Source organism: Macaca mulatta, chromosome 11 (assembly GCF_049350105.2).
Source record: "Macaca mulatta isolate MMU2019108-1 chromosome 11, T2T-MMU8v2.0, whole genome shotgun sequence".
NCBI lineage: Eukaryota > Metazoa > Chordata > Mammalia > Primates > Cercopithecidae > Macaca > Macaca mulatta.
In genome coordinates, this window is record NC_133416.1 from 56241107 (window position 1) to 56382277 (window position 141171).

At 46.4% G+C, this 141171-nt stretch overlaps 4 protein-coding genes and 7 long non-coding RNA genes across 24 annotated transcripts; 7 read left to right on the forward strand and 4 right to left on the reverse strand.

Annotated features, from left to right (window-relative positions):
• The first annotated feature begins 11916 nt into the window (after window positions 1-11916).
• Window positions 11917-13947, forward strand: LOC144332836 (uncharacterized). Its single transcript, XR_013401021.1, has 2 exons — window positions 11917-13272; window positions 13696-13947. It is a non-coding gene; the product is annotated as an uncharacterized LOC144332836 (long non-coding RNA).
• Window positions 13948-14750: 803 nt separating this feature from the next.
• Window positions 14751-19997, reverse strand: DHH (desert hedgehog signaling molecule). 2 transcript variants are annotated; one of them, XM_015151650.3, is made up of 3 exons: window positions 19344-19997; window positions 16255-16516; window positions 14751-15610 (listed from the first exon to the last, which is right to left on the reverse strand). In XM_015151650.3, exons 1-3 carry the CDS (start codon window positions 19647-19649, stop codon window positions 14985-14987), a joined length of 1194 nt encoding a protein of 397 aa, XP_015007136.2. In that variant the 5' UTR covers window positions 19650-19997; the 3' UTR covers window positions 14751-14984. The 2 variants fall into 2 exon arrangements, with proteins under 2 accessions (XP_015007136.2, XP_077810165.1); XM_077954039.1 differs by having other exon boundaries at window positions 19272-19960.
• Window positions 19998-22217: 2220 nt separating this feature from the next.
• Window positions 22218-35921, reverse strand: LMBR1L (limb development membrane protein 1 like). Of its 11 annotated transcripts, XM_077952812.1 has the most exons (18): window positions 35555-35918; window positions 32042-32126; window positions 31625-31826; window positions 31008-31041; window positions 29844-29983; window positions 29546-29649; window positions 28778-28904; window positions 28185-28253; window positions 27980-28044; window positions 27559-27631; window positions 27384-27467; window positions 27211-27287; window positions 26572-26649; window positions 26350-26423; window positions 25646-25736; window positions 25477-25543; window positions 23027-23188; window positions 22234-22811 (listed from the first exon to the last, which is right to left on the reverse strand). In XM_077952812.1, the coding sequence occupies exons 3-18, from the start codon at window positions 31764-31766 to the stop codon at window positions 22744-22746; spliced, it is 1455 nt and encodes a 484-aa protein (XP_077808938.1). In that variant the 5' UTR covers window positions 31767-31826; window positions 32042-32126; window positions 35555-35918; the 3' UTR covers window positions 22234-22743.
• Window positions 23497-35761, forward strand: LOC144332839 (uncharacterized). The gene is made up of 2 exons (XR_013401024.1): window positions 23497-24261; window positions 33851-35761. It is a non-coding gene; the product is annotated as an uncharacterized LOC144332839 (long non-coding RNA).
• LOC144332838 (uncharacterized) lies at window positions 26264-29495 on the forward strand. The gene is made up of 2 exons (XR_013401023.1): window positions 26264-26446; window positions 27929-29495. It is a non-coding gene; the product is annotated as an uncharacterized LOC144332838 (long non-coding RNA).
• Window positions 32112-33729, forward strand: LOC144332837 (uncharacterized). Its single transcript, XR_013401022.1, has 2 exons — window positions 32112-33091; window positions 33404-33729. It is a non-coding gene; the product is annotated as an uncharacterized LOC144332837 (long non-coding RNA).
• A 15543-nt stretch (window positions 35922-51464) lies between the features above and the next one.
• On the reverse strand, window positions 51465-55076 carry TUBA1B (tubulin alpha 1b). Its single transcript, NM_001195392.1, is given in 4 exon segments — window positions 51465-52621; window positions 52923-53071; window positions 53189-53411; window positions 54981-55076. Coding segments are annotated over 4 exon segments (1356 nt in total). The 5' UTR covers window positions 54984-55076; the 3' UTR covers window positions 51465-51640.
• A 174-nt stretch (window positions 55077-55250) lies between these two features.
• On the forward strand, window positions 55251-91590 carry LOC144332834 (uncharacterized). Its single transcript, XR_013401020.1, has 4 exons — window positions 55251-55507; window positions 61648-61745; window positions 82783-82939; window positions 90705-91590. It is a non-coding gene; the product is annotated as an uncharacterized LOC144332834 (long non-coding RNA).
• A 17339-nt stretch (window positions 91591-108929) lies between these two features.
• TUBA1A (tubulin alpha 1a) lies at window positions 108930-113243 on the reverse strand. Of its 3 annotated transcripts, none has more exons than NM_001195391.1 (4): window positions 113139-113231; window positions 110712-110934; window positions 110441-110589; window positions 108930-110125 (listed from the first exon to the last, which is right to left on the reverse strand). In NM_001195391.1, exons 1-4 carry the CDS (start codon window positions 113139-113141, stop codon window positions 109145-109147), a joined length of 1356 nt encoding a protein of 451 aa, NP_001182320.1. In that variant the 5' UTR covers window positions 113142-113231; the 3' UTR covers window positions 108930-109144. The 3 variants fall into 3 exon arrangements, with proteins under 3 accessions (NP_001182320.1, XP_077808406.1, XP_028684610.1); XM_077952280.1 differs by having other exon boundaries at window positions 108934-110125; window positions 113051-113243; XM_028828777.2 differs by having other exon boundaries at window positions 108934-110125; window positions 112580-113243.
• LOC144332844 (uncharacterized) lies at window positions 112968-134972 on the forward strand. The gene is made up of 4 exons (XR_013401030.1): window positions 112968-113388; window positions 114519-114604; window positions 122147-122258; window positions 134430-134972. It is a non-coding gene; the product is annotated as an uncharacterized LOC144332844 (long non-coding RNA).
• Window positions 115926-120217, forward strand: LOC144332845 (uncharacterized). Its single transcript, XR_013401031.1, has 2 exons — window positions 115926-117260; window positions 119740-120217. It is a non-coding gene; the product is annotated as an uncharacterized LOC144332845 (long non-coding RNA).
• Window positions 134973-141171: the final 6199 nt, after the last annotated feature.

The window sequence follows — 141171 nt, forward strand, 5'->3', positions numbered from 1 at the left end:
CTTTGGGAGGCTGAGGTGGATGGATCACCTGAGGTCAGGAGTTCGAGACCAGCCTGGCCAACGTGGTGAAACCCCGTCTCTACTAAAAATAGAAAAATTAGCCAGGTGTGGTGGTGTGTGCCTGTAGTCCCAGGTACTTGGGAGGTGGAGGCAGGAGAATCATCTGGACCTGGGAGGCAGAGGTTGCGGTGAGCCGAAATCATGCCACTGCACTCCAGCCTGGGCAACAGAGCGAGACTCTGTCTCCAAAAAAACAAAAAGAGAAATGTTTCATGAGCCAATCTATAAAACCTGCACATTTTAGGACCAAGGTATTGGTTGATTAAATATTCATTAAAAATCACTTTAAAAAGGAATGCATAGGCCAGGCACGGTGGCTCACACCCATAATCCCAACACTTTGGGAGGCTGAGGCAGGTGAATCATGAGGTCGGGAGTTTGAGACCAGCCTGACTAACATGGTGAAACCCCATCTCTACTAAAACTACAAAATTTAGCCGGGCATGGTGGGAGGCACCTGTAATCCCAGCTACTCGGGAGGCTGAGGCAGGAGAATCACTTGAACCCGGGAGACAGAGGTTGTAGTGAGTCAAGATTGCGCCACTGCATTCCAGCCTGGGTGACAGAGCGAGACTCCGTCTCAAAAAAAAAAAAGTAATGCATAAATGGTTTATTTAGTAAAGATCACAAAAATAGGATCGAATAAAGGAAGAATAGAACTTGAGTATAAGTCAAAAAATAATATATATTAAAATATATAATATATAAATATTATTTTATATATAATAAACATATTTATTATATATTATTTATATAATAATAGAAATAAAGGAAGCAATTCATCCTAATGTTAGAAAAATGGGATTGGAATAACATTTCTTTTGTTTTTTATTATTTTTATTTATTTATTTATTTTTGAGACAGGGTCTCACTCCGATTGCCTAGGGTGGAGTGCAGTGGCATGATTTTGGCTCACTGCAGCCTCTACCTCCTCAGCTCGGGTGATTCTCCTACCTCAGCTTCCTGAGTAGCTGAAACTACAGGCATGCACCACCATGCCCAGCTACTTTTTGTATTTTCAGTAGAGATGGAGTTTCACCATGTTGTTCAGGCTGGTCTCAAACTCCTGGACTCAAGCAATCCACCCACGTCAGCCTCCTAAAGTGCTGGGTTTACAGATGTGAGCCACCGCACCCAGCCTGTTTTTGTTTTTTAGAGACAGGGTGCCACTCTGTCACCCAAGCTGGAGTGCAGTGGTGCCGTCATAGCTCACTGTGGCCCATAACTCCTGGGCTCAAGTGATCCTTTTGCCTTAGCCTCCTGAGTAGCTGAGACTATACAGGCATGCACCACCATGCCCAGCTAATTTTTTTTTTTTTTTGTAGAGACGGGGTCGCTCCCAGGCTAGTTTTGAACTCCTGGCCTCAAGCAATCCTTCCTCCTCAGTCTCCCAAAACACTGAGATTACAGATGTGAGCCACCGAGCCTGGCCTGAAATAACATTTTCTTTTTTTTTTTTTTTTTGGAGACGGAGTCTCGCTGTGTCGCCCAGACTGGAGTGCAGTGGCGCGATCTCGGCTGACTGCAAGCTCCACCTTCCGGGTTCACGCCATTCTCCCGCCTCAGCCTCCGAGTAGCTGGGACTACAGGCGCCCGCCACCACGCCCGGCTAGTTTTTTGTATTTTTAGTAGAGACGGGGTTTCACCATGTTAGCCAGGATGGTCTCGATCTCCTGACCTCGTGATCCACCCGCCTCGGCCTCCCAAAGTGCTGGGATTACAGGCTTGAGCCACCGCGCCTGGCCTCAAATAACATTTCTAAGACAGCATAATATATTGCTATGTCTCAAACAACTGAGACAAAATAAAGATAAGATGTTCCCAGAAAACTGTTTTAAATATCTCTGGGAAAAGTGAAAAATGTCTCTACTCTGTTTGCATCCAAATTATATGGCATGTCTTTTCTAATGGACTCCATTGCACAGGTATTCAAGGCTTCTTTGTTTTCCACAGTCATGGGTTTACCTCCCTGCTGATGTATCAATTACCTATTGTTGCATAACAAACCACAACAAACTTTGGTGCCTTAAAACAACAATGTATTTTTCTCAGGATTCTGTGGGTTGAATTGATGGTTCTTATGTTGCCTCCTCTGGACTCACTCTTGTGACTAGTCAGTGGAAGCTCCACTGGGAATGGAAGGTCTAAAATGACCTCACTCATGTCCGGAGCCTTGGTGCTGGCTCTTGGCTAGGCCTCTGTCTCTCCACATGTCTCTCATCATTTATTGGGGCAGCCCGAGCTGCTTCTTCTTGGGTAGCAGAAGCACCCAAGAGGGCAAAGTTAGGACAATGCATGGTCTCTTGAGGCCTTAGGCTTTGAAACTCATTTAACACAAGTTCTGCCACATGTTAGTAGCCTAAGCAAATCACAATGCCATCCCAGATTCAAGGCATGGGGAAATAGACTCCATTTCTCCATGAGAGAAACTGCAAAATATTGTAGCTCTGTTTTTCAATCTGCTACAGAGTAGATTGATTATGGCAAGAAGTCCAAGCTGGAGTTCTTCATTTACCAAGCCCCCAGGTTTCCACAGCTGTAGTTGAGACTTACAACTCCATCCTCACTACAAACATCACCCTGGAGCACTCAGATTGCACCTGCATGGGAGACAATGAGGCCATCTGTGACATCTGTCGTAGAAACCTTGATTTTGGGTACCTGACCTACAGTAACCTGAACTATCTGATATTGAATCTGTTGTTGTAGTCAGTTGAATATTAAGAACACATTTGGCTTTAGTAACAGAAAAACCAAGTTGCAATAGCTTAAACAAATAAGGATTTATTTTTCTGAAGTAACAAAGCTGGAGGTAAGCAGCATCAGTCCAGTTGCTCCATAATGCCAGGACTGGTACCTGCAGTCCTCTTAACTCTTCCCTTATGCTTGTCACCTCATGACCACAAGATGAGTTCACCTTTAGGTATCATATCTAAGTTCCAAAAGAGGATCTAGTAATCATAAAGGCACTTATATTGAAAATGAGTATTTTAGCCAGGTGCGGAGGCTCACGTCTCTAATCCGAGCACTTTGGGAGGCCAAGGCGGGCGGATCATCTGAGGTCAGGAGTTCGAGACCAATCTGACCAACATGGTAAAACCCTGTCTCTACTAAAAAATTAGCCGGGCATGGTGGCGCACATCTGTAATCCCAGCTACTCGGGAGGCTGAGGCAGGAAAATCGCTTGAACCTAGGAGGCAGAGGTTGCAGTGAGCTGAGATCACGCCACTGGACTCCAGCCTGGGCAACAAGAGCAAAACTCCATCTCAAAAAAAAAAAAAAAGAGAAGAGAAAAGAAAAGAAAATGGATATTTTCATATCAATATACAAGTTTGGGGCCAGAAGCAGTGGCTCACACCTGTAATCCCAGCACTTTGAGAGGCCAAAGTGAGCAGATCACTTCAGATCAGGAGTTCTAGACCAGCCTAGGCAAAACCCCGTCTCTACAAAAAATACAAAAATTAGCTGGGCGCGGTGGCTCACAACTGTAATCCCAGCACTTTGGGAGGCCGAGGCAGGCGGTTCACAAGGTCAGGAGATCGAGACCATCCTGGTTAACATGGTGAAACCCTGCCACTACTAAAAATACAAAAAAAAAAAAAAAATAGCCGGGTGTGGTGACGGGCGCCTATAGTCCCAGCTACTTGGGAGGCTGAGGCAGGAGAATGGTGTGAACCCAGGAGGCGGAGCTTGCAGTGAGCCGAGATTTTGCCACTGCACTCCAGCCTGGGCAACAGAGCAAGACTCCATCTCAAAAAAAAAAAAAAAAACACAAATTTGGCCGGTGCGGTGGCTCACGCCTGTAATCCCAGCACTTTGGGAGGCCAAGGCGGGTGGATCCCAAGGTCAGGAGATCGAGACCATCCTGGCCAACATGGTGAAACCCCGTCTCTACTAAAAATACAAAAAACTAGCTGGGTGTGGTGGCGCATGCCTGAGAATCGCTTGAACCCAGGAGGTGGAGCTTGCAGTAAGCAGAGATTGCTCCACTGCACTCCAGCCTGGTGACAGAGTGAGACTCCATCTATAAATAAAATAAAATCCAAATTTGATTAGACGACTCCTCCAAGCTAAAACCTAATTAAATTAATTTATTCGACTAAAATGACTGCCTATGTCTCTAGAAAAATATCAAAATCCTTAACATAGTACAATGCCTAATAGTATTTGCAGAGGCTTAATAAATATTTGTGGAAGGGAGAGAGTCAGGTTTGGATCTGGGAGGAGCTGCCTTGTGCCTTCCTGTGTTGATTTGCCTTGTTTAAATCTCAGAGCATCTCTTCATTTCCAACTTCATGGAAGTACCTAATGGTAGCCTTTGTTAACTCAAGACCACACAGCTGGTGAATAGGAACCAAGTAGAATATATAGCCCTATTGTTTTTAACTGTAGAATCACAGTTAAGTGAGAAACAATCAGTTTAAAAGTGATAACCACTGGCATGATGTTTGATCCTCCCCAGACACCCCGCCAGTAGTTTCTAGGCCTTGGTACAGTCTTTCAGAGATAAAGGAAATTCTCCTTCCATCTCAACAAAGAAGTCCCTTCATCTTTGGACAATTCTGAGTTATTGAAAATCAGGCAATTTAAAGACTACTCTATCCTAGTCAATTTATTGAAATATATAGAGAGTCAAAGAGGGCTGAGAGAGAGCGAGAAACCTATATTCTCCTTTCTGTAGTGGTCCCAAGGTGCTTTGGGCCAGCTGCTTCCAAGAGGAGAAGGTGGGTGACCTTGTCTTCAGCCTATTTAAGGAAGAGATCTGCAATATCTGTTCTCAAAGATTCTGCAAGATACTATAGACTAGCCAGGGACTAGAACAAGGATGGGATGTGTGTGGAGGAAATGGGATTAATCCCAGATCAAATGTTGGGTGGAATCCCAGCTGCTGCAGCTGCTGGGGGCTTAACCAGCTGTTCCCTGGGCAGCTGTAATGTTCACCCCAGGCCTGGTTCTTAGGATGACAGCTCTATCTCAGCTTGTGGCGGTCAGCTCCAAGCTAAGCCAAGGCTCTGCTAGATGGATGGCTGGAAAGCAAAAGAGAATAACAGAGAAGAAGTACCCAGTTCAAAGGACTTCTGTTTGGACATCATATGGTTTGAAATCAGACAACTGTGTTCTTAGGTTTTGCAGTCCCAAAGAGAGAAGTTAAGACACAGTTCAAGTTTCTGAGAGAAGCAAAGCCAGGGCTGGTGGTATCACCTTCAATTCTGTCCCATTGCTATCCTATCCTATCCTATCCTATCCTATCCTATCCTATCCTATCCTATCCTATCCTGCTCCAATTTCTCTACATGGCTCCCACCATCTGCTCCCACAACACACTCCGTGTGGGAGTGGGAGCATTTCCTTCTTGTAATTGAAACTAGAGCAAGGACATTCAAATGCTCAACCGAGGACCAATCTACATAGGGATAAGGGCTATCTAAAAAGTCCTATCCGACCAGGTGTGGTGGCTCACGCCTGTAATCCCAACACTTTGGGAGGCTGAGGCGGGTGGATCACCTGAGGTCAGGAGTTCGAGACCAGTCTGACTAACATGGTGAAACTCTGTCTCTACTAAAAATACATAATTAGCCGGGCGTGATGATGCGTGCCTGTAATCCCAGCTACTTGGGAAGCTGAGGCAGGAGAATCGCTTGAACCCAGGAGGTAGAGGTTGCAGTGAGCCGAGATCACGCCATTGCACTCCAGCCTGGGCAACAAGGGCAAAAAAACTCCATTGAAAATAATAATAAATAAATAAATAAATAAGTCCTATCCAATTGCTAGTCTCCCCTAATAGCCTAATAGCTGGGATTATAGGCACACGCCACCACGCTCAGCTAATTTTTGTATTTTTTCAGTAGAGACAGGGTTTCACTATGTTGGCCAGGCTGGTCTCAAACTCCTGACCTCGTGACTCGTCTGCCTCAGCTTCCCAAAGTGTTGGGATTACAGGAATGAGCCATGGCACCCAGTCGTGTTTTTTTGTCTTTGTTTTTGTTGTTGTTGTTGTTGTTTTGTTTGTTTGTTTTGATACAGAGTTTCGCTCTTATTGCTCAGGTTGGAGTGCAATGGCATGATCTCGGCTCACTGCAAACTTTACCTCTGAGTTCAAGCAATTCTCCGCCTCAGCCTCCCGAATAGCTGGGATTACAGGCATGTGCCACCACGCCTGGCGAATTTTATACTTTTAGTACAGTCGGGGTTTCTCCATGTTGGTCAGGCTGGTCTTGTACTCCCTACCTCAGGTGATCCGCCCACCTCGGCCTCACAAAGTGCTGGGATTACAGGCGTGAGCCACCATGCCCAGCCTCAGTTTCCATTTTAAAATGCAAGTTTGATTATTCCTCTCAGCAGGATTTTTCCCTTGCTTCAAATATTACCATTACTTTTCATCTTTAGGACAATATTCAAAATCCTTAAAGAAAGCTGGGTGCACTAGATCACACCTGTAATCCCAGTGCTTTGGGAGGCCAAGGTGGGAGGATTGCTTGAGACCAATAATTCAAGACCAGCCTAGGCAACATAGTGAGACCCCATCTCTACAAAAAGAAAACAAAGTTAGTTCATGCCTGTAGTCCTAGCTACAAGTTACTCAGCAGGCTGAAGCAGGAGGGTGGCTTGAGCTCAGGCATTCCAGGCTTCAGTGACCCATGGTGGCACCACTGCACTCCAGCCTGGGAAATACAAGACCCAGATCACATCACCCTCTAGCTATACTGAACTTGCTGATGCTCCTTTGATCTCCTCAGATTCATCTTACTCTTGCTCCCCAAATCCAACCTTTTGCACATGCCGTTCCCTCTTGGACAACTCACACTCATCTTTCAGGTCTCAGTCTAAGTGTCACTTGTTACCACATTCAACAACCTCTAACCATTTATGCCTGTCTTGCCAGATGAACTATAAGAGCCATGGGGAGAAGGGATTGTGTCCCTGTCTGCCTCTATTGTCCTATCTCCATCACACAGCACAATACTTGACACATAGTAAGTACTCATGAAATTTTAATGAACTGAAAATAACCTCCTCTCAGGGAGATGCTTATTTGTATACATCCACCAAGTCATATACAGAGACAACAACAATGACAATATGCTGATTGGCCACAAAATTCCTTGCAGGGAAATAGACCCTGACCACCTTCTTTCCCATGATAGCTGCCTCAGTCTTCCAACCAAAGAGGAAAGCTCCCTCCAATATTACAGAGACCACAAAAGCACAGTCAAAAATAAACATGTAGGCAAAGCCTGGTGGCTCACGCCTATAACCCCAACACTTTGGGAGGCCAAGGTGGGAGGATCACTTGAGCTCAGGAGTTTGAGACCAGCCTGGGCAACATAACAAGACCCCATCCCTTTTTTTTTTTTTTTTTTGAAATGGAGTTTCGCTCTTGTTGTCCAGGTTGGAGTGCATGACGCCATCTTGGCTCACCGCAACCTCCACCTCCCTGGTTCAAGCGATTCTCCTGCCTCAGCCTCCCGAGTAGCTGGGATTACAGGCATGCATCACCATGCCTGCTAATTTTGTATCTTTTTTTTTTTTTGAGACGGAGTCTCGCTCTGTCACCCAGGCTGGAGTGCAGTGGTGTGATCTCAGCTCACTGCAAGCTCCGCCTCCCGGGTTCTCCATGTTGGTAAGTCTGGTCTCAAACTCCCAGCTTCAGGTGATCTGCCCGCCTCGGCCTCCCAAAGTGTGGGGATTACAGGTGTGAGCCACCATGCCCAGGCCTTTTAAAAAAATTAGAATAAAATAAAATAAACATGTAGGCTAGGTGCAGTGGCTCATGCCTGTAACCCCAGCACTTTGGGGGGCCAAGGTGGGAGAATTGCTTGAGGCCAGGAGTTTGAGACCAACCATAAACAACATAGTGAGACCCTGTCTCTACAACAAATACAAAAATTAGCCAGGTGCGGTGGCATGCACCTTTAGTCTTAGCTACTCAGACGGCTCAGGTGGAAGGATCATCTGAGCCTGGGAGGTCGAGGCTGCAGTGATCCATGATTGCGCCCCTGAACATAGTGAGACTCTTTCTCAACAAATAAATAGCTGGGTGCAGTGGCTCACAACTGTAATCCCAGCACTTTGGGAGTCTTAGGCAGGGTGACTGCTTGAGTCCAGGAATTCCAGACCAGCCTGGGTAACATAGTGAGACCTCATCTTTATCAAAAAATAAGGCGGGAGGATCTCTTGAGCCTGAGAGGTTGAGGCTGCAATGAGCCGTGATCATGCCACTGCATTCCCACCTGGGTGAGAACCTGTCTCAAAATAAATACATAAATAAATAAATAATTTTTTTCTTTCTTTCTTTCTTTTTTTTTTAAAAAGGCTCGGCGAGGTGGCTCACACCTGTAATTCCAGCACGTTGGGAGGCTGAGGCAGGCGGATTATTTGAAGTCAGGAGTTCAAGACCAGCCTGGCCAACATGGTGAAATGCAGTCTCTACTAAAAATACAAAAAAAATTAGCCGGGTGTGATGGCAGGAGCCTGTAATCCCATCTACTTAAGAGGTTGAGGTAGGAGAATCACTTGAACCCAGAAGGCTGAGGTTGCAGTGAGCCTAGACCTTGCCACTGCACTCCAGCCTGGGTGACAGAGTGAGACTCCATCTCAAAAATAAATTAATAAATAATTAATTAAATTAAATAACCATGTGGAGTTTCTAGGTCAGAAATGCTCACTTTTCAGCCGGGTGCACGCCTGTAATCCCAGCACTTTGGGAGGCTGAGGCGGGCAGATGACGTGAGGTCAAGAGTTAGAGACCAGCCTGGCCAACATGGTAAAACCCCATCTCTACTAAAAGTACACAAATTAGCTGGACATGGTGGCAGATGCCTGTAGTCCCAGCTACTTGGGAGGCTGAGGTAGGAGAATCACTTGAACCTGGGAGGCGGAGGTTGCAGTGAGCTGAGATCATGCCATTGCACTCCAGCCTGGGTAACAAGAACGAAACTCCGTCCCAAAGGAAAAAAAAAGAAAGAAAGAAAGTAATGCTCATTTTCAAGGACAGCTGATTACTTCCACTAAGTAGAGACCCTGTCTCAGCACTAGCCTCTTTCTACCTCAAATATTTCTGGAAGCTTGAACTAGTTTGCTAGAGCTACCATAACAAAATACCACAGACTGGGTGGCTTAAATAACAGAAATTTATTTTCTCACAGTTCCAGAGGCTGGAAGTCCAAGATCAAGGTTCTAGCTGATGTGCCTTCTGGAGAGGGCTCTCTTCCTGTCTTGTAGACAGCCACCTTCTGTCTATGTCCTCACATAGTCTTTCCTCAGTGCATGTGGTAGAGCTAGTACCTGAGCACTCTGGTGTCTCTTCTTATAAGGGCACTGATCCTGTAGGATCAAGACCCTACCCTTATGACCTCATTTAACCTTAATTACTTCCTTAGAGTCCCCTTCTCCAAATACAGACACAGTAGGGGTTAAGGCTTCAATATATGAATTTGAGCTGGGGGGAGGATACACAAACATTCAGTCATAACAAAGTTCAATCTTCCCTCTCCTTCTCTAGTCCAAAAAGAGCTAAGGGTCTTCTTATGCTTTCTGTGTTGGCGTACCAGCCTGCCATAGATTCCTGCCAGAAACCTGTATCAGTATATGTATTTCCTTAACTGGATGGCTAGATAGCTTTAGGGAGCTATCTAGCTATTTAGTTAGGGAGCCAATGAAAATGAGAGAGAAATAACTGTCAGAAAGCTGGGAGGACTTTATAGTGACTCAGTGAAGGGAAGGAGAAAAGGTGAAAAACAGCTAAGGTCCAACAAGATGCGGCCCCATTCATCAAGGTGGTCTTATTTCTTTTTTTAAAAAAAAATTATTTATTTGTTTATTTATTTTGAGCTCTTGCTCTGACACCCAGGCTGTAGTGCAGTGGTGTGATCATAGCTCACTGCAACCTTGAACTCCTGGGCTCATGCGATCCTCCCATCTCAGCCCCCCAAATAGCTGGGACTACAGGCATGCACCACCACACCTGGCTAATTTTAAAAATTATTTTTTGTAGAGACAGGGTCTCACTATGTTGTCCAGCCTGATTTTTTAATTTATTATTTTTTGTTTAGATGGAATCTCACTCTGTCACCCAGGCTGGAGTATAGTGGTGCAATCTCAGCTCACTGCAACCTCTGCCTCCCAGGTTCAAGCAATTCTCCTGCCTCAGCCTCCCGTGTAGCTGGGATTACAGGCTCCCGCCACCATGCCTAGCTAATTTTGTACTTTTAGTAGAGACAGGTTTTGCCATGTTGGCCAGGCTTGTCTCAAACTTCTGACCTCAAGTGATCCGCCCACTTTGGCCTCCCAAAGTGCTGGGATTACAGGCATGAGCCACCTGCACCTGGCCCAAGTCTTATTTCTTGTTACTCCCGCTTCATTTTGCCACTTACTGGCTGTGGTAACTTAGCCACATGACTTAAGCCTCTCTTTGTCTCAGTTTCCTCTTCTGCAACACCATCTCAGATTGTGATTGTGAGGATTAAATGAAAATGCAGGTAAAGTCCGGGTGTGGTGGCTCACGCCTTAATCCCAGTACTTTGGGAGGCCAGGCGGGTGGATCACCTGAGATCAGGAGTTTGAGACCAGCCTGGCCAACACAGCGAAATCCCGTCTCTACTAAAAATACAAAAAATTAGCCGGACATGGTGGCGGGCACCCGTAATCCCAGCTACTCAGGAGGCTGAGGCAGGAAAATCACTTGAACCCTGGAGGCAGAGGCTGCAGTGAGCCGAGATCATGCCACTGCACTCCAGCCTGGGCAATAAGAATGAAACTAGAAAGAAGGGAAGGGGAGGGGAGGGGAGGGGGAAAAGAAAATGCAGGTAAAATATCAGGGCAGGGCCTGGCATATCTGAAATTCTCAGTAACCATTAGCTACATATTGTTACACTTCCAGTCTTCTGCTCTAAATAAGTTGCACAGCTTCATCTCAGATTCTGAGTCCTTGCTCATGATGTTCCTTCTGCCTGGAATGCCCTTTCCAGTCTCCTCCGCCTACACATGCTTCAACATCTTAGTCAGGCCCTCCTTTCTCCTCAAGGCCTTCTCTGTACTAATATGGCATTTACCACCGGTTCAACTCATCCAAATTAAGTAACAATGTTAAATATTTTCTGTGTTTATGTCTACTTCCCCAGGGAAGAAGCTGTTTGTTAACCTTTTGTGTTTTTCAGTGGGGAATACAGGGCTACACTGCAGATGTTCAGTAAATCCTGCTTGAAGGAAGGAAAGAAGGAATAAAAGACTGGATTCTGGGCAGATAAACAAGTCACCTGAAACCTTTAGGCAGTGGTTCTCAACTCTGATTTCTCAATACGCAGACAGGTATTGCCAGGGTGATAACAAAATGCTTCATAAATTCTTAAAACAATATTACTTTTAATTATACTTCTTCAGAAAAGTAGTCTCAGGCACTACCTGGGACCCCATTATGTTTTCACCTCCTTGACTACTGAGCTCAAGGGTCACAAAGGTGAGGGACATGAAGAGTCAACTTCAATATGTAAAGAAATCTGGACTACTACAGAAATGCTGCTAGTATACCTCCAGCTTCTGAAAGTGCTGTGACACAACCCCAGAAAGTTTGCACGACTGATGCTTTTAGTGGAATGGTGAGGAAAGAAGCAATCGGAAGGCAGCAAAGTCAGTGAGAAGTGGCCAAAGAATAGAAAATATTTACTGAGTGCCTATTCCACATCCAGCACAATCCTTGTCAACCATCCTGTCACAGAGGTATCATTATCCCCAGATCTGGCTGACTTATAAGCTGAATCATCATTGACTATTTTGTTGATGGTAAAATGTGCTGCAATTGGGAGGTATTGCATGGCCAAGTGAATATGCCCACCTGCTACACCGAGATGCTGCTTGAAGGCAAGTCATGCTTTTTTTTTTTTTTTTTTTTTTTTTGAGAGCTAGGAGGGGACTCAAAGGAATAAAGATAATGAAGGGAGGAAGTGCGGGTTGAGAGGTAAACCTCAAGCCTAGAAAATTACTTACAGAATGTAGTTTAAGGGAAACCAATGAGTTCTCCTTGTCCTGAAACATCTCCCTAGCTAACTTATTACAGTGCTAGGAATCATCACCATTATGATTTTATGGTTAAAGGTTAAAACTGTAAGATATATGTATTACTGCTGGGCACAGGGGCTCACACCAGTAATTCCAGCACTTTGTGGGGCGAAGGCAGGAGCCTAGGACTTCAAGACCAGCCTGGTCAACGTAACAAGACTCTGTCTCTACAAAAAATACAAACGTTAGCCAAGCATAGTAGCATGCACCTGTAGTCCCAGCTATTTGAGAGGCTGAGATGGGAGGATTGCTTGAGCCCAGGAGGTTGAAGCTGCAGGGAGCCAAGGTCGCACCACTGCACTCCAGCATGGGCGACAGAGCGAGATCCTGTCTGTTTAAAAATACATGTATATATATGCATTACCTGATTACCTGGGAAGGGCAGTAAAACCAAGGAGCCCATCAACATAGGAAAACTAATTCGTTTATCAGATTTGTCATCACCTGTGGTGACATGACAGGAAGGCACCAGATCTGATAAAAAGAGACAAGGGTAGGTTTAGAAAGTAGGAAAGGTCCACAGCTTGGGATGTGTTTCTGAGACATGGAAAAACAAAGGTGCAACAGACCCCCAGTGTGGGTTGAGGGCAGCAGTAGGTGGAAGGACACCAAAGGTAAACTTGGCCGGCTTCCAAATATTGCCTTTATCAAGCACTACCTGGAACACTATTATGCTTTCACTTCCTTGACAACTGAACTCAAGGGTCATGAGGGTGAGGGACATGAGGCAGCAACTTTGATATGTAAGGAAGTCTGGGCTACTACAGGTATACTAGTAGGGCATCTGCAGCTTCCACGAACCACAGAGCTAAACTAGGCAGGAGGGATATAAAAGTGCCATGGTTTGGAAGGACTTTCCCAAGGAGAAGCAGGTGGACTCCTTGATAGCTCCTGATATGCGTGGCTCAGCACTGGCAGCTTAACAAGGCCCACCCATCATCCCTCCCCTCCTGGGAGCAGGCTCCTTTGCGCAGGTCCAGTACACCCTTCCATGTCTGAGGCCTCTTTCCTTCCGTTTCAGAGAACCACATGCGTAGGCCTAGAATTATCTTGAAGGCCACCAGAGGGCGGTGTATAGCAGGGACCCTGTGCGGTGGGCGCGCACTTCTGCTGCTGACAAGGGCGAGCTCCAGGTGGTACCAACAATCCCCTATTGAGGTGAGGCAGGGAGGGGGACTATTTCCTCCTCCCTGCCTCACCTCCACCCAAGACACTTCCCTTCTGGAGCAGCCCAGCTTCCTCCTGACCTTCCATTCCTAACTCAGGGACACCCGCCTGCCTGGATTCCAGGTGTCTACTGCGTTGGAACCTAAAGGTTCCAAAAACACCCAGGCTAGGGAAGCACAGCTGGTGATAATGGGAGAGGGAAGAGGAGGCGCAGAAGACCAAGCCAGTAGAAACAACAATCAGGGCCAGCGATCAGGAGGGGAGGTCGGGTTGTAATGCTGATATGCCTTTGTTTAGGGAATCTACTTCCCCCACATACACCCAGGCCTAACCCATTCTCTCTCTCTGAGCAGCCCTTCCTAAGGAAATATTCCATCCCCTTACCGTGCTCCCCTTCCTTTTACAGGCCACGAGTATGTGAGGATTGCCAAGTTATTAGCCAGGTTTCCCATGGATCATCAGTTGGCCCAGTGGCATATCAGAAAAAACATCCACCCCATCCAGGCCCTGCCACCAGGGTAGGATGGGGACCAGGACTACTGGCTAATAATAGGGGACTAGATGTTTTGAGTATCAGTACTCATAAGGGCCTGAGCCCCTGCTGGAGCCCCTATAAACAGAGAAGGGGTATGCACAGTCTTTCCCACCCCAGACAACCCTGGCCCCTTCAGCCGCAGAAGCAAAATGCTGATCCTCTCTGGGTGGGAGATGGAAACAGCAGCCTGGAAAAGGGTACGACTCTTGTGGGCTCTGTTGCTTATGGGTTGGGATGCCCCTTCTGAAGGGAGGAAAGGGGTCCCAAAGACCCTGCTGAGGAAGGAGGGGAAGCCGGAAGTAAGGTGTTAACTCAGGTTGGCCACCTTTCTCCCCCTCTCTGGAGGTGAATCACCCTCTGAATGGAGGTGTTTTCCAGTAAGCTCCTGGAAGCCCGCCTTGTAGGAAAATGTCAGATGTCAGACTGGCTGGCGGTGTCAGACAGTGTTAATGCCATGCCCCAGCCCCTCACCTTGGCAAGCTGGGCAAGGGAATCATTATATTACAATTTATAAATAAGAAATAAAATAAAATTATTGGGTGGGGCTGAGGCACTGGGGGAGAGGCTAAATAGTCCTTTTTTTTTTTTTTTTTTTTTTTTTTTTTGGAGACAGAGTCTTGCTCTGTCACCCAGGCTGTAGTGCAGTGGCGGGATCTCGACTCACTGCAAGCTCCGCCTCCCGGGTTCACGCCATTCTCCTGCCTCAGTCTCCTGAGTAGCTGGGACTACAGGCGCCCGCCACCACGCCTGGCTAATATTTTTTTCTTTTTTCTTTTCTTTTCTTTTCTTTTCTTTTTTTTTTTTTTTTTTTTTTTGTATTTTTAGTAGAGACGGGGTTTCATCATGTTAGCCAGGATGGTCTGGATCTCCTGACCTCGTGATCTACCCGCCTCGGCCTCCCAAAGTGCTAGAATTACAGGCGTGAGCCACTGCACCCAGCCTAAATAGTCCTCTTTAAGGAGTGCGCACCATCAGCCCCACCTACCTAGGACCCGGGATCACCTCCTCTAAGTTCAAGGTTGCCCCTAAGCCAGGCATAGCCCCATTTTCTCCCTCCCCCTCCCTCTCCCTCCCTTCCAGTCGGCATCGTCTGCTGCCCACACCCCCACATCTCAGCCAGCAGGTCCTCGTTTGCTCGGGCGCTTCGAGGTTTCTATGCCTGGGACGCTCAGCCCAGCAGCTCCTCTGCCAACCGGTAGAGGAGCCGAGAGTACCAATGCATGCCAGTCGGCTGGACGGCCCCGCCAGGGAGCAGCGCCCCTAGGGCGTGCAGCAGTCGCAAGGGGGCAAAAGCGCGGTGCGCCCACTGGTGACTCTCCAGAACCGCGTAGCACGAGGCCAGGACATCGTTCACCAGCAGCGTCCCGTGGGCTGTGAGCGGCGCGAACACCCCCACGGCTTCCTCCCGCGCCACACGGGCCACGCGCGTTGGCCGAAGCGCGTCCCCGCCGGGCGCCAGCACCGAATCCCCAGCGCGTAGCCGGCGCGCGAACACCGGTGCAAAGTCGCCTGGCGAGGGCGCCGGCCCTCGAGCCGCAAACACCAGGTGCCAGGGTGTGAGCAACAGTTTGCGTGGGGGCCGCTCGGTCTCCACAGCCACAAATGAAGCCCGGCGCTGCAAGTCCCGGTCCAGGAAGAGCAGCACCGGCGTGGGCACCACCCGGCCTGACGCATCGGCAGCCAAAACCCAGTCTCCGCGGTGCAGTTCCCGTAGCCCCTTCCGCTCGCCGCTCCACAGGCGCACAGTTGCATTTCCCGGAAAGCAGCCGCCCGCCCGGACCGCCAGTGAGTTATCTGCAGGGAACAACCACAGGGAGGATTGAATCAAGACCAGTGGTTCCAGAATGATAGCACCGAGTCTCAAGGCCAGCGCAGACATCGCCAGTCCTGGACAACACAATTTCCCATTAACCTGACTGGCCCCAACCTGGGCAGAAAAGGAAGGGTGGTTTTCTTTCTTTTCTTTTCCTTTTTCTTCTCTTTTTATTTATTTATTTATTTATTTATTTATTTATTTATTTATTTTGAGATAGGGTCTCCCTCTGTCGCCCAGTAGATGGAGTGCAGTGGCAGCATCTCAGCTCACCGCAACTTCTACCTCCTGGGTTCAAGCGATTCTCCTGCCTCAGTCTCACGAGTAGCTGGGATTACAGGCATGCGCCACCACGCCCGACTAATTTTTGTATTTATAATACAGATGGGATTTCACCATGTCGGCCAGGCTGATCTCGAACTCCTGACCTCAAGTGATCCTCCCGCCTTGGCCTCCCAAAGTGCTGGGATTAGAGGCGTGAGGCACCGCCTCGGCCCCTGGACGGGTATTTTTCAACACTAAAGCCCGCTTGGTCTCCCCTAGGGTGGCAACAGGACTACTGCAGACTCAGTTTAACGGAGGGAGCCCCCTTTGGGCGGATTTTACCACCCTCCTCCTACTGTACCAGCTTTGACCGACACGTGGACGTGGTTGCGGGACTCGTAGTAGACCCAGTCGAAGCCGGCTTCCACTGCGAGGCGCGCCAGCAACCCATACTTGTTGCGGTCGCGGTCAGACGTGGTGATGTCCAAAGCACGGCCTTCGTAGTGGAGTGAATCCTGAGCGTGGTGGCCGTCCTCGTCCCAGCCCTCAGTCACTCTTAGGCGCACTCCTGGCCACATGTTCATCACCGCAATGGCCAACGCGTTCACCCGTTCCTTACAACGCTGGCGGGGAATAAAGGAGTCAGTCTCCCACCACCACCCTGGGGGCAAAAGGGACCTGGATAGGAGGGCTGATTCTTTGTTATTCCGGCCCCACTCCTCCCCCTCCCAGCTTTTGAGTGTCCTGGAGAAATGAGAATCTGAATAGATGGTAGTCGCCAATCTGCACTCCGTTCCCAGGGCGTCGTTGGAGAACTGTGGGGTCACCTCTGAGGTTGAGAGTGGATGCCCATACCTACCTCCTTCCCCATTTTTAATGCCCGTCCCTCACCCCTATTGGTTCTGGGACAGCGGCTTAACCTAGGAGAAGGCCAGAGTTGGGAGGGCGAATGGAAGCGTGGTCAGGGAGGGCCTGGTTGCTCCCGGGGAGCCCCTGTTTGAGCCTGGCCCCCGCCCCAGGCACCGGCTCTCCTCCCTCCGCCTGATTCATCTTTTGTTTCATTGCCTTCCCTGGCACCGGGCATCGCTTCCTTCCTTCCTTCCTCCTCCTCCTTTCGGCCCCTAGCATTAACCCCTTCGTGCTCCGGGTGACCCCCACAGAGGTGCCCAAGAGGAGCTGTGCGGGATCAAGTCTGCTGGAAAAAGGATTGGGGTGGCGGGGGTTGCGCGAAGTACAATGGCCATTCTCCGGGATGACTTAACCGAGCGAGAATCCTGAGCCCAGGCCGGGGACGCGCAGGGAGAAGCGGACTCAGCAGCTCCGGCCACAAAGGCGCTTTTCAGCCGCCCCGGCTCAGGGAGAGGAAAGGGCAGAAAGCCGCGCCCCCCATCCCTGCTCCGTCCGGCTAGGTCCCCTCCCCCCGCATGGCCAGTCTTCCCAGTTCCAGCTAAGGCTCTGCCAGTCCGGAGAGCCCCCATCTCTCCCATCTCTGCTCTAAATGCAGCCCAGAAGGGCGTGAGAATAGCACCTGAGAATAACGGGATCCTTGCGCGGATCTGGGGAGCCCCCTGCAGGGTGAGAGTGGAGAAGAGGAAAAGAAGCTGCGGCTGTAAGCCTGCACCTGGGGGAGTGAGACCACAGTTATCTTGGCCGCTCCAGCCTGGGAGCGGGAGACCTTGGCGCGCACCATAGCAGGAACACCGCGGGAGGAGGCGCAGAGGGACAGCTTCCTTTTTTTCTTTCCCCTCCGACTTCTCACCTCGGACTTGGTTTCCTCCTAACAGAAGGACACTTTTCCCCCTCTCCTTCTCTAGTCGCCTCCACCTCCGCAGAGTTGGGGGGTGGGGGAAAAACAGGAAAAGTGGTAGCTCCTTCCAACTTTGTCGTTTCGTCCCCTAAGGAGGCCCCGAGGCCCTGACCTGCGGGGGCAGCAGCCCAGTGCAGAGCCAACTCAATGGAGGCCTTTTGCAGCCAGGGTGTGGGAGATAAGTAAGGCTGAGGGGGCTCCCAAGCGTCGGAGCCCCTCCTGAGCCTGTCCCTTGTTCTGCCCACTCTGCTGCAGGTGGCAACCAGAGAAAAGGGTCACAATGTTCCATGGCCAAGGAGGAAAGAAGAAATGCCCCTTTTCCAATCTCTGGGTAGGAGGAAGGCTTCAGGGCAGAAGCAAAAGGAATTCTTTCTCCCCTGGACAGGTTTTCCTAACAAAGTAACCTGGAAAACTATGGCAATTAATCAGAGGAAATCCGTACCCCTCCCTCTCCCCTCACCTCCCCACTCCATACACAATTAGGTGGTGTAATGGAAAGTATATAGGGCTCAGAATCAGGAGTCCTGAATTCTAGTCCCAGCCATGCCACTTTAAATTGTGAGAGTTTAAATTGCTTTTCCTCCTGGGGGAAGTCCAGCTCTCAGATGTAAAATGAGGGTGGCAGTCAGGGTGGGGAGGGTTGGAGGAATGTGATCTCCCAAGTTTTCTTTCAGTTCTAACATTCAAGATCACTGGCCAGGCTGGATGAAGTGGCTCACACCTGTAATCCCAGCACTTTGGGAGGCCGAGTCGAGAGGATCCCTTGAGCTCAGGAGTTCAAGACTAGCCTAGGCAACATGGCAAGACCTCATCTCTACAAAAAATAAAAAATAAATCACTGGCCAGAGGTGGTCCTTCTCTTCCAAGGCATTGCCCACCTCACTCTAGGCTGATTCAGTTCCAGTGCTCCAAAATGGTAGTTGAATTTATCTTAATTGTGTAATTCCAAGGAAAGCCCCTGAGATAGGCAGAGCTTGGAAGACTTAGGAGCCCTCTGATTCTCAGGTGGGCCCATCTGTTATTCTCACTGAGGATGACTTTTTACCCCAAAATTGTCATTTAGACCCTAGGATAGCCCTAGAATAGATGTGTCCTGGTTCTAGGACATGTTTCCCATGCCAAAAGCAATTTCTGCCCAGCCCCTCCTCAGGTACATCGTCTGGTGACCTGACCCTTGGCCACCCTGTCCCAGCCCTTTTCAGTCTCTTCTTTTCGGCCCACAGAGCTTTTCTACAATCAGGTCAGGAGCCAGGCTTCTGTCTGCTGCCTAGCCAGCTCCTGGCCCCCAGCTCACCCCAGCCCTTCCTGCCTAGCTGGGTGGCTGACCCCCGGTCCACGCCTCAGCCATTTCCCGTCTCGCCTGCCGCCATCCTCCTTTCCCCGCCCTCGCTGCCTCTCCCAGCTTCACTCTCACTAGTCAGTCCCTCCTCCCCTCCCCATCCCAGACTCTTCTAGTCAGGATCCCTCCTAACCACTCTGTCCAGCCAGTAAGGATCCCCCCCCCCCCACCCGGGGCTGGTGACAAGGAAGATCTTTAAGGCTAAAGTCTCTGTAGGTGAAGCTGGACTCACCCTCCTGGGCTGCCACAGGAAAACGGAGGAGCTGGCAGTGCCCTGGCTCAGGTAGGGAGAGGCCCTCCTTACCTCGGTCATCAGACGGTCCGCACCACTGTTCTCCTCATCCTTGAAGATGATGTCGGGGTTGTAGTTGGGCACGAGGTCCCGGAAGCGCTCAGAGCCCCTTGCCACCTTCCCCTCGGCAGGCCCACTGGCGCCCAGGGTCCGCTCGGGCACGCCGGGCACAAATTGCTTGTAGAGTAGCGGCACGAGCTGCTTGCGCGCATAGCGGCGCCGGCCAACCGGCCCCCGGCCCGGCCCGCAGCTCTGGGCTGGCAGCGCCAGAAGTGCCAAGCAGCACAGGGGCAGCAGCAGATTGGTCAGGAGAGCCATGGATACAGCGGACCTGGGCCAAGAGCGAGCGTTCCTGTCCTCACTAACTCTCCTGTCAGTTAGGCATCTCCACAGGCACCAGAGAGGGCAGCAGGCAGAGCTGCCCCCAGAGTGCCCTAGAGTTCTTGTGGCTCAGTGCACCTGGCTGCTGCTAGCTCTGCCCACGTGCCCCCAGGGGGGGGGTCGTCTAGGACCTGCTACTGACGAACCATCATAGCAGGGAAGGGGGGTCGTGGGTGAGTGCCAGCCCAGCCCGTCTCTGCTGCAGGACTCTGGTGCTGCCAGAACGCCCGGACTCCGGACTCCGCCTTAAGTGGCCCCTGGCCCCGCCCTCCGCCCTTCTCCCAAGATCGTCCCACCCCCTCTCACCCGGGCGGGGGATCTAGCCGGTCACTGCTGGTCCATTTTGCGACTGAAGTGTGTCCCATCCTGGAAACCAGGCAAACACCTGCCTAGGAAATCCTTGTAGCTTTACAGTCCTTGGCTGCCTAAACATCCTTCTATCTCCAAGCCTAAACTTGGAACCATACCACCGTCCTCTGATACTCGAATTGGAATTTTTGCTCTCTCAAAGCCTACCCTGGCAGGCCATGCCCTCCGCTGTCATCCAGGAAGTATGGGTTCCAATTTCTGCCCAAGACCAGCCAAGCCCTTTGGGCAGACAACCAGAGCCTCCCTTCTCTGTGGTCCTCCCCAGATCTCCCCAACTTCCATCTCTCCTCACACTCAGCATTAAGCAGGACTGGGAGGTGAGGATACCAGGGGCCCATTTCTCTACTAACTTTACAATCTCCTTTGGAACTTCCCCAGAACCAGGGACAGAGCTTGGTACTTATTGTCTGGTTTAGGACTTCCAACTTTTTTCCCCTTCTCTTCTTTGCCAGGCATCTAATAGCTGCTGCTTTTCAAATGAATAACTTGTCGGTTGGAAGCTGCTGAAGGGCAGTGGACATTCAGAAGTCTTTGTAAGAGGTGAGGATCGCTTCCCTTAACCGTTCATCTAGGCACTTCTCCAGCTTTCTCCCTCTCTGGACTCCCCGGGCTCCATTTTCAGCCACTCAGATTTCATCTCAGAGGCACCACATCCAATTTCTTTTGTTCAGAAGTCATTTCTTCAAGAAGCCTTCCTTGATGTCCCAACACTGCCCACCTGTGTTCCCTCAAGAACCAGTACTTAACTGCAGTGGTAGAACAGTATTAGAATTATTTGGCACCTTACTAGACAAAGCAATCTTAAGCACACACATATTTATCATGTATCTCCAAGGTTAAGTGCCTACTCTACAGAAGGGTGCTCTGCAAGTATTTGTGGAATCTACACTTTGTGTTTCATACTCACTCTCCCCTAACCCCACTCTATGGCTAGTACTCATAGCAACTTAGCGTACATTAGAAAAAAACCAGGCCAGGCACAGTGGCTCACTCCTGTAATCCCAACACTTTGGGAGGCTGAGGCAAAGACTGCTTGAGGCCATGAGTTGAAGACCAACCTGGTCAATATAGTGAGACCCCATTTCAAAAAAAAAAATTAATTAGTGGGGGATGGTGGTACATGCCTGTAGTCTTAGGTACTCAGGAGGCTGAGGAAGGAGGATCACTTGGGTCCAAGAGTTCAAGGTTGTAGTGATCTAAGATCATGCCACTGCACACTAATCTGGGTGACACAGTGAGCCCCCCCCAAAAAGATGTCTGGGTGTTGTGGCTCACCCCTGTAATCTCATCATTTTGGGAGGCCAAGGCAGGTGGATCGCTTGAGCTCAGGAGTTCAAGACCAGCCTAGGCAACATGGCAAAACCCCATCTCTACTAAAAATACAAAAATTAGCCAGGCATGGTAGCATGTGTTTGTTGTCCTAGCTATTCTGGAGGCCGAGCTGGAAGAATGGCTTGAGCCCAGAATGCGGAGGTTGCAGTGAGCTGAGACTATACCACTGCACTCCAGCCTGGGTGATAGAGCCAGATCTTGTCTCACAAGAGAAAAAAGAAAAGAAAAAAGCACCCCTTCCTCAAGATGCCTGACTTTTATGAGAAAACTATCATAGTAACTATCCATACAATGACTATGAGGTGAATGGTGTCCCTGGAACTTGTGCAATACACAATCTGTATAACTTTAAGTTTTGTGCTCTTACCACCAGCATAGCACATGGGCTTTTCAAGAAACTGATGGCCTCTAGTAAAAAGCTAGGTTCTTCTCTCAGGTAGGAAATGAAAATCCTTGTCAGCCAGCCACTTATTTTACTCTATATCCAATAGTTAAGCCAGGGAGGATAGGGCTGAAGGTGTGAGTGTACCCGGGGAGGTTATCCTACTCCTATGCCCATGTCCTAAGGCCATGGATATAAGGAGTCAGGGGACAAGCCAGCTTTAAGCAAGGCTGAGGATGGAGGAGTTTTCCACTGCCCAACTGCATGGCCTAACACCAGATCCAAGTCCCCAAAGGATGCTAGTAATATAGATGAAGGGGAAGGAAAAGGATGGTGGGCAGGACCCCTCTGCTTCTCTTACTGGGCAGACTCAGGACTGGTGGGAGCAAGGCTGTTCAAATATACACAGAGACAGGCGCTTTAAAAAAACAAAGCAAATCCTGGGATCAACTTTATTGCTGATGGGTGAAGCCTCCTCCTATCCCCTTAGTCTTTCAGGTGGTCCAAAGCCCCTCCAGGATAGCACAGTGCTTAGGCTCTGCTGGGCCAGAAGCAAGGGAAACAATCTATCTCCCAAGCCTGGCCTGGCCCAGTCCTTTCCCTGCCCCCACCCCACCCTATTGCACATCAAATCATGTAAACATGGCTATGGGCATGGCCCAGAACAGCAGTGAGGCAGATTGATGTGTAAACAGATTTGGGACCAGGGGCTAGACCCAGTCACCCAGCTCTACCCCATGCTGAGGCCACAGTTAAGTATGGAAAAGCAGGAGGTCCTGGTCCCAAACTCTGGCTCAGATTATGCAACAGTGCAGATGGCTCTGCTCCCCTCTGCCACCCACCCTCTCAGATTCCAGGTCCTGAGGTCCAGCTAGCCTTGGGCTTCCCTCCAGGCCTAGGCAGCAGATGGCAGTGTCCAGTTTTCTCCCTCCCACCCCCAGCTGGAGGTCACTGGTGCTGGGTCTTCCTAGATGCCCGGGGGAAACCAGAGACGGGCAGTGGCAGTCTGTCCAACCCTGGAGAAGAGGAGGAGATGGGCAGTCAAAAGCAGGTCAAAGGTCCATTCCGTTAGGGACCAGACAACTAAGCCACAGAATGTGTGGATGAGGTATGTTACCCACAAAGCAGGAAGCACACCCTCTCCCCTGCTGGGGTGACGGGGTGACCCGTGATCCAGAGTGTCCTAGATAACTACCACCCCCCAACAGCCTGCACCCTCACTCCCTCTCACCGAAGGCCCGGATCAGCTCTGCCCGCACAGCTGCAGTGAAGGTCTTCACCAGACAGAGTGTAGTGAGGCCTGCAAAGGCTGCGTTGTAGAGGAACACAATGTAGAAATTGCCCAGCCAGTTGAAGCGTCCAAAGTCACCCAGCAGGTCAAAGCGAGTGAGCCCTGAAGTACAAAGGCCAGGATGAGAGGTGGGCTCTCCAGGCCCTTTTCTGCTACCAGTCCAACTTTGTGCTGCCTCCTGGTGGCCACATTTCAACACTGCAACTGATAGGTTGGCCTCTCCCAATTCTACTTGGCAAGCTGACTAGCAGTTCGGGACTGTTCAAAGTGTCAGCAGCTAGGCTTGCTTCAGCTTCGCTTCCAGAGTCTGGTATCTTCTCCTCCAGTGAGGGCCTCCTCTGGCTACTGGTGTTCCCAGGAACTCCCAGGGCCTACTACTTGTTCCTGGGCCTGGAACAAGCAGTTCACCAAGTTTTTTTAGTAGACAGAACAGTGTGGTTGCTGAGCGCTCAGACTGATCAGGCTGCTTTGGTTGATATCCCAACTCCACCCCTAACTAGCTGTGTGATCTGGGGCAATTTCCTTAAATTTTCTGTGCCTCAGTTTCCTAAGAATTATATGAGACAACACACATAAAGCACTGTCTCTGCCAGGCACTATTCTAACATTTACTGGGCTCCTCATAATACTATCATAAATCAAAAAACTCTGCTCCCCACCTGTAAATATTCTTACCTGCATCCAACCTAAAGGAACTAACTGGAAGACCCACAAGCCTACTGTCTTACAAATTCTCCTGGCATAAATACAAATGGTAGAGTGGAAATAATATAACGTTAAGAATTAAACAGAGCTGTTTTTTGTTTTGTTTAATTTGGTTTTGTCTTAAGACAGGGTCTTGCTCTGTTGCCCAGGTTGGAGTGCAGTTGCACAATCTTAGTTCACTGCAGCTTCAAACTCCTGGGCCCAAGCAATCCTCCTGCCTCCGTCTCACACATAGCTAGGACTATAGGTGTGCTAATTTAAAAAAAAAAAAAAACACTTTTTTTTTTGGGGTAGAGATGGGGTCTCACTATGTTGCTCAAGCTGGTCTAGGACTCCTGGCCTCAAGTGCTCCTCCCACCTTGGCCTCCCAAAGTGCTGGGATTACAGGCGTGAACCACTGTGCCTGGATCACAGCTGATTTCTTTTTTTTTTGTTCTGAGACAGACTCTTGCTCTGTCACCCAGGCTGGAGTGCAGTGGTACCATCTTGGCTCGCTGCAACCTCCACCTCCCAAGCTCAAGCAATTCTCATGCCTCAGCCACCTCCCAAGCTCAGCAATTCTCACGCCCCAGCTGGGATTACGGGCATGTGCCACCATACCTGGCTAATTTTTAAATTTTTCATAAAGATGGGGTTTCACCATTTTGGCTAGGCTGGTCTTAAACTCCTGGCCTCAAGCCGATCCGTCCACCTTGGCCTCCCAAAGTGTGGGATTACAGACGTGAGCCACCAGGCCTGGCCCCAGAACCGATTTAAATATGAAATCACATATAAAACACACAGAGTGATGTGGTATTTAGGGGGAGGTAGGAGGGCGGTTGTTACCTCTGCAGCTCACATACTACCTTGGGGTCAACTAGTTACATTCTCAAACTTTTTTTTTTTTTTTTTTTGAGATGAAGATTTGCTCTTGTTGCCCAGGCTGGAGTGCATGGCACGAGCTCAGCTCACTGCAACCTTTGCCTCCTGGGTTCAAGTGATTCTCCTGCCTCAGCTTCCTGAGTAGCTGGGACTACAGGCATGCGCCACCACGCCTGGCTAATTTTGTATTTTTAGTAGAGACGGGGTTTCTCCATGTTGGTCAAGCTGGTCTCGAAATCCCAACCTCAGGTGATCCGTCCGCCTCGGCCTCCCAAAGTGCTGGGATTACAGGCATGAGTCACTGCGCCCAGCCACTCTTGAACTTTTTAACCAGTTAATTATAGATATAGCTCTTAAGGCAGGAGAAGGAATGAGTATATTATCTGACACCCCAGTGTAGAGAAAGCACTAGCCTGGGGTTCAGGAGACAAGGGTCCTAGACTGACTTGACGTTGCCTCAAACTAGCTGTATAATCTGGGTCAATCAGGTAGCTTCTCTGTTTATCATCTTTCAAACAGGAACATTTACTAGATTACTCACCCAGGAGAAAGATTTAGAAAAAAGTGTGCTCCCCGACCAAAAGTAGAAGTAAATGAGAGAGGCAGTAGCAAATGTAAAAAGTATGTACTTTGCAGCAACAGTACCCTGAAGCTCAGTGTAGGCACTTTACAGAGCCTCGCTTTCCTCATCTGTATAATGCGGATAATACCTACTCACGGGTTTGTTGTGGGAATTAGAGGAAGCATGTATATAAAGTGCCTGCTTTACATCAGTAAGTACTCAAAAAAATCCAATTCCTTTATTTCCTCCTTTCAATACTTACCTAGGGTTCGAGAGAAGACAGGAAGTGCTGAGCTTAGGACCAGGAGACAGACACAGTTCCCAATTATCTGGGTGGAAACAGGGAAAGGAGTGGTGAGGGTGGAAGAGCTGCAGGCACCTAGTGCCCATCCACACCCCACAGGAGGCTTCCCTTACTCCCTCCCAGCTACCTGCGTCATGGCGGTGTCATGCCATCTGGGCCGCAGGCTCCGGAAGAGTGGAGAGCTATAGAAGCCCACAACTGAGGACACCATTAGGTAACTGCCACTGCATTAAGGAAGAACTGGCTGGCTCCTAAGAATTAATAACTCATCTCAAAGGGAACAGAGCTCTCTCTCAGCCCACTTCTTATTTATTTATTTATTTATTTTTATTTATTTATTTTTGAGACAGGATCTCACTTTGTCACCCAGGCTGGAGTGCAGTGGTGCGATTTCAGCTCACTGCAGCCTTGACCTTCTGGGCTCAAGCGATCTTCCCACATCAGCCTCCCACATAACTGGGAATGCAAGCATGCACCACCACGCCCGGCTAAGTTTTTGTATTTTTTGTAGAGACCGGGTTTCACCATGTTGCTCAGGCTGGTCTTGAAATCCTAAGCTCAAGAAATCCACCCGCCTCAGCCTCCCAAAGTGCTAGGATTAGCACTGTGTGAGCCACTGCATCCGGCCTCTTTTTTATTTTCTTCTGATCAGATTCTACTGAACCACCAGCTCTCCTTTCAAAATTAAGTATTTTCCTTCTTTCTGAACCCGAGGTTGATGAAAACTTGTCCCATTTCCCATCAGTGTTGCTCAGAGTCCCAAAGGAGACAAAGTCCAAGAAGTGCTGTCTAGAGTCCCAGGAGACAGGTTTTTGTATTCCAGAAGGATACAAGATGAGTACAACCTGAACGACGGCACCAAAGGAGCCCAGCTTGGAGAAGGAGACCTGGCCTAAGGAGGCACCCTGAGGAGTGGGGCAGTGTCACTGTGAGCATTCCCCACCATCAGCACTACCCGGCACCCAGCCTTCCCACTGTCCTCAGCTTCTGCCTCCTCTCCCCAGCTGTTCTTAGGCCCTCCCCAAAGGATATGGTGGGAGGGCAGCCTGGTACCTGCATGCCTCGGGGCATGGCAGCCTCATCGATGAGCAGCTCCAGGATGTGGATGGCCACAATGAGCACAGACAGGCCCTGTGTGAGGCAAGCTCAGACTCCCATCCTACCCCAGACCACAGCTCGACCCAGAGCTAAAGGAATGGGCAGAGACTCTGGTCCAACATTTCCAGTTTCCAAGACTAGCTCCACTTCCAATGAGCTGTATGGGACCTCATCAAAGCTGTTATTAGCAACAGAGTGCCTTTGAGGACATTATAAGATACATCTCCTCTAGGTGGATGGATTGCAAAAAGGATAAATAGGAAAAGGCATCTCTCTTCCTCCAACTGATAAGATATATTCTTGAGTCCATAGGGGAATCGACTGCTTATTCTCATGCCAGGGCAAACCTGCACAACTACTCACTGGCCCTGTGTGACCCTGGGCAAGTCACTCAACTCTGTCTCTTCATCTACAAAATGAGGGTTGATGTGCTCAACATTTGTGTTCAGCACAGGCAGGACATAAAAGCAGGCACTCAGTGAGAAGCAACCACTATTACTGATGATAACCAGGTCCCCTCATCGCCTCCCCTCTCCCTGAGAAGGCCTCGAGTACTGAGAGTCTACTCCCCACCTCTAGGGCTGGTATACCCACCGTCAGCACCAGCAAGCACAGCATAGCCAGGGGGTAGCCCAGGTTCCGTTGCCAGGCTGAAGCCTTCCGCCGCTTCTCTGTGCAGGGATGGGAGGCTGTCAGCAAGCACCTGGAACCAGGGGCTACTCTCCTTGGGGAAACCCAGGTATCCCAAGCCCTACCAACCCACATACCCAGCAGGACCCTCTGTGTCTGCAGAGCCAGGAGCTGTCTGTGTAGCAGCTCCATGTCTAAAGGCAGCCAGCAGGAAGTAGGATCTGAGGGCAGAGAAGATGGTGTTGCTCCCAAGTTGGGCAGTCTCTGCCCAGGCCAAGCCCACCACCCCATCAGGGAAGAACTGCAACTCACTACAGATCCTGCGGGTCAGGGCTGCCTCCTCAAAGGCTGAGCAGTACAGCTGCTCCTCCAGGTCTTCCAGCAACTTGGGGCAGGGGAAAGGAAGAGACTAACTTTTTTCAGAGGCTCCCTGACCAAAGGCCCCAGGAGAACCCTGTTCTTCCCAGGGCTCCGTAGTCTCAGGCCTCCCCCAAACCCTCATTCACCACCCTGTGGCCCGCAGCTTTGCTCAGTCCCTCCCAATTGCCCTGTATTCTGCCCTGCATGTCTGGTGACCAGCTCTGCATGATAGGGGTACAGGATACAGGAACCAACAAAGGCTGCAGCCCTCTGCAAGTTGTGCACTACACAACCATAGGGTTGTTTCATTGTTTGGTTCCAGCTCTGCAGGAAGCTCACCCTGCAGGATCAAAGAGCAAGGAATACCACATACCCGGGGCTTGACCAGCAGCTTCCCAGTGACGGAGAACATGCGGGCGAGACCCAGTGGAGTACACACTGTGAGAACAAGAGCCAGTCACCTGCCAGACCCTGCTCTCCACCCCTTGCCTAACATGCCCCTCCATTCCCCCTCCTTCCAGCCTGGTTACTCTGGTCCAAGGACCCTACCCATTCCCTCCCAGACCCTGTACACTCACCCAGGAGTAGCAGAACCCCAAGGAAGGAGATGCATGAGTAGAGGTAGGGGAGATAGTACTCCCAGAAGTCTAAGGATAAAAAAAAAAGAGGATGTCAGCTCATCTCTTCTTGCTTACTGGAGGCTGACAGGCCTCAGAGTCTAGACAAGGGCACAGTCCCCACAGCTGTTAGGCAAGTAATACAAATGAAGAAAGCTGGCCAGCATCAGCAGAAGAGGGAATGGCAGGGCCTATAACAAACTGGAGATCCTAACCCCTAACTAAAGGGTATAACTGCTATTTGGCCTCCATCACCAGGGACTAATGTAGCCAGATCTTCTCCTTGTCAAGCAAAGTTAGATAGCTAGATGTTAATATGAAACCTCCCAATTTAAAATGTTAGCAACTGAATAATACATATTTTAAAAACCATTGCATAGGCCAATGAAACATTTCTGCAGATTGGATTTGGCCAGATGTCTATCAGTTTGAAACTTCAGTCAAAGGGAGAAGGTGCCAACCTTTTCCACTTTAGTAGGTTATAGTCTTTCCAGGCAGGTGGACATGGGCCAAAAGCCATGTCCACACAGCCTGGAGGAAGCTGGGCCACTCACCATAGAGTGACTCTCTGCTGGCCTTGTTGTTATCCACAATGGCTGACGCCACCCACACCATACCTAGCACCAGCAGAGTGAGGAGCATCAACATCACCACTGTCTCATAGACCCGGCCCAGGACACCCTACGGAAGGAGGCAACAGGTGAAGGAGGTTAACATCGGGCAGTGTGGGGATGGAAAGACATCAGAGATGGTGGCCAGCCTGCGGGAACCAGAGAGGTCTGGATTCAGGAGATAAGAGAGAGGGTTTTCCTCTTATTCTGCTAAGTTGCTCTGTCTTCCCACTCCCCAGTCTAAGGTCACCCCACATACCAGGTGCTCTTCATTTGCATCTCCTTTTCCCAGACCCATTCCTTGTCGTTGTCTGCTCCGGGAGGCTGACCTCTGAGGTCTGCATCCCACAAGCTCTTTGCCCTCTAGTTTCGCATCCAACAGGAGAATGGAAGGTGGAAAAGAGGTGAGGGTATGTTTCCTGTGAGTCCTCCCACGTCTGCCACCATGGTTTTGGCAGTAATTATGACACAAAGACAACAGCTCCTCTCTGGGCAGCTTCACATCCCTGGTTTCAGCTATTAGTGGGTTCTAGAAACTATTTCCTCCCTTTGTCTCTACAGGCCTGAGGGTGGTAATGACTTCCTACTGTCACTAGAGCCTCAAACTTCCTTTAACTAAACCTCTGCAAATAGCCTCTTTATTAAAATCTCTTCAGTTGAACCATGTGTGTGGAATTCCGTTTCCTGCCTGCATACATATCCCCTACTTACCTTTCTGGAGCCAGCAAAGCCCTCGGACTCAGTGAAGAAATATGCAAAGGGCATGAGGAAGATGAGGGACAGGTTGGAGAAGAGAAAAACAAGGTTCCAGAGGCCTAGAGCAAAAAAGGAAAAGCAGAGATGGTCAGTAAAGGGAGGGGCAACCGACAGGAGACTGACCATTTGCAGGAGAAGCGGAGAGGGAAGGTGCGACACATGACTGATTGGCCCACGGCTGCCTGAGTCTGCCCGACTCTATCTGCTCTCTGCTCCCTATCCCCACCCCAAGCCGCCTCTAGGAGCCACAAACCATGGATGAGGGAGCCGTTGAGCCACTGGATGTAGTAGTTCCGAGGCAAGGAGAGTAGCACCTCATTGCTGATGATGGAGAAGGGCAGGAGCAGGACAGCACCCAGGGCAATTGCCAGGGTAAAGGTGCACAGCTCGAGCCTGGGCAGAGAAGGGGAGAGTGTCCTTGCTTAGCTCAGCACTCACTACACTGTGCTGGAGAAGTTCCATTTGTCCTGAGGGCACCTGTGGCTTCCAGAACCAGCTGTAGCAATGACAGAGCTAAGGAAGGAGCCGTCCAGCTGGGGTTCTACCCACTGCCGGCTCGCTCTAGCCCTTTACCTCCAGGGAAGCCCCAGCTCATGGGATGGGCACAGCTTCGGGCATTCATGGGAAGCCCGTCACCTGCCATGTCACATACCCAGGCTGTCCCCAGGAATGTGGTCCTCCCATACATGCCTATAAGTTATGCCAGGTATGATGCCAAAGCTAGGGGGCCTGGCTTCTCTTCTTTGCTCAGGGATATGGATTTCTGAGCTTACCTCTTTTTGCCCAGATAAGCACAGGGTCATCCTATGTGGCTATGCCCTGCACAAAGGCATGAGGGCAAAGGAGGACAAGGGGAAACTGAAACCTAGCTTCATAGCCAAGGTCTAGGCCCTGGGCTGCATACACTGAAGAGGGGCACTTCTATCTCGTTGGTCCATCAAGGGTGGAGGGCTACCTTCTGATCTACTAACTCAGAGGAGTCATCTCTCTCTCTTTCTCTGTATGTGCTAGTGAACATTGGCAGCCTGGAATATGGGCCTTCCTCTCAGAACCAAGCATGCCCCTTCCTCAGGGGTTCCCATCTTCCCCACACCCTGCTCTTTTTCTATCAATCTGCATCCCCACTCTGGTCACTGGGAGGTGAAGCCAAGCTGGAGCCATTTCCGGTGACTCAGGCCCCAGTGGATGTTCCTGGCCATGAGGCTCCCACAAGCTCCTGGCCTAACCAGGAAGACAGGAACAGCAGCTTTTCTGAGCGTCCCCAGGGTGAGGTAAAGCCGGAAACCAGAAATGGGGTGGAAACAGAAACTCTCTCTTCACCGTGTGAGACTTCCCCCTTCTCCCTCCAGCTCTAGGCCTCCCTAGATCCCAGTTCCTAAAGACCACTGGTGTTAGGTGCTGAGGCAGGGACACTTACGCAATCTTGTTGACTGTGGCATCTGCATCATCCACTGTAAGAGACAGAGGCACGGGGAAGAGGCAGGACATCAGGGGGCAGCTCTGAGGCCGTAAGTATTACAATGTGCTCCCCGCCCCATCCCTGCCCCCTCAAAGAAGGCAGAGCTGAACAGAAGGCTCCAGGAGACCACACATTATGAACTCCATAGCCTATTCTCCAGCCATGGTGGCAGCTTAAAAATCAGTGGTCCCAGGTGAAGAGAATACAGGCCAGACTTTCCTATACTTCTTTCCTCCTCCCTAGATCTCTCCCATCGCAGGTTCCTCTTTATATGCTCAAAATATTAATATAATAAACAACTAGTCTGTGAGGTTGGTTACATCAGTGGCTGGGTCTAGGAAAGGGAAAAGAGAGGAGGGGGAAGGGAGATTCACAGAGAAGGTCCCCAAGGGAATTACTTTAGGGTAGCTGCCTTGTTGGGTGGGGACTCATCCTGAGCCATCCTGAGAGGAGGAAAGGCTGGGGCTAGAAACTGGGGCAAGTGTGCCCCCACCTCCAATTACACAATGTCTAGGGAAGGAAAGTTGCAATCTGAGCATACTCAGGCTCCCCATAAAGAGAAAGGCCACCATCACCAGGTGCCCCAGTCATCAGGGAGGTCTCTGGTCCTGGCTGTGGGAGCACTAGGAGAGGAGATGACACAGAGACTGTGCCCGTAATGACATTCACCCGGCAGTTGCTCACTTCAGGTTCACAAAGGACTTTCACATTAACCATCTCCTTTGGTCCACACAATGGAGTAGGTAGACATCACTATGCCCATTTTGTAGGATGAAACTGAAGATCAGAAATGTTATATGACTTGCCCAGAAGACACTTCCATCTAGCTGCCCTTGCCCCTGTCTGTGCAGAAAGGGAGGCTGAAGAGGCAAAGGCTCCAGAACAGCCCCACACAGCCACTGCTCCTTTCCCAGTGGGCGCCATAGGCCCATTCCCCTGAGGCTGGTCCATGGCAACTGGAACTCTGGCAGGAGGGAGGGAAATCACAGTACCTGTGGTGAACTCAGCAGGCTTCTTAAAGCGGGTCAGGAAGATGTGGCAGAGGATGTACAGTGTTGCAAACAGAAGTGTTGAGATCTGTAGCAGAATGTGAGCTGGGATGAGAAGCTCTAACCTTTAGCACATTCCACAGCCAAGGGCCTCTCTGTTAATTCCATGGCCATTACTTCCTTAAGATAAGGCTCCATACTTCCAGGGGTTCCATCTGGAAGTATGTTCTGTTCTGATCCCCCAGGTACTTCCTTCTAGTCAGAGCCCCAGGGACCTCGAAGAAGGGCCAGACAGGGGCTGCCCCATGCACCTGGGGAAACAGCACCATGCCCAGCCCTACAAGAACTTCACTGGGAGAAAATAGCTTCAGCCCAACTCTGGTTGGTAAATGGGCAAAGAAAACTCCTAGAAATGCACAAGCACACATATTTCAAACCAGTTACAGAACCAGAGGGAATTTACTTGGAGCACATTATTGGATAGGGAAGCAGGTTTGAGGGGAGGAAGACGTCTGCATTGTCCTGGCACCCCATCACTACCCTACCCTCCTACCTCCACCCACACTGGTGCCTTGACCCAAAGTAGGTGTCATGTTTCTAGACGAAGTCACAACTTCTATTCCATGCTTATTCAGGGGCCTGAAAGATCAGGTCTGCTGGGCCAAACCAGAGCCTCATTTAATCCTCTACCCCTAACAGTGGGCTTTAGCTAGGGCCCAATATCTAGTGTTTCTAGAGCTGGCTAGACTGTCAAGTGACAGTGATGGCGGAACTCGGCCACGTTAATCTGCATATTCATTCCTACTCTATTCCAAGTAAGCTTCTACTGCCCAGAGGAGGAGCCATTGGCCAGCTTGGCTCTATAATCAAGAACAGAGAGTCTTGGCCAGGCACAGTGGCTCACGCCTGTAATCCCAGCACTTTGGGAGGCCAAGGCAGGTGAATCAATTGACATCAGGAGTTGGAGACCAGCCTGGCCAACATGGTGAAACCCTGTCTTTACTAAAAATACAAAAATTGGGCTGAGCGCGGTGGCTCACGCCTGTAATCCCAGTACTTTGGCAGGCCGAGGTAGGAGGATCATGAGGTCAGGAGTTCGAGACCAGCCTGACCAACACGGTGGAACCCCCCCGTCTCTACTAAAAATACAAAAATTAGCTGGGTGTGGCGGTACGTGCCTATAATCCCAGCTACTTAGGAGGCTGAGGCAGGAGAATCACTTGAATTCAGTGGAGGTTGCAGTGAGCCGTGATCGCACCACTGCACTCTAGCCTGGGTGACAGAGCAAGACTCCGTCTCAAAAACAAACAAACAAACAAATTACAAAAATTGGCTGGGCGCAGTGGCTAATGCCTATAATCCCAGCACTTTTGGAGGCCAATGCGGGAGGATCACGTGGTCAAGAGATCGAGGCCATCCTGGCCAACATGGCGAAACCCCATCTCTACTAAAAATACAAAAATTAGCCAGGCGTGGTGGTATGCACCTGTAGTCTCAGCTACTCGAGAGGCTGAGGCAGGAGAATTGCTTGAACCCAGGAGGCAGAGGTTGCAGCGAGCCAAAATTGTGCCACTTTACTCCAGCCTGGCGACAGAGACTCAGTCTCAAAAAAAAAAAAAAAAAAAAAAAAAGGCTGTGTGTGGTGGCAGGTGCCTGTAATCCCACCTACTCGGGAGGCTGAGGCACAAGAATCACTAGAACCTGGGAGGTGGAGGTTGCAGTGAGCAAAGATCACGCCACTGCACTCCAGCCTGGGCAACAGAGTGAGACTAGGTCTCACAAAAAAAAAAAAAAAAAAAAAAAAAAGGCCAGAGAGTATCAAGAAAAGAAGTTATTGTGTTTGAGATATGCCAAGAAGACAGGATCAGTCTCATGGGTCTTCCAGTCTCCAGAAAGGGCTGACCCCACAGGGAATACACATACAGCTACCTATACAAGGAGGGAAGAATCCACAGAGACGCAGGAGAGCCATCGATCCAGAACAAAGTCATAGCTTTTGACATTAGGGAAGCAGAATAGAAGGAGCCACTCAGATTGCAGCTGCAAGATTTTTATAGCCTGTGTTCTGCCCTGGGCTTGCATAATAGCCAGGAAGGTGGGAGGGCTCAAAAGGTCAGGCTGGAGTTCCACGCAGTTCCAAGAGGCTAGGTTGCGCTCCAGCCCCTGGATGAGAGCCAGGTGGGGGAGGCACCATAAATCTTCAGGCTACCCTTAGCCAGCACTGATGTTCTCAGCTCATGGGACTAAAGGATGGGGGAGACATCCAGGAGGCTGCTTCTGTCCAAGGTCTCATTCCTCCCTGTTCTCTAGGAATGTGAGCCTCCTGCCTGACACTGTCTCAAGACCTGGCTGTGCCTCTGCAATATGCCCAACCCACCATGTGGACTGTCCACCAAGAAACACACAAGGAACGCTTGCCGAAAGCAAACTTCTACTGGAGTTGCACACTCAGACTAATATACTTTTCTGTCCTCACAGATAAGAGCAGACCTAATTATGTCCTGGCTCAATTTACCCTACCTCCAATAGGCTGCCCAGGGCTGGCTAGAGCCCAGCCTGAGAAAAATGAAGGGAATGACCCCCACACTGGGTTCCCCCACTTACTAACATTTCTTTCTGTTTTCCCAAACCATTCCCTTTCCATTTACTATGTGGAGATGAGGGTTGCTCTGGGGAGCTCTGGGGAAGGAAACAGAGGAGAAAGGAGAGAGGTGAGAATTCAAAGCAAGGCTGAAGAAGATATGACTCCCTAAGCTCCACTGCGTACCCCTACCCCAGAATTGAGGAGTCCACTTCTCTGCGGCAGGTTCAGCTGTCGCTCTAAGTGGCAGGGATGGCCTAAGGAACAGCAGCCAGGTACCCTCTGAAGCCCTGGGAGGACGACTTACTGGGGAAACCCCGGAATGGCTGAGAGGCTGCGAACCCAGCCTTGCAGGGTTTCAAACAAACACTAATGAGAAAGAAGAAAGACGGGGGAATACCTGGATACTTGGTTGTTCCTCATCTCTACATATTAGGATCCACCCTAGTAAGACTCCTTTCTTCCAAAGCAGGAGATGACCCACCAAGTCCCCAGGTTCCTCCCGTCTGCCATCCCTACACCTCCCCTCTTTTCTGGAATCAAGCTCAGAGTGACGATTTCTCCCCTTCATCCAACGTCAGCTGGGTTTGCCCTCAACCCAGTTTGAGAAGCAAACCCATCCTTCCCCGATTATCAGACTAAGGCGGACTCCGCAGGCTCTCAGACGCGCTGGGTGAGGGGTGGGAGGGAGGGGCAGGGAGGGGCGTGTTGGGGAGGAACGGAAACGACGGCCTTTGTTTACCGCTCAGGGACCCAGCTGATCCCATCTAGGGGATCGCTAGCCGGGCACCCGCCCTTCTGCTAGGACGGAGGCCTCCGTCGCCCGCCGCTGGCCCAGGCATGGTTTGACGGCGCTCTGAGACCAGGTGGGCTCGGACCCCAACCTACCCCTCTCCCGCAACCCCCGCTTCTCCTCGCCGGGGCCCCGCACTCACAATGCACTCGCGGATCCTCTCGTGGAATAGCTGTTCTCGCACGGATAGCACTTCGCAGTCAGGTGCTTCCATACTCTGCTCAGCATGACTGGAGCTGGGGTGCCTCCGGGCCCGGGGAGGACAAGCGGGGAGGAAGCCGCCGCCGCCGAGCACCCGGACCCAGTCTAGGAGCCTTTCCTCGCAGCCTGCAACAGAAACTCGGGGCAGTCTGGGGCTCAGATACAGTCGTCCGGACGCCCCACCCTTAAAGGGGCAGGCACCACCCGCCTCGTTTTAAAGGGCTCTGTCCTTCCTTTGCTCCCTCCCCTTTAAGGTCGGGTCGCGCTCACGTTTCAACGCAAACACCCGCCACTAGGCTCGCTACGAGGAAGGGCCGCTGAGGTTCCATCTTTTTAAGAGAGCTGGTGACGACACAAGGGGTGGGCGGGTTCCTTCCATGGGGAGGAACTCATTGGCTCCTAGAGAGCTGCCGCTCATCGCTGGAGGAGCGGTGATAGGTTCGCCCTGTGGAGGAGGCGAGATCTTTTGGGCCTACCGCTGCTGATTCTAATTGAGCAACTGTCTCTCTCATCTGGGAAAAGTGACGGTTCCTGGATTTTAGTGGCAGCTAAGATTTTAATTTGACCTTGGTTAAATGAACCATTTGAATCAGGCCAGCCAGGCAGGATGTGAGGGCACCCTAGGGGTTCTGAAAGGTACCTCTGCCCAGTAACCGATGTTCTGCAGTAGCATTTTCTGTGTGTTTGTGTTGGGGTGCCCCTCCCCACACCCCCACCCCGGTTTCCCGCCGCCAGGGGTTTTCACTCAATCATTTTTGTGGAAGGCCTAGTGTGTGCTGGAACAAATACTGAAAAATACTGAAAAAGACTGTAGTCCTTCTGTAGAGGACTACAGAAATACCCTGCAACTTTGTGAAGAAATGCCCACAAGGATCATTGAAGAGTGGGGCTGAGTTAAACATTAGCTAACCACTTACTATGTGCCATTCACTGTATAGTCGTTATCTCAGCCATGTTACCCAGGCTGATCTCGAACTCCTACCCTCAAAGTGCTGGGACTCCCAAAGTGCTCGGATTACAAGACGTGACCCACCCAGCCTATTATCTCATTTTAAACATCACTACAACCTTTCAGAGGAAGATGTTGTGATTCAACTTTTATTTATTTATTTATTTATTTATTTATTTATTTATTTATTTTTGAGATGGAGTTTCCCTCTTATTGCCCAGGCTGCAGTGCAATGGTGTGATTTCGGCTCACTGCAACCTCTGCCTCCCGGGTTCAAGCGATTCTCCTTCCTCAACCTCCCAAATAACTGGATTACAGGCATGCGCCACCACGCCGGCTAATTTTGTATTTTTAGTAGAGACGTGGTTTCTCCATGTTGGTCAGGCTGGTCTTGAACTCCCAACCTCAGTTGATGCGCCTGCCTTGGCATCCCAAAGTGTTGGGATTACAGGCGTGAGCCATCGCCTCCGGCCAAGATTTTGTGTGTGTGTGTGTGTGTGTATGTGTGTGTAGTTGAGTCTTGGAAGTAGACAGGATTTAGATGAAGGGAGTTTTTTTTTTTAAGTTATTTATTTTTGACACAGGGTCTCACTCTGTCGCCCAGACTGGTGTGCAGTGGTGCGATTACGGCTCACTGCAGCCTCCAACTCTCAGGCTCAAGTATTCTTCCCATCTCAGCCTCTTGAGCAGCTGGGATCACAGGCGGGCACCAGCACACTTAGCTGATTCTGCCATGTTGCTCAGACTGGTCTTGAACTCTGGACTCAAGCTGTCGGCCTGCCTTGACCTCCCAACGTACAGGGATTATAGGCGTGAGCCAACAGCCCTGACCTCCTCTAAATTCTTAAAGCAACATCCAGCTGCATAGTTCAGTGGGCAGTTAAAAATTGGCCATGAGGCTGGGCGCGGTGGCTCACGCCTGTAAGCCCAGCACTTTGGGAGGCAGAGACAGGTGGATTACCTGAAGTCAGGTGGCAAGACCAGCTCGATCAGGGAGACCCTAATCCAGCGGCACTACAGGAAATAAAGACACACACACACAGAGAAACATAGAGGTGTGAAGTGGGAAATCAGGGATCTCACAGCCTGGAGAGCTGAGAGCCCCCAAAAGAGATTTACCCATGTATTTATTAACAGCAAGTCAGTCATTAGCATTGTTTCTATAGATATTAGATTAACTAGAAGTATCCCTTATGGGAAACAAAGGGATGGGCCAAAATAAAGGGATGAGTTGGGCTAGTTATCTGCAGCAGGACCATGTTCTTAAGGCACAGATCACTCATGCTATTGTTTGTAATTTAAGAACGCCTTTAAGCGGTTTTCTGCCCTGGGTGGGCCAGATGTTCCTTGCCCTCATTCCACTTAACCCATAACCTTCCAGGGTGGGCGTTATGGCCATCATGAACGTGTCACAGTGCTGCAGAGATTTTGTTTATGGCCAGTTTTGGGGCCAGTTTATGGCCAGATTTTGGGGGGCCTGTTCCCAACAGTCAGGAGTTCAGGACCACCCTGGCCAACATGTGTGAAACCCCCTCTCTACTAAAAAATACAAAAATTAGCTGGGCATGGTGGTGGGCACCTGTAATCCCAGCTACTCAGGAGGCTGAGACAGGAGAATTGTTTGAACACGGGAGGAGGCTTCAGCGAGCTGAGATCTGCCATTGCACTCCCGCCTGGGCGACAAGATCGAAACTCCGTCTCAAAAAAGACTGGGTGTGGTGGCTCACGCCTGTGATCAAAGCACTTTGGGAGGCCGAGACTGGCGAATCACCTGAGGTCGGGAGTTCGAGACTAGCCTGACCAACATGGAGAAACTCGTCTCTACTAAAAATACAAAATTAGCTAGGCATGGTGGTGCATGACTGTAATCCCAGCTACTTGGGAGGCTGAAGCAGGAGAATCACTGGAACCCACGAATTGGAGGTTGCAGTGAGCTGAGATCATACCATTGCACTATAGCCTGGGCAACAAGAATGAAACTCTGTCTCTACAAAACAAAAAATTGTCCATATATGCATTGTTTCATAATATTTGTCCTCTTGAGTTGTTGTTATTTAAATATTTTGTATTGTTTAACTTTACCTTCATTTATGTCTTTCCTCTTTTCCTCCTGTCTTCTCCTCTTCAAGAATTAGAAACACATATTTGGCCTTTTTTTTTTTTGAGATGGAGTTTCGCTCTTGTTGCCCAGGCAGGAGTGCAATGGCGCGATCTTGGCTCACGGCAACCTCCGCCTCCCGGGTTCAAGCGATTCTCTTGCCTCAGCCTCCCAGAGTAGCTAGGATTACAGGCGAGCCACCACGACTGGCTAATTTTGTATTTTTAGTAGAGATGGGGTTTCTCCATGTTGGTCTGGCTGGTCTCCAACTCCTGACCTCAGGTGATCTGCCCGTCTCCGCCTCCCAAAGTGCTGTCATTACAGGCATGAGCCACCGCGCCAGGCCCATATTTGCCTTTTTTTTTTTTTTTTTTTTTTGAGACACGGACTCTGGCTCTGTCGCCCAGGCTGGAGTGCAGTGGCGCGATCTCGGTTCACTGCAAACTCCGCCTCCCGGGTTTACGCCATTCTCCTGCCTCAGACTCCCGAGTAGCTGGGACTACAGGTGCCCGCCACCAAGCCTGGCTAATTTTTTGTGTTTTTAGTACAGACGGGGTTTCACGGTGTTAGCCAGGATGGTCTCAATCTCCTGACCTTGTGATCTGCGCGCCTCGGCCTCCCAAAGTGTTGGGATTACAGGCATGAGCAACCACGCCCGGCCATATTTGGCTTCTGATTGACCCCACTCTTTTCTTCCCCAAAACTTAACCCAGTGCAGTTCTTGTAGTAAACACTTAAACAGGGCCGGGCGCGGTGGTTCACATAGGTAATCCCAGTACTTTGGGAGGCTGAGGCAAGTGGATCGCCTGAGGTCGGCAGTTTGAGATCAGCCTGACCAACGTGGAGGAACCCCGTCTCTACTAAAAATACGTTATTAGACGGTCGTAGTGGTGCATGCCTGTAATCCCAGCTACTCGGGAGGCTGAGGCAGGAGAATCGCTTCAACCCAGGAGGCAAAGCTTGCCGTGAGCCAAGATCGTGCCGTTGCACTCCAACCTGGGAGCTAAACTCCCTCTCAAAAAAAAAAAAAAAAGACCAGCCTGGGTAACACATGACGACCCTATCTCTACAAAAAATTTATGAAATTAGCAAGACGTGGTGGCATGTCCCCGTAGTTCTAAGATACTCAGGAGGCTGAAGCAGGAGAATCACTTGAACGCAGGAAATCGAGGCTACAGTGAACTATCATGGCACCACTGCATTTCAGCCTGGGCGACAGAGTGAAACCCTGTTTTTATTTTGTAAAAAAAAATGGCCGGGCGCGGTGGCTCAAGCCTGTAATCCCAGCACTTTGGGAGGCCGAGACGGGCGGATCACGAGGTCAGGAAATCGAGACCATCCTGGCTAACACGGTGAAACCCCGTCTCTACTAAAAATACAAAAAAAAAAATAAGCCGGGCGAGGTGGCGGGCGCCTGTAGTCCCAGCTGCTCGGGAGGCTGAGGCAGGAGAATTGCGCGAACCCGGGAGGCGGAGCTTGCAGTGAGCAGAGATCTGGCCACTGCACTCCAGCCTGGGCGACAGAGCCAGACTCCGTCTCAAAAAAAAAATAAAAAATAAAAAAAATAAAAATAAATAAAAAAAAATAAAAAAAAAAGGAAAGAAAAGAAAAGAAAGAAGAAAGAAAACTTCCTGCCTAATCTAAGACTACTTTCAGGGTGATAGGGCGATTTTGTTCCCAGGACTTTCTGGGTCTTTGGAAAGAGCTTATTTAGCTATTTAGCTAACTCTTTTTTTTTTTTTCTCTCTGTCACCTAGGCTAGAGTGCAGCGGCTCGATCTCTTGTAACCTCCACCACCCGGGTTCAAGCAATTCTCCTGCCTCAGCCTCCCGAGTAACTGGGATTACAGGTGCCCACCACCATGCCCAGCTAATTTTTTTTTTTTTTTTTTTTTGAGACGGAGTCTTGCTGTCTCTCCCAGGCTGGAGTGCAGTGGCGCGATCTCAGCTCACTGCAAGCTCCACCCCGCAGGTTCATGCCATTCTCCTGCCTCAGCCTCCCAAATAGCTGGGACTACAGGCGCCCACCACCACACCCAGCTAATTTTTTGTATTTTCAGTAGAGATGGGGTTTCACCATGTTAGCCAGGATGGCCTCGATCTCCTGACCTTGTGATCCGCCCACCTCGACCTCCCAAAGTGCTGGGATTATAGGCATGAGCCACCGCGCCCAGCCATGCCCAGCTAATTTTTGTATTTTTGGTACAGTCGGGGTTTCACCATGTTGGTCAGGCTGGTCTCCAACTCCTGACCTCAGGTAATCCACCTGCCTCAGCCTCCCAAGGTGCTGGGATTACAGGCATGAGCCACCGCACCCTGCCAGAGCTCATCTGACTCTGAACCATAACCTTTTTCTTTTCTCTGGTCAAAATAGGACAAATTTCTAGAAATTTTGGAATTTCCCTCTTGTCTAGAGTGCCAGGAAACCAGAAAACCAGGAATTTCCTAAGCAAGTCCTTCTTGCATCTGAGAACTTTTTGATGTTGTCGTTGGGAGTTAGGAGGAAGAATTTTAGAAACATGCTGGCCGGGTGCGGTGGCTCACACCTGTAATCCCAGCGCTTTGGAAGGCCCAGGTGGGTGGATCACCTGAGGTCGGGAGTTCAAGACCAGCCTCACCAAAATGGAGAAACCCTGTCTCCACTAAAAATACAAAATTCACCAGGTGTGGTGGCACATGCCTGTAATCCCAGTTACTTAGGAGGCTGAGGCAGGAGAATCACTTTAACCCAGGAGGCGGAGGTTGCGGTGAGCCGAGATCATGCCATCGCACTCCTGCCTGGGCAACAAGAGTGAAACTCCATCTCAAAGAAAGAAAGAAAAGAAAAGAAACATGCTTTGAGGGATTCAGTTCTAATTCTTCCTCCGTACCTATCTGACCTCTCTAAAAATATTGGAGAGAAGAATTATAATGAAAGATTGGCTTGAGACAGCAGGAAAAAATTTGTGAAATTATAGACTCTGGGAATGGAGAGTTATATTAGAAGTTATCCGGCCGGGTGCGGTGGCTCACGCCTGTAATCCTAGCACTTTGGGAGGCCGAGGCAGGTGGATCACAAGGTCAGGAGATCGAGACCATCCTGGCTAACACGGTGAAACTCCATCTCTACTAAAAATACAAAAAAAAAAAAAAAATTAGCTGGGCGTGGTGGCGGGTGCCTATAGTCCCAGCTACTCAGGAGGCTGAGGCAGGAGAATGGCGTGAACCCAGGAGGCGGAGCTTGCAGTGAACCGAGATCGCGCCACTGCACTCCAGCCTGGGCAACAGAGTGAGACTCCATCTCAAAAAAAAAAAAAAAGAAGAAGTTATCAGGTCTACCTGTATGTGCTACATGACATAGACCAGGGGTCCTCAACTGCTGGGTGCAGACCATGGCCTGTTAGGAATCGGCCCACACTGCAGGAGGTGAGTGGTGGGCAAGCAAGCATTACCGCCTGAGCTCCACCTCCTGTGAGATCAGCAGCGGCATTAGATTCTCATAGTAGCTGTGAACTGTGGATATAGGTTGGGTGCTTCTTATGAGAATCTAATGCCAGATGATCTTAGGTGAAACAGTTTCATCCTGAAAGCACCCCTCACCACACACACCATTCATGGAAAAATTGTCTTCCACAAAACTGGCCCCTGGTACCAAAAAGATTGGGGACCACTGACTGCTGAATAGATGGCATACTGGTTCATTGTTGGTGCTGGCTAATTTTTAGAAAGTGAACTGCAGTCTTCTTGCCCATCATTTGCTGTGCCCTCTGGGGTTTTGAGGAATGAATCTACTGCCATTTCTAGACCACAGTCCTTCATTGGGTTTCTCTTTTCTAAGCTAACCATCCTCAGTTGTTGTGGGAAGTCAGGGACCCCAAACAGAGGGACCTGCTGAAGCTGTGACAGAAGAACATAAATTGTGAAGATTTCATGGACATTTATCACTTCCCCAATCAATACTCTTATAATTTCCTATGCCTGTCTTTAATCTCTTAATCCCGTCATCTTTGTAAACTGAAGATGTACTATGCCTAATACTCCTTACCACTCTCCTCACCCCTTGGAGAAAACTCCATTGTCTATGTTCCTCTTGAAGCCTAGACTGGATAAGAGATTACACAGGCCACATGCAATGGCTCACACCCGTAATCTCAGCACTTTGGAAAGCCAAAGTGGGTGGATTGCCTCAGCTCAGGAGTTGGAGACCAGCCTGGCAACATGGCAAAACTCTGTCTCTACAAAAAATACAAAAATTAACTGGACATTGTAGCATGCCTGTAGTCCCAGCTACTTGGGAGACTGATTTGGGAGACTGAAGTGGGAGAATTGATTGAACCCAGGGGGCGGAGGCTGCAGTGAGCCCAGATTGTGCTACTGCATTCCAGCCTGGGAGCCTGGGCAACATTGCAAGACTCTGTCTCAAAACAAAACAAAACAAAAGACAATAACAAAAAAATCAACAACAACAAAAAGATTACACCGGGTGAGCAGTGAAGAGGATGATGGGAATATTCACCTGCCTAGCTTTGAGCACTGTTATATAGAAGGAATATTAGGGTGACAGCCTATCCTGTCAGCTGGGTCACAACCCAGCTCGTGGTACACATTGATTTGGTCATAGTGAGGCAGCAGAAGTTTCTACATGCCAGTATCATGAGATGCTAGGGCCAGAGAGGCTGAGGGATCTTTTTTTGGTTTGTTTTGAGACATCTCCTTGATGAAGAAGCTTTATTATTTTATTTTATTTTATTTTATTGAAATGGAGTCTCACTCCACACACAGGCTGGAGGGCAGTGGCACGATCTCAGCTCACTACAGCCTCAACCTCCTGGGTTTAAGCAATTCTTCTGCTTCAGCCTCCTGAGGAGTTAGGACTGCAGGGGTATGCCACCGCTCCTGACTAATTTTTGTATTTTCAGTAGAAACAGGGTTTCACCATATTGACCAGGTTGGTCTCGAACTCCTGACCTCAAGTGATCTTCCCACCTCAACGTCCCAAAGTGCTGGGATTACAGAAGTGAGCCACTACGATGAAGAATCTTTAGAACACAGAAGAAACCTTCCTATCCACCTCCATTTTATGTCTCTATCCACCTTTTACTCTCTGCCTGAGGCCCCTTAGAGCTTTGGTCCTGGGCTTGGTCTGAAAGTGGGGAGGAAGTAGATGGATAGTCATCTCTAGCTTTCAGAGTTAAAAATGTTTTTTTGTTTGTTTTTTGTTCAGATTTTTTTTTTTTTTTTTTTTTTTTTTTGAGACAGGGTCTTGGGGTCTTGGTCTAGCATCTAGGCTGGAGTGCAAAGAAGCAATCTCAGCTCACTGCATCCTCAACCTCTCGGGCACAATTGATCCTCCCACCTCAGCCTCCCAGGCAGCTGGGACCAAAGGCATGCACCATCACACCAGGCTAATTTTTTATTTTTTTAAATATACTTTAAGTTCTAGGGTACATGTGCACAACGTGCAGGTTTGTTACATATGTATACATGTGCCATGTTGGTGTGTTGCACCCATTAACTCGTCATTTACATTAGGAATATCTCCTAATACTATCCCTCACCCCTTCCCCCACTCCTCAACAGGTCCCAGTGTGTGATGTTCCCCTTCCCGTGTCCAGATGTTCTCATTGCTCAATTCCCACCTACGAGTGAGAGCATGCCGTGTCTGATTTTCTTTTCTTGCGATAGTTTGCTAATTTTTAAATTTTTTTTAGAGACAGGATTTCACTAGTTGCCCAGGTTGGTCTCGAACTCCTGGTCTCAAGTGATCTTCCTTCCTTGGCCTCCCAAAGTGCTGGTACTACAAGTCTAAGCCATTGTGCCTGGCCCATTTGACTAATCTTAAAAAACAAAGACAAACAAAACTGTGGAGCATTTACCTAATGTATTTATTTATTTATTTATTTATTTATTTATTTATTTAAATCTGGTAGAGGCTGGGCACAGTGACTCACACCTGTAATCCCAGCACTTTGGGAGGCCGAGGTGGGCAGATCACCTGAGGTCGGGGGTTCGAGACCAGCCTGACCAACATGGAGAAACCCCATCTCTACTAAAAATACAAAATTAGCTGGGCATCGTGGCGCATGCCTGTAATGCTAGCTACTCGGAAGGCTGAGGCAGGAGAATTGCTTGAACCCGGGAGGCGGAGGTTGTGGTGAGCCAAGATCACGCCATTGCATTCTAGTCTGGGCAACAAGAGCAAAATTCCTCTCAAAAAAAAAAAAAACAAAAAAAAGAGTCCGAAGCAGAAAAGGATTGCTTGAGCTCAGAATTTTGAGACCAGCTTGGACAACATGGTGAGACTCAATCTCTACAAAAAAATTTAAAAATTAGCCGGGGGTGATGGTGGGTACCTGTAGTCCCAGCTACCCAAGAAGCTGAGCTGGGAGGATCCCTTGAGTCCAGGAGGTCAAGGCAGCAGTGAGCTGAGATCGAATCACTGCACTCCAGTCTGGACACAAGAGCTAGGCCCTGTCTCCAAAAAAACAAAAAACAAAAAAAAACTCTGGTAGGGAAGAAATATATGAATTAATCACACAAATATATATTTATAAAATATTACAAATGTGAGAAAAGTAGAGGTTCTATGAAAATATATACTAGAAAATATGGCCTATTCTGACCTAGTCTCCAAGTCCTTGAAGAAATGACTTCATTGAAAGGAGAATATGCATTAACTGGACAAAAGTGTTGGGGGCTCTCGTGGCAATAGAAGGTACCACAGGCAGAGGAAAGTGTATGTTTAAAGGCTCAGGCATGAATGAGGTGATGAGCTTGATTCTGTCTAGTTGGGCATGATAACATACAGCAGGCTGTCAGTTGGGAGTGGGTGGGGTAAAGCATTTGGGCATTGGTTTTGGCTTATGAACCAGATAGCAGAGAGGTGGAAGCTAGCCTTAGCAACACAATGACATCAGTGTCTACATGATGATGCCCACATTGTCAGGTGGTTATTGACTTTGTATCAATATTGAGTTTAGATTAATGTGACAACATGCTCCTCTCTTACTGCATGTTGATCCTAAGGCGTTTTTTTTTTTTTTTTTTTTTGAGACGGAGTCTCACTCTGTTGCCTAGGCTGGACTGTAGGAACACTAACTCAGCTGACTGCAACCCCCACCTCCCAGGTTCAAGCAATTCTCCAGCCTCAGCCTCCTGAGTAGCTGTGATTACAGGCACCTGCTACCATGCCTGGCTAATTTTTGTATTTTTAGTAGAGACGGGGTTTCACCATGTTGGCCAGGCTGGTCTCGAACTTCTGACTTCAAGTGATCCACCCTCCTTGGCCTCCCAAAGTGCTGAGATTATAGGCATTAGCCACCACGCCTGGCCCAAGGCCATGTTTTGTTTTGTTTTGTTTTGTTTTGTTTTTTGAGATGGAGTTTCGCTCTTATTGCCCAGGCTGGAGTGCAATGGCGTGATCTGGGTTCACCGCAACTTCTGCCTCCCGATTTCAAGCGATTCTCCTGTCTCAGCCTCCCAAGTAGCTGGGATTATAGGCACATGCCACCATGCCTGGCTAATTTTCATATTTTTAGTAAAGGCAGGGTTTTACCATATTGGCCAGGCTGGTATTGAATTCCTGACCTCAGGTGATCCGCCCACCTCGGCCTCCTGAAGTGCTGGGATTACAGGCGTGAGCCACCATGCCTGGCCAAGGCCATGTTTTTATACGCATCCTACCTCAGGGAAGCACCCTAGGGGAAGGGGCTGAGGTCCAGAAACTCCTTGGGTGTGGTGTTTTCTGTAGCCTCCTGATTCACAGCGGCCTAGCATGAGGCCCAGCTGTCTCCAGTCATGGACAGAAGAAAAAGCGACAAGTGTGTGAATGCTAGGGATGGCAGGTCAGTCACTTCCGGCTTGTCATCTTTTTGGCACAGGTCCAAGATGACAAGGGCAGAGTTCACAAATCTGAGCTTGGCTCTCCTGGATGGAGAACTCCTTGTCAGTGGTGCCATCTGCAGGGCATTAAGGAATTTGCCAGGAGTTTGATGGGATTGGGAGGGGAATATGGCATCTCCAGATAAAATGCTCTTCCCTCCTCCCTTGCTTAAGCCTGTTAGTCTAAGCACATCCCTAAATCACAGCCCGGGTCCTTGGTAGGGCTGAAAGACTCATGTCCTAATGATCTTGTGGCAGGCAATATTTAAGGCTTCTAGTCCTACAAGGCAGGACACAAGGCTGTGGTATCTCTCCCCTTCTTCCCTACCAATTAAATCTGTCATCTCTAAAATGAGGCACTGGGCTTTTTTCATTTTATACAGTGAACTCATGGAGGGGATGAACAGTAGGTTGTGAAGGCATTTAAGCATTCTGGTGTTAAAAAAAGAAGGTGTCTATGTAGTTAAGATTAGTTATCGTTGTTATTGTCATCATCCTTTTCATCTCTAAGTAAACCCTTCTTGGGCTTTTAAAAATTTATATTCATTGACTGGGCATGGTGGCTCATCCCTGTAATCCCAGCACTTTGGGAGGCCGAGGCAGGCAGATCACCTGAGGTCAGGGATTCGAGACCAGTCTGGCCAACATGGTGAAACCCTGTCTGTACTAAAAATACAAAAAAATTAGCTGAGGCGTGGTGGTGGGCACCTATAATCCCAGCTACTTGGGAGGCTGAGACAGGAGAATCACTTGAACCTGGGAGTTGGAGGATGCAGTGAGCCAAGATCTCACCACTGTACTCCAGACTGAATGTCAGAGTTAGACTTCATCTCTAAAAAAAGAAGAAGAAGAAAAAAGTTATACTTATTTTCTGAATAAATGGCCTATGCTTCTGTAGTAGCTCTGGAGAATGGCTGAGCAGACATGTCAAGACCTGGTATACACTGCCCCTCATCTCCCAACTTGGATGCACATCTCTAAGTTTACAGGTCCTTCCAAACTCCAAAGCCCTACTTGCTACCCCTTCTGAGAAAGGCAGAATGGAAATCTATAGTGTGAAAGGAAAAATAGTCCCAGAAGATTAAGAGGTCCTGATTAGTGACAGAACAAGAGGCTAACCAAATGTCTCTGTTCCCTAGGCTCCTCCCTGAGAGTTGATAAAGAAGCCTGGGTCCTGAAAGAGAGTGAGTGTTACAAAACCTTAGGGCTTAAAGTTTACATTGAGTAGAACAATAAAGAATCTGGCTGGCTGGGCACGGTGGCTCATGCCTGTAATCCCAGCACTTTGGGAGGCCGAGGAGGGTGGATCACGAGGTCAGGAGATCGAGACTATCCTAACTAACACAGTGAAACCCCATCTCTACTAAAAATACCAAAAATTAGCCGGGCGTGGTGGCGGGTACCTATAGTCCCAGCTACTCGGGAGGCTGAGGCAGGAGAATGGCGTGAACCCAGGAGGTGGAGGTTGCAGTGAGCCAAGATCGCATCACTGCACTCCAGCCCGGGCTACAGGGCAAGACTGTCTAAAAACAAACAAACAAACAAAAAAAACCAAAAAAAGAATCTGGCTTAAGAGAGAAATTACCATTATTTTTGGTTCCTATGGGCATTACCAGGTGCTGTACTTGCTGCCTGGTCAGAGGTATAGATAAGACGACTCCAGTGCCCCTTAAAGGGGCACTTTAAAGGAGGGCTTGATGACATGTCCTGTCTGCCTGAGCATTTCATTCTAGCCACCTCCTCCCCCATGGCCCACACATAATATATCATTTAATCCAAGGCCTTAACTTATAATTAATAGTATTCATCTTGGCCTGGTGTGGTGGCTCACCCTTGTAATCCCAGCAGTTTGGGAGGCCAAGGAGGGAGGATCATTTGAGGTACGGAGTTTGAGACCAGCTTGGCCAACATGGTGAAACCCCGTCTGTACTAAAAATACAAAAATTAGCTGGGCATGGTAGTGCACGCCTGTAATCCCAGCTACTCGGGAGGCTGAGGCATGAGAATCCCTTGAACCCAGGAGGCGGAGGTTGCCAGTGAGCCAAGACTGAGCCACTGCACTTCAGCTTGGGCAATAGAACGAGACTGCATCTCAAGAAAAAAAAAAAAATAGTAGTCATCTTCATGTATAAAACAATTTTTTAATTTTTTTTTTCCTTTGAGATGGAGTTTCACTTTTGTCACCTAGGCTGCAGTGCAATGGCATGATCTTGGCTCACGCAACCTCTACCTCCCGGGTTCAAGCAATTCTCCTGTCTCAGCCTCCCAAGTAGCTGGGATTAGAGGTGCCCACCACCACGCCCAGATAATTTTTGTATTTTTAGTAGAGATGGGGTTTCACCATGTTGACCTGGTTGGTCTCAAACTGCTGACCTCAGGTGATCCGCCTGCTTCAGCCTCCCAAAGTGCTGGGATTACAGGAGTGAACCACCGTGCCCAGCTTAAAATTTTTTATTGTATATTTTTGAGAGTTTCACTCTGTCACCCAGGCTGGAGTGCAGTGGCATAATATCGGCTCACTGTCACCTCCACCTCCCATGTTCAAGTGATTCTCCTGCCTCAGCCCCTGGTGTAGCTGGGACTACAGGCACAGGCTACCATGCCCAGCTAATTTTGTATTTTTAGTAGAGTTGGGATTATGTTGGCCTCACTGGTCTCAATCTCCTGACCTCAGGTGATCCACTTACTTTGGGCTCCCAAAGTGATAGGATTACAGGCGTGAGCTGCCGTGCCCAGGCCTCTCAGTTCTTTAAAGGTGTCTGCTGCTGGGAGCACCCAGTGGCTCATGCCTGTAATCCCAGCACTTTGGGAGGCCAAGGTGGGCAGATCACGAGGTCAGGAGTTCGAGACCAGCCTGGCCAACATGGTGAAACCCCGTCTGTACTAAAAATACAAAAATTAGCCAGGTGAGGTGGCGGGCACCTGTAGTCCCAGCTACTTGGGAGGCTGAGACAGGAGAATGGCATGAACCCGGTAGGCGGAGCTTGCAGTGAGCTGAGATTGTGCCACTGCACTCCAGCCTTGGCAACAGAGCGAGACTCCGTCTCAAAAATAAATAAATAAATACACAAAAATAAAAAATAAATAAAGGTGTCTGCTTTCCCTTGGAGCCTGTGATGGCTACATTTGTGTTGCTATGCTAGGCCTGCAGGCTCCCCACCAAAGCTTCTTCTCTGAATTGTTCATGCCAAATCAGATTATCTTTGGAGCTGAGAGCTACAGTCATCCCTTAGTATCCCTGGAGGATACCAAAATCCATGAATGCTCAAGTTCCTTATATAGAGAGCTCTAGTGTTTGCATGTAACCTGCACACATCTTCCTGTATACTTTAAGTCATTTCCAGATTACTTATAATACCTAATACAATGTGAATGCTATGTAAATAATTGTTATACTATATCATTTAGAGAATAAAGGGGACAAGTACATGTTCAGTTCAGACACAACTATCCATTTTTCCAAACATATATTTTGAGATAGGGTCTTTCTCTGGCACCCAGGCAGGAATGCAGCAGCACAATTACACTGGCTAATTTGTTTTGGTTTTTGTTTTGTAATGACAGGGTCTCCCTAGGTTGCCTAGGCTGGTCTCAAACTCCTGGGCTCAAGTGATCCTCCTGCCTTGACCAAAGTGCTGGTATTATAGGCATGAACCACCAGGGCCGGTTGCTTCCAAGTATTTTAAATCCAGTTAGTCAAATCTAGATATGGAAACCACAGATAGGGACGGCTGACATTTTGTAAATTTGTAGGATTTATGGGCTAAAAAAAAAAAAAACTGGGAAAATTGTAGACTTCCCTACTTTTTTTTTTTTTTTTTTTTTTTGAGATGAAGTTTTGCTTTTGTTGCCCAGGCTGGAGTGCAATGGCGCAATCTTGGCTCACTGTAACCTCCTCCTCCCAGGTTCAAGCAATTCTCCTGCCTGTCTCCCGAGTAGCTGGGATTACAAGGGTGAGCCACCACGTCCAGCTAATTTTGTATTTTTAGTAGAGATGGGGTTTCTCCATGTTGGCCAGGATGGTCTCAAACTCCTGACCTCAGGTAATCCGCCCGCCTCCGCCTCCCAAAGCGCTTGGATTACAGGTATGAACCACTGTGCCTGGCCTCTTCTCTGCTTTTTCAAAAAAGCCTCATGCATTCTTTCAGTCTTCTTGGTCTTTAGCAGCCATCAGGGTCTTTAGCAGCCACAATTTTCCTGTACTTTACGGATTTGAAATCTACATTTTCTCCTAGGTTAAATCCTCTATTTACATTCTCTGTGCCTACAAGTCTGTTACATGTAGCCAAAATATTTGAAAGGATGTAAACCATGCCAAATGCTATACGTTTTTATCCTAACCTTTACAAATGTTGCCACTTTGTACAAATGTTTGCCACATGTAATGTAGTCCTCTTCCACCCATGCATATCACTTATTGTTTAGCCTTCTTTCTTAGCATGACTTTTATTGACTACCATGAATTCTGGTCCTTTTTCCTATCACAATAGGGCTGGAAACTGGTACATTGACAGCTGGAAATCCTCGTGCTGGGATTAGAGGCATGAGCCACCATGACCAGCCAAAAATCACTGTGAAATTTCTTACACTAACAAGGTTAGCAGGCCACTTTAAACAGCAGCAACTTAGCGGATATTCAAAACGTATACTTCCCATACATAACTCATTAGTAACTACCCAGTCATACTCTGAAGAGCTAAATGAGCTCTAGATTAGCAGAATGACTTTCATCAGTTTCCCCGCCCCCTACGCCAAGGGATGAGGTGGTAAACTAGTCTGAGAATCTAGGGCTTCTGCCTTTCTAGTCCCTTGAGCTTCCTTTTCCCTAGAGGTGCCTGCACAGGAAGTAGGATCCCTGACATCACCAGCAAATTGCAGACTCGATACTCCAAATATAGATGAATCCAAAAACCAAGGCACTTTTAGAAAACACAGGAAACAAAGCTTTTGATGTTAATGACTTTACTTTGAGACACGATGGAAAAATATTATAGGTACACATGGAAAAGACATGATCACCAAGTGAAAACAATCTAACCAGAAAGCTTTAATGTCTGTCAGCTAAGCTGAAGCTGAAATCCTGGGAGCATGACATGCTGCAGTGCCAAAAGGAATGGATAATTAGTATTCCTCTCCTTCTTCCTCACCCTCTCCTTCAACAGAATCCACACCAACCTCCTCATAATCCTTCTCAAGGGCAGCCATGTCTTCACGGGCCTCTGAAAACTCGCCTTCCTCCATCCCCTCACCCACATACCAGTGAACAAAGGCACGCTTGGCATACATCAAGTCAAACTTGTGGTCCAGGCGAGCCCAGGCCTCGGCAATGGCTGTGGTGTTGCTCAGCATGCACACAGCTCTCTGAACCTTGGCCAGGTCTCCACCAGGCACCACAGTGGGAGGCTGGTAGTTGATGCCAACCTTGAAGCCAGTGGGGCACCAATCCACAAACTGAATGCTGCGCTTGGTCTTGATGGTGGCAATGGCAGCATTGACATCTTTGGGAACCACATCACCACGGTACAACAGGCAGCAAGCCATGTATTTACCATGGCGAGGGTCACATTTCACCATCTGGTTGGCTGGCTCAAAGCAAGCATTGGTGATCTCTGCTACAGAAAGCTGTTCATGGTAGGCTTTCTCAGCAGAGATGACAGGGGCGTATGTGGCCAGAGGGAAGTGGATGCGGGGGTAGGGCACCAGGTTGGTCTGGAATTCTGTCAGGTCAACATTCAGGGCTCCATCAAATCTCAGGGAAGCAGTGATGGAGGACACAATCTGGCTAATAAGGCGGTTAAGGTTAGTGTAGGTTGGGCGCTCAATATCGAGGTTTCTACGACAGATGTCATAGATGGCCTCATTGTCTACCATGAAGGCACAATCAGAGTGCTCCAGGGTGGTGTGGGTGGTGAGGATGGAGTTGTAGGGCTCAACTACAGCTGTGGAAACCTGGGGCGCTGGGTAAATGGAGAACTCCAGCTTGGACTTCTTGCCATAATCAACTGAGAGACGTTCCATGAGCAGGGAGGTGAACCCAGAACCAGTTCCCCCACCAAAGCTGTGGAAAACCAAGAAGCCCTGAAGACCGGTACACTGGTCAGCCTGTAGGGAAATAAAAAAAATAATATTTTAATGCCAAGAAACATTCTCTTAGAATTTCTATTTAAAATTGTTAGATTATGAACCATCTCATTGACATAAGCATAAGGAAATGGGAAAACAAACATATCCACAAACTGTCCATAACCTAGGGGACTATCTGATTTAGAAGTCCAATGAACATAGTAAGCAGTCTATTCCACATTTTGGTAGGTGCTAAAGAATGAATGTTGTCAGTCACTCCACCCAACTTGCACTGGTACCATCTCGCCGCATTAAATGCATATTTATATATTGTGCTTACCAGCTTGCGAATTCGGTCCAACACAAGGTCAATGATCTCCTTGCCAATGGTGTAGTGCCCTCGGGCATAGTTATTGGCAGCATCTTCCTTGCCTGTGATGAGCTGCTCAGGGTGGAAGAGCTGGCGGTAGGTGCCAGTGCGAACTTCATCTGGAGGAGGAGGGAGAGAAGGATGGAGGGAGTGGGTGAGTGACCAGCGGAGCCCCCAGGACAGACCTCCTGTCCCAGCATCCTGGGATCTCACTTGGGTTACTGAAGTCAACTCACCAATGACCGTGGGTTCCAAGTCTACAAACACGGCCCGGGGCACATGCTTGCCAGCGCCCGTCTCACTGAAGAAGGTGTTGAAGGAATCATCTCCTCCCCCAATGGTCTTGTCACTTGGCATCTGACCATCGGGCTGGATGCCGTGTTCCAGGCAGTAGAGCTCCCAGCAGGCATTGCCAATCTGGACACCAGCCTGGCCAACGTGGATGGAGATGCACTCACGCTGTGGGAAGGAAAAAGATATCGCAATTTAATCTATTGGTGGCTGTCAGGTGGAACAAAATACTCATGCAATCTTTATTTTTTTAGAGATAAAGTCTGTCACCCAGGCTTGAGTGCAGTGATGCCGTCTAGGCTCAAGGCAGCCTAAACCTCCTGGGCTTGAGTCATCCCCCGACCCCAGCCTCTGGAGCAGCTGGGACCACAGGCACAGGCCACTACGCCTGGCTAATTTTTTCATCTTTTTTTGTGGAGATGAGGTCTGGCTGTGTTACCTAGGCTACTCACGTAATCTTAAAACAAATTTCCTTTTTTAAAGCGACGTAAGACGTACTACTCTTCTGAGAACAGCTTATCGTCTACATTGCTTTTAATGACTGTTACCTTCCCATCCTAAACTGGGAAGGCCTCCTTCCAGACCAATACAGCTCAGTCACAGCTTCCTCCTTTGGAGGACCAAGACAGGAAGGTAGGCATCCACCCAGCGCTCAGGCCCCAGAATACCACTTTAGACTAGGTGGCCACATTTCCGGGCAGCTCCTAGCACAGGAAGCACGTGGCCAGACCAGCGCATAAGAAATGTCGGTCCGCAGGGACATGGGGCGGGGCTCTGCGGCACAGGATGAATGCGCAATTCAGGGCGCGCGCTCTCGCGCCCCCCGGCGGCGCTGCAGAGGCACGAAATGGCCACGTCTGCAAAGGCGCTGCCCAGGCCGCCCATCCTCCCTTGCCCGCCGGCATCGGGCTGGGCCTAACACCTCCACAGCAGTCTGAGCGAAGTTGGGGATTATCGGCGGCCCAGATCTGGGTCAAGATCCGATTTCCGTTCCCTCAAAATCCCTCACTGCCACCACCTGCTCCCCTGAATTCCTAACGCAGCAGAGAGACAGGTGGCCTCTACAGACTGTTGTGGTCGAACTGTCCTAATTCACTGGTGTATAGCGGTACATTGACAGGGCCCTTCCCCACATTCCTCTTATTGCTTTCATTAAAAAAAGAAAACTCAGGTTAACAGGAGACACGCCCTGTAGCCCTAGTCTCGCCGCGACCCAGAGCGCATGCGCAGACTGCAGTGGCGGTTTCCCGCCCAGGAACGGCGTGAAGGTAACGGTCGCGCGTGCGCGCTTTTGTCTCCAGCTGCTTCCCACCCCCGCTTTTCGCGCTCAAGAGGAAGTGAAGGCTGGAAGATGTTAGAGTCCGCGCGCGCGCGCGTCCACCCAAAGCGGGGGAAGGGCATGCGCTGGAAAGGACTGCGGGGACTCGAGGGACCGCTCCCAGTACAGAGTTACGCGCTGAAAGAGAGCTCCGGATACGGCAGAAGGCAGCCGGAGCCCCCTCATCCCTTCCAGAGTCCGATAAGAAATCCTGGCGCCCCTCGACCTTTCCGGGCCCCAGCTATTTACACACACCGAGGTCTCACCACTCCCGCCCTGGCCTCTCGCCTTGTTTTCCGCCCTCCAAAAGGACGGCTCTGGAACCAGACCTCCCCGGCTGTATACAGGGTCCCCGCGCCCCGCCAGCTCGCTTTTCCCTGCTTCCCTGAAAGCAGCCGGGAGCCGCGCGGCTCACTCACCATAGTGGCTAGGGATTAGGAGGCGAAGGCGGAAGGAGCAGACACCGGGTCCCGGTTACCGTCCCCGACAAGCTAAGAGTCGAGGTAAGTAACGCACTGGGGCGGGACCGGCGCTGGAGCCTCTTAAGTAGCGGCTTTGGAGAGGGGGCGGGCACAGGCGGTGTCGCGGCCGCGGGCCCCTCCTCCGGCCCCGTGCGCCCACTGGGCGCCCGGCCTGGCAGCCGCAGAGGCGGGCTCCGGGCCCCGAGCCCCCTCCCTTCGCGCGGCCGCGGGGCGGGGTCCTCCGCGCCTGCGGGCCGCGCGCGCCAGTGCTGCAGTGTGCGGCGCATGGCTGCGAGGGCCTGGCGAGGGGCGGGCGCGAGTCGGAAAGACACCGACCAGGGAATGGGTGACGAGGCTTGACTTAATTCGGAGGAAGCCTAGGACTTGAGAGAGCCATACAATTTGAAAGACGAAGCACCGTGAAATGCAGAAAGTTGTGGTTCGGATAGCTCAGCTGATTAATTTCGTGTTGCCACAGTTTGTCAGTGAGTTTTGCCTTTTTATTTTCGCAGTTCCTTTTAAGGCAGTGCATTCTGTACTTACCTGATAATGTGAAAAACGCGAGCTTTAGAAAACCGAATAGGTGTACATGGTTTACTTTAATGACTTGTTCTCCAAAGTAAGAGTACCAAATGCTGAAAGCAAGTAGATATTCAGTCATTCGAAGAGTGCCCAAGCATTTAACATTGAAGCTGTTAAAAGGGCAAAGTAGGCCCCAATTTTAGATCTAAGCCATCAATTTTATGAAACAGTTCTAGGGGCTTTTTGAAAAGGAGATTTAAAAACACATTTCAGTGGTGGTAGCTGAGTTGAAGAAGTGAGGAAAGAATTGGATAGGGAGGAAATAAATTGACACTGAAGGATGTTAGGAAGTAGAGATTCCTTGTGCAACTTAAGAGTTTTGTAAATAAGACTGCTTGGCCTTGTGTCAAGATACATCAATTGGTTATAGCTTAGTGCTTGGAGGCCCACATTATAGGAGTAGACTAGGTCTCCCTCCGCCCCGCCCCTGGAAAATCTATTTCAAGACGATAAACCACATTGCTAATCCTTGGAAATGCAGAAGGTGGTTAGGTTTAAAATGTGGCTTTAAAATGGTCCTAGCCGAAACGTATTGATGTTACTATTCAGAATATCTGCCCAGTATAGGAGGAACAAAAAGGTTAAACCTAAAACACTAAAAATTCATAGTTCATATTCAGTTATTAGCCTATTAAAATTTGGTGCAGCCTTCATCCTTCGCACCGAATTTCAGACAAATAGCAAATTTATGTGGTTAATAAGTGTATGTTGTAAGGAGTTATATATGTGTATGTCTATATATGTGTGTCTCCACCCATCTGAACCTGACCTGCAGACCAAGAGGTTCTTGTTTATTTCTGATAGTTTTGGTAGTCTTGTTAAAGGCATTTGATTCAAAATGCAAATTTGCACACATTTTTCCAACTGGGTAGAGGAGGCAGGAATATATTTGAATATTGTTCTCACTTATTTTGTTCCTCTTCTTATTCTTAAAAAAAAAAAAAAATTAAGCCTGTCAATTTTAGCAGTGAGGGATGGTATACTAATTTTAGTGACACTAATATTAATAAGTTCTGATAACCCACTATCATCGGACCACCCCCACTCTTATTCTTAAAACGAATCTGAAAACCATAAGCTTGCTTTAACGGGAAGAATGAATGTTAGGGAACCACCCTGCTGAACTCCATTTTGCTGTCGGCTCTGGATAAAGCTATTTTATCCAGAAAAGCTATCTCTGGGCAAATGATTTGAATAGTTTAGTAACCGCAATAGGTTTCTGCTAGAACCATTTTGAAGCCACCCTTTAACCCTAACCACTTTATGTATTTCCAAGGATTAGCGATGTAGTTTATGGTCTTGGGATAGATTTTTCTGGGGGAGGGGAGAACCTCCCTTCTAGCTCTCTGCAGATTATCAGAGCCACCACTTCAGGGATTTCCTCCCAGGGGCCTATATGTCTCCCCAGATACCTTCCTAAAACTATTAGCTTTTATCTGTGTATTCCCTGTTGTGAATGAGTAAGTATTTGAGGGCCTTTTTTTTTTTTTTTTTTTTTAGGTCTTGATTATACCTCAGGTTTCACAGAGTAATCAAACTAAAAGAGAACTTCTTTTTATTTCATTTTATTTTTTTGACCGAAACTCCATCTCCAAAAAAAAAAGGGGGGGGAATTGTTATGTGATATTGGGACATCTGAACATTTTGTTGTCATAGGAGTTTGTCCTTGCCAGCTTTTTTTTTTGTTGTTGTTGTTGTTGTTGTTGTTGTTGAGATGGAGTCTTGCTCTGTCACCCAAGCTGGAGTGCAGTGGCACACTGCGAACTCCGCCTCCCAGGTTCACGCCATTCTCCTGCCTCAGCCTCCCTAGTAGCTGGGACTACAGGCACCTGCCACCACGCCCGGCTAATTTTTTGTATTTTTAGTAGAGACGGGGTTTTGCCGTGTTAGCCAGGATGGTCTCGATCCCTTGACCTCATGATCCACTGGGATTATGGGCATGAGCCACCGTGCCTGGTCCCTTGCTGGCATTATTAAACTGCTTCCTTAGCTGTAAACATCTTATGACCACGGGTTGTATCTGGTAAGGAATATGCTTTGCTAGTTTACATTTGGAATTGATTTTGAAATTGTGTTACCCTAGCCCTTTTTTTTTTTTTTTGAGACAGAGTTTTGTTTTTGTCGCCCAGGTGGGAGTGCAATGGCGCAATCTCGGCGCACGGCAACCTCTGCCTCCCGGGTTCAAGCGATTTTTCTGTCTCAGCCTCCCAAGTAGCAGACATTACAGGCACCTGCCACAACGCCCAGATTATTTTTGTATTTTTAGTAGAGAAGGGAGTTCACAATGTTAGCCAGACCAGTCTCGAACTCCTGACCTCAGGTGATCCGCCCGCCTCGGCCTCCCGAAGTGCTGGAATTAAAGGCGTGAGCCACCGTGCCTCGCCGTGTTACCCTAGCTCTTCCGTTCCTGTTTCCCTAACATAATACCTCCTCTACTCTTCTCCTCTACTTCTCTAATCTTAAGGAGAGATGAAGGGTGAAGGTCATTTTTTGTAACTTCTTCCTGCTGACAGTGGACATTGATCTTTGGGACAGGATTCTCTCCTAGGAATTTGCAGTTGGTGGCTGGGTGCCGTGGCTCACGCCTGTAATCCCAGCACTCTGGGAGGCCGAAGCAGGCGAATCACAAGGTCAGGAGGTCGAGACCATTCTGGCTAACACAGCGAAACCCCGTCTCGACTAAAAACATTAAAAAATTAGCTGGACATGGTGGCGGGTGCCTGTAGTCCCAGCTACTCAGGAGGCTGAGGCAGGAAAATGGAGTGAACCCAGGAGGCGGAGCTTGCAGTGAGCCCAGATCAGGCCACTGCACACCACCCTGGCTAACACCATGAAACCCCATATCTACTAAAAATACAAAAAATTAACTGGGCATGGCGGCACGCACCTGTAGTCCCAGCTATTATGGAGCTGAGGCAGGAGATTCTCTTGAACCTGGGAGGCAGAGGTTGCAGTGAGCCGAGATCACGCCACTGCACTCAGCCTGTAAGACAGAGTGAGACTCTATCTCAAAAAAAAAAAAAAGAATTTGCAGTTGGTTTCTAGGGAGCCACAGGAGGTCTGTGTTTGCATGATGTTCTGATGTTTTGTTTTTTTTTTTTTTTGAGAGAGAGTTTCACTCTTGTTGCCCAGGCTGGAGTACAATGGCACAATTTCAGCTCACCACAACTTCTGCCTCCCAAATTCAAGCGATTCTCTGCCTCAGCCTCCTGAGTAGCTGAGATTACAGACATGCGCCACCACGCCCAGCTAATTTTGTATGTTTAGTAGAGACAGGCTTTCTCCATGTTGGTCAGGCTGGTCTCGAACTCCCGACCTCAGGTGATCCGCCCACCTTGGGCTCCCAAAGGGCTGGGTTTACAGGCATGAGTCACTGTGCCCTGCCTTTGTATTTTTTAGTAGAGACGGGGTTTCTCCATGTTGGTAAGGCTGGTCTCAAACTCCCGACCTCAGGTGATCCACCTGGCTCAGCCTCCCAAAGTGCTGGGATTACAAGGTGTGAGCCACCACACCTGGCCGATTCTTTTTTTTTTTTTTTTTTTTGAGATGGAGTCTTGCTCTGTCGCCATGCTGGAGTGCAGTGGCAGCGATCTCAGCTCACTGCAACCTTTGCCTCCCGGTTCAAGCAATTCTCCCTTCTCAGCCTCCTGAGCAGCTGGGACTATAGGCACATGCCACCACGCCCAGCTAATTTTTGTATTTGTAGTAGAGACAGGGTTTCACCGTGTTGGCCAGGATGATCTCGTTCTCTTGACCTTGTGATCTGCACACCCTGCGATGTTCTGATGATTCAATGGGCATAGCCCTGCCCAGTACTGAAGAAGTAAAAATCTTTGGATGCCTGATCTGAGGGGCCTAAAGGCAATATGTCTTTATTTCCCAGGTCAGAAGTTGGTATGGATTGGAAGCCTTGTGCCAGCATCCTCTTTATGTTGGATTGTTGTAATCTAGTAGACACAAACTTCAAGAGGTTAAACAAGCAAGGGCAAAAGATTAGTAATAACAAGATAGTGATCAAAAGTCTTAGGAAGAGTAAAAACCAACTGATACTCAGAGGGTGCTTTTTTTTCCTTTTTCTGTTTTTTTTTTTTCTTCCCAGATGGGGTCTTGCTATGTTGGCCAGGCTTGTCTGAACTCCTGGCCTCGAGCGATTCTCCAGCCTTGGCCCCCCAAAGTACTGAGATTATAGGCCTGAACTACCAAGCCTTGTCTAAACTCTACTTTTATAGGAGTCTTTTTTTTGTTTTGTTTTGTTTTTGAGACATTGTCTTACTCTGTAGCCTACGTTGGAGATGGAGAGCAGTGGTATGATCACAGCTCACTGCAGCCTTGACCTCCTGGCTGAAGGAATCCTCCTACCTCAGCCTCCCAAGTAGCTAGGACTACAGGTGCCCAGGAAATTTTTGTATTTTTGTAGAGGACAGCCATGTTTCCCAGATTGATCTCAAACTCTCCTTGCAGACATTATTAAGCTGCTTCCTGCCAGGCGTGGTGGCTCACACCTGTAATCCCAGCACTTTGGAGGCGGAGGCAGGTGAATCACCTGAGGTCAGGAGTTCAAGACCACCTTGGCTAGCATGGTGAAACCCCATCTCTACTAAAAATACAGTAATTAGTCGGGTGTGGCGGCGGGCTCCTGTAATCCCAGCTACTTGGGAGGCTGAGGCAGGAGAATCAATTGAGCCCTGGAGGTAGAGGTTGCAGTGAACTGAGATCGCGCTGTTGCACTCCAGCCTGGGTGACAAGAGTGAAACTCTGTCTCAAAAAAAACAAACAAAAAAAAAAACTGCTTCCTTAGCTATAAACATCTTATGACCATGGATCGTGACTGGCAAGAAATGTACCTTGCTAGTTTTAAGATGGAATTGATTATTTTTTTTTTTTTTGAGATGGAGTCTGGCTCTGTCGCCCAGGCTGGAGTGCAAAGTGGCACAATCTCGGCTCACTGCAAGCTCCGCCTCCCGGATTTACGCCATTCTTCTGCCTCAAGGCGCCTGCCACCACACCCGGCTAATTTTTTGTATTTTTAGTAGAGATGGGGTTTCACTGTGTTAGCCAGGATGGTCTTGATCTCCTGACCTCGTGATCCGCCCACCTCAGCTTCTCAAAGTGCTGGGATTACAGGCGTGAGCCACTGCGCCTGGCCTGGCTCCCCTATACTTCTCTTTCCCTAACTTTTTTTTTTTTTTTTTTTTTTTTTGTCTGAAACAGGGTCTCTCTTGCTCTGTTGCCTAGGCTGGAGTGAGTGCATTGGTGGGAACTCAACTCACTGCAGCCTCCACCTCCGGAATTTAAGGGATCTTCCCATCTCAGCCTCTTGAGTGAATGCGACCATAGACGTGCCACCACACCCGGGTAGTTTTATATATATGGTTGTTTTTTTCTTTCTTTTTTTTGTAGAGATGGGGTTTTTCCACATTGCCCAGGCTGGTCTCAAACTCCTGGACCAATGTAATTTGCCTGCCTCAGCCTCGCAAAGTGCTGGGATTACAGGCATGAGCCACCACACCCAACTGTAACACATTTTTATGCCGGAAGAATATTGAATAATGATAAATTTATTTTGCCTCTTTTTCCTTTTCTTTCTTTATTTTTTCTGGTTTTTTTTTGTTTTTTGTTTTTTGTTTTTTTTGGTTTCTTTTTTGAGACAGAGCCTTGCTTTGTTGCACAGGCTGGAGTGCAGTGATAATCTCAGTTCACTGAAACCTCTGCCTTATGAGTTCAAGCAGTTCTTGTGGCTCAGCCTCCCAAGTACCTGGGATTACAGGCATGCGCCACAACACCTGGCTATTTTTTATATTTTTAGTAGAAACAGGGTTTTGCCATGTTGCCCTGGCTGGTCTCGAACTCCTGGCCTCAAGTGATTTGCCCGCCTTGGCTTCCCAAAGTGCTAGGATTATAGGCATGAGCCACCATGCCCAGTCTGCCTCCTCTTTATTACCTGACAGGAAAGTCTGACTTTTTTTTTAAATCCATACTTAACCTACATAGGTCTATTTGTTTTGTTTGTTTGTTTGAGACAGCGTCTCGCTCTATCTCCCAGGCTGGAGTGCAGCAGCATGATCTCGGCTCACTGCAGCCTCCGCCTCCCAGGTTTAAGTGATTCTCCTGCCTCAGCCTCGCGAGTAACTGCGACAACAGGTATGCGCCACCATGCCTTACTAATTTTACATCTGTCTGTCTATCAATCAATCTATATATATATATATTTTTTTGAGACAGAGTTTCGCTCTTGTTGCCCAGGCTGGAGTGCAATGGCGCGTAATCTCAGCTCACTGCAACCTCCACCTCCCAGGTTCAAGCGATTCTCCTGCCACAGTGTCCCGAGTAGCTGGGATTACAGGCGTGCGCCACCACGCCCAGCTAACTTTTTGTATTTGTATTTTTAGTAGAGACAGGGTTTCTCCATGTTGGTCAGGCTGGTCTCAAACTCCCAACCTCAGGTGATCCGCCCACCTTGGCCTCCCAAAGTGCTGAGATTAAAGGCATGAGCCACTGTGCCCAGCCTATTTTTTATATTTTTAGTAGAGATGGGGTTTCACCATATTGGCCAGGCTGGTCTCATACTCCTGACCTCGTGATCGCCCGCCTTGGCCTCCCAAAGTGCTGGGAGTACAGGCGTGAATCACCGCCCCCAGCCTTTGTTGTTTTTTTTTTTTTTTTCTTTTTGAGACAGAGTCTTGCTCTGTCGCTCAGGCTGGAGTGCAGTGATGCCATCTCAGCTCACTGCAGCCTCAGCCTGCCAGGTTCAAGTGATTCTCCCACCTCAGCCTCCCTAGTAGCTGGAATTACAGATGTGCGCCACCATCACCCAGCTAATTTTTGTAATTTAGTAGAGACGGGGTTTCAGAATGTTGGCCAGGCTGGTCTTGAACTCCTGACCTTAAGTGATCCACCCGCCTTGGCCTCAAAGTGCTGGGATTAATTATAGGCATGAGCTACCATGCTCGGCCTCTATTTATTATACATACCTATACGCACACACACACATGCACACACACACGAGTAAATAGTAGTTGTCTATGTCTGGAACATAAACACAGTCGTATTTACTGTCTTGACATTTTTTTTCCTCTCCCAAGACAGCGTCTCACTCTGTCGCCTAGGCTGGACTACAGTGGTATGATCATGGCTCACTGCAGCCTCCACCTCCCAGGCTCAAGTGATCCTCACACCTCAGCCTCCTCAGTAGCTGGGACTAGAGGCAGGGACCACTTTGCCTGGCTAATTTTTTATTTTTGTAGAGGTGGAGTCTCATTATGTTACCCAGGCTGGTCTCGAACTTCTGGGCTCAATCGATTCTCCCACCTTGGCCTCCCAAACTGCTGAGATTGCAGTACAGGCCACTGGGCCCAGTCTGTCTGCACATTTTAATTGATTATATAAGCCTTTCATTTGTTGTACTCTTTCAGGCCTGTAACTGTTTACTTTGAGTCTTTGGTGTAGTGGGAAACCCTGTGATGCAATTAGAGTTACTCTCGTTTTTTGCTACATAATATCATGGCCATTTGCTACTGTTCTAAGCAGTGGGTAACTGTTTTTGATAGTTTCCATAGTGTGGTTTAGACACAGAAGTTTACAAAATATTCTGTTCATGTCACTAGCTGTACAAGTAAAGTAACAAATGGCAACAATTTACCAAGTGTTAACTATTTATAAATACTTGACCTTCATTCTTATTTATCCCAGTGTTAAAAATTTACATCTGCTTTTCCACAGGTAGATGGTATTGGGGAAAGAAAATTGACTTTGGGATGGGTGCAGTGGCTCAGGCCTATAATCCCAGCACTCTGGGAGGCCGAGGCAGGTAGATCACTTGAGGCCAGTAGTAGATCAGCCTGGCCAACATGGCGAAACCCCGTCTACTAAAAATACAAAAATTAGTTGGCCCTGGTGGCACGTGCCTGTAATCCCAGCTACTTGGGAAGCCAAGGCATGAGAATCACTTGAACCCAGAAGGTGGAGGTTGCAGTGAGCAGAGATCATGCTATTGCACTCCAGCCGGGGTGACAGAGTGAGACTCTGTCTCAAACAAAAAAAAAAGGGAGGGGGGAAATAGAAAATTGACTTTGGTGGTGTCAGATAGGACTAGATTCAATTCTAGCTTTGTCAGTTAATAGTGGTATGACCTCAGACCCTTAATTATCTTTCTCGAGCTTCATTTATGGATGGGAATCAGTATCAACTTGGAATCACCTTTTTCTCATACATTCAGTCCCATTAGTTAATGTTGTCAATTTACTCTCAAAATATGGCCACCACTTTTTATCACACCACTCTTATTTCACAGCTCTTACAGAATCTGATATTACCTTGTTTGTACATTTATTTACTTGTTTAAAGTTTCTTCTTTTATGTAAACTCCATGTCTCTTTTTGCGGAAGTCAATCTTGGTTGCCCTTTCAAAAACCACCTTCTTCCATTCCTCCTTGCTAAGAGAACCTCCTTTAAACTGCCACTGTTTAAAGGGTATGCCTGGGCTCAGTCCCCGGGGACAAATCAATGCAACCTTGTTTCCCTTTGCCAGATACTTGCTTTTTCAGTTTCCTTCATCATTGGAGCCGATTCTGACCAACGGGACATAAAGAGGCAGGTCAGCTGAGGAGTTTCTGGGAATGGTTTTCTTCTCTGATAAAAGAGATTACCCCCTTGAGGAAATCCCTTTTGTTTCACCCCTCTCCCTTTGCTTTCTGCCTTTGGAAATGTTCTTTGAAGATACGATGCCTAGAGCCAACTTAAGACCTTGAGGGTCTAATGCAAAGAGAATCATAAAGATGCCAGTTCAGTGCAGTGGTCTGATTTGTGAAGCTATCGACCCAACCTTAAAACCAACTTATCTCCACATTTATTAATTAAATAATAAATTAAGGAAACTAAATAAATATTAATGAATAAAGGAAACAGTAAATGTCCTTATAATGTAAGCCAATGCAAGCAGACTTTATCCCTAGAGACAAGAATAATACCTGACACATAGTAGGTGCTTAATATGTAATTTTTAAAAAGTTGAATATTGAACTTTGTGATTGATTGGATATGGGATGTGAGGTAAAGTAAGGAATGGAGGTTATTTTGTAGGTTTCTCATTTATTTATTTATTTATTTTTGAGACAGAGTCTCACTCTGTTGCCCAGGCTGGAGTGCAGTGGCACAATCTCAGCTCACCACAACCTCTGCCTCCCGGGTTCAAGTGATTCTCCTGCCTCAGCCTCCCAGGTAGCTGGGATTACAGATGTGTGCCACCACACCTGGTTAATTTTTGTATTTTTACTAGAGACCGGGTTTCACCATGTTGGCCAGGCAGGTCTCGAACTCCTGACCTCAAGCTATCCGCCCACCTCGGCCTCCTAAAGTGCTGGGATTACAGGTGTGAACCACTGCACCCGGCAAAGGTTTCTCATTTAAATAACTGAGTGAATCGTGGTGCTTTTCACTGAGATCAAATTATTGAAGAAAGAAGTGGGCGGGAAGTAAGAAAAGGTCAGTTTTTAACACATTTTGAGGTTTAAGTGTCTATAGTACATATGCTTAGAGATGTCTGTTAGGCAAACATGCTTACAAATATGGAGAGGGGAGAGAGATACAGATTTTGAACCTTCAGTATGAAAATGGTAATTAAACTATGGGAATGGGTAAGACAACTCAGGGGGAATGTGTAGCACTAGGAAAGGGGTGCTTTTCTTTCTTTTTTTTTTTTGTGGTGCTTTTCTCTTTCTTTCTTTCTTTCTTTCCTTCTTTCCTTCCTTCTTTCTTTCTTTCTTTCTTTCTTTCTTTCTTTCTTTCTTTCTTTCTTTCTTTCTTCCTTTCTTCCTTTCCTCCCTCCCTCCCTCCTTCCCTCCCTCCCTCCCTCCCTTCCTTCCTTCCTTCCTTCCTTCCTTCCTTCCTTCCTTCCTTCCTTCCTTCCTTCCTTCCTTTCTTCCTTCCTTCCTTCCTTTCTTCCTTCCTTCCTTCCTTCCTTCCTTTCTCTTTCCTTTTTTTTTTTTTTGATACGGAATCTCATTCTCACCCAGGCTGGAGTGCAGTGGTGTAATCTTGGCTCACTGCAACCTCTGCCACCTGGGTTCAAGCAATTCTCCTGCCTTAGCCTCCCAAGTAGCTGGGAATTACAGGTGCTTGCCATCCGGCCCAGCTAATTTTTGAATTTTTAGTGGAGACAGGGTTTCACCATGTTGGCCAGGCTGGTCTTGAACTCCTGACCTCATGATCCACCCTCCACCCACCTCAGCCTCCCAAAGTGCTGGGATTATAGGCATGAGCCACCATGCCTGGCTGAAAGTGGTGGTCTTAATAGAGAACCCTGAAGTAGATAGAGGACCTGGCCTTAGTAAGGAATTGAAAGAATGATCACATTTAAAGTAGAGAAAATGAGCTTATAAAAGGAGTCTGGGGCTGGGCACGTTGGCTCATGCCTGTAATCCCAGCATTTTGGAAGGCCGAGGCAGGTGGATCACAAGATCAGGAGATCGAGACTATCCTGACCAACATATGAAACCCCATCTCTACTAAAAAAAATACAAAAATTAGCCAGGTGTGGTGGCGTGTGCTTGTAGTCCCTGCTACTCAGGAGGCTGAGGCAGGAGAATTGCTTGAACCCGGGAGGCAGAGATTGCAGTGAGCCGAGATTGTGCCACTGCACTCCAGCCTGGGTAACAGAGCAAGACTCTATCTCAAAAAAAAAAAAAAAAAAAAAAAAGTCTGGGCCAGGCGCAGTGGCTCATGCCTATAATCCTAGCACTTTGGGAGGCCAAGGCAGGCGGATCACCTGAGGTCAGGAGTTCAAGACCAGCCTGGCCAACATGCTGACATGCTGAAACCCCATCTCTCCTAAAGCTGCCGGGTATGATGGCAGGTGCCTGTAATCCCAGCTACTCAAGAGGCTGAAACTGGAGAATCACTTGAACCCAGGAGACAGTGGTTGCAGTGAGCTGAGATCGCACCACTGCACTCCAGCCTGGGCGGCTCAGTGAGACTCCGTCTCAAAAATAAATAAACAAACAAATAAAAGGAGTCTGAGAAAGAATGATCAAAGAGGAAGAACTGGGGGTTTTACAATCCAAGTAAAGAGTTTTGAGCAAGTACAGTGTCAAATGCTACAGGTTAAATAGGGTAAAGACTAGAAAGTGTCCATTGTATTAAATATATAGAAAACAATATGGTGTCTATTTTTATTTATTTATTTATTGGACAAGTATTTATTGAGAGCCTATCATGGCAGGTACTCTTTATAAGTGTTGGGTTGATATAACAGTGAATAGAATAAGTCTCGCTGGAGTGCTGAGAAGGGACATGCCTGTTCCTGACCTTAGTGGGAAAGCTGCTAATTTCTCACTTTTAAGTATAATGTTAGCTGTAGGGATTTTGTAGATATTCTTGATCAAGTCGAGAAAATTATCCTCTGTCCTAGTTTACCAAGAGAGTTTATCATGAATGAGTGTTGGACTTTGTCAGATGCTGCTTCTGCATCTGTTGATACGATTATGTGATTTTTCTTTCTTTTTTCTTTTTTAAACAGTTTTGCTCTGTCACCCAGAATGGAGTGCAGTGGCGCCATCTTGGCTCACTGCAGCCTCCACCTTCCGGGTTCAAACAATTCTCGTGCCTCAGCCACTGGATTAGCTGGGATTACAGGTGCCCACCACCATGCCTGGCTAATTTTTTTGTATTTTTAGTAGAGACCTTGTTAGCCAGGATGATCTTGATCTCCTGACCTCTTGATCCACCTGCCTCAGCCTCCCAAAGTGTTGGGATTACAGGCGTGAGCCACCACGCCCGGCCTCCTTTACTTTTTTGACCTAGTTTCTCCTACAGATCTATAAAGAGTTGTTGGCAGCTCTGGATGCACTGCCTATGACTTAGCCCTGCTCTGCATGAAGCAGTTTAAAAAAAAAGGGAGCTGTTGATTTTTTACTTTGTTCAGCTTTTACTTGTTGTTATCGTGGAGCAGTGACTTCCAAGCTTCTTTTATGCTGGACTGGCAACTGGATGTGTATATCTTTTCAAAGCAGTAACAAGAAGGTCAATGAGGCCAGAGTAGAGTAGTGAGTGAGGGGGAGAGTGTTATGAAATGAGATTGGAGAGGTAGCCAGGGTCTAGCTCATGTAATAGTGTTATTAGGCACGGAGAGATTTTGTGTTTTATTCTAAAAATGATGAGAAGCTATTAGATAGTTTTGAGCAAAGGTGTGACATGTTCTATTTTAGATTTTAAGAGCATTGCTCTGGCTTTTGTGAGAGTAAACCACAAGAGGTTAAGAGTGGAAGAAAGAAGACAAACTAGAAGGGAATGGGCAGTAATGCAAACAAGAGTTGATAGTGGCTTGAATCATGGTGATATTGTTGAGTTGGTAAGAAGTGGTGGAAATGTGAGTTGTTTTGTTTTGTTTTTGAGATGAAGTCTTGCTCTGTTGCCCAGGTTGGAGTGCAGTGGTGCGAGCTCGAGTCACTGCAATCTCCGCCTCCTGGGTTCAAGTGATTCTCCTGCCTCAGGCTCCCAAGTAGCTGGGACTATAGGCGTGTGCCACCCCGCCCAGCTAATTTTTTTTTTTTTTTTTGTATTTTTAGTAGATGTGAGGTTTCACCATGTTAGCCAGAACATTCTCGATCTCCTGACCTCGTGATCCGCCTGCCTTGGCCTCCCAAAGTGCTGGGATTATAGGCATGAGCCACCACGTCCGGCCCTTTGAGTGTATTTTGAAGATAGAACTGACAGGATTTATTAATGAGTTTTGGCTGTGAGAAAGAAAGAGAGGAGTCAATCATGACCCCTAGATTTTTGGTCTGAGCAATACTGGGGATACTAAAGGAGGTATAGAGAAATGGAAATAATCATAAGTTCAGTTTTGGACATGTTAAGTTTGAGATACAGTGAGTTAAATCTAAGTAGAGATGTTGATTAGGCAGTAATAGTTGGTTAAAAAGTGCAGAGGGGAGGTCATGTTGGAGATGAATTTAGAAGTCATCAGTATAGAAAGTGGATAAGATCACCTGGGGAACAGGTGAGATCCAACTGGGCATGGTGGCTCATGCCTGTAATCCCAGCACTTTGGGAAGACTAGGTGGGCGGATCACAGTCAGGAGTTCAAGACAAGCCTGGCCAACATAATGAAACCCTGTCTCTACTAAAATTACAAAATGTAGCTGGGCATGGTGGCGTGCACCTATAGTCCCAGCTACTCGGGAGGCTGAGGCAGGAGAGTCGCTTGAACCCGGGAGGCAGAGGTTGTGGTGAGCTGAGACTGCACCACTGCACTCCAGCCTGGGCAACAGAGCGAGACTCTGTCTGAAATAAAAAGGAAGAGGTCCAAGGACTGAACTCCAGAGCACTCCAGCTTATAAAAATTAGAAAGAGGATCTAGTAGTGTAAAGTAAAAGGAGCAGACAGTGATGTTGGAAGATAATAATGGCCTGGGTGCAGTGGTTCACACCTATAATACCAGCACTTGGGGAGGCCAAGGTGGGAGGATTGCTTGAGCCCAGCAGTTGGAGACCAGCTGTGGCAACATAGGGAGATCCCTTCTTTACAACAAATACAAAAATTAGCCAGGCGTGGTGGTGTGCACCTGTAGTACCAGTTACTTGGGAGGCTGACGTAGGAGCCCATGAGATGAAGGTTACTGTAAGTCATGATCGTGCCACTGCATTCCAGCCTGGGTAACAGAGTGAGACTGTGTTTCCAAAAAAACAGAAGAAAGAAAATAATGAAGAGTTTGATATTCTGGAAACCAAATGAAGAAAGTGTTTCAAGCAGGAGCAGTTGATAACTATGCTTTCTGAACTGCTTTCTGGGAGGCTGGGTAACATGGGGTCTGAGAATCAGCTATTAGATTTCAGTGGTGACCTGGACAAGAGTGGCTTCAGTGGAGCAATAGAGATGAATTAAGGCCTTATTGGGGTAAGTTCAAGAGAGAATTCATGGCAAGGAAGTGGAGGAAGGAGAATTTAAAACCTTTTTTTGAGGATTTTTGCTTTAAGAGGTTAGAAAGAAGAGTAATAACCAGGAGAGCTGGATAGAGATGTTCAATAAAAGGAGGGGTTTTGTTTTGTTTTTGTTTCTAAGGTGGGAGCTATTTTAACATATTTATTTGCTAATGAGAAAAAAACCAAAAGGTAAAACCATGTGGTGAGGAAAAGGAGCAAAGCTTTAGAGTAGTGAAATGGGAAGGCGCCCAGTATACCATGGAGGGGTTCACCTTGGAAAGGAGCACAATGTTTATCTGCTGACACACAGGAGGAAGCCAGAATTCGAGGAGGGATTAATCGATTGGCAGTTAGATTTAGTGGTGGAACTTGTAGAATTTCTCTTCTGATTACTTCCTTTTTTCTCTTCCACTCCAGTGAACCAGGAAATAGGTAATTTCAGCCAGGGATGGTGGCATACAGTGATGCCTTTCAACAACTCGGGAGGCTGAGGCAGGAGGATCCTTTGGGCCTAGGAGTTTGAGTCCAGTCTGGGCAACATAGCAAAATCTCATCTTTTTTTTTTTTTTTTTGGAGATGGAGTTTCACTCTTGTTGCCCAGGCTGGAGTACCATGGCGTGATCTCGGCTCACTGCAACCTCCAGGTTCAAGTGATTCTCCTGCCTCAGCCTCCCGAGTAGCTGGGATTACAGGCATGTGCCACCATGCCTGGCTAATTTTGTATTTTTAGTAGAGATGGGGTTTCTCCATGTTGGTCAGGCTGGTCTGGAACTCCCAACCTCAGGTGATCTGCCTGCCTCAGCGTCTGAAAGTGCTGGGATTACAGGTGTGAGCCACTGTGCCTGGCTGCAAAACATCATCTTTAAAAAAGAAGAACAACAAAATAGGTTATCTCTCCTAATTCTCCCTCTTTTCCTTAGTAACAGAACCCTGATTTCGTTAGGAACAGGGTCCTCAGCTTCTGTTCCAACTGGTGGTGTCCATGTGACTAAGTTCTGGTGAAATGTTAGTGGAAGTTGTTTGGTGGGGCTTCTGAGAAGGTTTCTAAAACAGGATTGATAGGATTGATTGAGCTAGTATGTGTCATTGGCCCTTTCTTTTTTTTTTTTTTCCTCTTTGCCTAGAACATGGACAAGATGGCTGGAGTCCTATGGAGTTCTAGTAATCTTCTTATGACAATAAAGCAACCTTATGCCATATGATATGCTGAGGATGGAGAAAGAGTCTAGGTGCCTGATGACAACATGAAGCTGTCACACAAGCCCTGGATTGCCTCCCCCTGGACTTTTTTTTTTTTTTTTTTTTGAGACGGAGTCTCGCTCTGTCACCCAGGCTGGAGTGCAGTGGCCGGACCTCAGCTCACTGCAAGCTCCGCCTCCCGGGTTTACGCCATTCTCCTGCCTCAGCCTCCCGAGTAGTTGGGACTACAAGTGCCCGCCACCTCGCCCGGCTAGTTTTTTGTATTTTTTAGTAGAGACGGGGTTTCACCGTGTTAGCCAGGATGGTCTCGATCTCCTGACCTCGTGATCCGCCCATCTCGGCCTCCCAAAGTGCTGGGATTACAGGCTTGAGCCACCGCGCCTGGCCCCCTGGACTTATTATGGGAGAAAATGAAACACTTTGTTTAAGCCACACTAATCTTTTTTCCTATTTTTCATTTTCTTTTGTTGAGTGTGTGTTTGTGTCTGTTATTTACAGCTGATTGTAATTCATAACTGATATGGTAGTGGGACTGTGTAAGTTTTGTCTTCTGATGCTTTTTTTTTTTTCTTCTTTGGTGAAACAGGGACGGGGAGATCATTAACTAAATGTAAGGACTGGGGAAGGAGTGTGGGAGGTTTGTGGAGAGAGAATGTGTAAAATAGTTATCTCTGAATGGTAAAGTAAATTAAGTAGGGAGATGTAGTAGGTCATTCAGACATCTGTGGTTGTAAATATAAAATGAGATCAGTCATCTGGGTTGTATTTTTCTCTAGTCAGGTTTACCTGCTCAGGAGAATGTATAAACCTGATGGTGAATTGGGTTTAACCAGGATTTATATTTTGCTAAAGCTATTGTGTCACCATTTGTGAAATAGAAGAATATACTGTAGAGTCACTAAGAAGACAGTTGACTGAATGGATTTATAAAAACATGTAGCCGGGCGCGGTGGCTCATGCCTGTAATCCCAGCACTTTGGGAGGCCAAGGCGGGCAGATCATGAGGTCAGGAGATTGAGACCATCTTGGCTAACACGGTGAAACCCTGTCTCTACTAAAAATACAAAAACAAAAAAATTAGCCAGGTGTGGTGGCAGGCGCCTGTAGTCCCAGCTACTCGGGAGGCTGAGGCAGGAGAATGGCGTGAACCTGGGAGGCGGAGCTTGCAGTGAGCTGAGATCACGCCACTGCACTACAGCCTGGGTGACAGAGCGAGACTCGTCTCAAAAAATAAATAAATAAAATAAATAAATAAAAATATATAAAAACATGTAATTGCTGGCCAGGCATGGTGGCTCATGCCTGTAATCCTAGCACTTTTGGAGGCTGAGGTGGTGGATTGCCTGAGCTCAGGAGTTCGAGACCAGCCTGGGCAACACGGTGAAACCCCATCTCTACTGAAATACAAAAAATTATCCGGGCGTGGTGGCATGCGCCTTGAGTCCCAGCTACTTGGGAGGCTGAGGCAGGAGAATTTCTTGAACCTGGGAGGTGGAGATTGCAGTGAGCCAAGATCGTGCCACTGCACTCCAGCCTGGGCAACAGAGCGAGACTGTCTCAAAAAAACAAAAAACATGTAGTTAATAAAACCAGTAGACTTGAAAGCAAAACTTACACATATTTTTTGAATAGGGGAAATTCCCATGGTTGAAACACTGAAGAGGTAAAAAGATACACAGACATACCTTACTTTATTGCACTTCACTTTACTGAACTTTTATTTTTTCTTTTGAGACAGTTTTGCTATTGTTGCCCAGGCTGGAGTACAGTGGTGTGATCTCGGCTCACTGCAACCTCCACCTCCTGGATTCAATCGATTCTCCTGCATCAGCCTCCCAAGTTGCTGGGACTACAGGTACCTGCAACCACGCACAGCGAATTTTTGTATTTTTGGTAGAGACACTGTTTCAACCACATTGGCCAGGCTGGTCTCGGACTCCTGACCTCAAGTGATCTGCCTGCCTCGACCCCCCCCCAAAGTGCTGGGATTACAGGCTTAAGCCACCACACCTGGCCTTTTTTTTTTTTTTTTTAAAACAGAGTTTCGCTCTTGTTGCCCAGGCTGGAGTGCAGTAATGCAATCTTGGCTCACCACAACCTCCGACTCTGGTTCAAGGATTCTCCTGCCTCAGGTTCCCAAGTAGCTGGGATTATAGGCGTGAGCCACCGTGTCTGGCCCACTTTACTGAACTTCAGAGATGATGAGGGTTTTCTCTTTCTTTTATTTTTTTTTAAAAACATATTGAAGGTTTATGGCAACCCTGCATCAAGCAAGTCTGTTAGCACCATTTTTCTAACAGCATTTGCTCACTTCATGTCTCTGTGTCACATTTTGGTAATTCTCATAATATATAAAACTTTTTCATTACAGGCTAGGCGTGCTGGCTCACACCTGTAATCCCAGCACTTTGGGAGGCCAAGGCAGGTGGATCTCCTGAGGTCAGGAACTCAAGACCAGCCTGGCCAACATGGTGAAACCCCGTCTCTACTAAAAATACAAAATTAGCTGGGTGTGGTGACACAGGCCTATAATCCCAGCTACTCGGGAGTCTGAGGCAGGAGAATCGCTTGAACCCTGAAGGCAGAGGTTGCGGTGAGCCAAGATCACGCCATTGCACTCCAGCCTGGGAGACAAAGTGAGACTCTGTCTCAAAAAAAAAAAAACTTTTTTATTATTATTGTATTTTTTATGGTGATCTGTGATTAGTAATCTTTGATGTTACTATTGTAATGGTTTTGGAGTGCTACAAATATAAGATCACATATGACAGTGACCTTAATATATAAATTTGTGTGTTGTGATTGTTCTACTGACCAGCCATTTCCCATCTACCTCTTCTTACACCTCCCTGTTCAATTAGACACAACAACATTGAAATCTGACCAATTAATAACCCTACAGTAGTCTCTGAGAGAGGCTAAAGGCTAAGCCTCTTGTGCTAAACAGCCAAATTGTGAATGCAAAGGAAAAATTCTCGAAGGAAATTAAAAGTGCTACTCCAGTGAACACATAAATGATAAGAAATAAATGATAATAAATGATAAGAAAGCTAAACAGGCTGGGTGTGGTGGCTCACGCCTGTAATCCCAACACTTTGGGATGCTGAGGCGGGTGGATCACCTGAGGTCAGGAGATCAAGACCAGCCTGGCCAACATGTTGAAACCCTGTCTCTACTGAAAATACAAAAATTAGGTGAGCGTGGTGGCGCACACTTGTAATCCCAGCCACTTGGGAAGCTGAGGCAAGAGAATCACTTGAACCCCGGAGGTGAAGGTTGCAGTGAGCTGAGTGTGCCACTGCACTCCAGCCTGGGTAACAAAGAGAGACTCTGTCTCAAAACAAAAAAAAAAAAGCGAAACAGCCTTATTGCTGCTGATAGGGAGAAAGTTTCAGTAGTCTGGATAGAAGATCAAACTAGCTACAACATTCCCTTAAGCCAAAGCCTAATCCAGAGCAAGACCTCAGTTTTCCTCAATTCTATGAAGGCTGAGAAAGGTGAGGAAGCTGCAGAAGAATAGTTTGAATCTCGCAGAGGTTGGCTTGTGAAGTTTAAGGAAAGAAGCCATCTCTATAATGTAAAAGTGCAAAGCGAAGCAGTAAGTGCTGATATAGAAGCTGCAGCAAGTGATCCAGAAGCTCTAGCTCAGATCATTGATGAAGATGGCTATACTAAACAACAGATTTTTGGCCAGGCACAGTGCCTAATGTCTAATCCCAGCACTTTGGGAGGCTGAGGCGAGAGCATTGCTTGAGGCTAGCCTGAGCAACATAGCAAGGCAATTTTTTAATCTTAACAAAAATAAAAAAATTAGCCAGGTGTGGTGGCATTTTCCTGTAGTCCTAGCTACCTGGCAGGCTGAGGTGAGTGGATTGCCTGAGCCCAGGGTTTTGAGACTGCAGTGAGCTGTGATCATGCCACTGCATTCCAGCCTGGGCAACAGAGCAAGACCCTGTCTCCAAAAGAAAACAAACAAAAAATGAGCAATAAAAAAGATTTTCGATGTAGACAAAACAACCTCACGTTGAAAGAAGATGTCATCTGTGACTTTCATAACTAGAAAGGAGAAGTCCGTGCCTACCTTCAAAGCTTCAAAGAACAGTCTGAATCTGTCGGGGGCTAATGCAGCTGGTGATTTTAAGTTGAAGCCAATGTTCATTTACCATTCCAAAAATCCCAGGACCCTAAAGTATCATGCTAAGTCTACTCTGCCCATGCTCTATAAAAGGAACAACAACACCTGGATGACAGCATACCTATTTACAACATGGTTTACTGAGTATTTTCAGCCTGTTGTTGAGACCTACTGTTCAGAAATAAAGATTCTTTTAAAATGTTACTTCTCATCGACAATGCGCCTGGTCACCCAGGAGCTCTGATGGCCACGTACAGGGAGGGAGATTAATGTTACTTTCATGACTGCTTAACACAGCATCCATTCTGTAGCCCTTGGATCTAAGAGTAATTTTTACTTTTTTTTTTTTTTTTTTGAGACAGATTCTTGCTCTGCCACTCAGGCTGGAATGCAATGGTGCGATCTTGGCTCATTACAACCTCTGTCTCCCTGGTTCAAGCAATTATTCTGCCTTAGCCTCCCAAGCAGCTCGGATTACAGGCACCTGCCACCATGCCCGGCTAAGTTTTTGTATTTTTAGCAGAGATGGGGTTTCGCTATGTTGGCCAGGCTGGTCTCAAACTCCTGACCTCAGGTGATCCACCCGCCTCGGCCTCCCAAAGTGCTGGGATTACAGGCATGAGCCACTACGCTCATGTGGAGGTTTCTTGAGATGGAATCTACTCCTGGTGAAGATGTTTGAACATTATTGAAATAACAACAAAGGATTTTAAATATTTCTTTTTTTTTTCTTTTTCTTTTTTTTTTTTGAGACGGAGTCTTGCTCTGTCACCCAGGCTGGAGTGCAGTGGCCAGATCTCAGCTCACTGCAAGCTCCGCCTCCCGGGTTTACGCCATTCTCCTGCCTCAGCCTCCCGAGTATCTGGGACTACAGGCGCCCGCCACCTCGCCCGGCTAGTTTTTTGTATTTTTTAGTAGAGACGGGGTTTCACCGTGTTAGCCAGGATGGTCTCAATCTCCTGACCTCGTGATCCTCCCATCTCGGCCTCCCAAAGTGCTGGGATTACAGGCTTGAGCCACCGCGCCCGGCCTTAAATATTTCATAAACTTAGTTGATAGAACAACAGCAGGGTTTGAGAGGATTGACTTCAATTTTGAAAGAAGTTCTACTGTGGGTAAAATGCTATCAAATAGCATCGCATGCTATAGAGAAATCTTTAATGAAAGGAAGTCAATCACTGCAGCAAACGTCACTGTTGTCTTTAAGAAACTGCAGGCCAGGCGCAGTGGCTGACGCCTGTAATCCTAGCACTTTGGGAGGCCAAGGCGGGTGGATCATCTGAGGTCAGGAGTTCGAGACCAGCCTGGCCAACATGGCGAAACCCCGCTTCTACTAAATACAAAAAATTAGCCGGCCATGGTAGCACATGCCTGTAATCCTAGCTACTTGGGAGGCTGAGGCAGAAGAATCACTTGAACCTGGGAGGCAGAGTTTGCAGTGAGCTGAGATTGCACCATTGCACTCTAGCCTAGGCAATAAGAGTGAAGTTCCATCTCAAAAAAAAAAAAAAAAGAAAAGTTGCGACCGGGTGCACTGGCTTACACCTTTCAGCTACTTGGGAGGCTGAGACAGGAGAATCGCTTGAACCTGGGAGGCGGAGGTTGCAGTGAGCTGAGATCACACCATTGCACTCCAGCATGGGCGACAAGAGTGAGACTCCATCTCAAAAAAAAAAAGAAAAAGAAAAAAAAATTGCTCCATCCACCTTAACCTTCAGCAATCACTACCCTGATCAGTTAGCAGCCATTAACATCAAGGCAAGATCCTCCACCAGCAAAAAGATTATAACTAGTTGAAGGCTCAGATGATCATTAGCATTTTTTAGCAATGAAGTTTTTTTTGTTGTTTTGTTTGTTTTTGAGACAGGGTCTTGCTTTGTCATCCAGGCTGGAATGCAGTGGGCCACAGGACAAGGCTCCATCTCAAAAAAAAAAAAAAAGAAAAGAAAAAGATGTATCTAGTGTGAACAAGAAATTGAATATTTTACTTTATTAGATTGTAATTAATTTAAAATTAAATAATACAAATATATACAAAAATTAGCTGGGTGTGATGGTGCACGCCTGTAGTCCCAGCTGCTTGGGAGGCTGAGGTGGGGGAACCGCTTGAACCCAGGAGGTGGAGGTTGCAGTGAGCCGAGATCAGGTCGCTGCACTGCAGCCTGGCAACAGAGCGAGACTCCGTCTCAAAAAAAAAAAAAAAAATTAAATAGCTGCATGTATTTAGTAGCTACCATGTTGCACAGATACTCAGGTCTCATCTAGATATCTGAGTATCTAAAAGTTCTATGCAAAGAAGAAAGGAAGGCTCAATTTTCCTTGGATAAAATGAGAACTGGTGAAAAGGCGCTTTGAAAGGAATGAAAACAGTCGGACACAGTGGCTCATGCCTGTATTCCCAGCACTTTGGGAAGCTGAGGCAGGAGGATCACTTGAGCCCATGAAGTCGAGTCTGCGGTGAGCCAAGATTGGGCCACTGCACCCCAACCTGGGTGTCAGAGTGAGACCTTGTCTCAAAAAAATAAATAAATAAACAAAAGTAATGAAAACAAAGTGTCAATAATAACTAAGGATGGTTAAGGAGAAGGGTTTTTTTTTAATGTTGGTTTTTTGAGACAGAGTCTCACTCTGTCACCCAGGCTGGAGTGCAATGGTGAGATCTTGGCTCACTGCAACCTCCACCTCCTGGGTGCAAGTGATTTTCCTGCCTCAGCCTCCCGTGTTGCCAGGACTACCAGCATGCGCCACCACGCCTGGCTAATTTTTGTATTTTTTAGTAGAGACGGGGTTTCACCATGTTGTCCAGGCTGGTCTCGAACTCCTGATCTCAGGTGATCCAGCTGCGTCAGCCTCCCAAAGTGCTGGGATTGTAGGCTTGAGCCACCGCACCTGACCCTCTCTGTTTTTTTATATTTAATACTTTTCTTCCTCCTTCTATCCCTTCCTCTGTCCCTCCCTTCCTGCCATCCTTTCTTTTTTTGTTTCTTTCGTTTCTCTCCCCACTACCCACCCCGCTCTCTCTCTCTTTGTTTTAATACAGGGTCTCCCTTTGTCCCTCCAGGCTAGAGTGCAGTGGTGTGACCATGGCTCACTGTAGCCTTGATCTCCTGCACTCAAGTGATCCTTCTGAGCAGCTAGGGCTACAAGTGTGCACCACCATGCCCTAATTATTATTACTATTTTTTGTAGAGCTAGGGGTCTTGCTATGTTGTCCAGGCTGGTCACAAATTCCTGGCCTCAGGCTACTGCCTTGGTCTCCCACAGTGCTGGAATTACAGGCATGAGGCATTGTGCCTGACCAACAGTTTTTTAAAAATCTATTTGCATTACTTTTAGAATTAATGTTTAAAAAGTCAATCTAAAGTAAAATGGTGAATTAAGACTCATGTAGGATATAGGAGTATTCATTTTTGCCCTTTACTTACCGTTTTTTTTTTTTGTTTTTTTTGTTTTTTTTTTTTTTGGGTCGGAGTCTCGCTCTGTCGCCCAGGCTGGAGTGCAGTGGCGCCATCTCGGCTCACTGCAAGCTCCGCCTCCTGGGTTTACGCCATTCTCCTGCCTCAGCCTCCTGAGTAGCTGGGACTACAGGCGCCTGCCACCGCGCCCGGCTAATTTTTTGTATTTTTAGTAGAGACGGGGTTTCACCGTGGTCTCGATCTCCTGACCTTGTGATCCGCCCGCCTCGGCCTCCCAAAGTGCTGGGATTACAGGCGTGAGCCACCGCGCCCGGCCCACCGGTTTTTATTTTTAAACACCTTTATGGATATTTAATTCAGATTACATAAAATTTACCCCTTTAGGCCGGGCACGATGGCTCACACCTGTAATCCCAGCACTTTGGAAGGCCAAGGTGGGCAGATCACAAGGTCAGGAGTTCAAGACCAGCCTGGCCAACATGGTGAAACCCCATATCTACTAAAAATTAAAAAAATTAGCTGGGTGTGGTGGCACATACCCATAATCCCAGCTACTCAGGAGGCTGAGGCAGGATAATTGCTTGAACCCAAGAGACGGAGGTTGCAGTGAGCCGCAATCGTGCCACTGCACTCCAGCCTGAGTGACAGAGCAAGACTTCATCTTGGGGAAGAAAAAAAAAAGAAAATTTACCCCTTTAAAGTGTACAGTTCAGTGGAGGGTTTGTGTTTTGTTTTTAATTTTTTTCTGTAAGCCAGGACAGTGCTAAAGTTCAGTGGTTTTTTGTTTTGTTTTTTGTTTGTGTATTTGTGCTCTTGTTGCCCAGGCTGGAGTGCAATGGCGCAATCTTGGCTCACAGCAACCTCCACCTCCCAGGTTCAAGAGAATCTCCTGCCTCAGCCACCCAAGTAGCTGGGATTGCAGGCATGTGCCACAATGCCCAACTAATTTTTGTATTTTTAGTAGAGATGGGGTTTCACCATGTTGGCCAGGCTGGTCTCAAACTCTTGACCTCACGTAATCTGCCCACCTCGGCCTCCCAAAGTGCTGGGTTTATAAGCGTGAGCCACCACGCCCAGCCAAGTTCAGTGATTTTTAACACATTTATAGACTTGTGCAACCATCATCACACTCTAATTCCAGAACATTTTTTACCATCTCAAAAGAAACTCATTGCCCAGGCTGAAGTGCAGTGGAGTGATCTTAGCTCACTGCAACCTCCGCTTCCCAGTTCAAGTGATTATCGTACCTCAGCCTCCTGAGTAGCTGGGACTATAGGTGCGCACCACCTGCCCGGCTAATTTTTGTATTTTTGGTAGAGACAGTGTTTCCCCATGTTGGCCAGGCTGGTCTCGAACTTCTGGCCTAAGTTATCTGCCTGCCTCAGCCTCCCAAAGTGCTGGGATTACTGATGTGAGCCACCATGCCCAACCCTGAGATGGCTTTTAAGGGGCCTGAGATGGCTTCTGAGGGGCTTGAGATGGAGGGAGAGGGCCTACCTAAGTAGCTTCAGAATGAAAAGACCAAGCCAGGATTAGAGGGTTAGAAATTTCAGCCCCATCCCCCAAGACCTCCAGGGAGGGAAGTGGTGACTGGAGATTGAGTTTGATCACCAAAAGGTCAAGCCTTAATTATGCTTATGTAGTGAAAACTCTGGCCAGGCACGGTGACTCACACCTGTAGTACCAGTACTTTGGGAGGCCAAGGCAACAGATCACCTGAGGTCAGGAGTTCGAGACCAGCCTGGCCAACATGGTGAAACCCCATCTCTACTAAAAATACAAAAATTAGCCGGGTGTGGTGTCAGGCACCTGTAATCCCAGCTACCCGGGAGGCTGAGGCAGGAGAATTGCTTGAACCTGGGAAGCAGAGGTTGCAGTGAGCTGAGATCTTCTCCCCCAGACTGGGGGACAAGAGCAAGACTTCGTCTCAAAAAAAAAAAAAAAAAAAAAAAAAAGAAAGCTCCAGGAAACCCCCTAAATAATAGGGTGTGGAAAGCTTCATAGTTGTTGAAAAAATTGGTGTTAGGAGGGTGCCAACCAGGAGAAGGCGTGGAAACTCCATAATTTCCTCTACCTTCTACCACCACCCAGGGCATACTTTTCTCTGTGTATCTCTTCCACTTAGCTGTTCCTGAGTTATATCCTTTACGCATTGCTAAATGTAAGTAAAGTGTTTTCCTATATTCCGTGAATTGTTCTAATGCATTATTGAACCTGAGGGAGGTTGGCGGGTATTCTTGAATTTATAACTGTTCGGTGGCAAAGAGGGACTTGTGACTGGCACTTAAAGTGGGGCAATTTTAGGGAATTGAGCCAAGAGAATCAAATTTAATTGTTTGACACCCAATTTGTGTTAGAGAATTGGAGAATTGGTGTTTAGTGTCAGAAAAAAACCTTACAGAATAGTTATGTATGGTACAGTGCACTCTTGACATAGCTAACGTCATCTTAGAAAAATACTCCATTTTGTATTTATGTTTTTATTTTTATTTTTATTTATTTATTTATTTTTGAGACAGAATCTCACTCTGTCTCCCAGGCTGGAGTGCAATGGCGTGATCTCAGCTCACTGCAACCTCCACCTCCCGGATTCAAGCAATTCTCCTGCCTTAGCCTCTTGAACAGCGTGCCACATGCCTGGCTAATTTTTGTATTTTTAGTAGAGATGGGGTTTCACCATGTTGGTCAGGCTGATCTCAAACTCCTGAACTCGTGATCTGCCCGCCTCGGCCTCCCAAAGTCCTGGGATTACAGGTGTGAGCCATTGCACATGGCCATTCATTTTTTTATTTTTATTTTTTTGAGACAGAGTTTCACTTTTGTCACCCAGGCTGGAGTGCAATGGCGTGATCTTGGCTCACTGCAACCTCTGCTTCCCAGGTTCAAGCAATTCTGCCTCAGCCTCCTGAGTAGCTGGGATTATGGGTGCCCGCAAAGACGACTAGCTAATTTTTTTTTGTATTTTTAGTAGAGATGGGAGTTCACCATGTTGGCCAGGCTGGTCTCAAACTCCTGACCTCAGGTGATCCACGTCCTCAGCATCCCAAAGTGCTGGGATTATAGACATGAGCCACCGCTCCCAGCCTCCATTTTATATTTCTTTTTTTTTTTTTTTTTTTTTTTGAGACGGAGTCTCGCTCTGTCGCCCGGGCTGGAATGCAGTGGCCGGATCTCAGCTCACTGCGAGTTCCGCCTGCCGGGTTTATGCCGTTCTCCTGCCTCAGCCTCCCGAGTAGCTGGGACTACAGGCGCCCGCCACCTCACCCGGCTAGTTTTTTGTATTTTTTAGTAGAGACGGGGTTTCACCATGTTAGCCAGGATGGTCTCAATCTCCTGACCTCGTGATCCTCCCATCTCGGCCTCCCAAAGTGCTGGGATTACAGGCTTGAGCCACTGCGTCTGGCCCATTTTATATTTCATAGGGCATTTTGTCAACAAGGATGAGATGCTTTGCTTAATAAACAAAGTTTTTTAAAAGATGCATCCAGCCAGTTAAGGACACAAGCATGCTCTTCCACTATCAGTTCTCACTAGAGGATTCTGTGACTATAAAAGATGAGGCCAACCGGACCCGATGGCTCACGCCTGTAATCCCAGCACTTTGGGAGGCCAAGGCGGGCGGATCACCTGAGGTCAGGAGTTTGAGACCAGACTGGCCAACATGGTGAAACCCTGTCTCTACTAAAAATACAAAAAATTAGCCGGACATGGTGGCAAGTGCCTGTAATCCCAGCTACTCGGGAAGCTGAGGCAGGAGAATCGGTTGAACCAAGGAGACAGAGGTTACAGTGAGCTGAGATTGCGCCTCTGCACTCCAGCCTGGCAACAGAGTGAGATTCAGTCAAAATAAAATAAAATAAAATAAAATAAAATAAAATAAAATAGCCGGGCATGGGTGGCTTACGCCTGTAATCCCAACACTTTGGGAGGCTGAGACCGGTGGATCACCTGAGGTTAGGAGTTCGAGACCAACCTGGCCAACATGACAAAACCTGGTCTCTACTCAAAATCCAAAAAATTAGTCGGGCATGGCGGCGGGCACCCAGTAATCCCAGCAACTTGGGAGGCTGAGGCAGGAGAATCACTTGAACCCGGGAGGCAGAGGTTGCAGTGAGCCGAGATCGCATCATTGCACTCCAACATGGGCAACGAGCAAAACTCCGTCTCAAAAAAAAAAAAAAAGATGAGACCTTCAGCAGCTTGAAATGGTCATCTTAACTGACATTGTCTCGCGGTCAGTCACTGGTGATAAGAACTTGGCATCTGCCTCTGAAGGCTCTGCCACATCAAAGACTCTTCCTCGAAAGACTGACAGACCAACTGGCCCAAAACAGAACTCCTTTTCTTCTTTGCTCCCCCTGGACTGGTTATTTAACCCTTTCTCCTATCTCTTTCTCCTCTTGATGTTAAATGTTACTTTATCGTGGAATGTTTAACTTGTAACATTTATATATTGATTAATTTTACTATTATATATGGTTTACAATATTGACTGGTTTGTGTGCACACAGCTCTGACTACTGAGTGAACAGGAAGTACTGTTAGCCGTGGCAGGTATCCAGATCATCAGCAGCGAATCCATACAGGCCTGAAGCAACCTCAATTCTTACCGCCTCAGAAGAAAGAATTCTACTGAGGGGCATAAGGCAGAAGAAGAAACCGAGGCAAGTTTTAAAGCAGGAGTAAAAGTTTATTAAAAAGCTTTACACCAGGAACGAAAGGAAGGAAAGAACACTTGGAAGAGACCCAAGTGGGCAACTTGAAGGAGAAGTGCCCCATTTCACCTTGGACCTAGGATTTTTTATTTATTTATTTATTTATTTATTTATTTATTTATTTATTGAGACAGGGTCTCACTCTGTCATCTAGACTGGACTGCAGTGGAGCGATCTCAGCTCACTGCAACCTCTGCCTCCCAGGCTCAAGCGATTCTCCTGCCTCAGTGTCACGAGTAGCTGGGATTACAGGGCACACACCACTACCACCTGGCTAATCTTTCTATTTTTATTTTATTTTATTTTATTTATTTATTTATTTTGAGACGGAGTCTCGCTCTGTTGCCCAGGCCGAGGTCTGGAGTTTGAGACCAACGTGTTAGCCAGGATGGTCTCGATCTCCTGACCTCGTGATCTGCCCGCCTCGGCCTCCCAAAGTGCTGGAATTAGACCGTGCCCGGCCTAATTTTTGTTTTTTTTTTTTGAGACAGAGTCTCACTCTGTCGCCCAGGCTGGAGTGCAGTGGCACGATGTTGGCTCACTGCAAGCTCCACCTCCCGGGTTCACACCATTCTTCTGCCTCAGTCTCCTGAGTAGCTGGGACTACAGGCACCTGCCACCATGCCCAGCTAATTTTTTGTATTTTTAGTAGAGACGGGGTTTCTCTACTAAAGCGATGGTGTTAGCCAGGTTGGTCTCCATCTCCTGACCTCATGGTCCGCTCGCCTCTGCCTCCCAAAGTGCTGGGATTACAGGCGTGAGCCACTGCGCCCGGCCCTAATTTTTGTATTTTTAATAGAGATAGGGCTTTACCATATTGGTCAGGCTGGTATTGAACTCCTGACCTCAAATAATCCACCCTCCTCGGCCTCCCAAAGTGCTGGCATTACAGGCATGAGCCACTGCACCCGGTCCAGACCTAAGATTTTATATGCTGGCCTACTTCTAGTGTTTCGTGCCCCTTTCCCTTTTTTCTTCCCTTAGGGTGAGCTGCCCACATGCACGGGGGCCTACTAGCGCCTGGGAGGTGAGCATGCGCAGTGTGTTTACTGGAGTTGTAAACATACTTACCTGTGGTTTTCTTCCCTTTTCTGGTGGAATGCTCTGGAAGGTCATACGCCTCCATTTTGCCTCTTAATGTGCATGCTTGAGGCCACTCGCCCAGTTCCTTAGATCTTATGGAAGCTGCTGATTACCAATTTCAGGTGTTTATCTGTTGGGAAACTGCCTCTCCCTGGTACTGGCTGTGACCAATTATTTTAGATAGGTAGTGTGACAACTGCCTGACCATTGGTCACCTGACATTCCTGGTGGGTGCAGGGAGCCCTCTCCTGCCCTGCTCATGCCTGACTAGCTACCTACTGTAACAGTACTGAGGAGATTGCCTCCTTGGGAACTCCATGTAGCTCCTGGCTTTTGTGATCGCAATAGCATAAATAAAAACCTGACACTGTGGAAACACACAAACATGCAAGGACCTGCTTATCTCTAACCTTGCACCACTCACTGAGGCAGGAGAATAGGGCCTAGAGGCAGGGAACCTAAGGACTTCGTAGAACTGAATCAAATGAAAACACTTCAGCTATGACAAAAAATATCCTCTTCATTTACATAGGGTGTATACCAAGTAACCAATGGGAACCTCTAGAGAGTTATTTAAACCCCAGAAAATTCTTTTTTATTTATTTATTTTTTTTTGTTGTTGGTTTTTGAGACAGTCTCGCTCTGACTCCTAGGCTGGAGTGCAATGGCGCCATCTCATCTCACTGCACCCTCCGCCTCCTGGGTTCAAGAGATTCTCCTGCCTCAGCCTCCTGAGTAACTGGGGTTACAGGTGCCTGCCACAGGCCATGCCTGGCTAATTTTTGTATTTTTCAGTAGAGACAGGGTTTCTCTGTGTTGGTGAGTCTGGCCTTGAATTCCCGACCTCAGGTGATCCGCCCGCCTTGACCTCCCAAAGTGCTGGGATTACAGGTGTGAGCCACCACACCCTAAACCCCAGAAAATTCTGTAACTGAGCTCTTGAGCCCATGTTCGGCCTGCTCCCACCCTGTGGAGTATACTTTCATTTTCAACAAATCTCTGCTTTTGTTGCTTCATTCTTTCCTTACTTTGTGCATTTTGTCCAATTCTTTGTTCAAGATGCCAAGGACCTGGACACCCTCCACTGGTAACATCATGACATGTATGCAAAAATTGTCTGCAAAATTTACATATAAACGATTAGAATTTAAGAGTTCCCAAAACCCATTTTAGACAGGGTTTCACCATGTTGGCCAGGCTAGTCTCAAACTCCTGACCTCAGGTGATCTGCCCACCTTGGCCTCCCAAAGTGCTGGAATTACAGGTGTGAGCCACCATACCTGGCAGGGAACTTCATTATTTAAAGGGGAAAGAGCAAGCAGGAGGGGGAAAAAGGTAGGCAGGGTAGGTAGTGAAGCAAATGGTTATATTCTTGTGAGGCTCTGATTAGCCTCAGTAAATTGACATTTTACATATGAAAAGGGAGTAGAAGAAATGAGGCTATGACACAGGATTGTGAAATTACAGCTATCTGGCAACAAAAGGAATGCAGTAATTCAGCTCTCAAGCTTAACTTCCCTTTGGCATAGTGAGTTTGGGGTCCCAAGATTCTATTTTCTTTCACACTAACACCAACAACAATAACAACAACAAAAGAACAAGACATCTGCAAGAACATAGTGTCTTTATTGAGAGATTATGATTAATATATTGAGAGATATATCACATGTAGTATTTGGAAGTATCAGATTACAAAGATGCTAATTCTACTTAAATTGCCTTATAAATTCAGTGCACTGGGAAGGTGGAGTAGACATACTTCCCAAATTCCTGCCACTAAATACAACTAAAAACCCTGGACATTGTATATAAAACAAACATAAGAAGACTGAAAGAAAAGCCGGGCATGATGGTTCACACCTGTAATCCCAGCACTTTTTTTTTTTTTTTTTTTTGAGATGGAGTCTTGCTCTGTCACCCAGGCTGGAGTGCAATGGCCGGATCTCAGCTCACTGCAAGCTCCGCCTCCCGGGTTCACGCCATTCTCCTGCCTCAGCCTCCGGAGTAGCTGGGACTACAGGCGTCCGCCACCACGCCCGGCTAGTTTTTTGTATTTTTTTTAGTAGAGACGGGGTTTCACCATGTTAGCCAGGATGGTCTCGATCTCCTGATCTCGTGATCTGCCCGCCTCGGCCTCCCAAAGTGCTGGGATTACAGGCTTGAGCCACCACGCCCGGCCAATCCCAGCACTTTGAAAGACTGAGGCAGGTGGATCTCTTGAGGTAAGTAGTTAAAAGACCAGCCTGGCCAATATGGTGAAACCCCATCTCTACTAAAAATACAAAAATTAGCCATACGTGGTGGCGTGTGCCTGTAATTCCAGCTACTCAGGAGGCTGAGGCAGAAGAATTGCTTAAACCCAGGAGGTGGAGGTTGCAATGAGCCAAGATCGCACCACTGCACTCCAGCCTGGGCAACAGAGTGAGACTCTGTCTCAAAAAGAAAAAAGAAGAAGACTGAAAGATGGAGAGAAGGCAGCAGACAAGCTAAGGATCTTGGGGATCCAAGGAACAACACGGTGATGAGTTTCCTAGGTTTTCTTTCTACCTTACGTCTGGAAGCCTTGGAACTGAAGAAGCTGACAATCCAAAAATGCCAAAGGGTGAGACAAAAAACGAAAACCTGCTCACTAGCCAAAGAACCAGGAAAGGTACAATCTAGCAAGACAGCAAACTTTATATAACAACTCCTGTACTCCAGCCAAGTGCTACAGAAAGAACTGTGACCCCACCCCTACCTATATCACCAAGACTTGAGTAGGGAGCCTAGACTTCCACCCTCGCTAGGCTATAACAAGGTGCTCCAAAGGACAGTCTTTTCAACAAATGGTGCTGGGACAACTGGATATTCACATGCAAAGGAATGTAGTTGGACTCTGCTGTGTGAATAGTGTCCCCCTATCCAACATTGAGTGTCCACTTACAACCTCAGAATATGGCCCTCTTTAGACATAGAATATTTGCAAATGTAGTTAGTTAAGATGGGGAAATACTGGATTAGAGTGGGCCCTAAATCTAACGACCGTCCTTATAAGAAGGCCGTGTGAAGACATAGACACATAGTGAGAATGCCTGGTAACAACACAGGCAGAAATTGTAGTGGTGTTTACAAGGTAAGTAAGGAATGCCAAGGATTGTCAGCACCAGCAGAAGCTAGAAGAGAGGCATGGGACGGATTCTCCCTCAGAACCTCCAGAAGGAACCAAACTTGCCAAAGCCTTGATTTCAGACTTCTAGCCTACAGAACTATGAGGCAGTACATTTCTTTTGTTTTAAGCCACTCAATTTGTGGTTTAAAAGCAGCTCTAAGAAACTAATAGAGACTCCTACCTCACACCATACACAAAAATTAAAATGGATCAAAGACCTAAATATATGAGCTAAAACTATAAAACTCAGAAGAAAGCAGAGATAAATTTTTATTACTTTTGATTAGGCAATGCTTTTTTAGATATGACACCACAAGCACAAGCAACAAAAGAAAAAACATGGTAAGTCAAACTTTTTTTTTTTTTAGACAGATTTTCGCTCTTGTTGCCCAGGCTGAAGTGCAGTGGTGCGATCTCAGCTCACTGCAACCTCCACCTCCTGGGTTCAAGCAATTCTGCTGCCTCAGCCTCCCGAGTAGCTGAGATTATAGGCATGCACCACCGTGCCCAGCTAATTTTTTTTTTTTTTTCGAAACAGAGTCTCGCTTTTTCACCCAGGCTGGAGTGCAATGGCATGATCTCGGCTCCCTGCAACCTCTGTCCCCTGGGTTCAAGTGATTGTCCTGCCTCAGCCTCCTGAGTAGCTGGGACTACAGATGCATGCCACCATGCCCAGCTAATTTTAATTTTTTTTGTAGATATGGGGTCTTGCTATGTTGCCCAGGCTGGTCTCAAACTCCTGGGCTCAAGTAATCCTACCACCTTGGCCTCACAAAGTGCTGGCATTACAGGTGGGAGCCACCATGCATGGCCACAATATGCTTAAAATTACATTATTTAACACTACATATGTATATATCTCCACACATATACTATATACGTGTATTTATATGTACACATATATATCCTGGGCTAAAGAGGTCCTCCCACCTCAGCCTCCTGAGTAGCTGGAAAGACAGGCAAAGCTACTTTTTTTCTTACGTTTTGTAGAGATATGGTCTCAGCTGGTCTTCAACTCCTGGCCTCAAGTGATCCTCCTGCCTCAGCTTTTACCCTATTTAAACTTAACTTGAAGAGTTTTAGATAGCAACTTAAAAATGACTGGATTTACATAGTTTAATTTTTTTTTTTTTTAGGTGATAAGCAAAAATGTAAAGAACACTGATACAGAGAAATGGTCACATAGGCCGGGCGTGGTGGCCTATGCCTGTAATCCCAGCACTTTGGGAGGCCAAGGTGGGTGGATCATTTGTGGTCAGGAGTTTGAGACCAGCCTGGCCAACATGGTGAAACCCTGTCTCTACTAAAAGTACAAAAATTAGCCAGGCATGGTGGCAGGCACTTACAGGTGCCAGCTACTTGGGAGGCTGAGGCAGGAGAATTGCTTTTTTTTTTTTTGAGACGGAGTCTTGCTCAGTCGCCCAGGCTGGAGTGCAGTGGCGTGATCTCAGCTCACTGCAAGATCTGCCTCCCAGGTTCACGCCATTCTCCTGCCTCAGCCTCCCGGGTAGCTGGGACTACAGGCGCCTGCCACCGTGCCCAGCTAATTTTTTGCATTTTTAATAGAGACAGGGTTTCACCATGTTAGCCAGGATGGTCTCGATCTCCTGACCTCGTGATCCACCCGCCTTGGCCTCCCAAAGTGCTGGGATTACAGACGTGAGCCACCACGCCAGGTCGAGAATTGCTTTAACCCGGGAGGCAGAGGTTGCAGTGAGCCAAGGTTGAGCTACTGCACTGCAGCTTGGGCCACAGAGTGAGACTCCATCTAAAGAAAAAAAAAAAAGAGAGAAATGGTCACATAATCTAATTCCATAAGAAAATATGTACACTCGGCCTGGCGCAGTGCCTCATACCTGTAATCCCAGCACTATGGGAGGCCGAGGCGGGTGGATCACGAGGTCAGGAGATAGAGACCATCCTGGCTAACACAGTGAAACCCCGTCTCTAACAAAAATACAAAAAAAAAAAAAAAATAGCCAGATGTGGTGGTGGGCACCTGTAGTCCCAACTACTCGGGAGGCTGAGGCAGGAGAATAGCATGAACTTGGGAGGTGGAACTTGCAGTGAGCCGAGATAGCGCTACTGCACTCCAGCCTGGGCGACAGAGTGAAACTCCATCTCAAAAAAAAAAAAAAAAGAAAAAAAGAAAATAAAATATGTACACTCATCTAGTCTCATGACTTTAAATATCCGTATACTGGTAACTCCCAAATTTATATCTTCTACCCAGGCCTATTGTCTGAAACACGTATCCAGATGCCTACTCTACATCTCCGATTGGATGCCTAATAGGCATCCTAAGTTTATCATGTCCAAAACAGAACTCTTGAACTCCACACCACTCCACACACACATACAAACTGCTCCTTTCTTCTCCCAGGATTCTCCATCTGAGTAAATGTAACCTTTATTCACCTGGTTGCTTAGCCCAAAGACCTCTGAGTTATCCTTGACTTCTCTCTGTCACTCTCCTGCTCTGATATTTATCATCTAACGCATGAGCAAAACCTGTCAGCTCTACTTAACAAAACATAACCTGAGTGTCTGGCATCTTTCTCTCAGACACTAAAATAATCTACTTACTGCTCTCCCTGTTCTATTCTTGCTGTCTCTTTTTAAAAGTGATCCTTTTTTTTTTTTTCGAGACTGGAATTTTGCTCTTGTTGCCCAGGTTGGAGTGCAATGGCGCAATCTCCAACTCACTGCAGCCTCTGCCTCCTGGGTTCAAGTGATTCTCCTGCCTCAGCCTTCTGAGTAACTGAGATTACAGGTGCATGCCACCATGCCTGGCTTATTTTTGTGTTTGTTTTTTTTTTTTTTTTGAGACGAAGTCTCACTCTGTTGCCCAAGCTGGAGTGCAGTGGCGCAATCTCGGCTCACTGCAACCTACACCTCCTGGGTTCAAGTGATTCTCCAGCCTCAGCCTCCCAAGTAGCTGGGACTACAGGCACGCACCACCATGCCCAGCTAATTTTTGTATTTTTAGTAGAGACAGGGTTTCACCATATTGCCCAGGCTGGTTTTGAACTCCTGACCTCAAGTGACCTGCCCGCCTTGGCCTCCCAAAGTGCTGGGATTACAGGCATGAGCCACCACGCCTGGCCTAGAAGTAAATCTTAATGACGTTGAGTTAGGCAAAGGCTTCTTAGATATGACACCAAAAGCATACGTAACAAAAGAAAAAACAGATATATTTGACTTCATCACAATTAAAAACTTCTTTGCTTCAAAGGACACACTATCAAGAAAGTAAAAAGACAACCCACAAAATGGAAGAAAATATTTGCAAATCATGTATCTGTAGTGTTATATATTGGTTTTCATCCATGGTTCTTGGCTCATAACTTCCATATCCATTGTTACAGTCTTTTGTTAGAATGTTGGGTATGTTGGGCCTCAGGGGAGGCCTCTGAACTTCTGCTTCTGCCCTCCGTTCATGCTCATCTTCCCTGACATTTTTTCTTTCTTTCTTTCTTTTTTTAAGATAGGGTCTCACTCTGTCATCCAGACTGGAGGGCAATGTTGTGATCTCGGCTCACTGCAACCTCTGGCTCCTGGATTCAAGCAATTATCCTGCCTCAGCCTCCTGAGTAGCTGGGATTACAGGTGCGCGCCACCACCCCTGGCTAATTTTGTGTGTATGTTTTTATTAGAGATGGGGGTTTCACTGTGTTGGCCAGGCTGGTCTCGAACTCCTGGCCTCAGGTGATCTGCCCACCTCAGTCTCCCAAAGTGCTGGGGTTACAGGTGTGAGCCACCAGGTCCAGCCAAATCTTTCCCCATCTTTCTGATTGTGGGTCTTTTTTTTTTGAGACGGAGTCTTGCTCTGTCGCCCAGGCTGGAGCGCAGTGGCCAGATCTCAGCTCATTGCAAGCTCCGCCTCCTGGGTTTACGCCATTCTCCTGCCTCAGCCTCCCGAGTAGCTGGGACTACAGGTGCCCGCCACCTCGCCCAGCTAGTTTTTTGTATTTTTTTTTTTTTTTAGTAGAGACGGGGTTTCACCGTGTTAGCCAGGATGGTCTCGATCTCCTGACCTCGTGATCCGCCCGTCTCGGCCTCCCAAAGTGCTGGGATTACAGGCTTGAGCCACCGCGCCCGGCCTGATTGTGGGTCTTAATACCCTTCCATGAGAGGGTCCCACCCTATAACCTGGGAGAAGCAATGCTGGTATCTTTAAGCTTCTGTAAAAACCCAAGACGACAGGGCTCAGTGAGCTTCCAGACAGCTGAACACATGGAGGCTACCGGAGGGTGGTGGGCCCAGGGAGGGCATGGAAGCTTCATACCCCTTCGCCCATATCTTATCCTACCTACCCTCTTCATTGGTATCCTTTGCAATATATTTTATAATAAACTGGTAAATGTGTCTCCCTCAGTGTTGTGAACTGCTCCAACAAACTAATCGAACCCAAAGAAGGGGTCGTGGGAGCCTCAACTTGAAGCCAGTGAGTCAGAAGTTCTGGAGGCTGAACTTGTGACTGGTGTGTGTGGGGTTGGAGTTGGGGGGTAGGGCAGTCTTGGGGACTGAACCCTCAACCTGTGGAATCTGACACTATCTCTGAGTGATAGTATAGGAACTGAGGACACCCAGCTAGTATCTGCTACTTGGTGTGGGGAAATCCTCCACACATTTGGTCACAGAAGTCATCTTCTGTTTGATGATTGTTGTGGTTTGAGAGTAGAAAAACAGTTTGAAGAGAATTTTTCTCTATACATATATAAGATACTTGTATCTAAAACTTATAAAGAACTCTTACATCTCAATAATAAAAAGACAAATAATGAAATTTTAGGCTGGGTGCAGTGGTTCACGTCTCTAATCCTAGCACTTGGGAGGCTGAGGCAGGAAGATCACTTGAGCCCAGGAGTTTGAGGCCATCCAGGGCAACACAGTGAGACCCCATCTCTTTTTATTTGCTTGTTTTGGAGACAGAGTCTCACTCTGTCACCCAGGCTGGAGTGCAATGGTGCAATCTCAGCTCACTGCAACCTGCAACTTCCCCATCCTGGGCTCAAGTAATTCTCGTGCCTCAGCCTCCCGAGTAGCTGGGATTACTGGTGCATACGGCCACACCCAGCTAATTTATGTCTTTTATTTTTATTTATTTATTTATTTATTTATTTATTATTATTTTTTTTGAGACGGAGTCTCGCTCTGTTGCCCAGGCTGGAGTGCAGTGGTGCGATCTCAGCTCACTGCAAGCTCCGCCTCCTGGGTTTACGCCATTCTCCTGCCTCAGCCTCCCGAGTAGCTGGGACTACAGGCGCCCGCCACCTTGCCTGGCTAGTTTTTTGTATTTTTTAGTAGAGACGGGGTTTCACCGTGTTAGCCAGGATGGTCTCGATCTTCTGACCTCGTGATCCACCCATCTCGGCCTCCCAAAGTGCTGGGATTACAGGCTTGAGCCACCGCGCCCGGCCGATTTTTGTATTTTAGTAGATACTGAAGTTTCACCATATTGGCTAGGCTGGTCTCAAACTGACCTCAAGTGATCTACCCGCCTCGGGCTCTCAAAATTCTGGGATTACAGACATGAGGCACCATGCCCGGCCAAGATCCCATCTCTATTTAAAACATAAAATAAAAATTTAAAATGGGCAAAGGATCTAAATATAGACTTCTCCAAAGAAGATACACAAATGACCAATAAGCACGAGTAGATACTCAGGTCTTTAGCCATCAGAAAATGCAAATCAAAACCCCAGTGAGATACCACTTCACACCCACTAGGATGGCTATAATAAAAGAAGACAGAAAATAACAAGTCTTAGTGAGGATGTGGAAAAATTGGACCTTCTTACACTACTAGTAGGAATGTAAATGATATAACCACTTGGAAAAATAGCTTGGCAGTTCCATGAAATATTAAACAGCTATAGTAAGACCCAGCAATTCCACTTCTAGGTATATACTCAAGATAAATGAAAACATATGACTGCACAAAAACGTGTACACAAAAATTAACAGCAATATTATTCATAATAGCTAAAAAATATAAACAGTCCATCAATTAATAAAATGTATATGTATATAATGGAATATTATTTGGCAATAAAAAGAAGTATTGGCCAGGCGCGGTGGCTCACACCTGTAATCCCAACACTTTGGGAGGCAGAGGCGGGCGGATCACAAGGTCAGGAGTTTGAGACCAGCCTGGCCAATATGGTGAAAGCCTGTCTCTATTAAAAATTCAGAAATTAGATTGGCATGGTTGTGCATGCCTTGTAGTCCAGCTACTCAGGAGGCTGAGGCAGAAGAATCGCTTGAACCCGGAAGGCGGAGGTTGCAGTGAGCCAAGATCCTGCCACTGCCCTCCAGCCTGAGTGACAGAGCAAGACTCCATCCTGCCCCGCCCCCGCCCCCCCCAAAAAGAAATGAAGTACTGATACATTCTACAACATAGATGAACCTTGAAAACATTGTGCTCGGCCTCACACAGTGGCCCCTATGATCCTAGCACTTTGGGAGGCCGAGGCAGGCGGATCACCTGAGGTCAGTAGTTCTAGACCAGCCTGGCCAATGTGGTGAAACTCCATCTCTACGAAAAATACAAAAATTAGCCGGGCATAGTGGCGCGTGCCTGTAATTCCAGCTACTTGGGAGGCTGAGGTTGGAGAATTGCTTGAAGCTGAGTGGCAGAGGTTGCAGTGAGTTGAGATCGTGCAATTGCACTTCAGCCTGGGTGACAAAGTGAGATTCTGTCTCAAAAATAAATAAATAAAAATAAAAAATAAAACTGTGTTAAGATAAAGAAGCCCTATATTACATGATTCTATTTGTATAAAATGTATGGAATAAGCAAATTCATAGGGACAGAAAGAGGATTACTGTGTTTGCCATGACCTAGTGCAAGGAGATAATGGGGAGTGACTGCTAATGAGTGCAGAGTTTGAGCTTTTGATGAATGATGAAATTAAATTCTGGAATTAGATAGTGAAAAGACAAATATAAAATTTTAAAAGGACAGATATTGCACAAGCTGATGAATATACTAAAAACTTTATACACTAAAGGGTGAATTTTATGGTGTGTATATTATATGGCATGTATATCAACTAAGAATACAAAGAGATTGCTATATTCTAAAATTTCATGCCCTGGTGGTGGTCTTCATAACAATTTAGATCATTGAAATGGAAATATTTCCAAAATAGATGTACTTGAATGGATTAGGAAAAGAAGAAAGAAGCCAGTTATGAATGCCTGCGTATTGTATGCTTCCTTCTACATGAAATGTCTGGAATAGGGAAATACATAGAGACAGAAACTAGATTAGTGGTTGCCTAGAGATAGTGGTTGCCTAGGTTACAGAGTTTTTTAGGGGGTGATGAAAATGTTCTAAAATTGTGGTGATCACACACCTCTGAATATACTAAAAGCCATTGAATTGTATACTTTTTAAAAACTTTTTTTTAACTTTTTTATTTTTATTTTTATTTTTTTTGAGATGGAGTTTCTGTCACCCAGGCTGGAGTGCAGTGGTGTGATCTCAGCTCACTGCAACCTGCACCTCCCGGATTCAAGCGATTCTTCCACCTCAGGCTCCCAAGTAGCTGGGACTACAGGAGTGTGCCACCATGCCTGGCCAATACTCTTAATATTTGATAAAGATCCTATTAGACATCTCTCTAAGCATATATACATATATAATGTCACAGCCTAATCTAGAAACTAGTTTCTAGATGAAAGTCACAGTCTTTTTGTAATGTAATATCAGAAGTGACATTGCATCTTTGCTCAGATGGTGCTTGAAATTCTCTTCCTGGAGATTTCTTTAAAAGTTGAATCTTGGCCTGGCGCGGTGGCTCAAGCCTGTAATCCCAGCACTTTGGGAGGCTGAGACGGGCGGATCACGAGGTCAGGAGATCGAGACCATCCTGGCTAACACGGTGAAACCCCGTCTCTACTAAAAAAAAAAATACAAAAAACTAGCTGGGCGAGGTGGCGGGCACCTGTAGTCCCAGCTACTCGGGAGGCTGAGGCAGGAGAATGGCGTAAACCCAGGAGGTGGAGCTTGCAGTGAGCTGAGATCCGGCCACTGCACTCCAGCCCGGGCGACAGAGCGAGACTCCGTCTCAAAAAAAAAAAAAAAAAAAAAAAAAAAAAAATTTTTTTTTTTTGTGTTAGAGAGACTGAGTCTTGATATGTTGTGCAGGCTGGTCTCAAACTCCTGGCCTCAAGCGATACTCCTGCCTCAGTCTCCCAAAATGTTGATATTATGGGCTTGTGCTACTATCCATGGCAAGTATCATTTTCCTTTACTGCTGTTTCCTACCTCCTTACTCCATTCACCAGATGGAAGCCTGCCCTATGTCTCAGGTTTTTTTTGGTTTTGTTTTTTGTGTTTTTTTTGAGACAGGGTCTTGCTCTGTCGTCTAGGCTGGAGTGCAGTGATATGATCATGGCTCACTGCAGCCTTGCACTCCTGAGCTCAAGGGATCCTCCTGCCTTGGCCATCTGAGTAGCTAGGACTGCAGGGCTGTGCCACCGCACCCAGCTAATTTAAAAAAAAATTGTTTTGACTGGGCACATTGGCTCACAGCTGTAATACCAGCACTTTGGGAGGCCAAGGCAGGTGAATCACTTGAGGCCAGGAGTTTGAGACTAGCTTGGCCAACATGGTGAAACCCCATTTCTACTAAAATAAAATTAAAGGCCAGGCTCGGTGACTTACGCCTGTAATCCCAGCACTTTGGGAGACTAAGGTGGGTGGATCACGAGGTCAAGAGATCGAAACCATCCTGGCCAACATGGTGAAACACCATCTCTACTAAAGATACAAAAATTAGCTGGGCATGCTGGCATGCGCCTGTAGTCCCAGCTATTTGGGAGGCTGAGCCAGGAGAATCACTTGAACCCAGCAGGCGGAGGTTGATGTGAGCCAAGATTGCACCACTGCACTCCAGCCTGGCGGCAGAGGCTGTCTTAAAAAAACAAAAAACAATTAAAAAAAAATTTTTTTTTGAGACAAGGCCTCCCAAAGTGCTGGGATTACAGGCATGAGCCACTGCACCCAGTCTCAGTCAATTTTTTTTTTTTTTTTTTTTTTTTTTGAGACAGAGTTTTGCTCTTATTGCCCAGGCTGGAGTGTAATGGCGTGATCTCGGCTCACCGCAACCTCTGCCTCCCAGGTTCAAGTGATTCTCCTTCCTCAGCCTCCTGAGTAGCAGGATTACAGGCATGTGCCACCACGCCTGGCTAATTTTGTATTTTTAGTAGAGGCAGGGTTTCTCCATGGTAGTCAGGCAGGTCTCAAACTCCCGACCTCAGGTGATCCGCCTGCCTTTGCCTCCCAAAGTGCTGGGACTACAGGCATGAGCGACCATGCCTGGCCGCCTCAGTCAATTTTGATCCACTCTACCAGCTATGTTCTAACTCAGCTGCAAATCACAGTCACTTCCACAATGGCTGCACCATTTATGGTAAGTGAGTCCATCCACTTGGTTCGCGTACGAAACTATATCTTGACCAAATATAGAACTTTGGATCTACTTTTGTTCACTTTTCTTTATATAATTTTTGTATGTATATTTTCAGATGTTCATATGTATATATTTAAGTGAAAACTTTTGGCCTACTTCTCAAATCTACCGACTTGCTTCAGAGCAGTGGAAAGATGGTCCAATAAATTATCTGATTTTTTATCTTAGGCATCCATTTCCATTATATTTCTATAAAGCATATAATCTTTCACTTAATTGCCAAATTCAAAGCTACACCCTGTTTACATATAATTCTTTTTTTTTTTTTTGGAGGCAGAGTCTCGCTCTGTTGCCCAGGCTAGAGTGCAGTGGTGCAATCTTGGCTCACTGCAGCCTCCATCTCCCCAGTTCAAGAGATTTTCCTGCCTCAACCTCCCATGTAGCTGGGACTACAGGCATGTGTCACCACACCCAGCTAATTTTTGTATTTTCAGTAAAAACAGGGTTTCACTATCTTGACCAGGCTGGTGTTGAACTCCTGACCTCATGATCCACCCATGATCCACACTTGGCCTGCCAAAGTGCTGGGATTACAGGCGTGAGCCACTGTGCCGGGCTAATTTACATATAATCTTAAATATAGTACTGATAATTATACAAAACACACTGAAGCCAGGCACAGTGGCTCACATCTATAATCCCTGCACTTTGGGAGGCCAAGGCAGGAGGACCACTTGAGTCCAAGAATTTGAGACCAGCCTGAGCAATATAGCTAGACCCTATCTCTACAAAGTTTTTTTTTTTTTTAAATTAGCCAGGTGTGGGTGTGTGCACCTGTAGTCCTAGCTACTCAGTGGGCTGAAGTAGGAGCATTGCTTAAGTCCCAAATTTGAAGTTACATTGAGCGATGATTTTGCCACTGCAGCCCAGCCTGGGCAAGAGAGCAAGAAGACCTTGTCTCTAAAAAAATAAAAATAAATGTAAAAAAAAACTGAAACAAATACATTTATGAGGGATTTCCTAAATAATTTTTATTATTTCATTTATTTAGGTTAGTGGTTATAATTGTTTTGGATAATCTCATGAAAACAGTATACAGTAGGCCGGGCGCAGTGGCTCAGGCCTGCATTCCCAGCACTTTGGGAGGCCAAGGTGGGGGGATCATGAGGTCAGGAGATCAAGACCATCCTGGCTAACACGGTGAAACCCCATCTCTGTTAAAAAATACAAAAAAATAGTGGGGCGTGGTGGCGGGTGTCTGTAGTCCCAGCTACTGGGGAGGCTGAGGCAGGAGAATGGCGTGAACCTGGGAGGCGGAGCTTGCAGTGAGCCAAGGTAGAGCCACTGCACTCCAGCCTGGGTGCAAAGCAAGACTCCGTCTAAAAAAAAAAGAAAAAAAAAGAAAAAAAAAGAAAACGGTATACAGTATTCTCTCTCTAGATGTGCATATAAGCCCTGTTTCAGTTTTCTATTGCTGTACAACCAACCACCCAAAACTGATTGAATTAAAACCATCATTTATTATTTCTCATGATTCCATGTGGTATGTCATCTGGTTCACTCATGCAGGTGTGCTGAGCTGGGAGTCCAGCTGGGTCTGGAGTGTCCAAGATGATTTCACTCACATATGTGAGGCCTTTGTGCTGGCTGTTGGATGGGGTGGGGTGGTTCTTTTTCACACGTCCTCTCTCTTTCTCTTCACATAGTCTCTCATCCATTGTTACTCTAGCTCAAGTTTCTTAAATGGTGGCTTTCTTTTAAACAGGCTGGGCTTGATGCTCACTCCTGTAATCTCAGCAGTTTGGGAGGCCAAGGCAGAGGATCACTTGAGGCCAGGAGTTTGAAACCAGCCTGATTAACATAGTGAGATGCTATCTCTCTGTGTATATATATAAAAAACAATAACAACAACACAACTGCCAGGTTTCTTAAGTGCTTGACCTGGGTCTAGCACAGCTTCACTTTTGCACATTCTATTTGTCAAAGTCATCACAAGCCAGCTAGGGTTTAAGGAAAGGGGAACAGATTCCATCTCTCTATGGGAGAATAAGCCTATACCTACAGGGATGAAAGGAATGGTTAGGAGCTATCTTTGGAGAAAACTTATCGTGAACATATACACACAGAATTTTGCATACAGCTTTAGGATAGTTCCCAAACCATGAGAGCTATCTATGAAGTACCTGTGCTTTTCTGAGCCCTGAGTTAAGAACCCCTGTTTTAAACTATAAAGCAATTGTGGTTTATCCCAGGAATGCAAGGTTGGTTTCATATTCAAGAGAAAAAAGGAGAAAACCCATATAATCATTTTAATAGATGCACACAGAAAAATAATTTGACAAAATCTAACATCCATTTACCAAAAACAAACCAACCAACCTCTCAGCAAACCAGGAAACTAGAGAACTTCCTCCATCTGATAAGAGTGTCTGTGAAAACTGACAGCTAACATCATACTTAATGGTAAAGGATATCTGCTCTCATCACCTCTAGTAATTAAGAATGAACTGCTGCTTTAGATACTCGAAATTCTATTTCTGAATTAAGTTGGATAATCAAAGGCCTACTTGCCTGGAGTGCACTATATAGGCTTCTGGTGGAATAACTTTTTTTTATGGGATATACTCTGGTACCTTCCACAGTCTGTATTGAATACTAGTATAATGGCTCAAGCCTGTAATCCCAGCACTTTGGGAGGCTGAGACGGGCGGATCACAAGGTCAGGAGATAGAGACCATCCTGGCTAACACGGTGAAACCCCGTCTCTACTAAAAAATACAAAAAGCTAGCCGGGCGAGGTGGCGGGCGCCTGTAGTCCCAGCTACTCGGGAGGCTGAGGCAGGAGAATGGCGTGAACCCGGGAGGCGGAGCTTGCAGTGAGCTGAGATCCGGCCACTGCACTCCAGCCCGGGTGACAGAGCGAGACTCCATCTCAAAAAAAAAAAAAAAAAAAAAAAAAAAAAAAAAAAAATACTAGTATAAAACTTAGCCCTATACACTGCTGTTCAGAGTGAAACTGTATCATCAAATATAACCTGGGGCTGTTTTATGATAGTCTCAAAATCAACCAACCAATTAGTCAATAATTTTAAAAAGTTTAAAAAGAATCTGGCGGCCGGGCGCGGTGGCTCAAGCCTGTAATCCCAGCACTTTGGGAGGCCGAGACGGGCGGATCACGAGGCCAGGAGATCGAGACCATCCTGGCTAACACAGTGAAACCCCGTCTCTACTAAAAAAATACAAAAAACTAGCCGGGCGAGGTGGCGGGCGCCTATAGTCCCAGCTACTCGGGAGGCTGAGGCAGGAGAATGACGTAAACCCGGGAGGCGGAGCTTGCAGTGAGCTGAGATCCAGCCACTGTACTCCAGCCCGGGCGACAGAGTGAGACTCCGTCTCAAAAAAAAAAAAAAAAAAAAGAATCTGGCAGCACATTGGAAGGATAATCACTATGATCAAGTTTTTTTGTTTTTTTGTTTTTGAGACAGAGTCTTGCTCTGTCACTCAGGCTGGTGTGCAATGACGCGATCTGGGCTCACTGCAACCTTGGCCACCCGGGTTCAAGCAATTCTAGTGCCTCAGCCTCCCAAGTAGCTGGGACTACAGGTGCACACCACCACACCCAGCTAATTTTTTTTTTTTTTTTTTGAGATGGAGTCTTGCTCTGTCACCCAGGCTGGAGTGCAATGGTGTGATCTCAGCTCACTGCAACCTCCACCTCCCAGGTTCAAGCGATTCTCCTGTCTCAGCCTCCTGAGTAACTGGAATTACAGGTGTGTGCCACCATGCTTGGCTAATTTTTGTATCTTTAGTAGAGATGGGGGCTTCACCATGTTGGCCAGGCTGTTCTCGAACTCCTGACCTCAGGTGATCCACCTGCCTCGGCCTCCAGACATGAGCCACAGTACCTGCCCTATTTTTTTTTTTTTTTTTTTTGAGATGGAGCCTTGCTCTGTCGCCAGGCTGGAGTGCAGTGTCACGATCTTGGTTCACTGCAACTTCTACCTCCTGAATTCAAGCGATTCTCCTGCCTCGGCTTCCTGAATAGCTGGGACGACAGGCGCACACCACCTCGCTCAGCTAATTTTTGTATTTTTAGTAGAGACGGGGTCTCACCATGTTGTCCAGGATGGTCTCAATCTCTTGCCTCCTCAGCCTCCCGAAGTGTTGGGATTACAGGCGTGAGCCACCACACCTGGCCTAATTTTTTTTTTAATAGAGTTGGGGTCTTCCTATGTTGCCCAGGCTGGTCTTGAACTTCTAGCCTCAAGCGTTCCACCCACTTCAACCTCCCAAAGTGCTGGGATTACAGGCGTGAGCCACCATGCCCAACCCCAAGTTTTTTATATTAGACATGCAATGAGCATTCAATATTAGGAAATCTTTTAAAATAACTCATTATAATATGTTGAGGGGAAAAGTCATATGTTAATCTCCAAATATTGCTGAAAAGACATTCAATGAAATTCAACATCTGTTCTGATTAAAAATTTTAATAATATAGAAATAATGTAAATATTCTCGTATTGAGATACTTTCCATATATTGAGAAAAAATATTTATTTATATATTTGTTTAGAGACAGGGTCTTGCTCTGTTGCCCAGGCTGGAGTGCAGTAGTGCAATCGTGGCTCACTGCAGCCTCAACCTCCCAGGCTCAAGCGATCCTCCCACTTCAACCTCCCAAAGTGATGGGATTATAGGCTCACACCTGTAATCCCACGTCTGGCCCAGAAAAAATTTATAAAACATGGATCTCAAGGGCAAAAACTACATTCCAATTAAAGGTATAATAAAGGATAGGATGGGCACCATAGCCAGCATTATTTGTTGTTGTATTTTTGAATATGAAGGAAATAATGTACACATGAGAAATAAAACTTACAATGGTCTTAGGATAAAATAATTTTTGCAGTTAATTTTTTTACATTTTAATTATTCCACTATTCTTTTTTTTTTTTTTTTTTGAGACGGAGTCTGGCTCTGTCACCCAGGCTGGAGTGCAGTGGCGCGATCTCGGCTCACTGCAAGCTCCACCTCCCGGGTTTACGTCATTCTCCTGCCTCAGCCTCCCGAGTAGCTGGGACTACAGGCGCCCGCCACCTCGCCCGGCTAGTTTTTTGTATTTTTTAGTAGAGACGGGGTTTCACCGTGTTAGCCAGGATGGTCTCGATCTCCTGACCTCGTGATCCGCCCGTCTCGGCCTCCCAAAGTGCTGGGATTACAGGCTTGAGCCACCACGCCCGGCCTTTTTTTTTTTCTTTTCTTGAGATGGAACCTTGCTTTGTTGCCCAGGCTGGATTGCAGTGGTACAACCTCGGCTCACTGCAACCTCTGCCTCCCAGGTTCCAGCGATTCTCCTGCTTCAGCCTCCAGAGTAACTGGGATTACAGGCACGCGCCACTACGCCCAGCTAATTTTTGTATTTCTTTTTTCTTTTTTGAGACAGAGTTTCACTCTTGTTGCCTAGGCTGGAGTGCAGTAGTGTGATCTCGGCTCACTGCAACTTCTGCCTCCCAGGTTCAAGCTATTCTTCTGTCTCAGTCTCCCGAGTAGTTGGGATTACAGGCACCCACCACCATGCCTGACTAATTTTTTCTGTATTTTTAGTAGAAATGGAGTTTCACCATATTGTCCAGGCTGGTCTCGAACTCCTGACCTCAGGTCATTCACCCACCTCCGTCTCCCAAAATGCTGGGATTATAGGCGTGAGCCACCGTGTCTGACCAATTTCAGTATTCTTATATCTTCATGGATTAAATGGTGGGATAAAAATGTTTTAACATTGGCCGGTCATGGTGCCTCACACCTGTAATCCTAGCACTTTGGGAGGCTAAGACAGGCAAATTGCTTGAGCCCAGGAGTTCGAGAACAGCCTGGGAAACATGGTGACCCCCTGTCTCTACAAGAAACAACAATAACAACAATAACAACAAATTAGCTGGGAGTGGTGGCATGATCCTGTAGTCCCAGCTACTTGGGAGGATGAAATGGGAGGATCACCTGAGCCTGGGAAGTCTGCAGTCAACTGAAATAGCACCACTGCACTCTAGTCTAAGCAACAGAATGAGACTCTGTCTCAAAAAAATATATAAAAATAAAGTGTTTTGGCCGGATATGGTAGCTCACCTCTATAATCCCATTTCTTTGGGAGATCGAGGCGGGTGGATCACCTGAGGTCAGGAGTTTGAGACCAGCCTTGCCAACATGGTGAAACCCCATCTCTACTAAAAATACAAAAATTAGCTGGGCGTGGTGGTGGGCACCTGTAATCCCAGCTACTCAGTAGGCTGAGGCAGGAGAATCACTTGAACCCGGGAGGCAGAGGTTGCAGTGAGCTGAGATTGTGCCATTGTACTCCAGCCTGGACGACAATAGCAAAACTCCGTCTCAAAAAAAAAAAAAAAAAAAAAGTGTTTTAATATTAACAATCCAATTTAAAAATGGACAGAGAACTTGAAAAGGCATTTCTCCAAAGAAGATATACAAATGGCTAATAAGCAAACAAAAAGATGGTCAACATTACTAATCATTAGGGAAATGCAAATTAAAACTACAACCACTTCATATTAGAATGGCTTCTATTAAAAAAATAAATAAATAAATAATAAACCTGGGGAACATAGCAAGACCCTGTCTCTACAAAAAATGCAAAACTTAGCCTAGTGTGGTGGCATGCTTGGAGTCCAAACTACTCAGGAGGCTGAGGCAGGAGGATCACTTGAGCCCTGCAGTTAGAGGTTACAGTCAGCTATGATCTCACCACTGCACTCCAGCCTGGGTAACAGAGTGAGACTTCATTTCTTTTTTTTTTTTTTTTTGAGACGGAGTCTCGCTCTGTCGCCCAGGCTGGAGTGCAGTGGCCGGATCTCAGCTCACTGCAAGCTCCGCCTCCTGGGTCTACGCCATTCTTCTGCCTCAGCCTCCCGAGTAGCTGGGACTACAGGCGCCCACCACCTCGCCCGGCTAGTTTTTTGTATTTGTTTAGTAGAGACGGTGTTTCACCGTGTTAGCCAGGCTGGTCTCGATCTCCTGACCTTGTGATCCGCCCATCTCGGCCTCCCAAAGTGCTGGGATTACAGGCTTGAGCCACCGCGCCCGGCCGAGACTTCATTTCTTAAGAAAACCACACACACACTCAGAAAATAAAATCTAGCAATTCTACTTCTGTGTACATACGCAAAAGAACTGAAAACAGGATCTGGAAGAGATCATTGTATACCCATATTCATAGCAGCATTATTCACAAAAGTCAAAAGGTGGAAGCAATTCAAGTGTCCATGGATGAATGAATGAGTAAAAAAAAAAAAAAAAAAAAAAAAAAAAAAAAAAAACTTGTGTATACACACAATATAGTATTATTCAGCTCTAAAAAGGAAGTAAGTTCTGACACATACTACAACATGGATGAACTTCGAGGACATTGTGCTAAGTGAAATAAGCCAGTCACAAAAAGTACAAATACTGTATGATTCTACTTATGTAAGGTACCTAGAATAGTGAAATTCATAGAGACAAAGTAGAATGGTGTTTGCCAGGGGCTGTGGAGAGGGAGAATGATAACTTGTTTGACAGGTATAGAGTTTAAGTTTTGTAAGATGAAAGAATTCTGGAGATTGGTTGCACAACAAGTGAATATATTTAGCAATACTGAACTGCACACTTCAAGAATTGTTAGGGTGGCTGGTGCACTTGCTCACGCCTGTAATCCAACATTTTGGGAGACTGAGGTGGGAGGATCACTTGAGCTCAGGAGATGGAGACCAGCCTGGGCAACATGGCAAAACTCTGTCTCTACAAAAATACAAAAATTAGCCAGGCTTGGTGGCTCATAGATCTGTGGTCCCGGCTACTCTGGAAGCTGAGGCAGGAGGATTGCTTGAACCTGGGAGGCAGAAGTTGCAGTGAGCCAGATCATGCCACTGCAGCCTGGGCAACAGAGTAAGACCCTGTCTCAAAAAAAAAAAAAAAAAAGAAAGAAAGAGAGAATTCCCCTTTCTGTAGTTAAGACACCAACCTGATACTTGGTTAAATATTTGTTTCATTTTGTTTTCCATTTTTAAGGATTTTTTTCCACCTTAACTTAATTCTGTCTTGTGTAACATGGTTACGTTTCTATAGTTAAATGATACCACAAATGCATCAGAAGAAGTGCAGTTAGATCATGTTCTCTCCCCATTGGCAATCATTTTTCTTAGTACTTGATTTATGCTTCCATTGTTTGTTTCTACAATTGTGGTAAGATATGTATATAATAGGCCGGGCGTGGTGGCTCACACCTGTCATCCTAGCATTTTGGAGGTTGAGGCAGGAGGATCGCTTGAGTCCAGGAGTTGGAGACGAGCCTGGGCAACATAGTGAGACCCTGCCTCTACAAAATATACAAAAACATTAGCTGGGCATGGTGGCGTGGTCCCAGCTACTTGGGAGGCTGAGGTGGATCACTTGAGCCTGAGGTTGCAGTGAGCTGAGATCATGCCACCGTACTCCAACCTGGGTGACAGAGTGAGACCCTGTCTCAAAAAAAAAAAAAATATATATATATATATATATATATATATAAAAAATAACAGTTCCCATTATAACTTTTTTTTTTTTTTTTTTTTTTTTTGAGACGGAGTCTTGCTCTGTCGCCGGGGCTGGAGTGCAGTGGCCGGATCTTGGCTCACTGCAAGCTCCGCCTCCCGGGTTCATGCCATTCTCCTGCCTCAGCCTCCCGAGTAGCTGGGACCACAGGCGCCCGCCACCTCGCCCAGCTAGTTTTTTTTTTTTTTTTTGTATTTTTTAGTAGAGACGGGGTTTCACTGTGTTAGCCAGGATGGTCTCGATCTCCTGACCTCGTGATCCGCCCGTCTCGGCCTCCCAAAGTGCTGGGATTACAGGCTTGAGCCACCGCGCCCGGCCCATTTTTTTTTTTTTTTAAAGACGGAGTCTTGCTCTGTCACCCAGGCTGGAGTGCAGTGGCCCGATCTTGGCTCATTGCAGCCTCCGCCTCCGGAGTTCAAGTGATTCTCCTGCCTCAGCCTCCCAAGTCCTGGGACTTCAGGCACTCGCCACCACACCTGGCTTATTTATTTATTTATTTATTTATTTTAGTAGAGACAGGGTTTCACCATATTGGCCAGGCTGGTCTCAAACTCCTGACCTTGTGATCCCTCCACCTTGGCCTCCCAAAGTGCTGGGATTACAGGCATGAGCCACCACGCCTGGCTTAACAATATTTTTTAGAATCAGTCGTCAGTGTCTCACTATGTTGCCCAGTCTGGAGTGCAGTAGCTATTCACAGGCACAATTAAAGCACATTACAGCCTCAAAATCCTGGTCTTAAGTGGGACTCAAGCAATCATCCTGCTGGAGTAGCTGATAATACAGTCTGGCACCATCACACCTGGCAGCATTTTAGCAATTTTTTTTTTTTTAATTGAGACCGAGTCTCCCTCTGTCACCCAGGCTGGAGTGTAGTGGCATGATCTTGGCTCACTACAAGCTCTGCCTCCCGGGTTCACGCCATTCTCCTGCCTCGGCCTCCCCAGTAGCTGGGACTACAGGCGCCCGCCACCACGCCCAGCTAATTTTTTTGTATTTTTAGTAGAGAAGGGGTTTCACCATGTTAGCCAGGATGATCTCGATCTCCTGACCTCATGATCCGCCTGCCTCGGCCTCCCAGAGTGCTGGGATTACAGGCGTGAGCCACCGCGCCCGGCCCATTTTAACAATTTTCAAGTGTATAATTCAGTAGCAGCACAAAGTACATTTGGATTGTTGTGCAAGCGTCACTATTAGCTATCTCCAGAACTTTTTCATTATCCCAAATTAAAACTCTGTAACCATTAAACAATTATTATCTGCTGGGCTTGGTGGCTCATGCCTGTAATCTCAGCACTTTGGGAGGCCAAGGTGGGCAGATCGCCTGAGGTCAGGAGTTTGAGACCAGCCTGGGCAACATAGCAAAACCTCTCTCTAGTAAAGATACAAAAATTAGCTAGGCGTGGTGGCAGGCGCCTGTAATCCCAGCTACTCTGGAGGCTGAGGCAGGAGAATTGCTTGAACCCAGGAGATGAAGTTTGCAGTAAGCCGAGCTCATGCCACTGCACTTCAGCCTGGGTTACAGTGCAGGACTCCATCTTAAACAACAATAACAACAAACCATAACTCTATTACTTCCTTCCTCCTTGCCTCTGGTAATCACTATTCTGCTTTTTGTCTATGAATTCGACTCATCTAGGTATGTCATATAAGTGGAATCATACAATATTTATCCTTTTGTTTCTGACATTTCATTTAGCATAATGTTTTCAAGGTTCATTTATGTTGTATATGTGTCAGGATTTAATTCTTTTTAAAAGCTGAACAATATTCCATTGTAAATATACACCATATTTGGTTTATTCATTTGTCCATTGATAGGGCTGTTTCTACATTTTGGCTACTGTGAATAATGCTACTATGAACATGGGTGTACAAATATTTATTTGAGTCTCTGCTTTCAGTTCTTTGGGATATATACGTAGAAGTGGAATTGCTGGATCATATGGTCATTCTATGTTTTATTTTTTGAGGAACTACCATACTGTTTTTCTTTGGAGGGGAAGACAAAGTTTCAATATTTTGCCCAGGCTGGGCTTGAACTCTTGATCCTCCTGCCTCAGCTCTGTGAGTAGCTAAGACCACAGCGACATGCCACCATACTCCATATTTTGTGTTTTCTTTTTTTAAATTTTTTCTTTGAATTGAGACGGGGTCTCCCTATGTTGCCCAGGCTGGTCTTGAACTACTGAGCACAGGGGATCTGTCTGCTTCAGCCTCCCAAAGTGCTGGGATTATAGGTGTGAGCCACCTTGCCTGGTGCATATATTTCCTTTTTCTTTTTTCTTTCTTTTTTTTTTTTTTTTTTGAGGCAGAGTCTTGCTCTGTCACCCAGGCTGGAGTGCAGTGGTGCGATCTCGGCTCACTGCAAGCTCCGCCTCCCAGGTTCACGCCATTCTCCTGCCTCAGCCTCCTGAGTAGCTGGGACTACAGGCGCCCACCACCATGCTCTGCTAATTTGTATTTTTAGTAGAGACAGGGTTTCACAGTGTTAGCCAGGATGGTCCCGATCTCCTGACCTCATGATCCGCCCGCCTGGCCTCCCAAAGTGCTGGGATTACAGGCATGAGCCATGGTGCCCTGTCCAGTCTCAGGTATTTCTTCATAGCAACGTGAAAATGAACTAATACATATCCCAGAACCAGAAAATGTGAGAGTAGGAAAACAATTTACTGTCCTTGGGAACAGAGAGACTTTTGGTCAGTCGGACTAGAGCAGAGCTCTATTGTTGGACAAATCCTAAGTTCAAAACATTTTATGTGTTGGCGCTGATGCATGCAATTGCACTATTAGTGTTTTATTATTTGACGTTATTGGCCCATATTAACTTGGAGAATTAACTTTCAGATATTTAATTAACACATTAGAGTGAATAAATGTATCAGGCTTTTCCAACAAGACATTCAGCCTAATATAGGTTTGGAAAGAAGGTAAAGAACTAAGTCTAGCATAGGGCTGCTTGCTTGGAGAGTAGATTTGTTTTGGAAACCCTGGGCAGAGGAGGCATAATGGCGGTAGACACATACCAAGGAGCAGAGGGCACAAGAAAAGGTGATGCATTTGGAATATTCACCATTTTATGTTAGTTCCATAAGATCCAGCAGCCAACCAGATTTTGGTTATGTGTTACCAACTTTCAACTCTAAAAAGTACTGGCAGTTTAAATAACTTTATTATAATAATGAGGTAAAAACTTAAGAATAGTATGAGCCGGGAACAGTGGTTCACACCTGTAATCCCAGCACTTTGGGAGGCCGAGGCGAGCGGATCACTGGAAGTCAGGAGTTTGAGACCAGCCTGACCATCATGGTGAAACCCAGTCTCCACTAAAAATACAAAAATTAGATGTGGTGGTGGATGCCTATAATCCCAGCTACTTGGGAGGCTGAGGCAGGAGAAGCTCTTGAACCCAGGAGATGGAGGTTGCAGTGAGCCCAGATCACACCACTGCACTCCAGCCTGGGCAACAGAGCAAGACTCCATCTCACAAAAAAAAAAAAAAAAAAAAAGTACGTGATGCTCTGTGATGGTAATCTTTAGATATACATTTTGTGTTTCACAAATAAAAGTTTTAAATTCCTAAGATACTTTAAAACACAAACGTCACGTCATAGGATATGTATAAACCACAGGCAACACTTATTCTTTATTCTCAATGCACTAAATAAAATTTCAGACACCCAGATAGAAAACACAGGACTGAATTCATTTAAGACAGGGAATACTTTATTCAAAACCCATCACAGAAATGGACAGCTTGGGTCTGTAACAAAGCATTCATGTTTTAGAGCATAGGTCAGTAATTGTATATAAGAGCATACACTGCTACATACAAATTAACTGAGCAGACCACAACTTTTCAACGTTTAAAACAGAATAAGCTTCCCTGTAAAAGCAGCACCTTTGTGATATTTTAACTTTAGTATTCCTCTCCTTCTTCCTCACCCTCTCCTTCAACAGAATCCACACCAACCTCCTCATAATCCTTCTCAAGGGCAGCCATGTCTTCACGGGCCTCTGAAAACTCGCCTTCCTCCATCCCCTCACCCACATACCAGTGAACAAAGGCACGCTTGGCATACATCAGGTCAAACTTGTGGTCCAGGCGAGCCCAGGCCTCAGCAATGGCTGTGGTGTTGCTCAGCATGCACACAGCTCTCTGAACCTTGGCCAGGTCTCCACCAGGCACCACAGTGGGAGGCTGGTAGTTGATGCCAACCTTGAAGCCAGTGGGGCACCAATCCACAAACTGGATGGTACGCTTGGTCTTGATGGTGGCAATGGCAGCATTGACATCTTTGGGAACCACATCACCACGGTACAACAGGCAGCAAGCCATGTATTTACCATGGCGAGGGTCACATTTCACCATCTGGTTGGCTGGCTCAAAGCAAGCATTGGTGATCTCTGCTACAGAAAGCTGTTCATGGTAGGCTTTCTCAGCAGAGATGACAGGGGCGTATGTGGCCAGAGGGAAGTGGATGCGGGGGTAGGGCACCAGGTTGGTCTGGAATTCTGTCAGGTCAACATTCAGGGCTCCATCAAATCTCAGGGAAGCAGTGATGGAGGACACAATTTGACCTATTAACCTATTCAGGTTAGTATAGGTTGGACGCTCAATATCAAGGTTTCTACGACAGATGTCATAGATGGCCTCATTGTCTACCATGAAGGCACAATCAGAGTGCTCCAGGGTGGTGTGGGTGGTGAGGATGGAGTTGTAGGGCTCAACTACAGCTGTGGAAACCTGGGGCGCTGGGTAAATGGAGAACTCCAGCTTGGACTTCTTGCCATAATCAACTGAGAGACGTTCCATGAGCAGGGAGGTGAACCCAGAACCAGTTCCCCCACCAAAGCTGTGGAAAACCAAGAAGCCCTGAAGACCGGTGCACTGGTCAGCCTATTACAAAAGAGAGAAACAGAGGAAAGGTTAAGTTTTTGTTCTTTGTAGTACAATCATAGGAAATATATTTTCACTTTTCATACATCTCCCAGGATTTAGATCTTATTTTGACAAATGCTTTTTAAAAAATTCTCATTAACATTTACAAAATGATACCAAATAGTTCATTTTAACTGATAAAAACCCCACAAGAACGACTCATTCCACTCTTTATTAAAATAACAGTTCAATTCTGTTTGAAAAAAAAAAAGCAGTATTTCAAATGTGTTCTTTAGGCTCATTAATTTACTTTATTCTTGAAAAGAAACATACCAGCTTACGAATTCGGTCCAACACAAGGTCAATGATCTCCTTGCCAATGGTGTAGTGCCCTCGGGCATAGTTATTGGCAGCATCTTCCTTGCCTGTGATGAGCTGCTCAGGGTGGAAGAGCTGGCGGTAGGTGCCAGTGCGAACTTCATCTGGAGAAGGAGGGAGAGAAGGATGGAGGGAGTGGGTGAGTGGGTGACTAGCGGAGCCCCCCAGGACAGACCTCCTGTCCCAGCATCCTGGGATCTCACTTGGGTTACTGAGGTCAACTCACCAATGACCGTGGGTTCCAAGTCTACAAACACGGCCCGGGGCACATGCTTGCCAGCGCCCGTCTCACTGAAGAAGGTGTTGAAGGAATCATCTCCTCCCCCAATGGTCTTGTCACTTGGCATCTGACCATCGGGCTGGATGCCGTGTTCCAGGCAGTAGAGCTCCCAGCAGGCATTGCCAATCTGGACACCAGCCTGGCCAACATGGATGGAGATGCACTCACGCTGTGGGAAGGAAAAGTGAAAAAATTGTAAAATTAAGGCGTATTAGCATTTCAAACTTTTAGTAAACTTTTAAAAATATTTCTAATAATATACAGATATTTTTCAAAATTATTTGAGGTCACATCCCTAGCACGATACAAAGATTAAGGAAAATGACCTGCTGCAAATGCTGCATATGGGTGTGGTCTGAATAATGATGTCGCCTTGGCCCTGTTCAGCACATGGTACCAGCCCATTGTGCCTACTACCATGCTTGAATAAAAGACTTTTCATATTTAAAAAGTATTCAGTATTCAAAGCACAAATTTTGTAAAATGAAGTAAATTCAATTATGACATAATTGGGATTAATTTTACTGCTTTCTTCCCTTTTAAATAAAGAAGAAAGTTTCTTCTGAATAGGACTGACTTGATATTATAACATGGACATCTGTACTGCAGCTGAGGCAAGAAGCCACACCCTTCTGCAGTCTGTCTGCAGAATCCATCAATACAAGGGGTTTAGACAAGGTCTGCTTCTGCCTTCTGCATTGCTGCATTGCTGTATTTGCTGTGCCTGGTGCTAGCCTGTACTGTCTGCTACATTATTTAACAGAGCAAGCTCTATTTCCAGCAACTGCCTACATGATCTCATTGTGCTGTTTTGCCAGTTTTCCTCCTCTGACCCCGCCCGGGACCATGTGCCTGAATTGAAATGAATTAATGAAGATGCACTAGAACAAAAGACAACGGGATGCGGAGTATAATTCTTTGTCTGTAGCAATTTCATTCCTTTTTTTAAAGAAAAAGGTTTTTCCAGATCTTCTCCACTGTAAAAGCTGAAAAATTATCCGTATCTTAAAACACACACACACACACACACACACACACACACACACGTTCCTAAGTTAGAAACAAGCATCACATGAAAAGGTAGCAAACAAAGAATAAAAGCCCAGTGGAACGATAGTGAAATATTTATTTAAAACAACAAAATAGTATTTTAATCCTGAGATTCTCTACCCACCACATAATATTCATATTCTTTGCATCCAATAGAGGTTTTCTTCTCTGTGGTCTTTAGGGCTACCACTTTCATTGTCTATTCGCTGATGTGGTGGGGGCGGGGCGGAGGGGGGCGGCGGGGAAGGGCGTTTCCCTGGTCCTGACCATCAGGGTACCCTGGGGCTCACAAAGTGGGCTTTCTCCCTCGCTGAACGAGCAGCGCGCGCACACACACACACACACACACACACACACACACACACACACGACCATCAGGGTACCCTGGGGCTCACAAAGTAGGCTTTCTCCCTCGCTGAACGAGCAGCACGCACGCACACACACACACACACACACACACACACACTTCAGTCGGTCAGGGCAGGGCGTCCCCAGACCAGACATTAAAGAGTTTGTCAAGTGAATTGTGATTTTGCTCAAGAGAAAAAAAAAAAGGTCATCTTAATTATAATAGCGAAGAAAACCCTTTTGGAGCCTACAGTTCCGCAATGATGAAAAGTTTTTTTTAAGTCAGCTCCTGACAGAGGAGGTTTAGTGAGGGCGAACCCCGCCCAGTGGCTCCAACGCCATAGAAGCCAGAAACAAACAACCCCGCCCCTGCGCCGCCCTGACACCCGCTGCCGGGGGCTCCAGTAGAAACTCACCATGTTTCCCCGGGAATGTGTGGTTATCTTTCCAAAACGCCAACGACCGCGAGGGGTCTTCCCACGCTAACCCCAGGCTGCGCTTTGTTCCCGTTCCCCCTCCCACATCCCCCAGCTCGCCCAACGCCCCCGCTCTTTTTGGGTGCCTCCTCCTCTCCCGGTCCCCAGAGAACGAGGCGAGACAGAAAGGGGCCCCTCGGCGTCTGCGAAACCGTGCGCACAGACACTGGACCCAGCCGGGACGCCCGAGACCCCTCGGTTGCGGCAGACGGGCTGCCCGCGACCCCGAAAGGCTGTAGGACAACACAGGCGCCCAGGCGCCGCCTTTGTTCCTCCCCAGCGCTCTGCAGCGCCCTGGGCGCAGTCCTGGCCGGGTTCCTGCACCCGCACTGCGGCGGCGGCGGAGCTGGAGGATTTGGGGTAAAGCTAAACCTCACAAAACACACCACCACCCTCGCCCAGAGAGCTTACGAAAGAAAAGAGCTTAAAGATTTTCCAAGCAGAGCCTGGGGGCGCTGACTCCACCCAACGGCCACAAAGAGCCAAAGCCGATTCTCACCATGGTTGCTGCTTCGCGACTGCAGAGCAGATGGCGGAGACAAGGAGGAGAAGGTTGTTGCTTCTTACAGCGCGACTCTTAGGCGGTCGATGTAAGAGAACCTGCGGCACATGGGCGGATGCGGCTCCATATATACAACTCGGTCACCATGGGGATGGGCCGGGGCCTGTTCCTGTTGGTCCAGACCCCCAATCTGCCCAGAGAAGCCAGGACAGGAGACTGGTGATTGGTGCAAACGACGTGGGATGAGGTAATCTCTCCCCCACCCCTTTTTCTCTAGCATCCGTAGACTGTTTGCATCCTTTAGACAAAGAGACCGTGCAGAAGCATTCTGCCGAGCATCCATTATGGGGTGGGGTCGGGGAGGGGCGGAAGAAGAAAGGGGACTGGGGTTGGAAGACTTTATGTTGCTTAAACCCCAAAATGCAGTTAAAATTATCTATGTGAGGTTTTTTCCCCCTACCCTTAATAACAGATTTATGTTCAGATTAAATATTTAAAGGAAAATTACTGCCAGCCCCTCCCTCGCAGTATATTAAACTCGACTACATTTTGTTAGGGTTCAATATCTCTAATTGCTTTAAAAATAAAGTGGGAGAGAAAATGGGCGTAATGCTCAAAACGGTCTGGGTAATTGTGATTTTTTTTAATTTAAAAAAAACATTTAGTCATACAGTCATTCAAAATGGCTTCTCAGGTTCAACTAACTTATTTTCAGAGCTTCTTTTGCAGGCACATGCACACTCGAATAGCTAAATAAAACTGGAAGATGGAAATAATAACCATACTAAATAAAGAAGCGAACAAATAGTTCTAACATGGCAATAATCAACAGCAAGTGCACGTAGAGTAGTTATAATAGTTTACTAGAGGTATTCCTTTATGAGAAGTCTATGTAACACATTTTGTGTGGTGCATTGTCCTTTGGAATGAATCATCTTTCCTGATATAAAATTGGGAAAATACAAGGAGAAATAATTGAGCTCAGAAGTTAGTACTACATGTGTGCAGTTACATATCTGCACTGGACTTTTGTCTGGAAAGTAACAAGCAAAATAATAGTAATAACCAAGACACCAAATTAAAAAGAAGAAGAGAATAATATAATGTAAAAAGAAGACTATTTTGCAATGTTGCCTCCATCTACAGACAACTGTGAAACATCAGCTCAATAACTGCATTTACTTTTTATGCAGTTCTTATGTCAATTTGGTAAATATCCTCCTGCGAGTGGGCTTCTGACTGTGGGAATTTTAGCCAGCCTCACACCCTTGCTATTCAACTAGAGACTCTGGTGGTTGCTCAGTTGCCCCTTGGGACAAAAAGGCTTTGCTTTCACCCCTAGGAAATAAATTGGAGTAACATTGTCTTGCTATTTAGAAAGGCTCCATTCTCAGCAACGATGGGCTATGCAGAGTGAGTCACTGGATTTCGTACCACTGGATGTTGGTGATGAAATTTCAGAGGTAAGTAAGTTTGGCCACTAAAGTTGGAAATTTATTTTTTACAAATAATTTTTCCTTTTGGTTTTCAGCGGCAGATTTTCAGGGTGGGCAGCAACTACTCACACAGCACTCTGCGGAGCCCATTCATTCCTGCCAGGCTGGCAGGCTGAGCAGGGCGTGGGAGGGAGGGACTTGAGAATACAGCTGCTGCAGGTTGTGGTGTGACAATGGCGACCACGAATTTTTCTAGCCTGCCATCCACAGTTCTGCTTTACTTGTTCAATTTTGCTTCAGTAATATTTTCTGGAAAAAAAATAATATCCAAAATGCAAAAATCATTTTATCTACTTGTAACATATTTCCTAGGAAAAAATAATATTCAACATCATCTTATTTCCACCTCTTTAGCAAAAAAAAAAAAAAAAAAAAAAACAAAGAAAGCATATTTCAGAAGAGACAGGAGGATTAGGTATTTGAATGCTTCTTTCAGAACCCAGAAATATATTTAACAAAAATAAGAATTAAATGGCATAAGGAAGCCTAAGGATTAATAAGTAGCTCATTCAAAATACTTTCACAATTTTAATCATAAAATATATCAGACACTATTGGACCATAGCAACATGTACAAGTCTTTTTGGAATGAGAAGCAGAGCTTTGAATATTATTTTCTTTACAATATAAAAAGATTAATTGAGAAATATGTTATTTACCCAATAGTCTCATTTCTTTATGCAATTTCCCAAGATTAAATAAAAGAGAGGAGTGTTCACGTGGTTGATTCTTTGTAATTCTATCTCAGAGCCATTCTGTTCCTTATGTAAATGAGGGTTATTCCTTCTGCTTGGGCATATATAACAAGACCTAGGTCAGAAATAGACTATTTGAGCACTGATAATCTCAAATATATAAACAAAAGATCAGGGGATATAACTAATCTATAATTTTTGTTCCTTATTATCTGATTTAATAGCACACAAACTGTGGAAAGCAAAACTATTTTTCTTTACTAGTTCACCTCTTATTTTTATTGCCATTTTAAAAAACTTGACATCAATATACATGTACAAATATTCTGCTAATGGATTCATTCTTGTACACAGTAAGATTAGCATAAAACATTCTTCTTTCATAGTATTTATAGAATTTTAATCATTTATTTACATGTCTACATTTCTCCTCCATTAAAATGTAAGTCCTAGTTCCTGCCAAAGTGCCTAACTACAGTAGATGTTATACACCACGTTTGTTCAGTTAAATGAATAGCTCTCTGTGCAGTTTCCTTCCTTCCTTCCTTCCTTCCTTCCTTCCTTCCTTCCTTCCTTCCTTCCTTCCTTCCTTCCTTCCTTCCTTCCTTCTTTCTTTCTCTCTCTCTCTTTCTTTCTTTCTTTTTTTTGAGATGGAGTCTCGTTCTGTCACCCAGGCTGGAGTGCAGTGGCACGATCTCGGCTCACTGCAACCTCCGCTTCCCAAATTCAAGTGATTCTCCTGCCTCAACCTCCTGAGTAGCTGGGATTACAGGTGCTGGCCACCATGCCCGGCTAATTTTTGTGTTTTTCGTAGAGATGGGGTTTCGCCATGTTGGCCAGGCTGGTCTTGAATTCCTGACTTCAGGTTATCCACCTGCCTCAGCCTCCTAAAGTGCTGGGATTATAGGTGTGAGCCACGGTGCCCAGCCTTTGCAGATTTTCATTACCTATTATCATGCTTAGTAATGTAAAGATATTAGCCAGAGCGGTGGTTTACTCCTGTAATCCCAGCACTTTGGGAGGCCAAGGTGGGTGGACCACCTGAGGTTTAGGAGTTTGAGACCAGCCTGGAAAACATGGTGAAACCCTGTCTCTATCAAAAATATAAAAATTAGCTCGGGTGAGGTGGCTCATGCCTGTAATCCCAGCACTTTAGGAGGCTGAGGCAGGGGATTATTTGAGGTCAGGAGTTCGAGACCAGCCTGGCCAACATGGTGAAACCCCACCTCTACTAAAACAAAACAAAACAAAACACCAGCCAGGTGTGGTGGCTCGTGCCTGTAATCCCAGCTGTTGTGGAGGCTAAGACATAAGAATCACTTGAACTTGGGAGGCGGAGGTTGCAGTGAACTGAGATCATACCACTGCACTCCAGCCTGAGTGACAGAATGAGACTCTGTCTTAAAAAAGAAGATATTTAATTAAGTATTTTACCATTTATAATCAGCAAGCATTTACTGCCAACCCAAGACCATCCTAGGTGGTAAAGAGTTCAGAGGTAATAGCATGGTCTCTTTTCTCTAGAATCTTCCAATTTATTGGAATAATTGAGACACGTACATTCCTATAGGTTTGAGAATGACATGAACGTGTGTGTGTTTGGAGAGGGACCATGCAATAGATCCCAGTAGAGAGGATCTATTTCATGACTCCATGTATCATAACTTCTGAGGGAAACAAGAATTGTCGAACACTTTTTTTTTTTACATCTTCACCTCCTATTCATCCCTAAATCCATTTCAAACTGGATTCTGCTCCTATCACTCCTTTAAACTAAATTGCCTCCATGTTTGTTTTTTGTTTGTTTGTTTGTTTTTGAGATGGAGTCTCGCTCAAGTGCAGTGTCGTGATATGGGCTCACTGCAGCCTCTGCCTCCTGGGTTCAAATGATTCTCCTGCCTCAGCCTCTCAAGTAGCGGGGATTACAGGTGCCCACCACCATGCCCAGCTAATTTTTGTATTTTTAGTAGAGACAGGGTTACCCTGTGTTGACCAGGCTGGTCTCGAACTCCTGGCCTCAAGTGACCAATTTGCCTCAGCCTCCCAAAGTGCTGAGATTACAGGCGTGAGCCACCATGCCTGGTCTATCTTAGTTGTTAAATCCACTGGACACATTGTAGTTCTTGTTGACCTGTGACAGGCTTTGTCACAGTTGACTATTATCTCCTTCAAGACACTTTCTTCCCTTAGCCTCAAAAACTCTACATTTTCTGGGTTTCTCTCCTACATTTTTGTTTCTAGTCAGTCTCTGCTGGATCGTCCTCCTTTCCCTAATCTTCAAATGTTGGAATTCCTCAAGCTTCAGTTCTAGACCTTTTCCTCATTTTATTCTATGTGGTCTCATACATTTTTAGTGGATGGCAAGTGCATTCATTCCCAAGGCTTCAAATCCTTCCTATATGCCGATGACTTCTTTTATTTATTTATTTACTTTTAATTTTTTTTTTAGAGACAGGGTCTTGCTATATTGCCTAGGCTGGTCTCAAACTCCTGGCCTCACGTGATCCTCCTACCTCAGCCTCCCCACCCAGTAGCTGGGATTACAGGTAGGAGCCACTGTGCCTGGTGCTGATGACTTCCTTTTTTTTTTTTTTGAGATGGAGTTTCACTCTTGTCACCCAGGCTGGAGTGCAATAGCATGATCTCGGCTCACTGCAACTCTGCCTCCCAGGTTCAAGCGACTCTTCTGCCTCAGCCTCCGGAGTAGCTGGGATTACAGGCACCACCACCACGCCCAGTTAATTTTTGTATTTTTAGTAGAGACTGGGTTTCACCATGCTGGCCAGACTGGTCTTGAATTCCTGACCTCAGGTGATCCACCTGCTTTTGCCTCCCAAGGTACTGGGATTACAGGTGTGAGCCACCTTGCCCGGCCTGATGACTTCCTGATATCTCTTCCTAGCCTCAGATCATATAGTCAATTTCCAGTCTCTGTCTTGTTTCCTCAGGTATCTCAAATTGAACTAATGTTTATTTATTTATTTATTTATTTATTTTTATTTAGAGACAGAGTCTTGCTGTTGCCCAGGCTGGAGTGCAATGGTGCTATCTTGGCTCATTGCAACCTCTGCCTCCTGGGTTCAAGTGATTCTCCTGCCTCAGCTTCCCGAGTAGCTGGGATTACAGGCACATACTGCCATGCCTGGCTAATTTTTTGTATTTTAGTAGAAATGGGGTTTCGCCGTGTTGTCCAGGCTGGTCTCGAGCTGCTGAACTCAGGCAATCCACCCACCTTGGCCTCCCAAAGTGTTAGGATTACAGGCGTGAGACTGTATATGTTTATAATGGAAGATTTTATTAGAAATGGTGGCTCTTGAATAGAATGGGAGTGGAATAAGTACTCTAAATAGGAAAAATAACATTAGGAAAGATACAGTATAATAATGAACTGTTGCCTGGATAAAGGAGGACAAAGAAATTGGCTTGATTAAGGCATTCGAGGGTGGGTAAGTGATGTGTTATATAGAGAGGGTGGAACTAGTTAATAAAATGTCTTGAATTTCAGTCTGAAGGAGTTTGGGATTAAGTCCATACACAGTATGAAGCCTTTATACATACATATATATACATATATGTGTGTATATATATGTATGTATGTATATATATGCCTCCCAGCACTTTGGGAGGCCAAGGCATGAGGCTTGCTTGAGCCCAGGAGTTCGAGACCAGTCTGGGCAACATAGAGAGAGACCCCATTTCAACAAAAATTTTTAAAAATTAGCTGGGTAAGGTGGCATGCACCTGTGGTTCTAGGTACTTGAGAGGCTGAGGCAGGAAGATTGCTTGACCCTGGGAGGTCAAGGCTGCAATGAGCTGTGATGATTGTGCCACTGCATTCCAGCTTGGGCAACAGAGTGAGAGAGACCCTGTCACCAGGTAAAAAAACAAAACAAAACAAAAAAAACAGTGAAAAATTTATGAAGGGAACAGCATTTTCATAAAATTAATGTGACTGGTTTTTGGAGTAGGAAAAGAGACTGGAGAAGGAGACCAATACTGTTATTGCAATAATCTAAGCAGAAAGTCTCAGGCCATCATAAGGGATAGAAAGGGGTAAGAGAAAACATCATTCGAAGGAAGAATCCTTGTGGTGATTGGTTGGACATGTGGTAAAAAGGAAGGAGTCAAAATCAACCCTTAAAGTGTTTTTGTTCTTTTTTCTTTTTTTAGAGGCGGGGCCCAGGCTGGAGAGCAGTGGCATAATCATAGTTCACAGCAGTCTCAAACTTCTGGGTTCAAGTGATCCTCCCACCTCAGCCTCCTGTGTAGCTGGGACTACAGGGCCACACCACCACACTTGGGTTTTTTTGTAGAGAAGGGATCTCACTTTTCTTGCTCAGGCTGGTCTCAAACTCTTGGCCTCAAGCAGTGCTCCTACCCCAGTCTCTGAAAGTGCTGGGATCACAGGCGTGAGCCACTGTGCCCTGCCTAACCCTTAAAGTTTTTAGCCTGGAAGACTCAGAGAATGAAATGGTAGTGGTGCTGTTAACAGAATAGGGAAGTTGAGAAGGGATGCAAGTCTAAGCAGAAAATGCATTTGTGTGTGTGCGAGGCAGAGGGTGTTGAGGGCAGGAAACTTCAGTCGATGTGATCTAACAAGCTGAATGTTACACCATTTAGGTGATAAAGGAATTGAGGGCAGAAGTCTTAGAGGCTGCTGGGAATCTGAGATTGGGACTGCTTAGGGAAAGGTCAGGACTGAAGGGGATGGAGATGTGTATTTGGCGTCTAATGACAACAGCATGGTTATAAAGCTGGTGGTATAGTATGAGAACAGAATTCTCCAACTGTAACCCATAATTTCAAGTTATGTCACTGAATGGGAACAAGATAGATTTGGGGACTTTTAGGGATATTTAGCAGGCTGACTTACCAGGTTTGCAAACAGATTTAATAAATTAAAAACGGGGTCGTGCATGGTGGCTCACGCCTGTAATCCCAGCACTTTGGAGGTCAAGGTGAGTAGATCATTTGAGGTCAGGAGTTTGAAACCAGCCTGGTCAACATGGTGAAACCCTGTCTCTACTAAAAATACAAACATTAGCCAGGCGTGGTGGCAAGTGCCTGTAATCCCAGCTACTCGAGAGGCTGAGGCAGGAGGATTGCTTGAACCCGAGAGGCGGAGCTTGCAGTGAGCCAATATCACGCTACTGCACTCCAGCATGGGTGACAGAGCAAGACTCTGTCTCAAAAAAAAAAAAAAAAAAAAAAAAAAAAAAAAATTAGGCCGGGCGCGGTGGCTCAAGCCTGTAATCCCAGCACTTTGGGAGGCCGAGACGGGTGGATCACGAGGTCAGGAGATCGAGACCATCCTGGCTAACACGGTGAAACCCCATCTCTACTAAAAAATACAAAAAACTAGCCGGGCGAGGTGGTGGGCGCCTGTAGTCCCAGCTACTCAGGAGGCTGAGGCAGGAGAATGGCGTAAACCCGGAGGTGGAGCTTGCAGTGAGCTGAGATCCGGCCACTGCACCCCAGCCTGGGCGACAGAGCAAGACTCCGTCTCAAAAAAAAAAAAATTATTAAAAACAATAAGCTGGGTGAGGTGGCTCATGCCTATAATCTCAGCACTTTGGGAGGCTGAGTCAAAAGGATCGCTTGAGCCCAGGAGTTCAAGAACAACCTGGGCAACATATCAAGACCCCCATCTCCACCAAAAAGAAAGAAATTAACTGGGCGTGGTGGCGCACACCTGTTGTCCCAGCTACTTAGGAGGCTGAGGTGGAGGATCGCTTGAGCCCAGGAGGTCTAGGTTGCCGTGAGCTGTGATGGTGCCACTGCACTCCAGCCTGGGTGACAGAGCGAGATCTTGTCTCAAAAAAAAAATTAATAATAATAATAATAATAGGCCAGGCGCCATGGCTCACGCCTGTAATCCCAGCACTTTGGGAGGCCGAGACAGGCGGATTGCCTGAGCTCAGGAGTTTGAGACCAACCTGGGCAACAAGGTGAAATCCCATCTCTACTAAAATATAAAAAAGTAGCCGGGCATGGCTGCGTGCGCCTGTAGTCCCAGCTACTCAGGAGGCTGAGGCAGGAGAATCACTTGAACCCAGGAGGTGGAGGTTGTAGTAAGCCAAAATCGCACCACTGCACTCCAGCATGGGTGACAGAGCGAGACTCCGTCTCCAAGAAAATATAATAATAATAAACAATAATAAAAATAAAAACAGTAAAGAACTGCCAGAGAAAGAAGTGTCAGAAGAGGAAACAAAGAAAGAGGCTGTAAAGCAGAACACGTTGATGTCACAGAAACAAAGGAAGGAGTGAGTGTCAAGAGAGTGCTGAGTAATACCAAATACTGCAGAGGAGTCGTTAAATAAGGACAGAAGAGTGCTCATTGGATTTAGTGACAAGGAAATCAGTATAAAGCAAGGGCTTGGCATAAAAGACAAAAAAAAAAAAAAAAAAATGTTTCCTGCCCCAGAGGTGCTCAAGGTGCAAGGAAAGAAACTGTTATTACAGTGTGACGAGTGCTGTGAGATAGAGTTCAGCCTAGGAGCTGCCACACGGATACAGAGACGAAGCTGGTGGTCCAGTTTTCCATGTGCTGTTAGTTCACATTTCCTAACCTCACTTCCCTGTGGTATCACCTGTCTCACGCCACATCACTGCCTCTGCATCTTTTGTGAAATAAGCATACCTGTCCATGGCACACTGCCTTCTTGGTGCGTGTTGGAGTGTAAATGGGTATATTCAAGCAACCAAGTTTCCCTTAAATTCTCTCGCTAAACACACTTCGAACTCTAAACATAAACAATGGAATGGACATGATTATAATGATACACGGAATTTAAGTTTATCTTCATTTTAGGGTTTAGTATGGATCAATATACTGAATGAACTGGCTGTTACTACGTAGGGCTATCCAGACAAAGACTATCCATTGAATTTACCTTGGCCAAATTCCAACGCTAACAATTTAGGTAAGAATATGGTTCCACATCTAGAATTCAGAATTTTATTTAAAGCTTAACATTCTTTTTCTCAGGATCTGGTCAACAATGCAGTATTACTAAATAATAGTTTTTTACTGGATAACTATGGTAAGAATTATCTGTGGTCATTCTGGTAACTGAGTTTTATCTATTTGGGGAAGGATTTTTGTGTGTATAGCAGAGATAAATATTAATGAATTTCTATTCCAGAAGTAAGACTTACAAAATAACACAATAAATACCTGGACCCTGTAATATTAAAAAGAAAAAACAACTCTGGCATTGGAATACAATGCTTTGAAGTAACTCATTAATGTTCATTTATTTACTGGAGCCGTCTTTTTTTTATGTGTCAGAGTCTCACTTGTTGCCCAGGCTGGAGTGCAGTGGTATGATCACGGCTCACTGCAGCCTTGACCTCCTGGGCTCAAGCCATCCTCACACCTCAGCCTCTGAGTAGGTGGGACTACAGGCCCACACCACCATGCCTAGCTAATTTTTGTATTCTTTGTAGAAACAGGGTTTCTCCATGTTGCCCAGGCTGGCCTCGAACACCTGGGCTCAAGCAATCAGCCGGCCTCAGCCTCCCAAAGTGCTGGGATTTCAGGCAGGAGCCACCACGCCCGGCCTCTGGACCACTCTTTTAAACAAAATATTTATGTCCTGAGATACACTTTTTAATTTGTAATTTTGCTCTGGTACATTGGAGTGGTAATTTAGCCACGCCTACTGATGAAATCTGACATTTGAGGAAAGGGGACAAAATTTGAAGAGGCTAAAAGGCATCTGGAGAAGACAAGAAAGAGAAGGAAACAGAGAAGACAATAGAGTATGTCAGTTTTCATGAAGCACAATTTACAATTCGGTTGCATTTTACACCTACTCACAAGAATGCACATTGAACCACCTCTGTCCCGCCCCCTTCCTTCTCCAAAGCAGATGGAAATGAGGTGGCCGACTGGGAAGGTTGCCATGGTACACTGGCTACAGGGATTCAATTGTAATCAAAAGAGGCTCCAGAGTCCCTTCCCCCAACCTTCCAAATGTGAGTTTCCCTCTTTTCTCTCAAATCCCTGTCTCAATTCCATGCTGTAGATAAACCAAAATGAGAATGATTTACTAGTGAACAAAAAACCATTTAGTGCCTCCAAAAGTTTACAGATGCATTGGTCTTGTCAGAATCAAAACACTGAGGAATTAGAACTGATCCATTTTAGATACAGCTTGTCACACACAAGTCAGAATTTACTTTTTTTTTTGAGATGGAGTCTCGCTCTGTCGCCCAGGCTGGAGTGCAGTGGCCAGATCTCAGCTCACTGCAAGCTCCGCCTCCTGGGTTTATGCCATTCTCCTGCCTCAGTCTCCTGAGTAGGTGGGACTACAAGTGCCAGCCACCTCGCCCGGCTAGTTTTGTTTTTTTTCTTTTTTGTATTTTTTAGTAGAGACGGGGGTTTCACCAGGATAGCCGGGATGGTCTCGATCTCCTGACCTCGTGATCTGCCCGTCTCGGCCTCCCAAAGTGCTGGGATTACAGGCTTGAGCCACCGTGCCCGGCCCAGAATTCACTTTTAAAATGTCTTATACAATACACCTCCATCTTTGAGACTTATATTTCATACTGATTTTATCCCCAGATAACCTGCAGATATCTCAAATTCAGTATATCTAAATGGAATTTGTTATTTTTCTCCATCACTCTCCTCAGTATTTTATATTCTCAATGATCCTGTGTTCTTAGTATTAGTTCATTGTCACCATCTTTCTGGTCTACGAAGCTAGATTAAAGTGATAACGTCGGCCAGGCGCAGTGGCTCATGCTTGTAATCCCAGCACTTTGGGAGGCCGAGGTGGGTGGATCACTTGAGGTCAGGTATTCAAGACCAGCCTGGCCAACATGGTGAAACCCCCATTCTACAAAAAAATACAAAAATTAGCTCGGTGTGGTGGCTCACACCTATAATCTCAGCTATTAGGGAGGCTGAGGCACGAGAATCACTTCAACCTGGGAGGTAGAGGTTGCTATGACCCGAGATCGCACCACTGCACTCCAGCCTGGGTGACAGAGTAAGACTCTGTCTCAAAATATATATATATATATATATATATATATATATATATATATATATATACACACATATATAAAAAAAATCATAATAACCTCATATAACACTGTGTTCCAGGCACTATTCTAAGTACCTTAATCCATTTAAGTTAATCCTAACTGATCACTAAATTCTGTCAATTACAATTCAAAATTGTCTTAGTAAACATATGCAGAATGAACAATTGAGGAGCCTTCTGAAGCTTTACCAGTCTTTTTTTTTTTTTGGAGATGGAGTCTCACTCTGTCGCCCAGACTGGAGTGCAATGGTACGATCTCAGCTCACTGCAACCTCTGCCTCCCAGGTGCAAGTGGTTCTCCTGCCTCAGCCTTTGGAGTAGCTGGGAATACAGGTGTGCACTACCACACCAAGCTAATTTCTGTATTTCTAGTAGAGACGGGGTTTTACCATATTGGCCAGGCTGGTCTCAAACTCCTGACCTGAGGTGATCCACCCACCTCGGCCTCCCAAAGTGCTGGAATTACAGGCATGAGCCACCGTGCCCGGACTTGACCAGTCTTATTAGCCAAAGGGTCTAGATCAAGGGGAGGACGTGGCAGAATATTTAGGTCGGGCTTTGAACCTCCCTCTTCAAGTGTTACAAGCATAAATCTAAGACCAAAATAGAAGATATCCCCCTGTAATATGTTGGAATGATCATGTACACCAGTGTTTCCTAAATGTGCTGAAGTAATTGGGGTGCTAGTTAAAATATGGATTCCCAGTTCCTCCACCAGAGAGTCTGATTCAGTAGGTCCAATTCAGTAAATAATACTCTCCTAGAATTAATAATGTATCATATCTGAGCTAAACAATTTTAGTATGTTTGATGTGGTTCAGCTATTTCTAAATTCTGATATCCCCTCGATACATTTACTGAGAATTACTTTATTTATGGTTGTTAACCCTAAAGACACAACTCCTAGTGAAGCCTAGCCTCAAAGAGCATTTTAAGAAACATCTCTCCATATTCCCTTTTTAAAATATTTTCTTTTTTTTTTTTTTTAAACTTATCTGGAGATATGCTGGATCCTCCTTCCTTTAGATTTAGAAATTGATTATGCACAGGCAAAAGAGAAGTTAGAAAAAGCTGCATTTTTCTTCATCTGCCTAGCCTAAAAGATCATTTAGGAAACATTTCTCCATTTCCCTGTGGATGTAAACTTTGATTATACATGTGTAGAAGAGAAAGGGTTAGAGAACACTGTGGATTTTTTCCTTCATCTGCTTATGCGAACAGCAATCTGTTATTCTAGTACTGTCTACAGATTATAAGAGATGTAGAGGTTCACTCAAGATAGCATAGCCTGAAATAAGTCCCTTACATGGCAAGACTATTTATGGATTTAGTATATTTTAATAAATAAGCCCACTATTAATCTTTTTAAAATGATTTCAGTATTTTTAGACTTGTAAGAGCGACTTCACTCTCACCCCCATGTTACTAAGCAACGTATTATACAGTTGCTAGGAGACAGACTAGCAAGGTTGGGGGTATTTCAAATTTCCGTTGTCACCTTGCCTATCACATGACTATAGCCTAGAGAGTTTTACAGCTTTAGAGAAAAGAGAAAAAAGTTAATGGCACATAGAAAAGAAGGAAAGAGAGATGAGGGTGAGGAATAAAGGAATAGAATAAGGAAAATTGCAAGGTATTTGAGAAGAGTCTCTGAACTTGGCAGGGAAAGTCTATTATGCAATTTCCTTGAATGAGTCATGGAAAAACCTTAAATTGCCAGTGCTGTATTTCATATTCGGTATGCTTCTACCTTTTCTAAAAACAAATTAGAGAAAAAGCTTGGAGAAGAAGATCTTTCAGATAGTTTTTCTGAATACTTTCAGAAGAGTGGAAATCAATTATAACTCTTACAGAAAACAGGCATTTACAAATTAGTTTTTCAAAGTCACACATAATTTAAAATCCCCAAGTCAGATAAACAAGCTTATTTCCTTCTGTTTCTCCCTCAAAATAGTAAAAAAATGACAGAGGAAGGTTAGAATACAAGTGTTCTTAGACAAACCGAGAAGCAAGATGGTCATATAGGCTCTTGGGCAGTATGTGTTTCTGCACACAATTTAAAACGTTTAATACAAAGGGGAGAGAGAAGAAGGCTTTGTGCTCTATCTCAAGGACTGTGTATCTGAAATAAGAAACCAGGCTCCAGGTCTCATTGTGTGTATGTGAAAGGTTGAGTCTTTGTGTCATTGTGTCTCCATGGTATTTACTGTTGCTAGCAACCAGGAAGCTCCCTAGTGATTGTCACTAGGTCCTCCGTGCCTCTGTCTGCCTGAAACCTTAGTCAGTGCCAGAAACACCAGAGACAAAAATCGTTGCAAAAAATCCAGCGCACGTCATCCCCAATGGTTTTACAGCAAACGGTTCATCTTGTGTTCAGTGAAAATCTGTGTAAAATGGAGGCTTCACACAGAGCCCATCTTCAGTTTCCTCTTCATGAATGCCAGTCTTTCCGTGCAGAGTGGACGTTGTGATGGTTTAATTAAAATAAGATTTATATCCTAGCGTCATCAGCTTTAACCAATAAAATAATAAATAAATAAATAAATCAGACAGCCGGGCACAGTGGCTCACACCTGTAATCCTAGCACTTTGGGAGGCTGAGGCACGTGGATCACCTGAGGTCAGGAGTTTGAGACCAGCCTAACATGGAAAAACCCCATATCTACTAAAAATACAAAATTAGCCAGGCATGGTGGAACATGCCTGTAATCCCAGCTACTCGGGAGGCGGGGGCAGGAGAATCACTTGAACCCGGGAGGCAGAGGTTGCAGTGAGCTGAGATCACGCCATTGCACTCCAGCCTGGGCAACAAGAGCGAAACTCCGTCGCAAAATTAAATAAGTAAATAAATAAATAATTAAAATAATTAAAATGAAATAAATCAGATGAAGAGCAGAGAAAAGAAAGATTTCACCAGTATTAGGTGACTTCTAGTTCTAAGGCATCAACACTTGCTGACAACTTGAGATCACCTTTGTGTTCACAGATCCATGGTACAAATGATGGTACTATTTCCACAGAAGAGTCTAGAATATTCTGATTAAAGATCCACATCAGTGTCATCGCCAGAAATGACTGACATCATCTCTCAAAACTCAATTTTTTGGGTCTTACATGAACCCCAAATCAATACAACTTACTTATGCCATCCTGTACAAATGCAGACTTTGTTTTGTTTCCTGTGTGTTTTCTACCCAGAGGTAGATAGTTACAGCTCTGAAATAGAAAAGAATTGCAAATCTGAGCTGAAATTTAAAAAAGATTAATGTTGAGATGACATAAATATGTACTTCTATCAGGTACCTATACCCCAAAAAAGTATCTGAAGAGATATTTACTTATATATGTATTGAGACTCTGTTGCCCAGGCTAGAGTATAGTGGCACAATCAGGGCTCACTGCAGCCTCAACTTCCCGGGCTCCAGTGATCCTCCCACCTCAACACCCCTGAGGAGCTGGGACTACAGGCACACACCACCATGCCCAGCAAATTTCTTGTATTTTTAGTAGAATTGGGGTTTCACCATGTTGCCCAGGCTAGTCTTAAACTCCTGACCTCAAGTGATCCTCCTCCCTCAGCCTCCCAAAGTGCTGGGGTTACAGGTGTGAGCCACCACGTCCAGCTGAGATATTTATTATTGTGATTACAGCATCTAATGAAGGCTATAAGTAATACAGGAGTTAAGAAAAAAATCACTTAGGCAGATAGTTAGGGTATGGGTGTACCGCAGGGTATATACCCCAGACCTAGCCGCTTCATAAGTACTGTATATTTATTATGTAATTTAATCATTTATTTTATCCTCAAAATAATTCTAGGAGGTAGATACAGTTATATTCACTATTTTTCTCAGTTGAGGAAGCTGAGGTTTAAATTTAAATAGTATGGCCAGGTGTAGTGGCTCACGCCTGTAATCCCAGAACTTTGAGAGGCCAAGGTGGGCGGATCATCTGAGGTCAGGAGTTGAAGACCAGCCTGACCACATGGAGAAACCCCATCTCTACTAAAAATACAAAATTAGCTGGGCAAGGTGGCGCATGCCTGTAATCACAGCTACTCTGGAGGCTGAGGCAGAAGAATTGCTTGAACCCAGGAGACAGGAGGCAGATCGTGCCATTGCACTCCAGCCTGGGCAACAAGAGCAAAACTCTGTCTCTAAATAAATTAATTAATTAAATAGTATATCCAAGCAAGATCTCTTATAACTGATAAGTAACAAAATGAAAATTCAAACCTAGGTCTATCTGGCTTTAGTGTTTGACTCTCAACCATTATTTAATTAATTAATTAATGTATTTTTGAGATGGAGTCTCACTCTATAATACAGGCTAGAGTGCAATGGTGCAATTTTGGCTCACTGCAACCTCTGCCTCTCTGATTCAAGTGATTCTTCTGCCTCAACTTCTGGAGTAGCTGGGACTACAGACTCATGCCACCATGTCCAGTTAATTTTGTATTTTTAGTAGAGACAGGGTTGCACCACGTTGGTTTTGCACACCTGACCTCAAGTGGTCCACCCACCTCAGCCTCCCAAAGTGCTGGGATTATAGGCGTGAGCCACTGAGCCTGGCCTATTATTATTATTTGTTTTAAATAAACCTCTCAACATCCCTTAACCATTATTTTACATATTGTGTGTAACAGAGAAAGCTTTCTACATGGAATTAAATGTGCAGTACAGTATTGTGTCAGGTGAGGAGCACAGACCCTAGAGTCCCTCTGTCCCCTTACAGGATAAAGGTGACTCAGAATGCCTGTTTACTCTGGGGCTGGGCCTTCCCACAGGGCCCTACCTGGATGATCATCTAGAACTAACAATTCCCCAGCCTTGGATTTCCTCAACTCTAGGTGCTTCAATCTGGAAGACCTCCATGGGGTCTTTAGATGGATAGTTCCCACTGGGCTCTGTGATGCCAGTCCAGTCAACCTGACAGTTCTTTTTCAGTGTGAGGCAAAGACTTGTCCCTAGAGCCTTCCTGCATTCATCTGATCTTCTCCCCTCCTTTTCTTATCTAGTAAGAGCAGGAGATCCATTTTAGGGACCATGTGTGGCCTGAATTCTAATTTAGAAAATAATATGTTTATTATTTTCTGTCTAGGGAACTGCAGCATTTCACATTCTTCAAGGCATGGTTCAGTGCCTTGGAGCCATATTGTCTCAACATGTTCATTTCAAAGAAAATCTTAGTTTTCCCTTTGCATAATCAAAAAATCCATTGAATTGGTATTCTTAGAACAAAGAAACATTTAATACATATATATATTTTTCCATTTAAAAATGTATTTCTTCTTACATACACACTGAGCACAAAACATGAAACAGTCACATGCAGGTGGTGTCCTGGCGCCTGCCTGGAAGACTCCTGAGAACCAAGCGTATACACCCGTTCCCAATTTGGTGTTCAGTGACATCACATTGGTGGCCTGAAATGGGCCATGACAGTAACATTTACATCATGGAAATTGGCAAATGCTACAAATCAAGTCTTTTTCCTTTCTTTCTCTCTCAGTGCCAGTTAACATTTTACCAGAAGGCCTAGTGCAGTGGCTCACGCCTATAATCCCAGCACTTTGGCAAGCCAAGGAGGGCAGACTGGCTGAGGTCAGGAGTTAGAGACCAGTCTGGCCAACATGGTGAAACCCCGCCTCTACTAAAAATACAAGAAAAAAAAATAGCCAGGCATGGTTGTGCAAGCTTGTAATCCCAGCTACTCGGGAAGCTGAGTCAGGGGAATTGCTTGAACCAGGGATGTAGAGGTTGCAGTAAGCCAAGATCGCACCACTGCACTCCAGCCTGGGCGACAGAGCAAGACTCCATCTCAAAATAAATAAATAAAATAAATAAACATTTTACCAGAAAACCACTAGGAGAGGAGTTCTTAAAGAGCAATGTGCCTGTAATCCCAGCTCCTCTGGAGGCTGAGATGGGAGGATCGCTTGAGCCCAGGAAGTTGAGGCTGCAGTGAGCCATGATCGTGCCACTGCATTCCAGCCTTGGCAAGACAGAGAGATCTGTCTCAAAATAAATAAATAAATAATAAAAGCAACATGTCATCAGTGTAACTTCAGTGAAGCATAGTTCATCCTTGTGTCACCTGGCATCATCTTGCTGGACTTCTCAAATCATATAAATGAAAGAAGTCATTTGCTCAGTGATGTGTGCTAATACAACTTTCGTTAAATGGGGGAGTATTGCAAGCGCCCTCAAACACAAGACTTGCTAGAAATTATGTTCACCATCTAACACAGGGCAGGCTATAGTAGGGTTGGATATATCCAGATTGCCTACAAAAAAAAGGCACAAAGCAGGTTGCGGGAATAGCACCGTTTTCTCATTACAGTGTTTGTAGTTAGCTTTTCAATTCTGAGATGATTACCTAAAGGATCTTTATTGAAATCTGTAGATGATTGGTTTAGTTACAACATGTGAGAAGCCTTACGATCTGACTTTAAATGGTAATTATTAGAAAAATAGGATTTAAAAATCTTGACTTGTATTGCTAAATGAACTGAGAACATCTATAGTAATAACTAACATTTTTAAAGTTATGACTATGTGCCGGGCTGTGTTCTAGGTATTACATTTGTATTAACTCATTTATTCTTCACCACAACTTTCAGGGATAGATATTATAATTAATCCCATTTTACAGATGACAAAATTGAGGTACAAAAAATTTAAGTAATTTGCCAAATGTCACCAAGTAAATAAAGCCAGAGTTCAAACACAAGCAGCATAAATCTGAATCCTTCTAATCCTAATTAAGGACTTCTGGTATTATTTTTTATGCTAAATATAGATTTAAACTCACATTTAGATTTTTCTAGTGATTTTTTAAAACAGATCATATACTGTCCACTAGTTCAGTGTTTTTCCAAATTTGTTGACCATTGATCTATTGGTTTTTTTTTTTTTTTTTTTTTTTTTTTGAGACGGAGTCTCACGCTGTTGCCCAGGCTGGAGTGCAGTGGCGCGATCTCGGCTCACTGCAAGCTCCGCCTCCTGGGTTCACGCCATTCTCCTGCCTCAGCCTCCTGAGTAGCTAGGACTACAGGCGCCCGCCACCACGCCCGGCTAATTTTTTGTATTTTTAGTAGAGACGGGGTTTCACTGTGGTCTCGATCTCCTGACCTTGTGATCCGCCCGCCTCGGTCTCCCAAAGTGCTGGGATTACAGGCGTGAGCCACCGTGCCTGGCTATTATTATTACTATTATTATTATTATTATTATTTGAGACAGGGTCTTACTCTCTTGCCCAGGCTGGAGGCTAGTGGCAAGATTTTGGCTCACTGTAACCTCCGCTTCCTAGGCTTAAGCAATTCTCCTGCCTCAGCCTCCTGGGTAGGCTGGTATTACAGATGTGCACTGCCACACCCAGCTAATTTTTGTATTTTTAGTAGAGACAAGGTTTCACCATGTTGGCCAGGCTGGTATCGAACTCCTGATCTCAAGTGACCCACCTGCCTTGGCATCCCAAAGTGTTAGGATTACAGGCAAGAGCCACCGTGCCTGGCTATTATTATTATTTTTTAACTTTTATTTTAAGTTCAGGGGTACGTGTGCAGGATGTCCAGGTTTGTTGCATAGGTAAACATGTGTCATGAGGGTTTGTTGTACAGATGAGTTCATCACCCAGATATTAAGCCTAGTATCCATTAGTTATTTTTCATGATCGTCTCCCTCCTCCCACCCTCCACCCTCCAGTAGGCCCCAGTGTGTATGGTTCCCCTCTATGTGTCCATGTGTTCTTATCTTTTAGCTCCCACTTAAAAGTGAGAACACAGAATGAGATTTGGGCGGGGACAAATATCCAAACTATATCAACAACTGACCCAGTTTATTCAACAGGACAATGGCATGGGGGTTTAAAAAAAGGGAAGAGGAATGGCTTTAGATTAAAAGACAAGAGGCCGGGCTTGATGGCTCACACCTGTAATCCCAGCACTTTGGGCGGCCGAGGTGGGCAAACCACTTGAGGTCAGGAGTTTGAGACCAGCCTGAGCAACATGGTGAAACCTAGTCTCTACTAAAAATGCAAAAATTGGCTGGGCTGTGGTGGGGCCCACCTGTAGTCCCAGCTGCTCAGGAGGCTGAGGCAGGAGAATCACTTGAACCCGGGAGGCAGAAGTTGCAGTGAGCCAAGATCACGCCATTGCACTCCAGCCTGAGTGACACAGTGAGATTCTGTTTGAAAATAAATAAATAGGCCGGGAGCGGTGGCTCATGCCTGTAATCCCAGCACTTTGGGAGGCCAAGGCAGGTGGATCACGAGGTCAGGAGATCGAGACCATCTTGGCTAACATGGTGAAACCCCATCTCTACTAAAAGTACAAAAACTTAGCCGGGCATGGTGGCGGTCGCCTGTAGTCTCAGCTACTTGGGAGGCTGAGGCAGGAGAAAAGCGTGAACCTGGGAGGCAGAGCTTGCAGTGAGCCAAGATCACGCCACTGCACTCCAGCCTGGGCGATAAAGAGACTCTGTCTAAAAAAAAAAAAAAAGCGTTCTCCTCATTTGGATACTTTTTCAAACAAAACAATTATAAAATAATTTATTTTGAGGTAATCAGGTAATCTCCAAATTTGAATATGGAGCACGAAATTGTTAATTTATTAGGTATGACAATTATATTCAGGTTATGTAAGAAAATGTCCATATTTGTAGGCGATAGGTATTCAAGAATGTAGGGTGAAATGATATGAAGTCTGATTCAAAACAATAATAATAATAATAATAATAATAATGAGACACGTTATATTATTTTTCTCTACTTTTGAATGTGTTTGAAAGTATTAATAAAGTTTGAGGCTGGGCACGGTGGCTCATGCCTGTAATCCCAGTACTTTGGGAGGCTGAGGCGAGTGGACTCCTTTGAGTCCAGGAGTTCGAGACCAGCCTGGGCAAAATGGTGAAATCCTGTCTCTACAAAAAAATACAAAAACTAGCTGGGTGTGATGGTGCATGCCTGTAATCCCAACTTCTTGGGATGGTGACGTTGGAGCATCGTTTGAGCCTGGGAGACAGAGGTTGCAGTGAGCCAAGATCGCACCATTGTGCCCCAGCTTGGGCAACAGAGCAAGATCCTGTCTCAAAAATAAATAAATAAATTAATTAATTAATTAATTAATTTTTTAAAAATTGGGGGCCAGTGTGGTGGCTCATGCCTGTAATCCCAGCACTTTGGGAGGCCGAGGTGGGCAGATCACCTGAGATCAGGATTTCGAGACCAGCTTGGCCAACATGGTGAAACCCCATCTCTACTAAAAATACAAAAAAAAAAACCCAAAAAACATTAGCCAGGCATGATGGTGCATACCTGTAATCCCAGATACTTGGAAGGCTAAGGCAGGAGAATCACTTGAACCCCGCAGGCAGAGGTTGAAGTGAGCCGAGATCTCACTATTGCACTCAAGCCACAGTGAGATGCTGTCTCAAAAGAAGGGAAGGGGAGGGGAGGGGAGGGGAGGGGAGGGGAGGGGAGGGGAGGGGAGAAGAAAAGATTAAGACTGGGTGAGATGGCTCACATCTGTAATCCCAGCACTTTGGGAGGCCGAGGTGGTGGATCACCTGAGGTCAGGAGTTCGAGACCAGCCTGACCAACATGATGAAACCCCATCTCTACTTTTAAAAATACAAAAAATTAGCTGGGCATGGTGGCGAGCGCCTGTAATCCCAGCTACTCGGGAGGCTGAGACAGGAGAATCACATGAACCCAGGAGGCGGCGGTTGCAGTGAGCCGAGATCGCGCAACTGCACTCCAGCCTGGGCAACAAAAGCGGAATTCCGTCTAAAAAAAAAATTTTTTTTTTTAAACAAGTTGCAGAAGACATACAACAAGACTCCTTTTTTTTTTTTTTTTTTTTTTTTTTTTTTTTAGACAGAGTCTCTCTCTGTCGCCCAGGCTAGAGTGCAGTGGCGCTATCTCGGCTCCCTGCACGCTCCACCTCCCGGGTTCACGCCATTCTCCTGCCTCAGCCTCCTGAGTAGCTAGGATTACAGGTGCCCGCCGCCACACCCGGCTAATGTTTCGTATTTTTAGTAGAGACAGGGTCTCACCGTGTTAGCAAAGATGATCTCAATCTCCTGACCTCGTGATCCGCCTGCCTCGGCCTTCCAAAGTGCTGGGATTACAGGCGTGAGCCACCGCGCCCAGTTGCAAGACTCCATTTTTGCAGACTCCACCGCCAGTGTTGTGGATACCGTGATGCGCTGCCCCGATCCCCCTTTACTAAGGGACTTGTTGTCCCTGCTACTGGAGAGTTGTTGGCAGATGCCCGCAGCTGTCGGCCCCTGCAGAGACTTCCTCAGCTTCAGGGAGCTGTAATCAAGTTAAAATGAGGTCATTAGAGTGGGCCTCGATCCACTATGACTGGTGTCCTCATAAAGAGGAAAGTTGAACAGAGATACAGACCTGCACAGAAGGCAGACAGACACAGGAGGAAGGTGGCCACGGAAAAGCCACAGAGAGAGGCCTGGAACAGATCCTTCCCTCACGGCACTCGGAACAAACCAGTCCTGCTAACACCTTGCTTTTGGACTTCTAGGCTCCAGGACTGAGACAATAAATTTCTGTTGTTTAAGGCACACAGTTTGTGGTACTTTGTTCTAGCAGCCATATCAAACTAATACAGATGGCAAGCAAAACTAAACACTTTGTCCAATCATGCACACAAATGTACCAAAACCATCAAGAAAAGCAAGAGAATAAGCACTGATTCTTCTGCGTGGGAGGAAAGGGCTACTGTCTGGGTGGGAGCATGGGGAGCTCCATCAAGAGTCCTGCATCACAATGTGGTTCCCGATGCTTCAGTTCTTGAGGGGGTGGGAAGTTCATGGATATTGGTCCTGTAATTATGATTTTAAATTTTTACATTATTTATATTCATATGTATATTTAGAGACAGGGTTTCTTTCTGTTGCCCAGCAGGAGTGCGGTGGCACAGTTATGGCTCACTGCAGCCTTTGACATCCTGGGCTCAAGAACTCCTCTAGCCTCAGCCTCCCAAAGTGCTGAGATTACAGATGTGAGCCACCATGCCTGGCTTATAATTTTTTTTAAATGTAGAAAACTCATCTGAATTGTGGGAATATGCACAAAGTTCTCTTGCAGAGTTTGGCATTACGAGAGAGGGGAAGTATAGACAAACATGAGAATCTATTTCCTTTTACAGGGACCAGAGTTCAGAAGGGGGACTATTTGGTGGTATTCATATCTAGTCCTTCTGGGCCTCCTTCATGGCCCATGGGATGTAAGAGGCAAAAATTCGTACTTCAATATTGAATGCCCCAGGAAATGAGTTGCTCATATGAACTCAATGATGAATCAGCTGAAGTAACTCATTTATGTAATTTTGAGAATGGATTCAGCTGATTTCTTTAATTCCAACACTGACTGCGGTAGAAAATAAATGTGCTTGACCTCATTCTACAGCTTGCTGGAAAATAGGATTAATGTTTACCTCAGAACAGTCATATGAGGCCTGATGTTTCAGATATTTTTGATGAGTGGTGTTTAAGAAATCCAACCTGTTTGGACTGCAATCAAGGTTAACTATTTTCTTGTTTGGCTAAATAGGGACTCTATTTTGCCGGGTTTTTTGTTTGTTTGGTTGGATTTTTTGAGGGTTTTTTTTTGTTTGTTTTTTTGTTTTTGAGTTTTGCTCTGTCGCCCAGGCTGGAGTGCAGTGGCATTATCTCAGCTCACTGGAGCCTTGACCTCCCGGGCTCAAGGGATCTTCCCACCTTTGCCTCCAAGGTAGCTGGGACTATAGGCTCATGCCACCACATCTGGCTAATTTTTTTTTTTTTGAGACGGAGTCTCACTCTGTCGCCCAGGCTGGAGTGCAGTGGTGCCATCTTGGCTCACTGCAACCTCCACCTCTGGGGTTCAAGCAATTCTCTGCCTCAGCCTCCCGAATAGCTGGGATTACAGGCGCCTGCCACCAGGCCTGGCTAATTTTTTTGTATTTTTTAGTAGAGACGGGGTTTCACCATCATGGCCAGGCTGGTCTTGAACTACTGACCTCGTGATTAACCCGACTCAGCCTCCCAAAGTGCTGGGATTACAGGTGTGAGCCACCTCGCTTGGCCTAATTTTTGTATTTTTAGTAGAGACAGGGTTTTGCCATGTTGTCCAGGCTGGTCTCGAACTCCTGGGCTCAAGCGATCCGCCCACCTCAGTCTCCCAAAGTGCTGAGATTACAGGCATGAGCCACCACGACTAGCCTTGTTCTTCTTTTAGTGCTGGTCTTGTGCCTGGTACTCCCCCAGGGGCCAACATCCTGGCCCTCTCATCTTTTGGGGATAGTTATTAGAGTTCCTGAAGCCATGTTCAGGCAGGTCACTGCCCCCACCCCTTGAGGGATGCTGTTCCGGGGAGGGTATGCCTTCCCTGCTGCTCAAAGTATCAACCCTTCCTTGCTCAGCTAACACTTTCTATACAGGAGGATTACTTAGGGCTGGGCAGCTTCAAAAGGCGATTAGCATAAAGTGGGAAAGCAGTCCAGTTTCAGAACCTGGCAGCTAAAGGGACTGTAACTCAAATTACACATCTAAATGTTGGAAGTCGGAAACAATGAAAGGGAGCAATTGCTTAGTGGACATTTTAAAACTATACTCCTAAAGCGGCAACCCTGTCTGTCTTTTTTAACCCAAAGTAAAGGACATGGTTAAAAAGCTCTTCTCGGAAAGCAGGTGGGATTGAAGAGATTTATTTATGACTTACTGGAAGCACAAAGAGAAGCTTTTATTGTTGATAGCTAGGCTGGGTAAGTGCCAGGAGACACATCCCAGGGGAGCTGTGCTGCCAAGCAGTGACACACAGAGAGCTGACCCAGTCCTTTTTTATGCTGACTGCTTGCTAAGAAATGACAGCAGAGGACCGCATGGAAACACCCAGTGTGGTTTAGAACAATTATGGAGACTTTAGAGTGATCCTGATTCTAAGGAACAATTTGAAAGGAAATAGAGAAGCAGTATATTCATCAGCTTTGTGCGGAAGTACTGTTCAATTTGTTTAGGGAAACTGCCTTGAAATCACTCTGCATGGCCATACATTCAGTGTTATCATCCTCCTTGTTTTTTTGCAACTATAGATTTAAATTCAAGCTTTCAGCAAATGGCTACCAGAGACCTCCAGGTTAAAAAATGTAAGAAGCACATTATTGTAACCAATGTATTTAGACTTGGGAAGATTTTTCAGATTCTGAGCTGAAAGTCAGAGGGAGAGAGGGACAGGGTATGCATACACGGGGGAGAGAAGGAAAAGAGGGGGAAAGAGTGATTTTTGAGGGAAATAGTAACCTAAAGCCCAGAACAATGCATAGATTTTGTTAGACTCAACAGAGTCATGAAATGCCAGTGTGGAAAGAGCTTGAGAGATGGCATCCCTGTCCCTCACTGATCATCCTACTGACAAGGAACCTTAGACCAGAAAGTGGAGCGACCAGGCCAAAGAAGCAGAGCCAGGTGGTGGCGGAACCACGCTGGAAGCCAGGTAAGCTCATTCTTCTCATGACACCCCTGGCCTCCGTGATCTCACCTCGCATCCCACCTGGTCTAATGACTGTGGCCCTTTGTCCTTAGTCCTTCACTTTCAGAGGCTGTGGACAAAGGGCCCATAAAGCAGGTAGGATTGCAATTTGCGCAAATGCCTTCTAGCCTCCAGGTCTTGTATCTTCACATCCTAAGACAATAAATCAATTCCATTTTCCAAAAAGCTCTTATTTTTTAGTCTTTCATTTGGAAAATATAATATTTAAATGTAACAGGGGAGAAATATTCCCATAGAATTTCTTTTCAGAACAATTCACATTCTACAACTTTTTTTTTTTTTGAGATGGAGTCTTATTCAGCCGCCCAGGCTGGAGTGCGGTGGTGCGATCTCGGCTCACTGCAACCACCGTCACCTGGGTTCAAGCGATTCTCCCGTCTCAGCCTCCTGAGTAGCTGGGATTACAGGCACCCACTATCATGCCCGGCTAATTTTTTGTATTTTAATAGACATGGGGTTTCACCATGCTGGCCAAGCTGGTCTTGAACTTCTGACCTCAGGTGATTCGCCCACTTTGGCCTCCTAGAGTGCTAGGATTACAGGTGTGAGCCAACGTGCCTGGACTCTACAATCTTTTATGTTGGTGTAGATCCCACATACCTCCCATGGCCATGCAGGTAGTGTCAGCTTCTGCAGTCTCATATTCCTCCCTGACAACAATAATTTGTTTTCTCCATAGAAACTTGAGCAATAAGGATTTTGCCAGGATGCAGTCCAGGGACCACATGGGACTCAAAGCTTTAGCTCTTCCAGATAAGCTGGTTGATGACGGTTAGTTTGTAGAGTAGGGGGAGGGGCAAGCGTGGTGATTGGTAGAATGTAAAATATAATAATAGTGTGCATCTAGAGTATGGCCTTGGGTCTTTAATTACCTTCTTCTCTCCTTTATTTTTGTCTTGTACTCTGCTAGACATCTTGTTGCCTCAACTACCAATAGGCCAGTACAGTAATTTATGTTTGTTTTTTTGAGGTACGTGCATTCAAAAACAGAAAACTACATAAAAGAGGATTTTTGGTTGTTTTGAGACAGGGTTTTGCTCTGTCACTCAGGCTGGAGTGCAGTGATGCAGTCATAGCTCACTGTAACCTCAGACTCCTGAGTATCTAGGATTGCAGATAGGAGGACTGATCCTCCAGTCTCAGCCTCCAGAGTATCTAGGATTGCAGGCGTGGGCCACTATACTTGGTTAATTATTTTTATTTTTATTTTTTGTAGAGATGGGGTTTCACTACATTGCCCAGGCTGACCTCAAACTCCTGGCCTCAAGTCATCCTTCTGCCTCATATTTTGCTTTCTAATGCTCATTCCTGGTGTCTTTATGAAGTGAGAGAGACAATCCTCTTGATTCCTCACCTGGGCTCCAGGAGGCAGGTGAAGACATGGGGGCAATGGTGAGATGCTCCTCAAAAATTGGGAAGTAAAATTGTCCTAATAAACATTTAAAAATTATTATTGTTGACTGGGCGTGGTGGCTCACGCCTGTAATCCCAGCTCTTTGGGAGGCCGAGACAGCCGGATCACGAGGTCAGGAGATCGAGACCATCCTGGCTAACATGGTGAAACCCTGTCTCTACTAAAAATACAAAAAATTAGCCGGGCGTGGTGGTGGGTGCCTGTAGTCCCAGCTACTTGGGAGGCTGAGGCAGGGGAATGGCGTGAACCCAGGAGGCGGAGCTTGCAGTGAGCCGAGATTGCGCCACTGCACTCCAACCTGGGCAACAGAGCAAGAATCTGTCTTAAAAAAGAAAGAAACAAAGAGAGAGAGAGAGAGAGAGAGAGAGAGAGAGAGAGAAATAAATAAATAAATAAATAAATAAGGAACTAAGACATAGAGAAGTTAAACCATTTGCCCAGTGCCATATAGTTAGCAAGTAGGAGAGCCAGAATTTGAGCATAGTCTGATTCCAGAACGTATGATCTTAAAGAAGTATAAATTGGCCAGGCAAGGTGGCTCATGCCTGTAATCCCAGCACTTTGGGAGGCTGAGGTGGGCAGATCACCTGAGGTTGGGAGTTTGTGACCATCCTGACCAACATGGAGAAACCCCGTCTCTACTAAAAATACAAAATTAGCCAGGCGTGGTGGCACATGCCTGTAATCCTAGCTACTCTGGAGGCTGAGGCAGGAGAATCGCTCAAACCCGTGAGGCGGAGGTTGTGGTGAGCCGAGATCACGCCATTGCACTCCAGCCTGGGCAACAAGAGCGAAACTCCGTCTCAAAAAAAAAAAAAAAAGAAGTATAAATTATGGTTCCTGCACTCAACAAATTTATAATCTAGTTGAGGGAAATGTGACTAACACACATGAAAGCAACAGTAGATTATGTAAAATGAGCATATATAATTAAGTGCTAAATTGAATGCTTCAGAAGTTCAGAGGGCACAGGAAGGCGTGGACCAGGCAAGCAGCCTTTCATGAGGAATAACCTTGAAGTTGAGCCTTAAATGGTCCCTGAGATGTGCATAGGGAACGCACTGCTGCAGGTGAGGTGATGGCAAAAGCATTACAAGCAGGAGTGAGCAAGACTTTATCCTGCAGGATGGAGCAGCCAGCCTGACCACAGCTGGGTGGAGCTGATGGGAAGGGATGGACCAACTAGGAAGGCTTTTAAAGCAAGACAGAGTTTAGGCTGAGAGAGACTCATGAAGGGCCCTCCATCAATAAAGCAAAATTATAACCGATGTTTAAGGAAGACATGCTTGGCAGGAGGATCTATCTTTCTTATTAAAATTGTAGATGACAGCCAGGTGCGGTGGCTCACGCCTGTAATCCCAGCACTTTGGGAGGCCGTGGTGGGCAGATCACGAGGTCAGGAGCTCGAGACCAGCCTGGCCAATATGGTGAAACCCCGTCTCTACTAAAAATACAAAAATTAGCCAGGCGTGGTGGCACGCGCCTGTAGTCTCAGCTACTCGGGAGGCTGAGGCAGCAGAATTACTGGAACCCGGGAGGCAGAGGTTGCAGTGAGCCAAGATCACACCACTGCACTGCACTCCAGCCTGGATGACGCAGCAAGAATCTGTCTCCAAAAAAACAAAAAAAAATTGTAGATGACACAAAGCTTGAAAAAACATGAAATGATTCTAAATTGTTATCTCAAATTAACTACTGATTTTGTTTGATCTTTAGGCTTTATTTCACATTAGCAAGTTCTGCCAAATCTTCCTCCTTAATATTTTTCCAATTTGTTTCTTTCTCTACATTTCCCTTGCCATTACTTCAGTTCAG

Bases quoted from the DNA above. Each gene is read 5' to 3' on its own strand.
- LMBR1L (XM_077952811.1), bottom strand. From the start codon at position 35,626: ATGGAAGCACCTGACTGCGAAGTGCTATCCGTGCGAGAACAGCTATTC. The intron at 32,127-35,554 runs GTGAGTGCGGGG...ATTCTGCTACAG, and splicing joins AGAGGATCCGCGAGTGCATT to ATCTCAACACTTCTGTTTGC. The intron at 29,984-31,007 runs GTAAGTGTCCCT...TTCTCTGCCCAG, and splicing joins GCCACAGTCAACAAGATTGC to GCTCGAGCTGTGCACCTTTA.
- TUBA1A (NM_001195391.1), bottom strand. The intron at 110,590-110,711 runs GTGAGTTGACCT...CTCCTTCTCCAG, and splicing joins CTTGGAACCCACGGTCATTG to ATGAAGTTCGCACTGGCACC. The intron at 110,126-110,440 runs GTATGTTTCTTT...CTTTTGTAATAG, and splicing joins TGGACCGAATTCGTAAGCTG to GCTGACCAGTGCACCGGTCT.
- DHH (XM_077954039.1), bottom strand. From the start codon at position 19,649: ATGGCTCTCCTGACCAATCTGCTGCTGCCCCTGTGCTGCTTGGCACTT. The intron at 16,517-19,271 runs GTGAGTCCAGCT...ATTCCCCGCCAG, and splicing joins TCCTGTGGCAGCCCAGGAGG to CGTTGTAAGGAACGGGTGAA. The intron at 15,611-16,254 runs GTACAGTAGGAG...TGTTCCCTGCAG, and splicing joins CCACGTGTCGGTCAAAGCTG to ATAACTCACTGGCGGTCCGG.